The sequence below is a fragment of the Nelumbo nucifera genome, chromosome 1, assembly GCF_055504915.1.
Source record: "Nelumbo nucifera cultivar China Antique chromosome 1, China Antique-T2T, whole genome shotgun sequence".
In the NCBI taxonomy this organism is placed as follows: Eukaryota; Viridiplantae; Streptophyta; class Magnoliopsida; order Proteales; family Nelumbonaceae; genus Nelumbo; species Nelumbo nucifera.
The window spans coordinates 117,954,997-118,099,175 of record NC_142649.1 but is presented as its reverse complement, the minus strand read 5'-3'; the positions used below and the strand labels follow the sequence as shown (position 1 = coordinate 118,099,175).

Below are 144,179 nucleotides of genomic sequence, written 5' to 3'. Positions count from 1 at the left end.
TAGCCTTGCTTCTGTTTGCATGCACGCGATAGGGAACGTTGAATATGATCTGAAGGTTCCTTTGATAACGATGGAGATAGTGATCCATCGATGGTGATGGTGATAGCGACTATGATACATCAACCATCATTAGATCCGTGTTATTTGCTGGCTCGTTTTATTAGTTTAATTTAACTAATCCGAGATTCACAGTTTGTTTAGGATCGCATAAAGAAAAGAAAAAAAGCCAATCTGTCGGTTTAATTGGCGCAGCTAATAACTGTTTTAATTTACGGTAAGTATTGATTTAATCAAGCAATTAGAATATTGGAGAGGCGACGCCAATTCTTGAGTCTTGAGGAGTGACCCACAACACAAATCCACCCACCTCCAACTTAGTCGACCGGGTTAATGATTGGTAGTTTGGAGTTGCCTAGCTATTCCCTTTTGTTGTATTAATTTGGTTGAAGTCGGCGAAAGAGTAATCTTGAAGTCAAGTGTAAATCAAGTCATAGTTATCACGTACGTCGTATGAGCCTGAGGAGGTCAGGCTATATATGATATCATGAATTTATTTTTATCAATTAACCTTAATTACCCCATCGATGCATGCTGCTCTATCTCTCTCTCTGTGTGTTTGTGTGGAATTTAAATGAAATAAAATAAAAGATTGCAGCATATATATACATATATATGGCATTAGAAAGTAAAACCAAACAAGGAACAAGAAGGAATTGATTGCAAGCCCCTTTGTTTTGTGAGTTGTTTGTACGTGATTCCATATATGTATATACTTTGAGTTGAGACTTGAGAGTCAAACAATGAGAAGATGGGCATAGACTAGTGCCTGCTGCGCTAAGTCCTAATTCCTAAATCAAAGCGCAAGACAAGATCAAATCCAATGAAAAAGGCTGTCAATGTCCCAATAATCATGCCTCAGTAGAAGCCATTAAAATGTATATCGATATATACCCGGCCAATTCCAAACTCCAATGCTTACAAGTGGTCAAACAACATGATATATGAGAAAAGAGTGAAAGACCGACCCATGTGCAACGTCCCACAAAGGTCCCAACATCCCATGATATAGCAAGGTCTTTGAATGGACCGGGCTGGAGAGAGAAGGAGATAGAGCTTCTTTTATCATGATGAAATGGGACATTGTCCTCCAACTCCAACTGCACCATATATAACTATATATCCATCCTGACAAAATTCTATTTCTGTCAATCCCCTCTACGCTAAGTCGCTACTACTACTACTACTAAACAACTACACAAATATATTTATTGGAATATGAATCTCATCATCCATCGCGGCCTGCACGTAATTTGGGGTAAATAGTACTTCGTACAAATATTTAAAGAACAAAACAAACAAAACCACCAATTGATTCCAAACATGGTGTGGGGTTGGATGTGCACTAGAGTTGAGAGGGAGAGGGAGAGAGAAAGAGAAGGATGTAAAAGTAGAGGATGTGGTCAAAAACATAAAACAATTACATGAATGGATTGGTTGGTGGTTGGTTGGATTAGATTTTGGCAGTAAGCCGCTTTGGAGGGGCTGGGCGGCACGTGGACAAATCTTAGAACAAAATTCTTTCTCCATTTGTCCCTTTGGCTAGGGGAGATGTATTCCACTGCAGTGGTCTCTCTGTAGATTAATCCTCAAACCAGCCCCAGAAACAGGGCTGCTTTTGATCAATGTGGACATTGCTAGCTGCAACCAAGAAGGTTCCCTCCACAACTCCAGACTCCAGAGTAGTTAATACTAAATGACCATCAAAACTAAACTAAATGGGATCATCATCATCCTCTCTCTCTACTTCAATTGCTAATGTGTTAGGTGAAACAGAGGAGCTAGAGATTGATCAACACCCCACCACCATCATTGAACAGATCCCATATTCTGACTTCCGAGAGAGATAGCTTGCATGCATGCACCATCTTGAGGTAAATCTTGGAAATATATATCTCATTTGGAGAATGTTGGGAAGAGGGGGAACTTTTTCATTAATTTATTTATTTATTCATTTTCAGCCATGTATATTAATTAATATTCAAGTTGAACCATCCCCGGCTGAAATTGTTGATATATATATTTTAGTCGTAGACCATCTGTAACTGTGGGTCACCTTGCACAGTGAAGCTATCAGAGTCCCTGCACAGAGGACACATGGCGGGTTAATTAGAGGGTTGGAAGCCTTGAAAGCATTCTCATTGTAAGTTTATAACCCTGCTCTTTAATAATGCAGCTGAGAGAGAGAGAGACCTCAGAATTAGATTGGTACCGTCAGTAGCTCTAGCATATTTATGGTAGTACCTATCATGAATGGCACATGTTCTTGGTCACCAGAAGTGTTCAATCAAAGGACCACACATATATTAGACATATTTGACTGTTAACAGTCCGTTGGATCAGGTTGGTTTCACACACTGATCATTTCGCTTCAATGCCGACCTCCGTCCTCCCATTCTTCCTAAAATTTTTACTTACAGTCTGAGGCTGAGAGTGAATACTAACGGTCGGAATTCTTGGAAAGAGCCATTTCAAGTAAGATATACGTGGAGTGTGATATTGTCTCCTTCACAACTTCGTCCAGTGTGGGAAGGTCGTCGTCGTCAAAGTCAAGCCAAAGAAAACAAAGGCACAAAGAATCATTGTGGGTCCATTCCAAGTGTAGAATAAGTATCAATTTAACCATTATTAATTTAAACTCCCCAAGGCACAACAAATTTATCCCTTCTTGCTCTCATAAACTTTTAAAATCTCTCTCTATATGCAGCTATAATACAAGGAGAGATTAATTTTATCAGGATGCACGTAACTAGAAGTAGTCCTTTCTTCTCATAATTATCGTACAATTAAAATTTATTATTTGTTAATTAATTATTAACTTGTACCAGCTTTATTACCAAAAAATAAGGGAAAATGACTGATCAGCCAAATTTTTTAGCCCCATCCTACAGAGGGATGAATCCCGACCATGGATTGATGAACAGGATGCGATAATTCAAAATTCTGCAGTGAACTGTAGAGTACTTTTTCCTAAAGGGTTTCAACCTGTTAAGCAAGTAGAATATGAAATCGGCATCGTTTGTACAGTTTCTTGTAGCAATAATATCTTTTCATTGAAAAAATATATATACAACAAAGGCACAATTTGGAAAAAATACAAATACAGATATATACAACATAAATACATATAAAATATAAGGTTATATACTCTACATATTTACATTTGTACTCCTTCCAAACAAAGTCTCAATGCATGGCTAAAAAGATTATAGGAACTGTATAAACACGGTCTTATAAAGTTGATCTCATAGAATATATAGATTAATCTTGATGATGAGGGACACGGAGAAAGTCGTTGGCTTATCGATTGTTTCTGCTACCCAACTCAAATATATACTGTGACTAGCTTGCCCTACAAATTAAATATATAAGCTGTCTTCGAAGAAGGAAGATAGATCGTTGCTTTAGAAAAATAATTAAAAAAGGGTTATGAATAAATTGTGTACGTTTATTTTTGATAAGAAATATAGTGTACGTTCATGGATGGGAAAGTTCCAATTTTTTATATCGACTATATTTGATCATGTCGGCCTTCTTATTCATCTTTGTTCCTTGTAGTTTCCTTAAGTGAACCTGTGTATTCATGTTACCAACTCCATCTCTCTCTCTGACCTTTTTCAGCATTGATGTGAGTGATCTGGTGATCTAGTGTTCTGTCTTCATCATCTCCATTATAATTAATTACTTTTTCAGTACAAGGTATGGATTACCCTGTGCGTGTCCATGCTTCGTAGGCCTTCATAGGTTTTCACGTGAGGGGGGTGTTTGAAGAATAAAAATCTATTCAAGAGTCACATTTAACAGCTTAAGCTTCTTGTTGAATGATTATTCTTTGACAAATATCTTTCAGAATATATAATTCTTGGATGTTTCTTCACTAATACTTTCCAATGAATTAGCATATGGATGCTCATTGCTATACTGAGCTCCTCTAAAATTCTGTTTTTATTTTATGTCACCGAAGCAACACAATGCTAGATAAGATGGATATTTGACTGCCATTATGTCTTGATTTCTCTGATTATATGAAATGAATTTGTTAAAGTATCTAAGGGATTCTTATCAGGGGTGTTTACGAGTCGGGTTAGGTCGGTTTAAATTATTTTCTTCAACTAATTCGATCTAGTGGGTTTATTCATTGATTAAACTGAAACCGATCGACCTTTAAGCAAAATCAACCAAACATGAAGGGCCAGTTTGAGTCGGTTTATCGGCTTAGTCGGCTTTTATATATATATTTTTTCAAACTAAAATATCTATTTATATTTAAGTGTATTTCTTTGTAGTTTTTATGCAAAATCAAAATATATATTTAAACCGATTAGTTTTTTCTGCAAAACTAATTTTTTTGTCAATATATATTTAAACTTATACAAAACTGAATTAAATATTGTACCATTGTATTATATTTGTATTGGTTTTACGTTTTTAGTTTTTATCATAAAATAACCAATTTTTTTTCAAAATTCAAACAAACACAAATAAAATATATCAACCTTTAATATATAGGGTAGGGACTAATTAATAATTACTTAAACAGCTAAACATATAGGATCGGTTTGGGTTGTTTTAAAAAACTGACAAACACGGATTGGGTCGGGCCAGTTTGATCGGTTTGACATTTAATGTGAACACCCCTAATTGTTATATAATGTGAATCCTTTGCTTTTCATTTGTTTTTGAAATTGCCATATAATAGAAAAACATGTTCTCGAGCTGTTTTTGGTAGAACATCCCTTAGATACTTAAAAATGTTAACAAATTCACTTCATAATAATCAAAGCTGTGTTTTTGTTTTGAGAAGCAAAATTAATTTGATCTTTTTTCAGAAAAAAAAAAACAATAATTCATTTTTTGAAGCCATAAAAAAATGATGGTTTTTAGAATAGAAACAAATGTTGGATTCAGATTTTGTATGATTTATGAAAGATGATGAGATATATCGTATGATTTAAAATAGAAACATGTTTTCCAAACCAGAAATTCCGGTATATGTTTTTTCTTTCAGTTTTAGAAATGGACATTTTTTCCACGCTTTTTTATTTTATGAAACAACTTGTTTTCAAACTGATGGTTTACTTTTAATTTGTTTCAAGAACTCAAAACAAGAAAAAGAAAATCACATTGAAGAACACCACAACCTAAGCTAACAATAATCAATTTCCCTTGTACAAGTGCATTAATTAACCTTTGGCCCATCATGCTTTGGATACTATTGGAAAAGGTTGAAAATGATATCTATTAAAATTCTTACTAATCCAATGTGTTCAATTTGTATTGTAAACGCTGAAGATGTATATTAAAATTCTCACTACATTCAGGGATAGGATCTTTTCTGAAGGGTAAAAAAAGGGTAAAAGACTTAAACAGTTAAACCTCCCCTAAATTTGAAGATAAATACTAATACCTCACTTCTTATTAAATTTTTAATAGGACTTAAACTTCCCCTGTCAAAATAAGATTCTATTAAACTTAGGGGGTTTTATGATTCAGTCCACCCCTAGAAAATCCTATCTCCACTTAGGGGTGGACTGAATCCTGCCCATGGATTGATGTCAAATTCAGGGGCAGGATGTGGTTATAGGGGGGGAGGGGTGGAGTGGGGTGGGGCGGGGCGGGAGTACTAATAGATTAGGAGGGGGCTGCAAAAAAGATTTCTAAGGGGGAGTACAGTCTAAAAATCCACTCTTTTATCTTTCATTATTCTTTAAATTTTAAAAACCACTCAAACTAGCAAATAAAGAATTAATTACCACTGTTTTCTTTCCTAGAAGGATAATATTATACATTAAATCTAAAGGAAATTACATCAAGGGGGACTAAACCCATTCGAGACAAAACCTTCAGATGCCAATGTATGAGCCAATTTATTGTATCACGACTAATATGATGAAACGCTAGCTGCATAAAAATGATGAAACCCTAAACTGAGTAATAAGAGATTTAGAATCAACAAAAAGGACAATTCGATCGCGAATATGAATATTTCAGCTTATTCTGTATGAAACCACTGATAACAATCTGATTTTTTCTAGTCATTAGAATGCGTTTGTCTGTAAACTTCTGCACAATTTGAAGAGTTTTATACACTGTATATGCCACAGCTACTTCTGCATCGATCAGCAATAGGAACAGGATGCACCCCAACCTCCAAAACTTTTCCACCAATTAAAAAAAAAAAAAAAAACTCCACAAACTTCACCTAACAACCAACGATCGCCCGTGATCATAGAGCAATGGACAATAATATATAGAATTGGGTTTTAGGAAAAAATAACTTCCACATAATGTCAAATGCTAACGGATTTGGACTGGAATGTTAACATAGGGGAGGCTTTGTCTTATGACATCACAAAGCATGGTAGGTCTTAGTCCAGGAGGGGATGTTTTAGTATTTAGGATAAAAACGAAGGGAGGTTTAAGTCTTTTATCCTAAAAAAAAGATGCTTCCTTATGGAGAATGATCTATTTAGTGGATGGTTAATTGGTTATATGCAACCAATTTATTTATTTATTTCTCTGGTAAATCTCTTTAATATTGAGACCTACAGTTTCTACATTGTAAAAAAAAAAAAAAAAAAAAAAATTCAACCATTTTGTTTTTGTCTCAGACCAACTAGTTAATACCATATTTATAGTAGCAGGGGCTACTAAACTAAAAGTCTTCAGTTTCATTTTGTCAATTTCCAAATGGCCACTTCAAGGACCTGAATGAACCAATTTCGAATTGAGTTGGATTTAAGATTGAGCGATGATCGCTCAAATTCGGCTTAGTTTGACAGTTAGTTATACATTATCAGTCTCCCTTTAAAGTTCCAGTGTAAGATAGGCAGAATTTTTTTCAGGCTGAATCATTTGAGTCATATTTTTGTCCCTTTTATGATGAAAGTTTGCTGCCTTTTTACATTAAAAGAAGTTAAAAAAGGGTGGAGAATGAGGTTTTTGCTGCAAAAGGGGTGGCAGAAGTAATAGCTGAAATATTTTGGGCTGAAATTCTTTTAGTCCGATGTTGGGCATTGACAAACATAAGTTGGGCTTGACCCAGCTCTCAACCCTAATGTCTAAAATCCAGGCCCATCCAGAAGATTAGACCACTTGACCCAGGAGGCCAGGATCCACAGCCTTCAACAGAGAATTCGCTCATTAACCAAATGTGCTATATAGAACCCGGAAATTTGAGAAATTTGTCATGATACAATAAAAAAGCAACTACAATTGAAAGAGACTTTAATGATTTTCCTGACGTTATCAGGCTAGTTCAATCCATCGGATGATTGAACTGGTTGACTTGACAAGATCCCCTTTTTTAGATCAATCTGTTCTGTCAATTTTTTAAAATTGCTAACCCGGTATAATCTGCCAAACAAGCCTCTTCTTTTAGATAAAAACTCAAGCATCAACCATAACCTCAACAATAGACTCAAGGAAAATTTTCAAACAAAATCTTTACTTTTTATACAAAAAAAGGGGAATTGAGCAGGCGAACAGCATTTTATGATGCAGATTCGGCATTGTCATGAATTCAAAACAGTAAAAAAGGTTGTTAGACTTGAGCATAGCACGTTGAAAATCAATATACAGCTTTCCAATGTACTTGTATTGTAAATTATAGTTGTGGGTTTGCAAAATATTATTGATCTGAGATGATTTATCTCTCTTGTTTGGATTTTGGAAATAAAGTGATCCCTCCAGTAGGGACAGTTCTATTCTCTAACAGTCGTTGTTTAAATGAAGTTTCTTCTGGCTTCAGAGGGTTGCCGATCGGCCCCATCGCTCTCCTCAAGTCTGTTATGACACTTTCAGATTTTGTCCAAAAGTACAGGACCAAACAAGACCCATAAGGATCAAAGAAGAACTCTAATTAAACCTTTATCAGTTCCAAGCCCAATTACAGCCCCCTACGAGATTGCCCCTCACAACGATGCATAGTACATCCCTGCTATATGTATTGAGAACATCTCCCCATGATGATATCATCATTTCTGGGATTATCGTTGGGAGATTTTTCTAATACACGACAGGAATGTGCTGTGGAACATTGCGAGGGGCAATCTTGTGGGGGCTGATTTGGTCTCCCAATCACACCATATCTAAGCTTACCTGGACAGGTAGAGAGAGAGAGACACTACTAAATCCCAAAGTGCCAGTTCGCTCCTTATTACGGGTAGGCTCTGCTCAACACCAACCCCGGAGGCTCAGACCAACAAAACCAAACACCGTCTCCATGCTATAGATTTATATCTCGTACCATGGTTGAGGTTGACACAACTGACTAACAGGGTTAACATATAACAAGACTCGACTTAATTAACAAAAATTGTTCTTGTTGGGAAGGATTGATCCATGATCTTAACACCCATATGATATTGGGCCTTTTGACAATGAATAGGGCTGTGAATCAGGTGAAGAATTTCTATTTCATTTGGGCTCTGGTTTGGACTCAGAACCATTCAAAATTTTAACAAGTACTCAATCCAAACCCAACACAATTCAAATTGCATCTTAGGGTGCATTTGGAAATGATGCAAGTGGAATGTAAATCCCAGTTCAGGGTAAATTTGTATTCTATTGCACTCTAATTCACTTTTGCCTGTGTTTGGCAACATTACATTTATGCATTGACAAATGATAGAAAACACATTTTTCTATGCATATTTACATTGATAATAAGATGTAAAAATATATCAGTGAAAAAGAATTAAATTTGCATTTTGATAAAAAAAAAAGACATGCTTTATTGGAATTTATAATCGAGCCAAGCCATAAGACACGAGGGAGCGACTAGATCGCGCATCATCAACATCCATTACAGCTAAAAGTCTATTTGGTAAGAAGGTAAATTTATCAATGCAAAATTAACCCAACTTTGTAATTTATATGGACCATTTTACACTCTACATATTTACATTCACACTTATTTGCATCGTTTCCAAATGCCGTCAATCCTTAAAGACATCTAATTTAGATGATAAAGATATTGGAGTGGGTCTATCGCTATCTGTATAGAACCATGAATCAAACTTGTGGGCCCAAGCTTCAGTTTAGTATTGTCCCACTGACAACACCTCTTATATTAAAATTAGGCCCTGTTTGGTTCGTGGGAATAGGAGTCTGGAATCGGAATCGGAATGGACTATTCCAATTCCAACTGTTTGATTGGGCGGAATTGGAATCCCATTCCCATTCTTGTTGGAATGGCATTCCCCCATTTGAGGAAATGGCCATTCTCTACCCTTCCCTTGGGAATGAAATCTCATTCCTACTGATTTTAATTCCCATTCCCATTCCCATTCTTATCTGAACCAAACAGATTATGAAAATGGACCATTTTAATTCTGATTCGGAAAGTTTTCGATTCCAACTACGAACCAAACAGACCCTTAATTCATGAACCTAGCTCATAATCAGAACCCGAGCTTTTTTCAACAAAATTGAAGTTCAAGCAGCTGCATATCATTCACATTTCTTAATTTAGCAAGGGTGATCCAACTCCAACTTAAACATCATTTTTCATGTGATGTGTAAGATTGCAATTTAGGTGGGCCCAACTCAAGTTGATCCAACCCAATTCAAGCTTTTGCATGGGTTGGGTGTCCCCTCAAGCATCTCAAGCCTGAGCCGATCTAGTGCAGCCCTAACCCGTGTCCATCTATATAAATAAAATGGATAAATATATATATATATATATATATATATATATATATATTTATCCATTTTATTTATATAAAAACTAGTGGAGATTCGTGCGATGCATGGGTTTTATTAAGCAAAAGTTAAATAATAGAAATACATAGAAGTATATAATTGTTTTATATTTTAATTTTTTAATAACCAATTCAATCAAATTCGACCCAAGTTGGCCGATTTTATAGTATTTTCGACTGGCGTTGGTTTAGCAATTTTCTAATTCGCATTAGGTCAGTTTCGATTTGGCTATTTGTAAACTAACCAAAACTGAACTGACACAACTATATATATATAAGCGTAGGTTAGTATAACGCACTTGCATTACATTGGTCCAATTACTCTCATTTTATTTAATCTTTTAATAACTTATATTTTATCAATAAAATAATAATTCTAAATGTTAATTCTAGCACAAGTTCGATGGTTCTCATTCTCAACTCTTTTTTCATTATTTAACAATTGTTTTTTAATATTTTTATCAATAAAATAAATTTTAAAATATTATTTTTTATTTTTTAATATTTAAAATAATATTTTTAATTATTTAAAAAATGTAATTGTTGTCTACATATTAAAAATAATATTTTTAATCATAAATGTCTAATTTTTGCATTTTATATGATAAATAAATTGAAAAAAGGCATCAATATTTAAAATAATATTTTTAATTATTTAAAAAATGTAATTGTTGTCTACATATTGATGCCTTTTTTCAATTTATTTATCATATAAAATGCAAAAATTAGACATTTATGATCAACTGTGTAGATCTCCCATAAAATGTGTATGACATACATGGAATCAAAAAGTATGATGTAGAACAGTCCACACCACACCTACAGAACGCCACCGTGGGTGTGGACCAGTCTGGTCCACACAATCTATCCACAATTCTGAACAGTTGTGGACTGTGGTGTGATGTAGATTGGTCCCTGCCACAAGGTGTTGTGTGGACCAGTCCACACCCACCAATTTCTCATCCAGACTACAGAACACCCCCTAAATCTTACCTAAATTATTAAGCATGTTTTGTTGGAATTGTTCACTTAGGCTATGTTTGGTTTGAAGGAAAAAGTAGGGAATAGAATGAAAAGATATCAAAACCTATACAAGGTTTGTAAAGGTTTCCATGCCTTTCCTTTCCTTTCCCTACTTTTTCCTTCAAATCAAACATAGCCTTAATTTAAATAATATAAAAATGAACAAAAAATAAAATAAAATAAAACAATAGCATAGTCGGGATATTACCTAACAATGAATCTCAATATGTTTTGTTAGAATCAAATGCGCTAAAACTTAATGGTGAGTGCTAAATTAGAAGGGCCGACTCGAACATAAAACCAATCCTTTGGAAATTGAAAATTCTCTATTTCAAGTATATAGTTCATCTTCCAAACATGGTTTTCAAAACCGGACTGGACGGTGGGACCGAAAAAACCGGTAACCGGTAAGGCCCCCGGGTCCGATTACACTAAAAACCGGAAATCTTTAAAAAAACATTGAAAATGTCAAAAAACCGCTAACCTGGGCGGTCGGACCGTTAAACCGTTCCACCCGGGTAGTGGTTTGCAGGTTCTCTTTTTTATTTTCAATGTTTTAAATAAAATAAAAAACAAAAAAATAAAATTCCTTTAATATCCCCATCCCAAATCAATTAATCGAATGTAGGGTTAGAACCCCATTTTCGTTCTTCCCTCCTCTCAGCCCTCACACCCAACCGACCACCTGCGACGGCTAGTACCTCTAGCGTTCGATGGCGATACACACCGACCGACGGTGATTAACAGCGACCGACGACGGTGAGTTTGCAGCGGCAGCCAATTTTTTTGCGATTTGCAGCATTTCCAGGCTTTGCGGCAGGCGAGTTTGCAACGGCGGTTAGCATTTTTTGCGATTTGCATCACTTCTAGGCTTTGCGGTAGGCAAGTTTGCAGCGGCAGCCAGCACCTCCAGGATTTACGGTAGGCGAGTTTGCAGTACTTCCAAGTAAAAATTAGTGTAATCTTTTTTATCAATTAGGTAAAATTAATGTGTATTGAAGTCTTTTACATATCAATCTTGGTTGCGTAGCAATCTAACATTCTAGAGTGAATGCTCATATTTCTCCCCTTTTATTTTGGTGCTAGGGAATCTATCTCTGTGAATCTTGATTTTAGGTCAAGGATTTTTGCATTTTAGGACTTAACATTCTAGAGTTTTTTTCTATATTTTTTGTTTTATTTCTCTGATTTTTTTGTGTTTTTCTGTATTTTTTAGAATTTTTTTGTATTTTATTTTTATATTTTTATGTATTTTGTACTGTATTATTTTTTATTTAGATAGTTTTATTTTCTGTATTTTTTTTGTTTTTTATTTAATTTTATACTATTTTTTATATTTACAAATATTTTTTTACTTTTAATTTATTTATGACATCACGAGTCAAACTGTTCAACCTGGACGGTTGAACCATTTAACCGGAAACCAGTCCCTGACCGGTTTTTTTTTGGGTTCGTTTTTAAAAATGATGCTTCCAAATGTTAAATTCCAATATAGAAAGAGTAATGCTAATGCAAACTGATGACAAATGATACATATAAGCAAGGTTTTAAAAACTCGATCAGACACAGAACCATTTTGGGGACAAACGGTCTGATCATTTGGTTCAAACAGACAGGTCGTTCTGATTTAAAAAATAATAATTAAAATCAAAAGATGATCAAAACCGTTTTCCTAGTCAATGGGTCGGCGGGTCACTGTGACTAAATTAACCGTTTTTATCCTAGGAACAGATTTAGGATGAAACGGAACAGGTTGTTTGACCAATTCCCAGGTAAAACGGTCTGACCATCCGGTCTATTTCGATTTTCAAAACCATGCCTATAAGACTATAACGTGATTTTTCAAATATTAGGAAACAAAATATCCATAAGAGGCACGGTGGAGGAGGTAGTGAAAAGAACTGGAACGTGATGGAAAGGGAGAGGAAAAAGGTAGAGAGGGTAATGATGAGGTGGCAAATTGAGAGATAGAATAAGGGAGGCATTCTAGAAACGCAGTGTTGGAAAAGGGAAGAAAAGAGAGGCATTTGACGTGGTTATTTTTGTTTTAATATATACTAATATATATAGAATGATCCAATCAAAATAAGTTAGTTCAATGTTCAAATGCCAAAACTCACAGCAAGAGAAAGAATAAAATGAGGAAATATGGAATGAGTTTAACCTTCACTTCATCATAAGTCGATCCGCACCATACTCACGTAAGAGTAGAAAGAAATCAAGTCAATGACGATCTAGGGGTAGTGATTGGTGATATTAACAGCCAGTTTTTCTTTTTTTTAATTTGTTGCTTTTTCTAACCCTTTCTTTTGTTTAGATTCGTCCATCTCAACTTGGTTTAATTTAAATGAAAAACTATTATGATAATTGGTTACATTATAAGCTTTGTGGAAATCACGTGATGGAGGGTGATTTGGTCCGACCTCGTAGCATTCGGCGTAATAAACTCGCCGGAGCCCGGCGATACAACTAGATGGACGTGGCAACTCGCCGAGAAGAAGCATCCAACTTACCCCGAGTTCTCCCTAAAGGAGGAGTGCCCCGAGCTCCTTCCAAGCTCCGAGCTCCTCCCAGCGGGCCCCAAATTCTTCCTTCCTGAGAAGGGAACACCCCGATCTACGGGTAAGTATCCCGAAGTGGAAACACTTCGGGACAGCCCCATTAACACTCTTGCCCATACTTGCCTAAGGTTCGCCTCAAGCATAAGCACTTCGGCGTACCCCCAACACCCCGGCGTAAGGTAGCTCAGACCAATGCAGCTCGGTGCAAAGTAGCTCGGCAACCTGCAGGAAATATCTGCCTAACAATAGTACCTGCCAAATCTGGGGGCTGCGCCCACGTCTCTTGTCAGGCGGCGTCGTGCCTGCCACTTCTGCCAGATGTGGCATGCCTGACAAGTCCGTACCCTACAACGGCTACATGCATCCGCCACCTCGGCTCTGGCAGTAACGGCTGTGGCAGAGGCGGTTACGCCCGACTTGAGAGATCTCCAATATAAAAAGACCCCGACCCCCGAGAAGCCAAGGTATTGAACTTGCGCCATCTGCACTCTTAGCCCTCTCTTTGTATTCTTCAGTTCTAACTTAAGCATCGGAGTGTTCCCGCCGAGCGAGCTCCCCAGGAATTCTTCACCTTCCTCTTCGTCTCAGGTACCATCCGCCACCAGCTAGGAGCCAGTTTTCTGCCAGCTACGAGTGCCTGGATTGCGCTGTACCTCTCGGCAAGTGACGAGGTGGTCAGCTCGGCACTAATAAGAGAAGTAGATTGGGTCCAACGACCCGTTTACTATGTTAGTAAAGTGTTGCAGGGAGCAGAGACAAGGTACCCAGAGATAGAAAAGCTAGCCTATGCACTAGTCATTGCAGATCGGAAGCTCCGTCCGTACTTCCAATCTCACACCATCATCGTCCTTACCAACAAACTTCTAAGGCAAGTCCTGCTCAAACTCGAGGTCTCCGGAAGGTTGACGAAGTGGGCCATCGAGCTCAGCGAGTACGAGCTCCAGTACAAGCCGCGAACTGCTATCAAGGCCCAAGCTTTAGTAGATTTTGTCACAGAATGCACCTTTAGCTCCGAAGTCCCCAAGTCGGTCGAACACGAGGCCCCCAGCTCGTGCGAGCCTGAGGTTCCCAGGCCGGTTGAGCTCGAGCACCATGAAGTAGCAACCAGCGCAACATCTCTCCTAGTTAGGCCAAGCGCAAACAGGGATGAGGAGCCCTAGATCCTTCACGTAAATGGCTCGTCAAACCAGCAGGGCAGCGGAGCTGGGATCGTTCTGTATGGGCTAAGCGGTGTGAAACTGGAGTATGCACTACGCTTCGAGTTCACGGCATCCAACAATGAAGTAGAGTACGAGGCGTTACTAATCGGGCTGGATCTAGAAAACGAAGTGAAAGCCAAGCACATTGTCGTCTGCAGTGATTCTCATCTCGTGGTCAACCAGGTTACGGGTGCGTACGAAGCTCGCGAGCCAACCATGATAGCTTACTTAGCCAAAGTAAGAGGGGCTCTGCTCAACTTCCAGTCACATTTCATCCAACAGATCCCGAGATCAGAGATCGCTGAGGCCGCTGCCCAATTCCAGTTAGCCAGCACTAGTGATAACACCATGAGAACCGTGTATATAGATAACTTACCTCGACCTAGCATTCTCAAGGGGGCAGAGGAGGTCGCTCCCGTCGTTCAAGCAGAGCCGAGCTGGATCGATCCGCTCGCGAGCTTCCTGCTACACGGAACCCTCTCTGCAGATCGTAATGCCGCTAGAAGGGTAGAGCGTCAAGCAGCCAAATACGTCATGATAGACGAACGGATGTACCGAAGATCCTACATGCTCCCCTATCTGCGTTGCTTGCGACCCTCTGAGGCCGACCTTGTCCTCCGCGATACTCATGAGGGCCTGTGTGGCGGACACTTGGGGGGCAGGGCCCTCGCCCAGAAAGCACTGTGACAAGGGTATTACTGGCCAACGATGAAGGCAGACGTGACCGAGCTTGTCAAAAGATGCGACAAGTGTCAGAAGCACGCCAACATCCACCACCAGCCTTCCGCCGACCTAAGATACCTTACTAGCACGTGGCCATTCGCATAGTGGGGGATCGACATACTCGGACCATTCCCACCAGCAACATGGCAAAGAAGGTTCCTAGTGGTGGCAGTCGATTATTTCACAAAGTGGGTTGAGGCTAAACCCCTCACAACAATCACAGCTCAGAATGTGCAGAACTTCTTCTGGAAGAGCATAGTGTGTCATTTCGGACTACCTCGGGTACTGACCTCTGACAACGGTAAGCAGTTCGAGGACATCAAATTCCAGAACTGGTGCCAAGACATGGGAATTCAAAAGAACTTTACCTCGGTGGCACACCCTCAAGCAAATGGTCAAGCGGAAGTCACGAACAGAACTATCCTCCATGGACTAAAGACACGCCTAGACCAAGCTAAGGGACTATGGGCAGACGAGCTGCCCAGCATATTATGGGCTTATCGGACCACAGTAAAGACCGCAACAGGCGAGACTCCCTTCAATCTCACTTACGGCACTGAAGCAGTCATCCCAGTCGAGATTGACGTCCCCACGCTACGACTAGAAGCATATGATGACAAGGCAAATGAAGACGAGCTATGCACCAACCTCGACCTACTTGACGAGGTACGGGACCTTGCATATATCAGGACCACGGCCTACTAGCAAAGAGTAGCTCGGTACTATAACGCTAAGGTCGAAAAGCGGAACTTCCGCGTCGGAGACCTGGTTCTTAGTAAAGTTGTGGTGCCTGAGCCCGGCATTGGTAAGCTCGGCCCTAATTGGGAAGGACCCTACCGAGTAAAGCAGGTGCTCGGGGAAGGTACATATGAGCTCGAAACCCTAGAAGGGAAACAAGTACCTCGGGCATGGAACATTGTCAACTTAAGGCAATATTACACATGATCGCCGAGCTGAGTGAACTACAAGTCGCTCTCTGAGCCCAAGGGCTAAAATGCTGAGCTAACGATGACCTCGGCACTATAAGACCCAGTCGCCTCTTCGGCATGGGCAGACTCTAGGAGGGAGTGACTCCCCAGCCAAAGGGCTAAAAACGCCGAGCTAACCAAGGGCCTTGGCACTGCAGTGCATAGTATGCCAGGGACGCAAGCAGCTCAGGTATGGACCCTTCGGTGCTTAGCCCACCTCAGCATACAATGGGTTGGACCCGCTAGGGACAGCCAGCAAGTCAAGTACTGGAAGACAGTTCGGGCATATGCCTTACTATGTCGCTCACCTCGGTGTACGTTATAAAAACCACCCCAACAAGGTACTGGGAGACAGTTCGGGGAGGCGACAATCGAGAAACCCTACTTCGTGCACTAAACTATGATAGCTCGGATAAAATAATCACTTCAGCAAGTAACAACACTTGGCAAAAAAAAAAAACAAATTCCATTAATGGAGAGTTCTATACAATGAGCTCGATAAAAAGAAAAGAAGAGAAAGAAGAAGCTAAAACTAAGCTCGCAGGCTCATAGTACAAGGATAACTATTTTGGCTCATCATTTCTACTCGGGACCTCCTCAGGAGCTTCGGGCAGGTCGGTGACATCTACCTCTTCGTCGCCACCCTCTTCTTCGGAATCCGGATCCTTTGTAGCTTGCCGGGCTATGTCACTCGTGATCCGTGAAGTGGTGATGGCACTTGTGTCAAGCTCGGGGTATGTGTGCCTTATCAACCACCTGCTAAGCTTGAAGCCCTTACGATAGGCCTCCCCCAGCACGGTGTCAAACTTGTCCGACTTGACATAGTCCATGACGGCCTTGACCTTGGTCTCCTCTATGGCCTGGGTGAAGATCTCGGTTTTCTCCTCGATGTCAGCCTTGAGGAACTCCACCTCGTGCTCCAGGATTCCCTTATCTTCCTTGAGGCCTTTCACCTTGAGCTCTAAAGCCCCCTTGCCTGCCTTGAGGGCGTTCACCTTGCTCCTCAGCTCATCCCTCTCGCGTGCCAGCTCCTCTTTCTCTGCCATCAACGCTTCGATGACGTTCTTCTGAACCGAAGCATCACTCTCCAGCCGATAGATTTGGTCACAAGCTGCCCTCAGATAGATTTGGTCGCAAGTCGAGTCCTCGGCAGCCAGAGCCCACTTCAGGTGCCTCTCGGACTGAAGGGTCAAGGCGTGCATAATGGAGTTCACCTGACAAGAGAAGATTGGTTAGCACCGAAGAGATGTATATAAAAAAAAAGGGGGGGAGATATGGGGAGAAGTCTTTATATAACTTACCACCATTGTGTGGGTGGCAGCTCGGGCTCCGAGCTAAGCAGGAGTGAGGTCGGCCCAAACGGAGACCTCTTCGGCATAGACAGCCCCCTTGCTCTTTCGAAGGTTGCACTGAGGGATCAGGATGCTCCGGACTCCCTCTTGACTCCCCGAGCTGGAAATAGCCATCTTGGTTGTGCGAATGGGCTTAGCGGAAGCTTCAGCCGCTGCGTCAGCGGCCTCGGTGGCGACCTCGGGCTCCACAACTGCCTTGGGAGCAGGCTCTGCCGATGTCTCGAGCTCCCGAGGTGGTAAGATCTCCTCCAAATCGATGACCGGAGGTACATCAGGGAGCTCAGGCTCAGAGGTAGGAGCCTGCGAAAGCTCAGGCTCGGAAGTGGGGGCCTGCGGACACTCGATGCGAGCCCTCTTAGCAGTTCGCTTCTTCCTCCCTTTCATATGGCTGAAGAGCCTCTCCCCCTTGAGCTTCCCTTCTTCCATGGATCCTGCAATAAAGCTCGGCGTCAGCAAACTCAGAGGTACAAACCACAAAGGGAAAATGTTTTAACTCTAGGTAAGACGACCTACCCGGGCTCAAACCGGCCTGAATGAGCTTGCTCTCGGTGATATAATCCTTGTAATTAAACCCGAGCTCAGCCCATGACTGGAGCATCTCCCTTGTCTTCTTGTCCAGGATAACCCCGGGGTCTTGAATAGCCACCCTCCAGTGAGTAGGGAAGGGCCACCCCATGGTGTTCAGGACTACAAAGTAGTCCTGCTTCCAGGTTGGATTGCTAGGAAACTTATGCAGTAACTTGAAACCCGGGCGAGGGGACAGGTAGTAGGCCCACCTGTGCTCGGGGAGAACGCTTGAAGCGCTCTTCTTTATTGAGAGAATCGAGCAAAAAATGTCTAAGTTCAAAGAGAGGACGTACTCGAAGCAGAGGGAAATAGTCACGACCACATTACGAACGGAGTTCGGGTGAAGCTGGTCTATTGTGACGTTGAAGTGGTTCAGGACCTCTACGATAAGAGGGTGGAAAGGAAGACGGAGCCCGGCTATAAGCTGCTCCCGGAAGATCACGACCTCGCCGGGACCGTGCTCCCATGGGAAGTTACCCACATGTAGACTGTAGGTATACTCCCCAGGTAGATTGTACTGCCGGATGAGGTATCGAAGCCTCTCCAGGGTCATAGTGGAGGGACCGAACCTATCCGACATCCGACCTCGGTGAGAGGTGGATGCCAGATTACTCGATGCCTCTCGTGCCTCGTGAGACTGGACTTCGGTGGGGTCACCCTGAGCCGAGGTACCCACCTCGGGCTCATCCATTTGGCTATTGAAACTAGACATAGTGAAGAAAATGAAAACGAACTGGAAGGAAAGGAAACTGAAAGAAAAGCTAAGGGGACTCACCAAGGAAAAACAACCGAACTGGGGAGAATTGACCCAAGCTGGAGACCTTAGATGCGAGCTCAAGACGAATGCTGAGAACCTATGGCGAGGGAAGAATGATCAGGACCCCCGCTATTTATAGCCATTGTACTTTGGCATCAACGGTCAAGATCAAGACGATATGACGGCTCTCAAGAAAACCAGCTACGCAACCCCCGAGGCAAAATCAGTTTAGCACGTTTTTTGACGTTCGTGGAGTCCATAGATCTCGTGACGTCCGCGCGTAGACTGTACGCAACCCGGGTCACCCTTGATTGAGCCGAGCAGTGAACTGGTCTGACCAATAAGCAGCCTGACCAAAAGGCCAGAGCTCCGAGCCAAATCCACCCGGCACACCGCGGACTCCCCGCGCTAGGTCAGAACCCCCAGCACAGGGAGTGGGGGAGCAATTGATGGAGGGTGATTTGGCCCAACCTCGTAGCATGGGGACACGTGGGTACAACCTGTCATAAGTGACAACTCAGCGTGGCAGCTTAGCCATAACTCAGCGTAATGAACTCGTCGGAGCCCGGCGATACAACTCAGTGGACGTGGCAACTCACCGAGAAGAAGCATCCAGCTTACCCCGAGCTCCCTCCAAGCGAGGACTCCCGAGCTCCTCCCAAGACCCGAGCTCCTCCCAGCGGGCCCCGAACTCTTCCTTCCTGAGAAGGGAACACCCCGGTCTACGGGTAAGTATCCCGAGCCCCATTAACACTCCTACCCATACTTGCCTAAGGTTCGCCTCAAGCATAAGCACTTCGGCGTACCCCCAGCACCCCGGCGTAAGGTAGCTCGGACCAAGGCAGTTCGGTGCAAAGTAGCTCGGCAACCTGCAGGAAATATCTGCCTGACAATAGTACCTGCCAAATCTGGGGGCTGCGCCACGTCTCTTGTCAGGCGGCAGCGTGCCTGCCACTTTTGCCAGATGCGGCACGCCTGACAAGTCCGTACCCTACAATGGCTACTTGCATCCGCCACCTAGGCTCTGGCAGTAACGGATGTGGCAGAGGCGGTTACACCCGATTTGAGAGATCTCTAATATAAAAAGACCCCGACCCTCGAGGAGCCAAGGTATTAAACTTGCGCCATCTGCACTCTTAGCCCTCTCTTTGTATTCTTCAGTTCTCTCAGAGTTCTAACTTAAGCATCGGAGTGTTCCCGCCGGGCGAGCTCCCTGGGAGTTCTTCACCTTCCTCTTCGTCTCAGGTACCGTCCGTCACCAGCTAGGAGTCAGGTTTCCGCCAGTTAGGAGTGCCCGGATCGCGCTGCATCACCACGTCTAAAGAATAGTTTCAATTTGATTTTCACAGCATATGAGTGCACAAGTTATCATCTAAGACGAGATTATAAAACCAAAAGTGAACTCACCAACTTGATTTCGTTATTTTGCCAAGTGAGTGGAGATCTAGGATCAAAGCCCTCTGCCAATAGGGTTTGAGAGGTGTTAGCCAGTAGCCCCATGAATCGAAAAATGAAATGCTTTATTTGTTTTTATATTGTGCTTATAAAAGACTTATTTTATACGTTATTAACAAAGTCTCAGTGCCTGCTCCATATATTAAACAACTATGCTTATAATTATCTTCAATGAAGATGTCAATTAGCGCCATGTTTGAGAGTATTTATGTTAAAAACAAGTGTTTATTCGAATAAGCATTTATTTGCATTTGGCATCCAGCTTTTTCAAGTGCTAAAATAAGCATTTAATTCATATTGGGCATTTGGTTGTCATTTTCTCCAATAAGCAATTGTGACTCTTTTGTCCTTTATTTTCTTTCAAACTTTCAAAATACCCAATCCAAAGTGAATAAATAAAAGTACTTTGATAGAAGTGCTTTTATAAAAGTACTTCCGTAAAAATACTTTTATAAAAGTACTTCTATAAAAGTGTTTTCATAAAAGTGTTTTTATAAAAGCACTTCCGATAAGTGCTTTCCTAAAAGTGTTTTCACAAAAATGATTTATAAAAGTACTTTCGTAAAAGTGCTCTTGTAAAAGTACTTTCATAAAAGTGTTTTCATGTAAAAGTGCTTTCTTAGAAATACTTTTATAAATGTGCTTTCGTAAAAGTACTTTCATAAAAGTGTGTTTTGTAAAAATGCTTTACTTTCATAAAAATGCTCTACTTCTATAGAAATAGGTTTCATAAAATTACTTTTATAATAGTGCTTTTGTAAAAGGGTATAATTGATATTCTATAAATTTACCGAGAACAATTCTAGGAGAACAAATTTGAATAAGTGCTTATTATATGAGCACTTAAAAAAATGGAAATTTGGGCTTAAAAAATAAGCCCTTATTTTTAAAATAAGCACTTATTTCAAGCTTATTTCCCAAACACGAATAAGTGCTTAATGGTGTGGTCTCCATCCAAATAAACACTTATTTTAAATAAGCACTTATTTTTAAGCACTCCCAAACATGGCCTAAGTCTATTTTTTTAAGTCAAAAAAAGCTCTTTTAGTTTGGAGTCCTAATCTTAATTGGATACAAATTTTACACCTGATTTAGTTTTGCATCTTTTATTGATTTGCACTTTTATCAAATGCATAATTTCCAATTTTTCTCATTTGCACTTTTTGGCATGGTTTTCGAAACCGGACCGGACCTGACGGCCATACAGGAAAAATCGGGAACCGGTGACCGGTTCCGTTTTCCCCCAAAACCGTTGATTTTGGTCAACAAACCACTGAACCGGCCGGTTAACCATTCAAACGATTTTGACCGTTTTTCAATTTTTTTAAGTTTTTTATTTTTTTATCAGAACTAACCGGCCATTCGAGTCAAATCGTTCGACCCAATAACCGGACCCTTGACCGGTTCAGTCACCGGTTCATTTTTAAAAACCATGCTTTTTGGCATTGCAAGTTTTGCATTTAAAAAATTAATGCAAAATTTATACCACCTTTGTTCTGCATTGATTCTCTCTCACATATAGAGACCTGTTCGTGAGCTAGAATTTATCATCTTTTTTATAGATTTAGAGAATTTAAATTAAGATTTTGGATGAAGAAAGGTATTTTTGCTTAATATAGTCGTAGTTTACTTGCCACTTACCACTGAGGAAAAAGAAATGAGGTAGCAAATTGGCAAAATGATGTACTCATGTCGGTGGACATTTCAGGTCATTTGGTTGAGTAAAATAGGAATTACAAAAAAAAAAAATTGCACGCTTCAGCAAGAGAGAGACTCAACAACCCAGTTTTTGTCCAACTCGACGAAGAATCTCGTTAACCAAGAGTTTATATTTATAATCTCGTCAACCCTCGTCAGATTAATAATCCATTCCAAAACAAAAACATAAAGAAAAAGGTTTTTGCCCTTTATTTAAACTTGCAAGCTAAGGACCAATCAGTGGCACATCTATAGTTATAGACACCGAGTAAAGTAATAATAATCGACCAACCAACATACTACTACACTGTATCTCGTCAAATCTTTTTGCCTACGCCAGATATCGTTAGCGTGCCTATAAATAACAATTTTTTGTTTGAGGGAAGGAGTTGTTCATTTTGACCTCTCTCTCTCTCTCTCTCTGCTCCTTCCTGTATGCTGTATGTGTGTAAAATAATGGCTTGCAGTGAGAATTTCTGTAGCAATTATCTTGTTCTGAGCCCGAAAAATGCAAGTTTGGTCGACATCTTCCGCCTTCTATTCTCATCAAATCTGGAGAATAGAAGATTTGTGGACTGCCCCAAAGACACGGAGGAGACAGAGTTTCGGCGACGTCAGATCATTTTTATCTCTGTCATTGCACAAAAAGTTCTCCTCTTCATGGCAAAACCCATGTCTTGGGTCGGATCGGTGTTCGAGAGGTGGCTCAACCTTTTGTCAAGTAACCGCAATTTGGCCGTGCTCTTGCTAAACCTCGTTAGAGGTGAGTCTGTGATTTCGCCTTAATTTATGCTCTCCACCCATAGCCCCATACTATTACGTACCAATAGCTAACAGTAATCCTAGCTAGCTAGTTATCGCACTCGCATTCCACAAATTAAGATGGATCACTCACCTTGCTCAAGCACGGTGACGAATCGAGCATCCATCACGTTAATGAACTGGCCACTGGGTAACCAATACTAACATATATACATATAGAGAGAGAGAGAGAAAATGACCGGACCTTGCGGATTAACAGCCCATGAGTCCATTTGTTGACCTGATCATCTCGCCCGCTTGTCCAGAAAAATTAATAAAAGAAACCCAACCGTGGGAAGCAACTGATCCCCCAAGCATGTGAGAATGCTTTTACTTACTGATTAAATAATTGAAAAGGCAAAGTGGAATTCTGAATTTTCATATGTCAAGCCCATTTAACTATCATTCTAGCATCTAGATTTAATTGGTTTTCCTCCATTTTTAATCCATACAACATTAACTAATACAACCTTTGTTAATTATGTATTCTATGGCCGGTGTAGCTAGCTGGCCATAATGCACCAAAACCATGGCACTCCTAATATAATTATTCTTAGAGCCCAATTGCTGGAATTGTACCTTTTCAGTTCCATGGTCGCTATCACCGGCGATGATTGGTTACCACTCAATTTTAGTTTACATATCCATGCAATTGATTCTTTTCTTTTTATTTTTTATTTTTTTTCCTTTTTCTTATAGAGAAGAAGCCCCTATGACTATGAGAGCCTGAGAGGTACTAATAAAGAATCAATATTAGGTAATAGATGCTTCCAGTTCCGTCAATTGGGCTTCAAAGAGTGAGCCCATCATGTACATACATAATGGGGTTAAGCGATTGTCTGTTTCGGATTTTTCAAAGTTTTCCTATATATAGTGTTGTAAAGCATATAATATCATCCCATATTTGAGAACTGCTCGAATCGAATTATAGCAAGTTTCAGGGTTCGGGGTTCCTTCCACCTTTGTCTTTACGCATTTTATGAGTTTGCCCGCCAAAATCAAAATCATTTAATTCATTTGTCCCAATATACTAGTATTATAGAATTTAACTTCTTTCTCTAACATGCCCCGGGCCTTTTTTTAAAGGTAATTTCTTTACATTCATTTTCTTCATTTGAAAAATTATATATACGTGCATGCACTCAAGTTTCAATGGCCGAAAAAAAAATTATAATAAATTGTATTGTTTTGGCTCAGTTTGAAAGGAGTATAAATATAAATATGTACCGTACAAATAGAATAATACAAAATACAAGGTTTTGCATTCTATATATATATTTGTATTTGTATCATGATTTTAAAAAACGAACTGAAAATAGAATCGCTCTGGCCACCAGTTTTTGGATTGATGGTTTGACTGTTGGGTTCAAATGGACGATCTATTCTGACAAAAAAATTAAAAAAAGGCCAAAATTATTGAATGGGTCAGCGGGTCGGTGGTTCGACCACCCAGGTCAACAGGTCATTAACTGATTTAACGGTTTTTAGCTAAGGACCGAGTTTGGGGTAAAACGGAACAGATTACCCGGACGGTTTCCAAGCCAAATGATCCAACCGTCCGGATCAACGACGGTTCGAAAACCATGATTTGTACTTCTTCCAAAGTGAGCTTTAGTATATATTGGTAGGACCTGATTTCCTCCTTACAGTAATTGATTAATTGCAGTTGTGCACTAGAAACATCTCTCCATGAGTGAAAACATACAAATACAAGAACTGTTTCAAATGTGTGGTTGCAATATTCTGTGAGGTGGGTGTGAGGAGGAAGTCCAAACTCCTAACGGTAATGAATATAGGTGATTTCTAGTATTGATTTAAGCCATGGAGAAAATAATATAAATAGCATCGGGAATAGATGCAAAATGTAATATAGTTGGGCACATAAGAATGTGTATCATAGAAGTGAGAACCAATCAACTGGTATTTATCAATATTCATGTGGGATTTTGTTTGATCAAAATTTCTTCTGGTATGACCTCCTCATATATATATATATATACCTCCATTTGTATCGACAACTTTAAGGAATGTGTGTATATATACGTATATTGGATTGTAAACTTGCTGTGATGGCGTGTACACATTATATATGTATATAGGGAATGTAGTGGTGCCCGATGAAACATCCGCAACTTTCACATCAACAATTGGAAATTTAGACAAGCGAGTGGAGTTGGATAGCAGCATCACCCATGAAAATAACAGATACTATGCAGCGCTCTCCATAATGGCTGCTAAACTAGCCTATGAAAATGAAGCATTCATCCAATCCATAATCACACATCATTGGAAGGTATACTTTCGTTTATTCATGCAGCATCCATACAATGTCATATGATGATGTAGCTGTTAAAGAACAAAAACTTCACCTTACAGCTTAAATTTTTAGGCTTAATGCTTCTTTTGACATGGCACCAAAATCTATTTGATTAAATGGCTTAGTGTTCAATGCTTGAAACCCTCAGTGTAATTAATTAAACTTCAGACTTTCAGAGCTTGTGCTGAAGTTTAATTAATTATAATGGCAAATCAGAGCAGAAATTAGTCTCTGAAATGGGGCCCCGTTGGTTCATGAAAACAATTTGGGAACCTGAACCAGACCAAAATAGTATGCTAAGGATACAAGCAATATTCCATATGTATGGTATAAAATGCATTTGTAGGTATCTCTGTAGCATTTTTTTTCTAAATTAATCTTCTGACGTTTTGTGACATTTTTTTATTATATAATTTATGTCATGATGGTTATTGCTTGGTTAATGTAGAACATTTCCGATGGTTAAGTCCGAGTTTCAAAACACTTTGGATTCAACTTTTGGGTTTTAAAAAGGACGTTTTACATACATTCCAATTAAGAATTAAGGTCAATTGGGCTGTTAACTTACATGCCTTCAGATATTAATGCAAAGAGAAGGCAAAATTTTTCAAATGTTTCACTATCTATCGATCCAAAATAAAATATATTTTTCAGTGGCGCCACTGCCAATCAAAGAGTACCATTTCTCTATTGTCTAAATATGTATTTATATACATACAAAATATAACCCATTTTCTAATGTATCCTTCAATTGATTTACTGAATATGTTGGACATGGAACTTTTGTGAGTGTGTACAGATGAAGTTTATCGGATTCTACAATTTCTGGAATGGTAAGAAATTCGATCCGAAATATATTATTATTATTATTTATGGGGACGCGCTATCCCCTTCTTGATTTCTATCAAAAAAAGAAAAAAAGAAATATATTATTTTTCTTTTTCTCCAGATTTTGGGGGACTGTTTGGACAATTTTACCAAAATTAATGTTACTGGGTCCCTTGCATCTTGTTAAAGATTAAAGTATGGGCTCTGTTACATCCAGTGCCCAGTGGGGCACATGGTCCAACCCAATTATCAAGACCTAAGGATTAAGCCTCTTAGGCCTTGTTTGATTGGAAGGAAAAAGTAGGGAAAGAAAGGGAAAGACAGGGAAATTTATACAAGTTAGGTTTGTACAGGTTTCCCTATCTTAATTTCCCTTCCCTTCTTTACCTTTTCCTTCAAACCAAACATAGCATTAGTGTTTTTGAACTATCCTTGATCTGGAGGGTTGGACAATTTATCTTGGGAACCATCCAAGTATAACCAGATTCATTTCACCCTTAATTCATTTTTTGGCCAAAATCCATTGACTTGGTCAGCAATCCACCCATACAGGAAATTGAACTGTTGATCCATTTGACCTAAAGAATGATTGTTTTTTTTTAAATTTAGAATGAACTGTCCATTCAAACTGGACAGTCAAATCAGTGGCCAAAATGGTTTTGATTCCAAATCAGTTGCCCAGGCAATGGGAAAGAAACGATTTTAATTTTGGAAATTAGAACAAATTAATTTTAGGGCATGCATCCATGAACAAAAAGATGAATTAATAAGTAATTAAAAGCTGACGGTGGTTGCAGATTATCAGGAGTCATTCTCAACACAGGGCTTTATGTTCCATGTTGAACAGCCCGAGTTGATTGTGGTGTCCTTCAGAGGCACTAGACCATTCGATGCAGATGCATGGCGAAGCGATGTTGATATCTCCTGGTATGAGATCCCTGAGGTGGGAAGGGTCCATGGTGGCTTCATGAAAGCGTTGGGTCTACAAAAAGGGTCGGGTTGGCCTAAAGACATAATCCAACCAGCTGCAACAGCTGCAGAGGGAAAACAAAACCAACATCCCTTTGCTTATTATGCTATAAGAGGAAAGCTGAGAGACATGCTGCGAGATAGAGAAGGAGCAAAGTTCATTTTGACAGGACACAGCCTGGGTGGAGCACTAGCCATTCTCTTTGCAGTGGTTCTGGCATTGCATCAAGACGAGTGGATGTTAAAGAGATTAGACGGGGTGTACACGTTTGGGCAGCCTAGGGTTGGTGATGAGAAGCTTGGAAAGTTCATGGAGTCACAGTTGCGTTCTTATGGTGTCAGATATCTCAGGTTTGTTTACTGCAACGACATGGTGCCCAGGTTGCCTTATGATGATTCCACTCTCATGTTTAAGCACTTTGGAACATGTGTCTACTATAATAGCTGCTACCAAGGCAAGGTACATATATGTATGAACGTCTCTCTCTCTCTCTATCTCATTTCTCAACCCTCAACACATGCATTAATAACACAAGTTAAATGAAAATGCATGTCCTTGTGATATATATACAGATACTGCAGGAAGAACCAAATAAAAATTACTTCTCGGTACTGATGGTGATGCCGAAGATCTTGAATGCATTTTGGGAGCTGATCAGGAGTTTCACTATTCGATTCAAAAGTGGAGCTGATTATAAAGAAGGAAGCTTGTTGAGATTGTTTAGGATGATGGGGTTGATAGTGCCGGGAGTATCAGCTCATACTCCTCAAGACTATGTTAATGCCACTAGATTGGGATCCTCGCGTTTATATGATCAACTCCAGGGTCTCAAACTTGAATGAAATATGAATTATACTTGTCTAAAAAAAAAAACCTTAACTGAGTGAAGCATAAAGACCGTATCGTGTTATTGTTGCCAATATTCTTTAGTAAGCATTTTTTTATAATAATATCATTGAACTCTTTTTTCTCCTTTTTTTTAGTGAATATAATTGAACTCTCATGATCATGGTCGCATCACTATGGAATGTGTATAATTAGAAGAGCCAGCAATTAGCAAAGGAGGAATTGGCGCTTCACCAAGTTCACTCACGTTAACGTGGACGTAGTAACCAATGGCATTTTAGAAATAAACTTAATTTATGGCCCGTTCCTTCTTTTGGTAATTTCAGTCTTCACTTTTCGATATGTTGTAGGCCCGTGATAAATAATTTTTTCTTAAGGCCCTGTTTCTTTTACTTAATTACCTAGGGTTTACTTAGTTTGGAAGGATTATAAATATATACAAATGCATACAAAATATTATAAAATGTAAGATTTTGTACTCTATAAATTAATTTGTATTTGTACTCTTTCCAAACTCAGCCTAGGTAAAATTTGTAAGATTCCATTGTTTTTATATATTATAAGTTATTCAGATAGAGTACTGGATAATTTGTTTATTCACCTTGTAGAAGGGTATCAGTTCTAGTTATCACCGTGGAACCCAATATGGCGGATTGGCGGCAAAGAAACACGAGTATTGGGGTCAACTTACTAGTTTGACAAACTTAACCCCATCTACTGTATACCACGAACAGGGTCTAAGTGATATCCACCTAGGAAGTGGATAGATAATTTTTCCACCAAGGGGAAAAAGTGACAAAACATAGCCTAAATGGCACATTTAAAAGTTCCAGCTCTAAAGTGACTACCCCTAAAGTACAACATACCTATTGCCATTTACCCTAATATATAGTATCTAATTAATTCAATTTAATCTATTTTTTATCAATGAAATATAATATTTAAGTCATTTTTAAAAGGATAAATTACAGTTACCCACCATGTACTTAGGGGTAGTGGCACTTAGCACCCAAAACTTTGTTTTGAGACAAAAGACACCTTGAACTTTTAAGGCCTCATTCATTTAACGCTATGTTGGTGTGGGAAAGTTGGTTAATGGAAAATTTGACCAATTTTTCCATGTTCTTTTGCAAATACATGTGAGGCCCATGAAAAATACAGATTCCCCCGGGTAAGTTCAAAGCCATTACCTAGGAAAATCTTACCCACCTCAAAGGTGGGTAAATTTACTTTCCCATCGTGGGGTGATTTTGTTCAATCGAAAATACCCTTGTGCTAACAAGCTTAGGGCAAACATTAGCTTCTTCCCCAAACTCCTGTTCAGGAAGAACATCCACTGCCAAAAAGAACCCCATACCTCTGCAATTCGTGGAATACGCTTTTACTAAGTCCACCAGTAAGTCTTCTTATTCCCCTTATTTTTTTCCTTGCAAAGAACTGTAACTGTCCTCCACCCCTTTAACCACGAGCTCTCACTTCTTCATATGGTTGATGGTATTTCTTTCCCTGCAAACACATGGCGATTCTGCAATATTGACACTAAAAGAGAAGAAATAAAGCTGAAAAAGATAGAAAGAGAGGAGGAAGAAAAGAAAATCCACTGGGGAAAAGGAGAGTGAGAGGGGAAGGAGGAGCAGTGCCACTCAGCTTTTTGTTTTAATGTTGGTTTTTCGTTTCTGTTCCTATTTTTGTTTATGGGTCTTGTCTTCACCTGGGTTTTGAATCTTTTTCTGTGTAGCAGTAGTAGAAAGTAGAGCTAAGAACTATTTTTGCTAATATACTGGGGAAAGAACGAAGGAGAGATAAAAGGCAAAGGAAAGAAGAAAAGAAAGCATAAAAATACAAGCTTTTTCTGTTTGCTTGTCGATTCACATCTTTCGATCATGAAGCTTGTTTCTATGAGGGTTCCGATGGAAAGTGATTCTTGTCATTAAAATTGGGGAAGAAAATACTTGAACTATTTGTCGATTCAAGTCTGATGGCAATTCTGTTTCTTATTTGTTATTTCTAGCATAGTTGCATGAGATTACCATTTTATTTGATACTAGGAAGCATGAGATTACAATTTTGATCATACATAGTATAAAAGTTAGTTGATTTTCTGCTCCAGAACAAAGTTATATTTTGAAAAAAGATAATGAACTATTAGGAAGCATAGTTCAATGTGTTCTACCTTCAGTTTGAGCTGCTTTGTAATTTACTTTAGAAATTTTGTAAGCATTTATGCATTTTTTTTATTTTTTTTGGCACATATATTTTCAAACTAATTTAACTAGTTTGAATTTCTTTCCATCTTAAATTGTTTTTATTCTAATAATTTCTTGCATGTCTAATTTGAAAAGCATGCCTTAGTCATCACTATATTTTATGTAATTGAATGTAATGATGTTTTGCAAAGACATGCCTCCATCACTAGTAAATAGGAATCAAAAGAAAAAGTTGGTTGCAAATGCTATTTCTATTCATTATGAAATGATGATGCAGTATGCTTATTTATGTATTTTGATTGCTATTATCATTACAATTAGGAGGAAAAGGATGATGGTCTCTAGGATATTGAATAGTTATGATGAAGAGGGGATTGGTAGAGAATCATGAGAGGAAAGGCTTGCAATTAGGTTTTCAAACATTAAGTCCATGGTCATGGAATCAGATCAATCATGTATAGACCATATACGAATGGATAAGACTAGTTATTTGAGGCTATGTAAGTTACTAAGGAGTGTAGGAAAATTAAGAGGTAATAAACATGTGGGAGTGGAAGAAATGGTTGCATGCTTCTTAAACATTCTATCACATGATATCAAGATTAGGGAACAAAAATGGCACTTTAGGAGGTCTAGGTCCACCTTAAGCAAGTACTTCATATGGTCTTGAATGCAGTGTTATACCTACACGAAATCCTTCTTAAAAAGCCTGAACCTGTGCTTGCAAACTCGTTTGATGAGAAATGGAAGTAGTTCAAGGTGTAACTATTTTTTATTTATTTTTTTCTTTTTCATTACAAATAGCAAACCTTTAAAGGTTAAGAATTTTTAATTTTCTCTCTCTTATTTTATTGTATAGGGTTGTTTAGGGGCTTTAGATGGAACATATATTAGGGTCCTAGTGTCTGAAAAGGATAAGCCTAAATATCGAACAAGGAAGAACAAAATTGCAACAAATGTATTGGGTGTTTGTTCTCTAAATATACAATTCATTTACATCTTACCTGGCTGGGAGGGATCTACTCATGACACTAGAGTCCTTCGTGATGCCATTTCAAGGAGAAATAGCTTAAAAGTACCACGAGTTAAAAAATGAACCATGAGAATTAGGACACTAGAGCAAAAAATTCATATATTGATGTTTAAGAAACTAATATGTGTTGTCATATTTGTTTAGGTTATTATTACTTGTGTGATGTTGGGTACCACAACAATGAGGGATTCCTAACACCTTATAGGGGTCAAAGATATCACTTAAATGAGTGGAAGCAAGGGCACCAACCAAGCACCACAGTGAGATATTCAACATGAGGCATTCTGTAGCTAGGAATGTAATTGAGAAGACATTTGGTCTCTTAAAAATAAGGTGGGCAATACTTAGGACCTCAACTTGGTATCCAATAAAAACCCAGTGTAGGATCATCAGTGCATGTTGCCTCTTACACAATTATATAAGGAAAAATATGTCAATTGACCCCACGGAATCAAGAATTAAAAATTTCTTAACCACTAAAGGAGGTTCACAAAGTGTAGCAGAGGTTGATGAACAAATCACAAGTCTAGAGAGTAGCAATGAATGGGCTGCATTCAAAGACAACTTGGCAAATCAAATGTTAGGGCTGTTCATAAGAAGGCCTAACCCGACCAAACCGACCAATCCGAGTCGGCCGGGTTTTCATCATCACCACTAAAGGAGGTTCACAAAGTGTAGCAGAGGTTGATGAACAAATCACAAGTCTAGAGAGTAGCAATGAATGGGCTGCATTCAAAGACAACTTGGCAAATCAAATGTTAGGGCTGTTCATAAGAAGGCCTAACCCGACCAAACCGACCAAGCCGAGTCGGCTGGGTTTTCATCAGCATCGGTCGGTTTTGGTTTTCTTGTGTGAAAACCGAAACCGACCCGAACCGAACCGACTTAGTTCCTACTTAACTAAAAACTAAAATATCTGAAAATATATATTCCAATATCTATATCTAAAAAATATATATTATGAAATATGTCAGATATATATTTCCAAAAAATATATATTCCAATATATTTGTATGTATATTTTTGTTTATATATATATATATATATATATATTTGTAAAATACATATTTCAGTTTTAAATGTATTTCCATAAACTAGGTGGCCATGGGGGGCATGGATGAACTTAGAGCCGAAACCGACCCAACCTGACTCAAACCGACTAGGTCGGTTTTGCTTAACACTGGGTCAGTTTTGGTTTCCATCTCAGGTAACTCGACCAGGTCGGATTGGTTGGAAAAACCTCAGTAAACTGACCCAACCCGACCCGTGAACAGCCCTATCAAATGTGGTAACAATTTAGGCATTAAGTAATGCAATTTCTTATTTAGGCTATTGTATCAAATGTACTAGATCTTTATTATGTCTATTATGAGAATAATATATTTTACTTTTATGTGTTGTTCAATCAAATTGGAATTGTTTGTAACAATTGTTCACTTATTTATATTTGCATTCCTTGTGTTCATCCGTTATTTGTTATTAGAAATAGATAACATGTGAGTTATTTGTAACAACTGTTTACTTATTTGTCTATGCCTTCATTGTGTCTATTCATTACTTGTTATTAGAAATGGTTGAGAATGATAAGGAGAAAAACAACCAAATAGGCAAAATAGAGTTTGGACAAAGGCAAAGGATGAAAAATTGGTTGGGGGCTTAATGATGTTGGTTCAAACTGGAATGTGGAGAATAGATAATGGGACATTCAAGGCAGGGTATTTGGTACAATTAGAAAATTATATGGAAGAAAATCTCCCTAGATGTGGATTGAAAGCAACACCTCATATAGAATCTCGGGTGAAGCATATGAAGAGACAATATGGGGCCATATGTTAGATGTTAGGCCCTAGTTGTTCAGGATTTGGGTGGGATGACATCAAGAAATGCATTACATGTGAGGAAGAAGTCTTCAATAGGTAGGTTAAGAAGATTGTGGATTACTGTATTTTATATTTTAGACAAATGTATGCATATGTTTTACATGGCATCCAATTTATTAATATATCTTTATTTTGATAAATGTAGAGTCATCCATATACCAGAGGATTAAGGAACAAGCATTTTCCATTTCTTTATGAACTTTCTATCATCTTTGGAAGAGACAGAGCCACTGGGGAGCATGCAGAAACCCCTTCTGATGCTGCAAAAGTTGTTAATAGGGAAAAGCAATCTAGTTACCAACCCATGGAAGATGAACCAATTAATGAAAGAGAAGCACAACAAGTTGGGTTAGAGCTTTTTCAAGAAGATGAACATGACTTCACAATCTGTCACACAACCACCATCCACTCAACCTCCAATAGGTACTTCATCAACCTTTCACCCTCATAGAGCAAGAGGTCAAGGAGTTGCGTGGATGATGACCCATTGGTTAAGGTGTTTTAGAAAAGATAGATAGGGTTGAACAACGGTTTGTTGAATATAGTGATAGGGTTACATAAGTGACAAATGCATTGAATGTGAATAAGTAGGGTAGAGAGATGAGAATGAAAATGAAAATGTTTGAAGAGATAGGGAAGACCCCTGGTTTAAGTTCAGATGAGATGATCAAAGTAAGTAAAAAGTTAATTAGTGACATGAGAGAGGTTGAATACTTTTTTAGCTTACCACCTGACTTTAGAAATGCATATATTTTCCCTTACCTCCTCTCTGAGTAGTAACTCAATAGAACAATAGTTATCTTTTATTGTATTTTGATTATCAGAAAACATATAGTTAGTGAATAAAAAGAAAAAACATATTATCTTTTTTTCTTTTTTTTTTGTTTTAACATAGCAAGTTCTACTTATTGATTTGATAGGATGAACCTCTAGTTTGTTTTAAAGTTCAGATCTTTCTATTAGTGGTATTAAGAAAACCTCCAAAAAGGGTAATGTTGGCAACAGTGATTGGTTTGTGATTGATTGGGTTCCTTTTGATATGACATGGACCTATTACACAGGTTTATAAAACAAAGCCTCCAAAAAAAAATCATTTAGGCCAAAAGGGTAATGTTGGCAATAGTGTAATATATGGGCCTCTTACACAGAAAAGTTGGTGAGACAAAAGAACATGGATAAGTTGGAGTGCCTCATTTACTTGGGTAAATTTCAACAAAAAGAACATGGGTAAATAAACTTACCTAAGTAAGTGAATTTACCTAGGTAAGTAAGATAGGGGTAAACCAACGAGGCCTAAATTCCAACACAATGGTCCTAATCTATAAACCTTGTTAGTGGTAAATGGTATATATGTAAAAAGGATGGTCCATGTCAACAGCCCTCTTCTTTTAGCATGGGCATTTATCTATTTTCTCATTTTTGTAGTTTTTATTATTTTCTTTTGTTTTAAAAATATAAAATAATAATCATTGTCATTAATAAAAGTTGTATATCATTAATAAAGCTGCACATATTACCAAGATATTATATTATTAAAGAAAGAAATAGCAAGTGTGAGAAAGGGAGAGATTATATTATAAAAGAGAGACAATTAAGAGAAAGTATTAATGAGAGAGGGAGAGAGATAGCATGTGTATTATTCAACAAAGAGAAGGGGGATATAAGGACGTTTGGATATTTTAGGCCCTCCCCCTAAGGAATAAAGGACTCATGATACAAAACCCTACAAAACCCTAATATTAATAAAATAATAAAATATTACTAAATTAGTAACAAGATAATAATAAAAATAATAGTACTATAGTAAATCAATCTATCTATCTTATATATATATATATATGTATATATATATGTATGTATGTATGTATGTATGTATGTATGTATGTATGTATGTATGTATGTATGTATAACAGGATGGTCCATGTTAGCAGCCATCTCCTTTCAACATGGGTATCTATCTATATTCTCATGTTTTGTATTTTTTATTATTTTCTTTTGTTTTAAAAATATAAAAATAATAATCATTGTCATTAGTAAGGTTGTATACCATTAATAAAGGTGTACACTATTACCAAGATATTATATTATTAGAGAGAGAGAGATTATATTATAAAAGAGATATAGACAATTAAGATAGAATATTAATGAGAGGTAGAGAGATATAATTTATATTATTAGAGAAAGAGAGCATTTATATTATTAGAGAGAGAGTATGTAAGGATGTTTGAGTATTTTAGCCCCCTCCCCCCAAAGACTAAATAACTCATGGTATAAAACGAGCAAGGTTTAGCTGAACGCTTGGGTTGTTTAACGGGTTGTGGAACCAATGATAAGGTTTCACACTAGTAATAAAATACATGGGGCAAGCACCTTTCATAGTGGGGCTCATGAATTTATTACTAGGGTGGAACCTCATCATTGGCTCCACAACCCGTTAAATAGCCAAAGCGCTCAACTAATCCGAATTCGTATAAAACCCCCCAAAACCCTAATATTAATAAAATATTATTAAATTAATATGTATATATATATAATAAAACAGGAATGTCCATGTCAACAGCCCTCTCCTTTCAACATGGGTATTTATCTATTTTCTCACTTTTTGTATTTTTTTCTTATTTTCTTTTTTTTTTTAAATATAAAATAATAATCATTGTCATTAATAAGGTTGTATATCATTAATAAAGTTGCACACTATTACCAAGATATTATATTATTAGAGAGAGAGAGGAAGGGAGGGATTATATTATAAAAGAGATCTAGACAATTAAGAGAGATAGCATTTATATTATTATTATTATAAAAGAGAGACAATTAAGAGAGAGTATTAATGAGAGGGGGAGATAAAGAGAGAGAAGATGTAAAGAACGTTTGGGCATTTTAGCCCCCTTCCTCCCAAAGACAATTTAACTCATGGTACAAAACCCCCAAAACCCTAATATTAATAAAAGAATAAAATATTATTAAATTAATATCTATATCTATATATAATAAAATTGGATGGTACATGTCAGCATGCCTCTCCTTTGAGAGAATCTATTTATCTATTTTCTCATTTTTTTTGCACTTTCCCTATTTTCTTTTGCTTTAAAAATATAAAAAAGTGATCATTGCTTACATTGATTAGATTAATAAAGCTGCACACTATTAGAGAGAGAGACCTTTGGATTTTCCAAGGCCTCTTATTTTAATGCATGTTATTATTACATTTAAAAAGGACATTTAAGAGAGAGAAAGAGAGAGAGGGAAAGAGAGATGAGTAGTAATAATAATTACTATATTAACTATATTTATTAACAACAATGTATTTATTAATTAACATTATTTTTAATAATTATCAGTATTTATTCAAAAATAGTATTAAATAATGTATTTATTAATTAATAAAATGTAAATTATAATTCATTAAAAGCAGTATTAACAAATATAGTATTTATTGATTAATAGTAATTCAATAATTATAGAATTTTATTAATTTACAATTTTAACTATACTTTTAATTAATACAAAATTTTAATAATTATTGTATTATTAATTAATTAAAACTATTTATTAAAATACTGAATGTATTAATTAATAGTATTTTTAATTAATATAGTACTTTTAATAATTATAGTATTTTAATTCATTAACATTATTTATTAAAAATAATTTATTTTTATTAAAATGTTTTTAATAATTAATCATATTTTACAATATTTTCAATAATTGTAGTAATATTAATTATAGTATTTATTAATTAATAGTGTTTATTAAAATACTATATTTATTAAAAAATATTAATATTTCTATTAATTCATTAATTAACAGTTTTTAATTGTTAATTAATGTAAGTTATAATTTAAATTGTATTTTAAATATTATTTAAATTATTTTTGAAACTATAAGTAATATAATCAAATTTTAAACTACAACTAAAAATAAGTACATTTAAATATAATTTAAGCTATAAATAGCAGAAAATTACATTTAATGAACAAAAATTAGCCAAGAAAATAACCAAAAATAAAGTACCAACAATGTTTTCATAATTACCAAAAATTTATCCAAGAAATTACCAAAAATGGATTAACATGATTTCCAATAAATATGATAAATTACCAAAAATTAAAAATATAACCATTAAAATTACTTTTTGAAAATATGCACTAATTATCAAGAATCTTCAAGAAGCGAATGTTTAGTTCATAGTGTATTTAAAATACATTTGTTTTTTCATATAAATTATAAATTAAATAATTTAAACATTATAGCCCTTGCCTATGATGATATTAGTTCATAGTGTTACAATGGAAAATAGAAAAATGTGTTAACTATTATGTATTTCCATTATTTCACATTCACTCAACAAAGCCCATGCATTGCACAGGTCCCCGCTAGTATATAATAAAACAGGATGGTCCATGCCAATAACCCTCTCCTTTCAGCATGGATATTTATCTATTTTCTCATTTTTTTGTATTTTTTCTTATTTTCTTTTTTTTAAAATATAAAAGAATAATCATTGTCATTAATAAAGCTACATGCTATTACGAAAATATTATATTATCAAAGAGAGAGAGGGGAGGAGAAAGGGAGGGAGGGAGGGATTATATTATAAAAGGGATCTAGACAATTAAGAGAGAGTATTAATGAGAGAGAGAGAGAGATCATTTATATTATTAGAGAGAGAGAGCAAGAGATTATATTATAAAAGAGAGAGCACTAATGAGAGGAGAGAGAGAGAGAGAGAGAGCATTTATATTATTAGAGAGAGGGAATATGTAAGGACGTTTGGGTATTTTAGCCCCCCCCCCCCCCCCACGAAGGACTAAATAACTCATGATACAAAACCCCCAAAACCCTAATATTAATAAAATAATAAAATATTATTAAATTAATAATAAGATAATAATAAAAAATAGTACTATAGTACAATATTAATAAAATAATAATAACAAATAAATATATTAATTATTGAATATAATAATAATAATAATAATAATAATAATAATAATAATGTATAAATAAAATATTAATACAATATATTTTAGGGTAGGAAAAATAATTTTAGTTATAATAATATTACTAATAACTAAGTAATAAAGAAACAATAAAATAAAATATTATGTGTGGGTTGGTGTAGATCTGAGCTAGACCTAGCTTAGAAGAAAATATTTGCTTGAGCCAAAGGTTAGGCTAAGTTATATAGTGATCCCTCAGTAGGAGTCTTATGACATTATTTTAATTAATTTTATAATTTTTATATGGAATGTAAATGGTTATTTTATTATTTTTCTTAACTTTTTACTTTTTCTCATTAATGTTAATTATCTTATTAATATTAATTATACTATTTTTTTTTATTAAAGGTCCTTCCTAAGTAGAAATTAATACTAATTTTATTAACTTATTAACTTTTAATAGTTGCTAAATAAAAGCTTGATAAAATTTTAATATTTTTATTAACTTTAATCATTTTTACTAATTATAGTTATTAGGTTTCAAATTATATATAGATTATTATTATTATTATTATCATCATCATCATCATCATCATCATCATCATCATCATCATCATCATCATCATCATCATCATTATTATTATTATTATTATTATTATTATTATTATTATTATTATTATTATTATTATTATTATTATTATTATTATTTGTATGTCATGTATCACACGTTATCGGAAATCCAATTCCGATTCCCAATGAACCAAACAGGTGATTCTAATTATGATTCCCAATGAGTCCAATTCTGATCCTATTTGTGAACCAAATAGACCCTAAAATAGATTTATCTTCTAAAAAATTATTAATTTAAATCCACTAAATTTCCACTTAAAAATAATAATTATTAATAAAACTTAGTAAAAATTAAAATATATTTATCTTAAGAAAATTTGTTTCCTTTAAATATTAATTAAATTGTTTCAATTCCACTTAAAAATCAAACTTAATAAACACTAATAAAAATAAGAAATTTAAACATTAACTAAGAATTTTGTTGTTTTATGTTTTATTGTTTAACCTCAACCTATTTAGATAGGATCGGATAAGAATATCTAATTTCCTTAATGGATTTGGATTCAAGTCACCATATGTGAGATCAGGTTGAATCGGATTCATATATAACCCAACTGAAATCACCATCTCTCCTCTCACTTACTCCATTAAATTACTTTTTCCTTTTTATTTTTTCATTTTCCTTAATTATTTTTATTTATTTTCTCTTATCCTCATTAATATAACAAACCAAAATCAATTTCCTTAGGGACTATCATTTTAGTCTGGCCCAGGCTTTGGCCCCATTAGGCCCATAAATTTTAGGGCCGAGTTGGGCCTAATACATCAAGTGGGCATGGCCCAATTAGACTTGTGCATAGGTCAAGCAGGCCGAGTTAAAGCTTGGTTTTTCTTATTTATAAACATAAAATGACAAGCCCGAACCTCACCTGACCTAACCATCGGGCCTAGATCTTGAGCTCGAGTCTGGCCCTACATAATGCCTACAACTCGAAGCTCAATCTAGACAAATATTTTATATTATATTAACTATATATTATTTTTTATATTCTACATATTATAATATATAATACCTTTTTAACTACTATTTTTATTATTATATAATATATATTATGTACTATTAATATATATTGTATTTTTTACTATATATATAATATTATCGGGTCGGGCTTATTCAGAAAAGCTCAAGCCACCCAACCTAAAAAACAATCATGCCTAAGCCCAAGCTCGTTGGGCTACCTAGCCCATGAACAGGTCTAAGCCCAACCTAAAAATAACGAGTTAGAGAGAGAGAGAATTCTAAGACATAGTTCCCACCATTTCCATCATTGACCTATTTTAGCATATTTGTATAGGTGTCTTCTATTATTAGTTTATTGTATTCCAAAGAAAGAGAGAATTTTACTCTCATCCAAATTTTTACTCATTCAAATTCTATTTAATTGGTTAATTGATAGAAATTTATAATTTCTAACCCAATAACTAAAATTAATAAAAATATTAAATTTTAGCAAGTTTTTATGTAGCAACTATTAAAATTTAAGAAATTAATAAAAAAACAATATTGCGAGGATAATTAACAAATCATTTCTAACTTAGCCCAATCTTGCATTTTTTCAAGCTCAAATAACTATTTTCGTTTGATTTAGGTCTAGCTCAAATCTACACCAAGCCCACACATAATGCAAGCAGTAGTGTTGTAAGTAAATCATATTTAGATCAGATGCAGCTACATCCGCATCAACGTCCGATTATGAAATCTCTAGATCTGCATCCACATCTAGATTTCAAATTTAATCTGCAACAATCTTATTGTGTTTTAAATGACCCAAAAATTAGAAAGTATATATGTATAATAAATGCATATAAATATAAAATATTCAATTTATGAATTATAAACTTCATATAATTACACATAATATCTATATGTATATAATATTATACCACATACATATACTAATATTTTTTATTAGACGTGGATTTTAATCAAATCGGGTGAGGTTAAATTTGCATTCAATCCGATATTAATCAAATGTAAGTTCTAACCTCCAAATCTAGGATTATTGGGTTTGAAGTATTATCAGGTATTGGACTTTTGGAGTAGAATGACAGCCTTGGCAAATAGGGCCCAAGTTAACCAACCCCTAAGCTCAACGTGAAAGTTAAATGGATATATGGCAAATGTTATTATATAATATTTAGATAAGAGGTTTTATTATATAGTGTTATTATATAATATTTAGATAAGAGATTTTATTATATAATGTTATTATATAATATTTAGATAAAGGAAAATTACAAATACGTAACAAATACGTACCTTGTACTTTAGGGGAAGTGACAGATAGGTACCCTAAACTTTCAATTGCAACACTTGAGTACCTTGAACTCTCAAAAATAGATGCTTGGGTCCATCTGCTAATATTCCGTCAATTAAACATTACATAATGACAAAGATACCCTTCTCATGTATTTTTGAGATCATTCTACGGAGTAAAATCATCATCGGAGAATACCGTTGTCAGAAAATTTGAATATATTATTTGTTGTCCATATGAAAATGTCATCATGGGGATGCATTCATTTACTTGAGAATGATCTAAAAAATATACAAGAAGGGTATTTTTGGCATTATATAATGTTTAATTGACAGAATACTAACGGATGGACCTGAGTGTCTACTTTTGAAAGTTTAAAGTACTCAAGTGTTACAATTGAAAGTTTAGGGTACCTATCTATTACTACCCAAAAGTACAAGGTTCCTATTTGTAATTTACCCTTTATATAATTATACATTATATATTTATACTTATGTTTATAGTCTTCTTTGGTTTATAAAATCTACATTTATACTTATGTTTATAGTCTGGTTTGGTTTATAAAATCTAATAAACCTAATCAAAATCGTAAATCACAATTTAAGAAAATGGCAAATTGAACCAAATCATTTTTAAGCACAAATTGAACCAAAAATACAAATTCAATTTAAACCATGTAATGAATACCCCTAATTACTCATGATCTCCAAGAATGGCAAATAGGTTCACTAGATGCTACCAACTTTTAGATAAAAAATCTCAAAAGACAAAAATAAAATGGGGTAGATTGAGGGTTTAATGAATCATAAACTTTCACATTACTATCAAGTGGGAATATTTCTTCTAAATAAGTGATGAAACCCTAACAACGGGGCAGACAGTTTGAATCCAAACGTTTAGGGGTCTTTGTTGCAAAACAAAGTTTAGGAGCTCAAGTGTCACTAAGGATGTTAGTGGGTCAAGTTAGTTGGTAAACCACACTGATCTGACCCTATTGTATTAGGGTGGGTCTGGTCTTAATTAGATTTTGGGTCAAATTCAGGTTATCATGAACTCGTACTGACTGGACACTACAGCCTTAAAAGATATTACTATTTATAATATCAATTGGATATAGGGTTACTTCGAATTAGGTTATAATTCAGGAAACCCACACCAAACCTGACTTGTTGACACCCATAACGTTGTTTTTGGTTTGAAGGAAAAAGTAGGGAAAGGTAGATTTTTACAAGTTTTCCTACCTTTCCCTCTATTCCTTTATCTTTTATTTCAAACCAAACACACCCTAAGTGTCACTACCCCTAACTACAATTCAGGGTGGGTGTTTGTAATTTACCCATTTTAAAATCCTTTTAATGATATATAATACATGGTAATCCAAACCATCAAGGGGTTTCTTGGCACAGATGGGTTGCATGTCCGATCCATTTCTTCGAAAATCAGGAACACCTCGAGAAACGCAAACCACAAAATCCACTATAAAAAAACTTTAGCACTGACTCATGCCATATCAACGAAAATAAACACATCGCTCTAAAAATTGTTTTGTGCCATAGCATTGCAAATTTGGTGTTTCTTCTTTGTGGAACACTTGCATGCAACACATGTGCATGTCACAGTGTGTCATGATACTAATCTAATGGTCTAGAAATAATTAAGTAACATGATGTTATGTAAATAACATTATTAATTTTAAATATTAGATAAATATATATATAGCATACATAATTAATTTACATGAATAATTTATATTATTACATGCATGATAAATATTTACATGATTATTTTAGTATTTTAAAACATAAAAAAAATAATTAAACAAATAATGTACATGATCACTTTACAAGACTGAAAAAAATGATCCATTTTTACAATTACAAAATTGAAACATGAGCGCTCATGGTTAATTTGAAATATTAAAAATATTTTAATACATAATAAATACATAAATAAAAAAATGATTGATTAAATGCATTAAAAAATTGACAATAAATAAATACATAAATACATGATTAATTAAATTAGCCACCTAAAGTAAAAAGTGTTACATTATAAACATAACATTTAAAATAAAAAAAATGCTTTCAAAAACCAAAAAAAATCTAATTAATAAATATATTGACCATGGATAATACATCCACGGCTACTACTAACCAATAAAGAAAGGGGGAGAGAGGACGAGTATGATGGTCAAATACCTATACTTAATAGAAAACCATTTAACATTAAGAGTTTGTTTGCTTCAAATATATGATTACTACCCTAAAATGCCTAGAAAAGTTAATCCTAACATATATGGAGAAGTCAAATAGTGTGTGGTAAGTGTTCTACTTTGATAACTTGATGGTGAACAAGGCTATTCTATATAACAACCAAAATATGAAACAAATCACGTTGGACCCACAACAAGTCAATAAAATCAACTTCTTTGTGGCATTAGATCCATCATTGCCACGAGTAGTCATAACATTCATTTTTCGAATTCTTAATAGTTATTGCTCTCATAAATATTGATAAACCCACATGAATGAATCTCTATGGCTCCCTCTTATCGAGCAGTGAGAGAACCATGTTCCATAATTTGATTCGGTTTTAGCCAGGTGGTGTCATATGACCCCTTTTGCATGAACATAATGGAGCTGCAATTGTATCACCCATAGCAAACAACAAACAGTACTAAGTTATAACAATTTCAAACAAAAGATTCTAAGATCACCAACATGGAAATAAAACCAAAAACACTAACAATGACGACGACATTGCTTGTATCTATCCCATAGAGCATTAGCAATATTCTGTCTAACAATAGACATCTCCACATTGTTTGTAGAACCTTCCCCTTCATCATCTTAACTATAAGAACTGTCATCTTCACCTAAATTGGCCATCAGATCTTCAATATCCCATATCTCTAGCTCTGAATCACGCTGTGCTTATTTCTTTATGAACTTATATGTAATAAAGCAAATTGTCATTATATATCTCTAAAATTGTAGCTTATAAGGAGGCATATTATTTAAGATGGGGAATTTCCCCTTTAATCCGCTAAAACGCCGCTCAATGCCATTCCTTAGTAACGCATGAGTGAAATTGAACAAATCTTCATTTCTCCTAAATCTACTCGATTGACTATGAAACTCACTAAGATGATATCTTATTCTAGGATAATGTGTAAGATATCTAGGTGTACTAGCAAATTCTGAGTCTACAAGGTAATACTTCTCTACAATTTGTAAAAGCAAATATTAAATAAAAATGTTATTTACAAAGGGGATCAATCGATTAAAGTATGTAAATAAAACAGAACCTGGTGGAGGGGTTGGGAACTTGTGGGCAGGATTTTGAATGAACATATACCTAATACATTTGAAGTGCATATCTTTTTCTTCCCTCTGTATTGGACTTGCTTATCAATAGGCACACATGTCATTACATGTGTGCCATCTATTGCACCTTGAACATTGGGATAAACCACTCGGAGCCCTTGATGTATGCAGGTGTTTCAGTGAATGATGGTGGACTTAAGAGCTCTCCTCCCAAATTGCATATTACTTCAACAACTTTTCTAAAATGTGTATTAATAGTTTATAGTGAGTGTTGAAGACATTCAACCATCAATCTATTCCTTTTATTGTGTCCAACTATTAGTAAGAAATATGCTAAAGACTCTTCAATTGTTATCTCGCGTGTATTTTTTAACAATCATCTTCATCTCAAGAGATTTGCAAAGTTTTTAAAAACATGACACTCCATTCTAAATGAATCATAACACCGATCTAGATGTTCAAAGTCACTAAGTACCTCTTCCCATACATAATCATGCCCTCTTAAGGAAGATTTCATGCATTTCTATTGAATGTCCATTATTGAAGTCTTTTATACTTTTGGTAAAATGAAAAGTCACAGGACATATTCCGATGAATCTAAAGAAATAGAAGACATGAATCACCCTGTTGAAGTAGGTGTATATATAAATTATCATATGTAGTTATATCCACATAATTATCAAATTATCATACTTGTATATAGAATCATAACCTAGTAGTATGAAGATGTTTGTAGAATATTTATAGGAAAATTATAAACTAAACGATCATAGTCAATCATTTACCCACGTAACAACAAATCATGCATTACTTTGAAAGATTTGCATGTTTATATCAAAAAAACATATTGATATGATCCACATAACACTATAGTTCAAATTATGTAAAGTGGGCATCTAAGGTTTAGTCATATACAAAAAAATATAATTGGTCAAACGAGCATAGGATGTTAAAAGTTATTATCAATAAATAAACAAAAAACATTACAACCCCAAAAAAACCCTATGCTGGACCTCCTCTCATATTCTTAACATCCAAATAAAGCATCATTCCCTCCTCATGCATCATGCACATCCAATGTATGCAACCAAGTGACCCTTAGTTCATATGACATGTTGGTAAACATGAACCTCCATATATCTTTTTTGAATAAACTTGTTGCATGCAGATAACATTGTGAAAGCAAATTATGGATTGCATACATGCCTTTCAAGATTGAGATGCAACTACCAATACTTTGTTTCTCTTTGCTTGATTCATCATATGACCTCCCATCTTGACCTATCATGGCAAGCATCTCCTTCTCAAGCTTCGGCTTTTGCACCTCATACTTAAATTTACTAGCCTCAACTCAAATGGACAATGCTGCATATGACGTAGAGGGTGTTGCCTTTCTTTTCTAATTCTTTGATGTTGGCATCCACTAACCCTGGTTTATCGATCATCAATATACTCAACATCATCATTTGCTTCGGATTCAAAGTAATTGGAGTCTTGGGCCCATTATTAGGACCAATAAGTTGTGTGTCAGGCACCCTATCCTCATCATCAGATGGTACTTGTGTACCACTACCACTATAGGCATGTTCACCAGTGGCTTGTGTTCCTGAGAAGATAAAATCCAATTCCTCCCAGTATCCATAGTTCTTGAACCTAAACTTTTGGGCCCATCTATATGTTTGCAAAATTTATGTTAAAATGAAATTAACTTTACATGCATCAAATACATCATTATGCCTACATACTTACTCGATATGTATGTATGTATGTATGTATGTATGTATATATATATATATATTGATTAATAACAAAAACTTTATTAATGATGTGAAGATTTATAAAGCTTTAGATACAATAGGGGAGGTAAAATGTTTTAACTCCCCATCAACAGAAAACAATGACAAAAAGTTACATATTACCCCAAAAGATAGACTCCGTATTCACCCCTTGCTTGGCGAGCCCATTTGTAAATGAATTAGCAATCTTCTTCACCCAACCATATTGTATCTCAATGTCCCTACCCAGCCAACTGATTTTTTTCTTTGCATTGTTATAGTTCCACAAGCCATTATCCTCATCCTTCAGTCGACTAATTACCACCTTCAAGTCACCTTCTAGGACTAATCATTTGATATTTAGTTCTCTTGCTCTTTGAATTCCTTCCAAAGCTACATGGATCTCAACCCTAAGAGAGTCTCCTTCCCCAATGGGGCTAGAGAACAAAGTGATAACAACCCCTTCCTCATTCCTTAATACTCCCCCAATCCCAAAAGGCCCTAGATTCCTCAAACTACTGCCATTAAAATTTAGTTTTATAAATCCAGAGGGAGGAGGGGACCAGGAGGGGCTAAGAGTCCTCTTACACAAAGCAGAGGTAGCTATCTCTTTCCAATTTCTTAATAAGTCAGCCACAAGAAAATTCGTGAGTGCTAGGTCTAATAGGTTTTCCAGGGTTCTTTCATTGTTTGCGAAAATTCGTGAGTTTCTTTCTTCCCATAGGGACCAACATATAGCTACCCTAATGCTCCTCCACATAATCTTTCCTCTCTTTTTAAGTCATCTAAAAAATGTATGAGAGAACGAACTTTGGACACTCTCAAGGGGATTCCAAGAACACCCAAAGAGGAAAAGAGCCCACTCCCATACAATTTTAGTGACCTTACAAGAAACCATAAAGTGGTAACTACTTTCCCCGTCAACTTTACAAAGAATACACCTATTAGGAAGTAAACAAGAACTGTGCCTCTTTACAAAGAATACTTACTCGGTATATATTGGCCCATACATCCTCATTTGTTGTAGGCTTCTGTCTTGGGGTCAACAACAAACCCTGTATGAGAGAGCAAAGTATTATATTGAGCCCTCATTATTGAAGCTTGAAATTGGCCTATTATTGGCCTTCGCCATTTTCACCATTAAGTCAATGAGAGTCTTTTCTCTAGCATCAGTCCAACTTGCATTGTCATCGGCCATCTTGTCCTCAATCTCAATAACAACTAAAGCATCAATCCTATTAAATGAATTATATATTAGACAACAATAAAAATGCTTGGCTGCTGAACCTGTCATGGCTGCCTCCAACTCATCTACAAATAGACTTATGTGAGGGATGCTTCATTCCTCTATCATCACCCAAATCCTATATCTATCACTGATGCTAATATTTGATCATGAATTTAAATTGCTATCATTGTCCATAGCAATCTAAATTCTTATCATTAACACCCATATCAACAAGAAATTAACATGCACTTAACATTGTTATATGAATAACACGTAGAAAAACCAAGCAACATTCATTCATAGTCAAAACAAGTTAGAAAATATTTAGTACTGTTACGGGCAAAGAAAAAAAACTAACCATAGGCTAGTGGATGGTTTCTTATTAGTTCAACCTAACCAGGGTAAGTTAAGAAGGCCACTCACAAGGTTGATACTAATCTATACTCCAATTGTTTAAAAGAAGTTTCATATTAGTTCAATCTAGTTAGGCTATGCCAAGAAGGCCAATTCACGTAGCTATTGGAAAAAGAAGTTTCATATATTTTTAGTTTTGTTACAGCTACATGTTAACATAATCCTTCCATTTCCATCAATGGTAACTTTTAATTTGTTTCAATTAAGCTCCATCAATGCCACTTCAACATCACAAAATTTCATAGGTTAAAGTTTATAACAATTAAATGATAAAATCACATAATTGACACCAATCAAGCAACAATAATGACAGATAGGGACTACAAGTTTAACAACATAAATATTGGCCCTCCTATTAACAAAGCACGAAATCACTGTTGGGTGGACGGTTTGTTACAAATTGCCTTTAAGAGCTCGTGAAGAGCATTTTCTCTAAGATAAGGGTTGTTGATATTGATCACCAACTGCTCGGTTGAAGCCATTTTATAGTCTTTCTTAAGCAGAGCAGCGATAGGGTTAGCAAAAGAAGCATTTGGGTTTACAATGCTCATTCAAAAATAACAGTGCGCTTACTTGATCAATGGTCTTGTTGGCTTGCAATGGAGACAAATAACAGTGAACTCAATTTGCAAAAAATGGGGAGAACAATGGCTATTACAGTCCCAAAAGTGTTATGAATAGTTAAAAATGGTAAGAACCCATCGGAGATGGAAGTAACTTATCGGCGTTGGAGTGTGGAGACTGGTGGTTGGTGCTCTGCTTCACCATAGCCTCCCACGGTGGCAAGAGAGAATGGGAAAGGAAAGTGGGGTTTAGGGTTCTACTCGGGCCATTATTTGAGGATAACTTGCACTGCGTTGCACCAAATCGCATCTAATTCAATGTGGAAAGTTGCCATATAGGATGCCAGATGGGACCACGTGAGATTTGACATTCTTGAATCAGGGGACGATTCAAGAAACGTCAAATTCTTATTTTGTCTAAAAAGGTGGTTCGTGAATCCTAATGGAGAAATGTTTTTTTGAGAAAACGCTAAAAAATGAAAGTTTTTTGTGCTATTCCATTTTTTTAATGTAATAGTAAATCCACGTCAGCGGAATTGAAGTGAACATCCAATGCATTGGTGCCAATTGCCAAACACCCTCCAAGATGCCTCAGATAAAATCCGAGAAGGCTGCTATTGATAACAAAGATTCCAAAATCTCTTGTGTTGCCCATACAGTTAACCTGGAAGAACTCAAAGGTAGGAAACTTATGGAGAGCAAGGGTGCTCTCTGCTTGTTTGCAAAGTTCCTCAAAGAGCTGGAACCACTTCAGGTTCTAGTTGATAAAATTAAAGACTGGAAACTTTCTACTAAGCTGGATATTCAAATCGTGGGCAATGGTTTCTACTTTTTCTCCTTTACGGTTGAGGTAGACCTCTCTAGGGTCCTTGAGGAGGGACCTTGGGTCATCAAAGGGAAGTATATTGCCTTCATGAGATGAAGATACGACTTTAATCCTCTCAAAGAAAAGTTGGATGAAGCAGATCTGTGGGTCAGGATTCCAAGACTTCCTTTGGAATTCTGGTCCAGGGAAGATTTAGAGATCATTCTCAGAGACACGGGGACTATCACTAAGCTTGACAGGGATACTGAGAGGGTGTCTCGCCCTTTATTTCCCCGGGTTTGTGTCCATGTGAACACCACTAAGCAATTCATCCTTGATATTCCAATCACTTCTAATGATAATAACGATAAACTTCGTGTTTTTTATAAGAATGTTCATGACTTGTGCACTGCTTGTGGTTGGCGTGGTCACAAGTACTACCAGTGTAGGACGAGTTCAACTAATAAAGATGGTGCAAGTTGGACTATTGTGAATAGAAGACAGAAATCTAGCCTTTGCCAATCGATCTCATATGAAGACACAGGGGGTGGATCAAGCAAACTGATATACAACTAAATTCATCAACCCACCCAATGTTTGCTTCGATCCTCCCAGATAATATGTTGAAAAAGAAACACCAATGGGTTCAAAAGAAGAAAACTTTTGATAATGAAACACTCCTGATTGGTGGACTGGCAGATGTGGATAATCCCAGTGATTGTGGGGTTTTGATTTTTGAGCCTATATATAATATTGATTCTAGTGCTGGTAAGGAGGGAGATAACTCGGAAGTATGAAGATGAAGAGGATGACAATGAAGAAGACATGGATGAGGACTGGGAAGGCCAAGAAAACCAGTCTTGGATTGACCAATATAATTTGGAACCAAGAAATGCTGGTAGCGTTGATGAGAGCTCTGAAAACTTTTGAACATGGACAAGCAAGGTCCTAATGAAGCAAATGTAACCAAATAAAGATTCTTATATGGAATGTTAGAGGGGCTGGAAGGATCTAGCTGAGAAGACAAGTTGCTGAATTATGTAGATTGTATAGCCAAGTATTTATTGCTTTATGGAAACAAGGGTTAATCCAACTAGAGAAAAAAATATATTGTCAATTTTAAAATTTGATAAATTCCATTTAGTTGACCCAATTGGTTTTTCATGTGGTTTGTGGTTGTTATGGGATTCATCTGCTTGCACTATTGATATTATTCTTTTAAATGATAGGATTATCCATGCATGTATTACTAATCTTAACTCTAATAAAAGTTGGTTGAATACTTTAGTTTATGCTCCTCCCTATAAGACTAATCAAATTAAAGTTTGGGACTGGATTAGAAACATTTCTGATTGTACTCATGGGGTGTGGTGCATTATGGGAGATTTCTATGCCAAGAAAATAAGTGATAATAAAAAGGAGGTTCGGTAGTTAGGTCTTACCAAACTAGAAATTATAATCAATTAATAGATTACTGTAATCTATTAAAGTAGAGATGGAAGGAGGCCAATTCACTTAGAAAAACAATAATACCAAAGAAAGAATTGGCTAGGTCCAGTCGAATGCTAATTGGAGATGTGAGTTTAATAATTATAGGCTCATTAATCTCCCTTTTATGGAATCTAACTATGATTCTTGATACTAATACTCAAATTTTGTATGGTCCTAGACCGTTCAAATTTGAAGCCATGTGGTGCCTTGATAATAGTGTTGAAGAGGTTATAAAGAGGGCGTGGGATATTAACATTGTTGGCTCCAAGGCCTATCAATTTTGCAAGAAAAAAAATAATCTTGTCAAAGAACTCAAATTCTGGAATAAACATCATTTTGGGAATATCATAAGGAGGAATGAAGAAATTCTTTCAAAACTCCAGGTGATCCAAGAGCAATTAGAGGATGACCCAAATAACAGAACCCTCATTAATCATGAGATTGCCCTTCAAAAGCTTCTTAACAACACTCTTGCTATAGAGGAAGTTTATTGGGCTCAAAATTCTAGAGTTGAATGGATTAAACTTTGAGATAAAAATAATAAAATTTTCCACACCACTACAACTATTCGAAGAAGAAAAACAAAATTAGGAAAATTAGAAACGACAATGGTTTTTGGGTGGATGACATTGAAAATGTCAAAGAGGTGTTTTGCAGTGGTTATGAGAAAAGATTCCAATCTGAGGGTACTACAGATGTTGATAATTTCATTTCAAATATAAGGTGTTGTGCAACAGAATCTATGAATACTACCCTATGTAAAGAAGTTATAAATGAAGAAATCCATAATACCCTTCTATCAATGAAGGATATGAAGGCCCCTGGTCTTAATGGACTTATTGTTTATTTTTTCAAAAAGTTATGGAATATTGTTGGGGATTCTGTCTGTAAGACAGTTAAATCATTTTTCCATTATGGAAAAATGAATTTTGAGTTAAATAGAACGTTTATCACTCTTATCCCTAAGTGTGATAACCCAAAGAGGATTAATGATTTTGGGCCCATTAGCCTATGTAATGTTATTTACAAGATCATTTCCAAAGTCATTATTAACAAAATTAAGTCGTTCTTGGATGACATTATCTCCCCGTTCCAGAATGCTTTCATTCCAAATAGACAAATTGTTGATCATGTTCTCACTGCTCATGAAATGATGCATACTGTGAGAAAAAAGAGAGGCAAGCAAGGGATGCTTGCATGCAAGGTTGATAGGGAAAAGGCATATGATAGGTTGGAATGGGACTTTATTAGGAGAGTGCTTGTTAAATTTGGATTCCATATCAATTGGATTAATTGGGTAATGGAGTGCATCACTTTAGTTTCTTTTTCAGATTCTCTTAAATGGATCTCCTACTCGTTCCTTTAGGGCCAGTAGGGGTATTCGGCAGGGTGATCCCCTCTCCCCGTATATTTTTGTCCTTTGTGCTGAAGCCCTTGCAAGTAAATTTCACAATGAGGCTTTGGGTGGCAAGAATGATATTGGTTGTAAAGCCTCTAAGGAAGGTCTGAAAATTCCAATTCTTCAGTTTGCAGATGACTTAATCATTTTTGCTAAAGCCTCTATTAATGCTTGCATTAAAATCAGGGAGATATTGGACAGATTTGCAAAAGCATCTGGTCAATTGCCCAATTATTTTAAATCAACCATTTCCTTTTCCAAAAACATCCCCAATAGGCATCAGAAAATTATGGCTGGAATTCTTAAAATCCCAAATGGAAATAGGAATACAACCTATCTTGGTGCTTCCATTATTGAGGGTAGAGTGACAAAAGATACTTTCAAACTCTTGGAAGAAAAAAAATGAATAACAAACTAGCAGGTTGGAAAAAAAATCCCTCTCTCTAGCTAGGAGATTAACTTGAACTAATTATTCTGCCTCAATGGTTTATCAATTTGTTATGCAAGCTTTTAGAATTCCAAGTAGTGTGATTGCTGAATTAGAAAAAGACCAAAGGGACTTTATTTGGTCGAATGCAAGGAGCCAAAACCCCATTCATCTTGTTAGGTGGAGCAAGGTTTGCTCACCCCAAAAATGGGGTGGATTAGGTGTGAGGAATCTCAAATGGATGAATAAGGCCCTTATTGCTAAATTGGGGTGGAAAAATTTAACTTGCCATGACAATCTTTGGGTCAAGGTTGTGACTACTAAATACCTTAATAACAACAATTTATGGGATGCAAAAAAAAAAAAAGAATAGCTCTTCTTGGGCTTCAAGAGGTATTTTGACTTCAAGATAGCTTATTAAAAGGGGTTTTATGTGGAGAATCGACAATGGAAAGAATGTAAATTTCTGGATGGATTCATGGGCTGGTAATGATCCTCTGATTGAATTTAATAATAGGAGATATTTGATTGACATGGATTTGATGGTTAGTGGGGTAATGGACCTTGAAAGGAGAGTATGGAAAGAGGATTTTATTAAGTCTATTACCACTTACCGAGCTTGGCAGTGTATCCAACCTATATTAATTCCCCATGAGGACTATGAAGATGAAAGAGTTTGCAAATTCACCCCAGATGGTAACTTCTCGGTAAAAACAGCTTGTGAAGAGGAGTGCCGGTTTAATGGTAGTGAGTGTAATATTGCCAACTATCAAATTAATTTTTGGAAGCTCATGCTCCCCCCAAAAATTAAATTTTTTCTCTATCTCTTATTAAATAATGGACTTCTCACAAAAAATAATCTTATAGCCAGGGGTATTGGGATTGATCCAGCTTGCGTCTTTTGTGGGGAGGTAGAGGATTGTGACCACCTATTTATTATATGTGAAAACTCTAAACAAAACTGTAGCAGTCTATATGAGGAATTTTCAATTCCCAATAACCCTTTCTCGTTGGTCAGATAGTGGTGGTCTTTACTTAACAAGTCAAATGGGTATTACAAGGATAAGTTCCTAAGAGAAAAATTTGCTTGTGTTTCTTGGTTCATTTGGAATAATATAAATAATAAATGTTTTAATGGAGGTTTCAGTAATGCAGAGATTATCATTGGCAAGGCTTTTGCTTACTGGAATGAAATTAGAGATGTTTCTTCTTGCATGGCTAATACTAACAGTAAAATTGTTATGTGGTATAAGCCCAAATTTGATTGCATCAAAATCAACTTTGATGCTTCATGTTCGATTAATGGCAACTATGCCATTAGGTGTGTTGCTAGGAATCATCATGGTTATGTACTCGAGACCAAAGCGATTGGAATTTGTATCATGACGATCAACCTTGCGGAAGCGTGGGCTGCATGGGAGGCTATCAACATCGCAATTAACTTCAGGGACCATCAAGTCACCACCGAAGGAGACTCTAAATTGGTTATAGATTGTCTCAATGGTCGTGTTTCACCCCCGTGGAGATTAGCTATTATCATTAGGGAATGTCGAAACCTTGTTGAGTTTTTTAACCTTAATATCAAATTCAAGCATATGTATCGAGAAGCGAATTAGTTGGCTGATTGGTTAGCTGGTAAAGCTTTTAATAATCGAGAGGGTAGTAATGAGTTTAGGTCTTATGATTTTAATTTTATTTGTGAAGCAGATGTAAGGGGAAGAACTACCCCCTAGCTTGTGTAGATCACATTTTTTCCATAAAAAAAAGGGAAATTGTCAAAAACTCACCATGAGTTTTCAGCATTTCTCTTAAACTCACCACAACTTTTCAAAACATCTAAAACTCACAATGTCACTAACTTGACGTTAAAGAGACTAACGGCTATTAATATATTACCATTTATTTTGACATGAAAAAAAGGAAAAAAGTTCAAAAAATATTTTTCAAATATAAAAACACAGAAATTACAAAAAGTAGAAAAAATTATAGAAATTGCACACAAAATAAAAAAATATTTTTAAATATAGAAACTATAGAAATTGAAAAACAAATAAAACAATAAAAATTGTAGAAAAAACACCAAAAATTATAGAAAAAAATACAAAAATTGCAAACAAATAACAAAAAGTACAGGAAATTTTATAGATGGTAGAAAATAGAAAAATGTAAAAAACAGAAATTAAAAAAATAATAAAAATTATAACAAAACAATAAAAATGCAAAAAAAAAGATAATTGAAAAATGAAAAATATCCTTTTCCTCTAAATTGTCATTGAAGGGTGATTTGTTGTTTTGGGCAATTTCAAAAAAAAAAGACATAGTAATCTGATGGGAATCCGACCAGATTTCAGTGAATCTATTATGGAGATATTCTATGCGCTATGATATTTACTTGGGGAAGATCCATTGTTTCAGGGGGGACCCACCTAAGAATTAGCTTACTAAAGACCGTTGGATTTTAGAAGGGTAGAAATGGCATCAGATAATCCGGACAAACAAACACATGGGATCTTTTTAAAGCGTCGAGGGCCGGGCCCGAGCGGATGAGGAAGTGCAGGAGGTGCTGAGCGGCGGGAGCAAGCGAGGGAGAAAAAGGGTTTGAGGGTTCGAGGGAGCGATCTATGAGATTAGAGAGAAATTTTGAGAAAGTCGAAAGAAACAGAGAAATTTTGAGAAGTCGAAAGGTCAGTGAGAGCAAAGTCACCACTCTTTTTGTTCTTCCTTTTTTTCTTTTCTTCATTATTCCCTTCGAATTTGCTATTGGATCGAAGACAGACAGAGATTGCACTGTAGGCTAAATCTCCGACGCAGGTGAACACAAAAAAAAAGGAAAATGATGGTTAGTATGTTCGGTTTTTGTTGTGTGTGTGAGAAAAAGATCTGCTTATTTGCAGGGGGCGAGTGTGAGAGAGATAGAGAGCAAGGAGTTAGAGCGCGAGTGGGAGAGGGAGTGCCAGAGGTGAGAGAGAGAGAGGAGAGAGAGATTGAGGGTGTCTACCAGTCTGCTGGTCTTTCTTTAGAGAAAGTCGCGATTCCACTCTGTAACTCGATTTCTTCTTCTCTCGTATCGCCTTCTCGAATCACATGGAGAACAAGCTTGTGGTCAGTCTCTCTAACTCGATTTCTCATTCTATTATTTATTTTCCCTGGAACAGGCGTTTCTTTTGTTTCACCCAATTCGTTTCATTTGGGTTATTTTTGTTGTACTTCACAGGTTCTTGGCATCCCATGGGATGTTAACACGGAAGGGCTGAGGGAGTACATGAGCAAATTTGGGGAATTGGAAGATTGTATCGTGATGAAGGTTATCGTCCTTAATTATCCACTGTTCCAAAATCAACAATTGTTTATGTCTATACATTGACTAGCAGGATTATCTTGTACACAATCACATTTACCATGTCGACTATTTTTTTCCTGAATTAAAAGTTGGACAACGTATTTTTCTGCAGAAGAGCTGTGCATTTTATTTTTTCTATCCACACGTCTTAATTAAACGGGAAGGTGTCCTTTTCCAATTCAATTCCGACGGTCATTGAGTTGTAAATACTACTGCACCCTTGGGTTTGCTTTTCTTCGTAGGACTCGTTTCACCTTTTTCCTCATAGGACTCGTTTTGAGCCAAATTTTCTTTCCTGGATGGTCTTATCTCTTTCCGTTGGCAGAAACTCATGATTGGTCAACTTTGGCCAGTTATGTTTCAAGATGAACTCACACAAACTAATACTGTTATTGTCTGAAAATTCCAATGCATGTGGTGCTCCCCAAATTCCATTCAGATTATTTGCAATTATCAACTGTTTTATCTTATACAACATTAATGTTTTGCTCTTAGTCATTCATTTGCCATTCTTGAATGATGCCACATATATGCTGTCTGACTAGTAGTTGGTTTTCATATTTGCTATAGAGTCAATGTCTTGGAACAAGTTTTTCTATTGCTGAGTTCATTTTTTCTCAACGACTTGAATTGACTACTTTTGATACATAGGGTTTCACATCTTTATGTCTTGAAAATCAAGCATGTATCATGTTATTCTGATCTTTTTACATTTTCCTGTAAATGTCCTAGCTGAAAGCTTTTGCTTGTCTTCTCTTTTTGTTTTTGTGTTTTAGGAACGCTCTACTGGTCGATCTCGTGGTTTTGGCTATGTAACATTTGCATCAGTTGAGGATGCGAAGGTAACAAAAGATTTTAGAATATCCTGTTCTTTGATGGTTAACTTGTATTCTATTCCACAGGTTAATAATGTATTAGAGTTTTTTTCCCTTTTTGATTTATATTCTTTTGTCTGGACAGAGTCCAGGGGTTTGATTTTATTATGAATCGACCAATTTACTTGGTTAAGCTTTGAATAGCAGTAGTATGTAAGAGAGATAAAAATCTGATCAAAATAATTGACATAAATGTTCTTTTATTGTAAGTCATGGTGTCTAACATGCCTAGGCATGTCTGGACTGTAGAAAGCAAGGCATATGGAAGTTAATGGTTGGGTGTTTCTGTCAAGCCTTAAAATTTTTCTATCAACCCAACTCAACTTTAACTTTTGAAACTGCTGATTTTTTTTGAACATTCAACCAATGTTTGTTAACCCAACTTAAGCTTTATTTTATTTTCAAACTGCTGACTTTTTTGGATGTCCTGCCTTTCCCTTCTGCTTTGTATTTTTTATTTTTTAGGTAGAGATTAAATTTTTCTAAATAACTAACCGGTTAAGTAGGCACTTAAAGTCAAGTTTCAGTGGCATTAGCTATCATAAAGCTTCTTTAGTATTGACTTCAAACTTCATTTAGGATGTTTTTGAACAGAATAATATTTTATGTTAGACACCTGAAATGCATTCATATATTGGGGTTGATAACAATATTTTGTTGCTGATCTATTTCTGAAAATTATTCTTGTGTCTGAAAAAAGTAAAACAAGTAAAGTGCTATTGTTTAGTGTTTTTACTTAGGATATACTTGATTTGAACTGCAATGATGCTATGCCCCCTTTTTTCTTATTATCTTCTAGTTATCCCTGTTCTCTTTTTTGTTGTCATATTCTTTTTATTCTTTAATTTTATTACTTGAATTCCCAGATGGCATGTTTTTCATATTCACATTCATATCTGTTGTAACCTGCTGTTAGATTTAACATGCAATTGCTTTTGGTGCAATTTCTTATGAATTGTATATTTTATATATATTTTTGATTTTCTTTCTTACAGAATGCACTCAAAAGTGAGCATTTTCTTGGTAACAGAATGTTGGAAGTAAAAGTTGCCACACCAAAGGTTGTGAAATATTAACTTTTGTTCATGTATTGCGTTTCTGCTTCTCTAATTTTTCATTGTAACCTCTTTTATAAACATGCTTGGGATTGTGTTGACTGCTAAACATGTTGCTAAGATCCACATGCTAGCATAAAATGATTCCACTATTATTGTTTAAAAATTGGCTCACTATTGTTATTTATACTGTTTCAATAATTATTATTACTTTTTTCATTACTGCTACTACTACTGCTGCTGCTGTTGTTGTTATTATGATTGTTCCTGCTCCTGCATTTTTCCACTTCTGCCCCTATGTTTTAGTATGTTGTATCATTTTTGAATGAAAAAGAAAATTTATTAAAAGACTAAAAAGACAACCAAGATACTAGAGAATGTTGAGAAAACAGTCAGCTAAAAACTAATAATATGCCTGCACAAAAAAACTCCCGGTCCACAACCAAAACATCCTCAACAACAAAATAACAAAATCTCAAACCAGAAAGAGATAAGCCACTCTAATCACCCCTGTAAGATCATCCCTTCTTGACTTAAAGCACTGCCATGTATGTTTTGATATATTTTGTGCTTCTGTTTGAAATTTTTTAAGTTTCTATTAATTATGGAACAAGTTCGCATTTTTTTTTTTAAATGTGGCCATGCTTGTAAGTACAATGCATTGCCCTATCCTATGAAAAATTGTGTCTGTACCCTTGATAAATAAAACCAGTTAACCTGATTACTTGTAGACTGCAAATGACAGAAACCCCCTTAAGTGAGTGGGTTTGATGTTATCTTGATGACACTGTCAAAGTCACTTTTGGTCATTTACAAGTTACAACCATACAGTCATTATTCATTAAAATAGGCTTGTCTCTAGGTCTTAGCTGTACAGGTGCAGATAATCAATTATTGGAGGGTAAATAAAAAATTGAAAGCACACAGATTTATTGAACCATATAGAATGCATTAGAAAATTTAAAAAAACCCTTATGACGGTGCTTGTGCCACATTTTCATGAAGGCCCTTATCATTTGACCGGAAGACATGAAAGCACCCTCAAAGGATAAAATTGAAATTGTCATAATTGACTGTAGCAGGATAAATAAAAAAAATGAAAACAGAACAGGTTCATGAGACCATATGGCATGGGGAGGAAAAACTCGAAAAGTACTTACAATGTTTGCTCGTTTCACATATTCATGAAGGCCCTTGTCATTTGACAGGAAGAGATGAGAGCACCTGCAAAGAAAATTACCCGGATATTTGTGGCTAGAATCCCCCAATCTGTCACAGAAGCAGCATTCCGGAGGTATTAGTGTTGTATATGTAGTTATGAAATCTTTGCTTAGTTTGATAAAATGTTCTCCTTGAAGATTGATATCATAAATTATGAACCAATAGATTCTTCTGCAAACTTTCTGCAGTTATTTCGAGACTTATGGTGAAATAACAGACCTCTACATGCCAAAGGTGAGCTTGCACGTGTTCTCATTTTCTAAACAGATGCTAGGATGTTGTTTGCATGGAATGAACATTTAAATTTCTTTTGCTTTAATTAATCATTTCCCCTACCATGAGTGATTAACTCTGCTTTTTGTTTGCTTAAAAGAAAATTAGCTTGTTAATTTTTGTTAGTAGCCATTTGAATATGCTTGCCTGTCTTATCTATTTTTTTTTTGTGTTGAATAGTAGTTGAAATCAATTTAACTGAGATTAAAAGAATGAAACTATGTAAAATGCTGTTTATACAAACAGTGCCCATGATTCCCTACATGGGCATTTCTTGTTTATACATTGCACGAGATTGCCTTTCTTGTTTAATCATTTCATCAGGTTATATTCATGTACATGAGTTTTTATTTTATTTTATTTTATTTTTGCTTTAAAGAAACTGAGTTTTTTAACTTGTTGGTATCCATTTGAATATGAACTTCTTTCCAATGGTTAACAATAAAAAAAGTACCATCCAATGGTAAAGATATTCATCTTTTCCATCCAATGGTAAAGATATTCATCTTACTGAAAAAAAGGCAGCAGCCATGCAGGAATTGCACTAGAATTTGGTGGCAGTATATTTGAAAAGCAAACAAACAAGATATTAAAAAGTAGTTATTTTGCCTTAATAATGAAAGCTGAAATTTTTTCTTGTTTTTCCAATAAATGCTAATAACAAGAGAGAGTAATGGATATATCAGAGATATTTCTTCTTTTATTCTCATCCATTATTGGAAAATTAATTATTTAAACCTATTTGGGGAAACTACTCTTTATGTCTGATTGTTACCAGAGCTCTTTTCTTGATGTTTTGTTATATATAATTATTATTATAGCGCTAGAAGCAACTGAATTTATTCTTAGAATTTTTGGTTATTTAAATTCATATTATTTTTATACAATATGTGAAGAAGGTTTATTTGCCATGTGAAGTTTCTTGGTTTGGTGTAAACAATTCTCTCTTTATTGGTAAATTGGTAAAGAGTTAGGGTTGCTTTTTCTATGGGAGAAGAATTTGCAAGAAAAATGCTCCTGAATTAGAAGAAAGAGGAAGATGTAGAGCATAGTTTTCAAGGTGTCTAGGCGATTTTGGGCGACACTGGGGCGCCTAGTCGCCTAGGCGATAAAAAATTTCTAATATAAAAATCTGACTTTTGGCTAGTTTCCTAGTTTTATATACCATTCAGCATGTATGTTAATTGAAAAAATAGCAATTCTCTTTATTAAGAACATTAAATTTCCTCTAAAATTGTGGCATCTAAAAGAAATTTTTTTACATATTATTAATTTCATTATTTTCAAAAATAATACTACTATAATAAGTATTTAATAGAGAAAATTCATATTAATTAGCAGCTAAAGATGGTTATCAACTTTATATGATAAATATTCAAGATGGAAAGTAAAATAGAAAAAAAAAACAAGGATGGAGTTTCTGTTTTATTTAATTAGAGAGAGAGAATAGAAAAAATAACTTTATTAGTAAAACATTAAAAGCCTTTGATCTTTTAAATTTCAATAGTAAAACATTAAAACAAAGTATAATTGATATATATAGCATATATTAAAATGTAGGGTAAATTACAAAGACCTCCTTGTACTATGGGGTCTGTGACAAAGACCCCCCTGTACTTTGTTTTGTGACAAAGAAACCCCTGTACTATGACAGTGAGACAAAGATCCCCCTTGACCGTTAAGTCAAATAACGGAATGCATTAAATTACCAAAATACCTCACTAAACTTTTTCTATTTTCTTTTTTTTTTGCCCTTTTCTCTTAAAACCTATTTAACCTAGTTTTCCCTTTCTTCTCTTCTTACTTTCTCCCAATAAGTCTCGTAGCATCAAAGATGGTCCATTCGGCATTGAGAGATGCTTGATTCTTGGCTGCCTCCCCAATGAGATGCTCGGTGTCTGTAAATGCAACCCACGAGGGGGTGATCCGATTCCCTTGATTGTTTGCTATAATCTCAACGTGTCCATTCCGGTAGACACCAACATAGGAATAAGTCGTCCCGAGATCGATACCAATTATAGTCCCGAGCTTCGGAGATTCTTCAAAAGCCACAGCTAATCCTAACAGAAATTCTAAGTATCGAAAGAGAAGAAGAAAAAGGTAAAGCAAGTAAGTCAACAGTGAGAGAAGAAGAGCGAGACTCTGCAATCAAACAACTGAAACAAGCTCGTCGGGCATCTTACCCATTGCGAAGAGAACCAACAATGCTGTTGCCCTGTATTTTGCCCCCATCTTCATTGAATGCTTCTTTTTTTTTGTTTTTTTAACAGAATAAAATTGCTTAATAAAAATGAATTTTTGATTGCTAATTTGCTAATCCATTCTAAAGATACTAACAAACATAGAAAGTTAGAAACAACTCATCAAACATGGTCATACTCATATTTGATCATTTGATGAGAGAGAAAGAGAAAGATTACCCTTTGGCTTTCAAGTTTGCCAATCTCCTATTCAGCTTCTCCTCGGAAACTACTCCTTTCTCCTTCAGCAAAACTGCTTTATTCCCGGCCTGTGGGAGTTTCAGAGATACCTCCAACCTGTAATCATCAGCTACTTGCTGCATCAAGGACCCCACCTCCTCTTCAGGAGTAGACAGAGTTGTGGTGCCCGCCATTGACTTCTCCATGAAACTAGCGTGTACCTCCATGTTTACAAAACCCTTTTCGAATTGATCCATGGTCTGAGATATCTTCTCCATGTTCCCAACAGAAAACGCCCCGTCAAGTGACTTCACTATTCCGCTCATCTACTTCCCAACTGTCTGCAGGTTGCTCTGGCTCCCGAGTCGTGCTACTACTGCGTCAAGGCAGGATGTGAGGCGCAGATAGTTGAGCTGTTCATTGTGCTTTCTGATTGCGTTTTGAGCATAGATCCATGCACCATCCATGTTGCCCTTCTCAATCGCTTTCTTTACTTTGGCCCTCTCTGATTTCTCTTCCTGTTCACACTTCTTCGCTTGCTTAACCAGTGATTTCGATGTGAGCTTCGGTTGTAATATCTGATCCATTAGCTTCTCCTTCCCCATTCTAGAAAAGCCAGATCAGGAACTATAATCCTTTTATTAGTATGCTGACAAAGGAGGAATTCTTTTTTTTTTCTTCTTCTTCTTTTGGTGAAAAGAGAAGAGTTGGTTCTTCCGTTCTTATCCGTTTTGGTTTGATGAAATATCGGTATGGGGAAGATGAACAATGCTTTTCTCTTCTAATTATTATAAGGGTAATATGAGGATTAAAAACTATTGTAACGGCTTTTTTGGACGGAAGACTAACGAAAGGGGGTATTTGTCTCACGATCATAGTACAGGGGAGGTCTTTGTCGCAAAACAAAGTACGGGGGGGGGGGGTCTTTGCCACAGACCCCATGATACAGGGGGGTCTTTGTAATTTACTCTAAAATGTATTAACACATACATTAATAAGATACAACAATATAAATGATATTATAAAAGGCGCCCACCTTGTCATTTTTGTCGCCTAGGTGGGCGCCTAGTTGCTAAAAGTCAAGGCGTTTGGGCGAGGCACCCAGCCAAGGGCACCTAGTTGCCTAGGCGACGCCTTGACAATTATGATGTAGAGTTGAATCAATTAATATATCAGCTTTGGGAGATGAAAATGAGGATCTGTTGTGTATTTTATGGAGTTTATAGATTTGTTTAGATTTGGATGGGACTTGGAAATATGGAAGTGTTTTTTGGAGTGTGGTAAGTTGGGAGGTTGGTATTCACTTAAATGAGGGTGGACCTTGGTGCATTGGTTGGGTTGCTCCATTGTGACCTTGGTGACCAGGGTTCAAATCTTGGAAACAGCCTCTCTGTATGCGCAGCAGGGGTAAGGCTGCGTACATCTGTCTCTCTCCAGACCCTGCATTGGGGGGAGCCTCATGCACTGGGCTATATTCACTTAAATGGAAGAGTGGTTTTTAAGGGGCTTAAGTAAATTCTTGTAATGAAGAGGTGATGGATGTATTAGTGTTTCAATTGGGATGATATGGCTTGGAGATGAATGAGTGTTTTTATTCGGTTTTGGGATGTGGATGAAGTGAGTTATCTTTTCCTTGAGTGTCATCTTATCATTAGGTAATTGTTATCATTTTCTCTTTGTAATGGATTTTATTTACTAAAAAGATGTGTTATGACATTGTATGGAAGTGGGGAGGTTTTCATCTCAAATGGTGACCAACTATTTTTTTTATGTACTTACAAAATCAAATTTCATGTTTTTTTTTTTTTTCTATTCCAGACTTGGCACTGTATATATTTGGTTGTTTCAAAAACTTGATGGGATAAAAATATTAGTCAATTTGGGGTTTTCGGAAATTAGAAAGTAAAGGCTAGTTAAGTGATCCTTTTGCTAGTAATGCCAAATATTTCCCTTTCAAAAGTCTTCCAACCTTTCTCAAAGCTGTGGCCAATAATTTTCTTATTTCTGTAGTATAGGAACAATAAATCTAATGAAATGGTTTAAAAACAATGAAGTTGCAAATTGGTTACTTGATACACTATGATGTTTATTTTCAGCTAATTGGGTATTGTGCTCTCTGATAGTGGTTGGTTTGAGTAGTGATAGTTTTCACCATTACACATGTTGCTATTTTCACATACTTTTCCTATTTATTTCACAGGATCATAGCTCAAAGGGGCATCGTGGAATTGGTTTTATCACCTTTGAGAATGCCGGTCAGAGCATACTAAGCTTACCTTGTATCTCCATTTAGATATTTTGTGTTAGATTAATACTCTGTGTTGGCAGCTCTTTTTCTGTGTTGTTAATTGTTAATACCCTTTTTTTATTGGAAATGGCAACTTTCATTACTGAAAATGATAAGAGTACAATGTCAACTACTCACTACTGCAGTGCTGATAGACCCCACAATATAATTCAATTAAGTACAGCCCAAAACAGATTTTCCCTAGCAGTTCCTTGCTTTGCCAATGTATCAGCTAAACCATTTGCTGATCTCCTGATCCACTTGAAGAGAGCCCCAACCTCCCTCACATAGCTGAAAATTTCCCTCATTAGCTGTCTAAAACTCCAAGCCCCCAAACTTTCTTCTTACAACCATCCTAACAGCAGCTTTGAGTTCCCTTCCACCTCCAGATTGTGAAAATCACATTGCTTAGCCAGCCTCAAACCTTGAAGTAGGGCCATAATTTCAGCTCTTAGTGAATCTCCCACCCCTATAGGTCCAGAATACAATGCTACCAGTCTACCCTCCCAATCTCTAAATATTCCCCCTCACTCCACAAGGCCCTGGATTACCCAAAGAATTTAACATCAAACTTCAGTTTCACTTGTTGCTGGGCTGAAGGGGTATCCAATGATCCTAAACCATATTCCTTGAGGTTCATGAGCTCTCCATTATTAGCCAGTCTCTGAAAATATCCTCAACTGAGTAGTCATTGAACAACTCAATTGATTTCAGCCAGTGTATGACACTATGACCTTGATAGATATGGAGTCAATGATTTCTTCCTTATTGACGAACTTACCTTTCTTAGGGTCTGGGGCTTGATTGGAGATAAGAGCATAGAGATTTCCCTTCTTTCTATCTCCATGGCTTTTTTTTTTTAATTTGGGTGGGTGGGGGGTAGGAATTGAAAGAGGATATGGTTTATTCAATGCATTGTTTCTTTTGATGGTATGCTTGTTAATGAGTACCTTGCAATAAGAAGGGGGCAACTACATCTATCATTATCATTTTGTTTGAGATCCACTATTTATCTGTATATCTAATTTGACGAACTTACCTTTCTTAGGGTCTGGGGCTTGATTGGAGATAAGAGCATAGAGATTTCCCTTCTTTCTATCTCCATGGCTTTTTTTTTTTTTTAATTTGGGTGGGGGGGGGGGTAGGAATTGAAAGAGGATATGGTTTATTCAATGCATTGTTTCTTTTGATGGTATGCTTGTTAATGAGTACCTTGCAATAAGAAGGGGGCAACTACATCTATTATTATCATTTTGTTTGAGATCCACTATTTATCTGTATATCTAATTTGAGTTCCTTGTGTAAATTAAAACATTAAATCTGGTTTAATTTGTAATTGACAACCCATCTCCTATGTGGTAGTTGCTAGCCTTTGGGAAAGGTTGTTTTGTACTATTTGGGTGTAGGTGGTCTTTGCCTTTGCAGGTAACTAGCCTCTTTAACCCAACTACCTTCAGATGGTCAATCCTGTGGAGATGTGCCAGGGCTGCGTTGGTATGGACTATTTGGGAAGAGAGAAATGCTAGAATTTTTTTTAATGATAAAAAAAAAGGAATGAGGAGGATAATTGGGAATGCTTCATAAGTAGAGCTATAAATTGGGCAAAAACCTTGGAATTTTTTTTTCACATTTCTTCTTTGATGATATTTGGTGGAATTGGGAAGATGTAGCCAAAAGTTGAACTGTTGAAGATTAAGATTAAGATTAGGCCTATTCCTTCTTGGTTGCATTCTGAAGAAATAAAACTAAAATTTGATGGAAGCAGCCTTGGAAATCCAGGGCAATCAGGGATAGGGGGTGTGTTCAGGAATGCAGATGGACATATAATTGCTTTATACTCGGGCCCTGTAGGAGTGTGGGACTCTATCCATGGCTCCATGCTTTGAAGTGGTGTTGCAGGGAGCACAGTTTGCTAGAGAGCTGAATGTGGACAAATTGATAATTGAGGGAGATTTCAAGATGGTAGTTTGCCTTAATGGATCTTGACACTATTATTTGGACTTGTAGGGAAGCGGTGAGAAGACTTAATGCTTTTCCACTAATATGACTGTAAGGATTCTTTGGCAAAGGAGATCGGCCAATGGGATAGCTGATTACTTAGCTAAGCAAGGGATGCATAGGGTGAACCTGTTTTGGGCTCAATTGTAATACGATTTGTAACTGAGGCTGTATCTCACGTCTCTCTTTGGGAAGACTCATTGTATAAGTTTCTAGTTTGGTTAATTATTAAATCCTTTCTTTGCTATTACTAAAGAAAAGATTAATACGAGTCCCACATCTTTTGAATTGGATACTTTTTTTAATAGGTAGCCAAATGTCTAAAGTTAACACTTTTTTTTCCTGGGGAGTGAAGCGCTCTCACTTTTTCTGATAGTGGATAGACACATGTCTAAGGAAAGGGACCACTCTTTGGAAGCCCTTTATTGAGAAAATAGGTTGTCACTTGTCTGAATCAGAAGGCCTTTAATCTATATATGTTAGATTACTTATCTAGGAATTTCCCTATGAAGATCTTGCTTAATATGGAAATATGAAGACTATAACCTCCTTTTGATTTTTATATTCTTATATGTTATATATAGACATAAAGGGCATCCCAGTGCACGAGGCTTCTGCCAATGCGGGTTTGGAGAGGGACAAATGTACACAACCTTACTCCTGTAGATCAACAGAAAGGGGGGAAGGAGAGGGAGGTGGAGGAAATCCGGTTGAGCCTGCAATACACTTCGATTTCAATGAATCATCTTTTCCAATTGAGCCTGCAGTAGACTTGTATAATATCTCTCTTGTAGTTTCTGATTGCACTACCTATTCCAAGTCGTCTTGTACTTCCAATAGTGGGGAACAAGATTTATGGATAATCTCTCTGCTCATAAATGATGGAGTCACATTATTCAATTATCTAATAATTGAATGATGAAACTAGAGTCTAGTCAAAACAATGAAACTAGAGTCTTCTCCTTACTAAGATTCTTGTTTTGTTTTCTTGTACATTTGAGTTATATTATGTGAAAGAACTTTTTTTAGAAAATCATGGAAAGAGGCAACATTATTTTGGTTGCATAAATTTCAAAATAGATTGTGATTGTATAAACTATGAAAGTGTCATATCCATCAATCATTTTAAACATAGAGACTTGCAGGCCATCTTTTTGGTTTTAATCCATCAAACCTCAACCCCCTTCCTTCTTTTCATTTTATTCCTTGAATCAAAAAAGAGAAAAAGTGCATATCATTGCAAAGTAAATTATGTGAGTAATTAAGACCTTAGTATTGCTAGTTTTCTTTTAGTCTGCATGAATTGCATGCTGATGGGAAGATTACTTTAAATTTACTCATTTAGGTGTAAAAAAAGTTAATAATTACAAAATGTGCCTAGCTCCCCAATGCTATCATAATATGCACTTACTGCCCCTGAAAATAGACATTAATATTTACATTTGTCACAATCTTGTCCGTCGGTTTAACACCTCAATACAATTGGTTTCTATCTACTCTTCAGGCCATCACATTTGATATGTTCCTCACTATGGGGGGTAGAATTTGATTGACCACCTGCTTGTAGTTTCCTTTGCCAATGTTTATAGGAATTTGGATGTACTTTGAAGGGCCTTGCTTATTACTTGTGAAGGGATGAGAGATTCATCATATGGATAGCCGAACCCTGCAGGTAGGTTGGGCAAATTTTCAAAATTTCTCTCTCTTCCATGTGGGAATCACATTCCCAGTTTTAGAAAACTGCACTTTCAAGGATCAATCTTGAACCCTAAACTAGACCAAATCTGAAACCAAAAGGTAGGAGAGGGATGAACCTGATACGAAGTAACAATAACTCCCAACGAAGGTGTTCACGCCCAAGGAAAACGCCAAAGACTGCTCTCACTGAAGATGACACAATGTAGGGTGGAGCGGAATCAGTAGGTGGTTCTTCAGCAAGAATTCGATGGAGGGTGAGTGAGCACAACTTCATATAAGTTTTTCACCAAAAACTGATATCAAGAATGCTTCTTGATCACTCCTACAGGTGGAGATCGAACTGGCTATGGCGGCAGCAATAGGAGGCAAGAGCAGGAAATGGCGTCAGTCTAACTAGAGTTGTCTTCTCTCTTGAATCTGTAATCTTGTAGGATGAACTGGGGTTCACCCTCCTCCTCTATTTATAGTCTTAAAGAGAGCTCATAATCCCATTAGGAGTTTCCTAATCCAAATCTTATTTGGATCTGGACTCTCTTTAAGAGATAAGGATAAATCCTTATCTTATCTGTAGATAAAGATCAGCCCTCCTAATCTTATTAGGAGTTTCCTAATCCAAATCTTTATTTGGATCTGGACTCTCTGAGTCGATGGGGATAACTCTCTATCCTATCTGTTGATCTAAATCCCAGAACCGCCTCTTCTTTAAATAATCATATTATACTAGTTCGAATTGGGCTTTAGGCCCATTAAGTCCATGTGCTCACATCTCCTCCAAACTGTTGCCCAGTTGGGTATCCTTGTATGGCATGGGACCCAAACATTGATCTACACATCAGCCACATGGGTTCAGCCCAGCTTCTGTTACAAGGCCTGGCCGAATTCACTGTAGGAGACAGTGAACCCCTGAGTCCATCACCATGGGCTCTTAATGGGCCCAACACTTACACTAAGTGGTCCCTGGGTCAAGCCACCTTATAAAAACCCAAGGACTGTGGGCAGATGCAAGATTAGAGCCTCAGGTATTACCTTCAATGGTCTTACACTTAACCTCTCAGCCCATAATTATCAAACACTGTTTGACAAGAGAGGACCTCTCCCTCGGTTGCAAGGAACAGTGTTGCCCTCTACTCACATGGATCCCGGGAATTAAAACCTTTTGCAAACATTTTGAAACGATAATATATATGTATATCTTTATATAAATATATTTTGCAAAACAAATTTCAACGGTTGAAATTAGCTGTCGGCAACTTTGGTTTCCATCAGAGAGAATGCATCCCCGATCATTCACTTTGTTCGACAAAGGGGCTGATCCTGTCACTATGATCACCTACTCAGATGAATTCTCGGACTGTCCCAACATACCCAGGTTTTGACCCCCTCTAAGGGTCTCACTGATTGGCATATCAAAGACAGCCAAATTCGACACCTAGTGTAGTATCATAATCGAGTCTAGGGGTCATGTGTAACATTCCAGTTTTGCCCATCTATCTCCAAGGTCCAGGGCAATACTGGAATTCTGGTCCGGTTCAGAGTTTCAAGAAAACCCACACTTCATGTACCTCAGGTCTCACCCTGTCAGTTGAGACAAGCCACCCCAACCAACTTGGCGGCACATCAGTGTCAGCCTTGGTAGGATAAATCTCCCCATATCTATCCAACGGCTGTGAAAATTCTAAATTAACACGAGTCTCATATGTGTCCAGTTTAAGGGTATTACACAAAAACACACCATAATAACATGAATCAAATATGTACTTTATTCATTTACATTAAATGTCATAAGGTACATCATTCTGATTGGAGCTAAGGGCATACACTGTCTAACAACTTGTGGTCTTTACGTCTTTGTATGAATTTTGTGCCAGTTCCTGTCCCTGATTGAAACTATCCAGGCCAGGTGCCAGAGTATTTTCTTCTCCTCCCCCTCTGGGAAAAAAAATATGGCACTGGCATCCTTGAAATTGATACATAGTATATGTTAACCATTACCCTTTTAAGCAGAACTTTTAGCAAGTCAATGATGTCAATCTTCTTGTTTATCTGTATGTTTTTAAGTTTTTACATTGATAATTTTTCTTTTATCTTCTTTCTTTGGCTGATATACTTTTTTTTTCTTCAAAATTTTGTTTCTTTTCCTGTGACACAGAATCTGTGGACAACATAATGGCCGAAACTCATGAATTGGGAGGTTCCACTATAGTTGTCGACAGAGCAACACCTAAGGCATTTCTTCTTAGCACTATTCCTTATATGTTTACTATTTTTTTTGTAGGCTTTGTACCTATCTTTTTTATGCCGGGTATTCAGGTTCAATAAAATACCATGAATTGTATTTTTTTCTTACAATTACCATTCAGTTCTTATGCTTTGTGCTTTGATATTTGCTTCCTCATGTTTCTAGTTTATTTTTTTAGCATCTAATGTATGTGGTTTTACATTTTCAGGATGAGGATTTCAGGCCAGGGAGGTTTGCACAAGGTGGATATGGTGCATACAATGCTTATATTACAGCTGCTACTAGATATGCAGCATTAGGTGCTCCTACATTATATGACCACCCAACCTCAGCTTATGGAAGTAAGTTTATGGATAATTTTCTATTGGTGACATCAAAAGGCATTGATTAGGTGTCCAGTTGATGAGGAACCCTAGTGCCTGCAATCAGTGTCTAAGTTTCTACCCTCTTGTTATTAACTTTATTACTTGTATTAAAGCTTGTCAGTATTTGAATAGAGAATGAGGGCAGTATAATAATCCATTAGGGAAAAAGGACAGAAAGTCTATGCATACAATGTTGATCGAAGATGTTTAAGAAAACTATTCGTACAGGACCTTTTCATTTTTCCATGTGACTATCTTCTTTTGTCTACCAGCATTTATATGCTTTTAATAATTTATTGTATTATTTGAATCCTTTAATATTGATTACTTAAATAAGTAAAATTAAGTCTCACCAAAGAAAAAAATAAAGTTAAGTTTTGCTAACTATCAAAAAAAGGTTTTGCTTGAAAGGCAATTCCTGGTATTCTTTACTGAACTAGTGTGTGGTTAACTGGTTATGCATTTGTTGGGATTATCAATTTTCATTTGAAAATGAAGTTGATTTGTTGTTACTGTTGGTGCAGGAACGGAACCCATTCGAGGAATGGGTAAGAAGATATTTGTTGGCAGGCTTCCTCAGGAGGCAAGTGCTGAAGATCTTCGCCAGTACTTCGGCAGATTTGGTCGTATTTTAGATGTTTATGTTCCTAAGGTAAGACAGTTGTTTCTCCTATGCAACCGAGTGCTTTCTATTTAAGCCACTGAGACGTGTATTTTCATTGTGTCAAGGACCCAAAGAGAACTGGTCACAGAGGCTTTGGTTTTGTAACTTTTGCTGAAGATGGTGTTGCAGATCGTGTATCTCGAAGGTCTCATGAGATTTGTGGACAAGAGGTATTAAGTTGGAAACTTAAATCTTATTGTCCATATTGAGGCAGTTTTTTCTGCTTAGTAGAGATAGATTATGCTAGAAAATATTGTGACATCTTATTAGCAAATAGCAAATGTGGAAGAAAAGTTGGAGATATGTGCATTCATCGGCGTTTGCATTTTCAAATCATTCTATCATGTATTTAGGGGCATAATAACATGGGTATGTCATTTGTATGCATTATCCTATCAGGTTTCCCGTCAAGGTGTTTACTTTCTATTGGCTTCTGTATTTTCAAATTATTCTATACTTTGTTTGGGTGTACAAGCTCATAAAGCTTCATATCATGTCCTTAGCTAATGGCCTTTTATGTAAGACCATACTAAGTTCTCTTACCAATTCCTCTTTGTCCATCTCTTTCTCTATGATGAATGTTGATTCATCTTTTGGCCGGTGTTTGAGCTGATGTCACAAGGGCATTTGGTATATGGCCCCATTCACTGTTTGTTGGTTCATTTGGAATGAGATAAACCTGATAAGTTCTGATGAAAAAGGGAGATTTCTTATTCAACTTTGTGTGGAGGCTATTTGCCAAGTGGCTAAATTGTGGATTACTCCTTTTCCCTCAAAGGTTTCAATTCTTTTTGTAGGAGAGATTTTGTATTTAATCGGGGGGCTATTTTGGTGTAGAGTGTGGTTATATGAAGATCTTTTTGCTTTTGTCTTTTGTACATCTCTCTACATAATTAATAATATTTTTGATTACCCATAATAAATAGTATAGTTTTTGTTGGAGTTTACAATATCATTTGTATTATTTTGAATTCAAAATATTAATAAATTTCTTATTTCCTAATTAAGTGTTTTTTCACTATAATCCAACAAGATGGATATCTAAGTTGATCATAAAAAATCCTTCTTGTATCAACTATTTACCAGACAATACAGAGATAAGTGAATTGTCCTTGCATCAACATCCTCCTGCAACCTGGCCCTAGCCCAGTGGCAGGCAGTTATCTTGATTTCTGCTTTTCTTTGTGCACAAATTGTAACCTTTTCTTTTTGTAACATTAAAAGGCTGCACAAATAAGACTTCAGAAAGATCTTACTGATGGAAGCAACAAACTATTTGGCTACTGTCTATCAACTATTTGAGGCTGGTGCTGTGAATAATATTCTGTCTATCAAGATCTGTGCCTACTGTCTTCTGTGCCAACTGTACATGATTGTACTTGTAAAATGCTCATAGTGGAGACCATTAGTACAATATATTACTTTTTTCAAAAAAAGGTCTTCTGTCTCCTGCGCTGTCAAATTACAGGTCTTTAGATCATTATCCACTATAACCCATGTCCTATTTGGCTTCCCACCCTGCTCTTTTATGGTCTTCTACTTGCACTACGTCATTGCTTCTAACTGGTGCAGTTACAGATCACTTTACGCAGCCAAGATTAGTTGTCACATATTGGAGGGATACTCCGAAGTCCCCTCTATTGTGTCCATTCCCAATTCTCTTATTCTAATCTTGTTTTTAAAGGATTTGTTCTCTTAATAAAAACTATGAGTTCACTTTCTCAGCTGTGCTGCTGCAACTTTTGGCTGCTGTAGACCAATGAAATACAAAAATATTAATCATGTTTAAGAGAATCTTGAATTTCAGTGTTAAAACATGGAGACGTGGGTACATGCTGAATTTGATTGGCGTAGGCTGCAACCTGCATATGGCTGCAGCAAGCATGAACTTAAAAAAATCAGATGATTGGACTTATGTATCCTGTTCAAGTATGAGTTTGTTTCTGCCATTAATGTTCTGCTTGGTCTAATATTATCGAAAACCACGTTGTTTGGACTATGAGAGTTTTTGCCACCAGAATATTTCTGCTTGGTCTGATAAAAATCCACCTACCTGCCCAGATAGTGTGTTTGGTCTTTGGATGTCAGCATAGTTTTCTTTTGAATATCAATATCCCTCTGAACAGCCCCCTCCAACCACTACCATAAAAATTATGCTGTTGGATAGTTTGCTTTTTTTGTTCTGATGATTCCTTCTTGCGTTGTTGTAGCGCCCCATAGCTCCATTTATCAACAGAACAAGCCTTGCTTATGTTTTCTTTTTTATTTTTAAGGGCTTCATATGTGCTACCATTTGCTCCTAATTTTTCAGTCCTGTTATCAAATTATCCTGCAGGTTGCCATAGATTCAGCTACACCACTTGATGATGCTGGTACAAGCACAAACTACATGATGGATGCTGCTGAACCATATGGGGGCTATGGTGGCCCTATGCGTACCTATGGCCGGATGTATGGGAGCCTTGATTTTGATGATGTAAGTGTATACATCTTATTGATATGTCGTAGAAATCTAATGGTTGAAGATTTTTAGTCTGAATCTTGTTTTCTTTTTCCATTTTATGGAAGCATTTAAAGGTTCCTTACAAGCTTTTTTAGGAAAAAAAAAGGCGAAGAAGCCTTTTCCTTCTTGATCCTTGCATGTACCACACTTCCTTGGAACTACTACAGATCTACTAGTTAGGATACTGCAAGTCCTTAATGAGATTGTCTCATGCTTAAGCAACAAAACTCTTTCACTGTTCAATATTTGCTGGTTGGATGAGATTTCTATTTCTTGATTTTGATTTTTTCTGACTTGTCAGCATCATCTTGAGAACTATGAACTGGGTTTTTTATTTAGCATCGTGTTCTTACATTGAGCTAGGCAAAGAATGAAAGAATAGATAGACATTGTTTCTCATGTTGGACTTGGCATCATGTTTTTCTAAATAAATAGAAACCTAGGGTGAGCCTTGAGGCATATCTGAATGAAAAACAAATGCTTTTCATGGCTAGAAGAGGACAGAAGGAAATGACCTCAATTGATTTCACTCCCATTTTTATTCTGAAACGGATGCTTATGAGTTTCATGTATATCCTTGTGCTGTTCATGCTCGAGGTATAAATGCATTTATTTAATTAATTTTCCTTGTGCAGTGGGGTTACGGAAGTAGCAGCACAAGACCTTCAAGGATGGACTGGAGGTATAGGCCATACTAGTAGGGTAACGGAGTGCATTGTCTTGGCAAAAGTATCCAAATTGGTCGTGATACGTTATTTGGATTTCCATCTTCTATATCGTTCGACTCATTTGGAGTGTTATCTTGATGGATTGTCAAACGTGATTAGTGGATCTCTCATCTTTATTTCTATCTTAAGCAAGGTTAAGTATCGACATGTTCGATACTCAATTTGAATATCGGGCGTGTAATTCACTGTAAAACTTTTAGATACACCTTTCTTTACCTAATTTTTTTTAGTCTGAATGTGCAGACGGGTACCTGAGCATAATTATTATCATTTCAAACTATTAGTTACAGCCAATTCCGTGTAATCAACGCGTAAGGCCCCCTGAAAATCGATACGTCGTATCATTGGAACAAGATACGCACCGGTGTATTGCGATAATTGAACATTTGAACCTTGATCCTAAGCGTGCATTAGACGTTTTATTTCTAGTTGTACCCTCCCAAGTGTCAGAGATGGATCAACTTTCACTTCTATTTCCATAATTTCCAAGCGGTCTGTGATTTCGTATGGATTGGCCGAGTTTGTTCATATGTGATGGGGCTTGGCTGGATGCAGTTATCAAGGGGCCTATGTCCCCATGGATCATTTGCCACTAGATGGTTTTAGGGAACCGGTTAACCAGTATAAGATACAACTGTGTACTGGCGCAGATGCATGTCATGGTTCATAAAATTGACTTGTCTGTAACAGCAGAACGGATATCTGGGATGGCATTTTAGTTGGTTACTTATATTTACTTAGCCGTTGGGTGGTTTCCGCCGGGTTTGATATGCTGAGCTGTGTAGATGATTCTCGTATTCCTGCCAATGTTCAAAATATCGATATGCTGGTAGAGGCGTAGCTGGCAGTATAGGTAGTTTTTATAGGTTTTTTTTTTTTTTAATCCAGTCTGGAGGGGTCGGTTTAAGGTCCATCTCCGGATACGTATTGATACTTTGAACCTTGATTCCTGGTGATGAATAAAAGCTTTTGTAGTGATGCTTGATTATTGAGATTTGAGAGAACTTTTTGATGCATTCTATCAATCTAAGAGGTAGGGATGTCAATGGGTCGGGTTAGGGTTTAGATTCCTTGACCCAAGTTGGTTGGGGTTTTGGCTGATCTGCCCTGGCGGCTCATGATACCCTGCATATATATAAAGTATTTTTGCAACTTTTTGACTTCTAATTCTATAGCCTAAAAGTTTATGATTTATTTAAATGTTGATTTTGGTTTTCTTCTTTTATTTTTAATGGAAAAAGTGACACCTTAGAATTTATAAAACAATTTCCTAATTTAAATTAAAGGAGGTTTTCAAAATGTGTTAAAAAATACCTTTGAAATGCTATAGGTCGAATCGGGTCAGTGCCGAGTTAGACCCCATAGGGTTGGGCCAGGTTCGGAAATCATGTGTTTTTAAGCCGGTTAGGTCAGGTTTAGGGTGGGGCACTAGAGAATTGGGATAGGATTGAGACAAACCCATTCCGAACCCAACCCGTTGACATCCCTATTAAGGGGGTGTTTGTTTGCTTTTTTTTGGATTTTGATAGGAGAAAGTTGGTTAATGGGATTTTGACTTCCACTTACCAAGATATCCATGTTCTTTTTTCAAATTTATGTGGGGTCTGCAAAAAATTTATTTTCCCAGGGCATCACTTACCTGGTTAGTGATACCCATCTCTTAGGTAGGTAAATAACTTTCCACGTGTGAGAAACTTGCCAATAGTTGGACGAGACAAAATTGCCCCTTTTAATAATGGATTTTTATGGCTAAAAAAATCATTGTCTTATTTACCTTGGAAATAAAAGAATATGGGTAAATGCACTTACCCGGGTAAGTGTTTCCTGGGAAATACTTAGTGCATTTACCTGGGTAAATAACTTCTCGAAAAGCAAACGGGGCCTAAAGGTTAGAAATCTATAATCCAATCTAAGTCCAATCTGATGAAGTATTTGGATGCCCCATATCAATGAGATGATTAATTTCAGAGATAATGCTAACAAATTATTACTTTGAAAAACAATGCAATCTATTATTGCAATTTTATAAGCCATGAAGCCATAATTCAAAAAGATAAACCCATTAGTTTTAAAGGTGCAGAGGTGCAGTCCATATCTCCTTCCCAGAAACTCACACCACAAGGGAGATATTCCCAATGTGTAGTATAATGTCCTTTGGATAGGGATGTAAGAGGAGTTTATGGGCAGGAGAGAGTTTGCCACATCTTCAAAGTAATAAAGTGGGGTAATGATTTTTATTTGAATAATCCTAGGAAAGCTCTTTAGGTTCCCCAGCAAGGAGCACCATCTTTCATTATTAATTGTTTATAATTTTTATAGAAAATCATTTTAAACATAGAAAATCAACATATGCTCATAAAAATGGAAGAAGAAAAGGAAAGACAGGATGAAAGAAGAAGAAGAAAAATCAATGTGTTAATTACACAAAATTTTGAGTTATTCCATGCTTATTAGTTCAGGTTTTGAAATCTTCAAAGGTTGAAGACAACATACATCTTGATCGAACCCTACTAAATAAGAAAAATAATAAAAAGAAATTGGTATTTTAACTCAATTTAAATAATCTAGTTTAATAATGTTTGTTTTATTAATTAAAATCTCAAAAAAAAAATTAAGAATATAAAAATATCCAAGACCGTTGTGTATAAAAATGTTTCGACGATAGCGAGGCAATCCTCCATAAGCGCTTTGTTGCATAGTTTCAATTTGGAAAGAGTATGAATACAAATATGTACAATACAAATGCATACAAAATATAAGGTTTTACACTATACATATTTGTACATGTTCTCTTTCCAAACTAAGCCATAAGGGTCATTCTACATGTTAAGCTACCTTGGTATTACCCAATTATCATAGTTAGGTAGTTTTTTTTTTTATTAACCAAGAGAATAAAAAGGGGGCTACACACAAAGGGAGGTAGCACATCCCCAAAAATCAGAAATAGAAATAGCACTTAAAGCTCTAGGGATGAAGGCAAAAGAAACAACATTTGAGTGAGAGAAGTTAGCAAGCCAATCCGTAGCCAAGTTTCCGTCTTGATGGATGTGACAATACTCCACTTGACCTTCCATCCTCTTGATCAAAGGCCTACAACCATCCATAATTGTTTTCAATCTCTAGGGGGCTCCATGCTATTTTTCATACAGTCAATAACCAGTTTCCAATCTCCCTCTATGATAATGTTCTTGTGGTTGAAGTTAAGAGCAACATTGTGACCCTCTCAAGTGGCCCACACTTCAGCTAGATTAATGGATGAGGAACTCACTTTGTACACTTTGCAATTCAAAACCTGACAATTATGATCTCTAGTTAAACAAACTATAGGGCAATGACCATTGATGCATGAGGCATCAAAATTGATCTTAATCTGATCTTGGTTCGGACTTGTCCATCTAATATCAAGATGGGTCCGAACGAAGTTATTGTTAGGTAGTATGTCCTAGAGGTAGTCTCTATTCTATATGATAGTTGGTTGTTGTTATATCATTTGGTGTAGTAATAGCATACATGCTTTCATTGGATTATTTGGTTTTTTTATTTGATTGATAACATCATATTTGTCTTTTATTGGATGGTTGCAAGCAAAGTTAAAATTTTAATATGATATGCCTGACACGACACGAATCATATTGTATCTTTGAAGGCTTGATATGGGATAGTCTCACCTTTTTTCCACCATATCTATCAGCCCATACCAACCATGTACCGAGCATATCATTTGATACGTAACAAAAAAGATACAAACAGAAAATAAAAAAACAAAGGAGAAAAGGATGTTTCATTCCCCCGAAATAAGCGTTCTTTCACCCTCAAATGACTCTAAAACTCTAAACCTCATTCATAGAGTGTTTCATTTACATAAACTCAAAAAATAAGTGTGAACCAAAGGTTTTTGAAGATTTTTCAAGTTCTGGAAAATATTGCAAAACTAGGCAATTCTTTTCAAGTTTTCTCATAATATCTTATGATTTCTTTTTTTTTGGCTTGAATGCTTGAAAATGTCTAAATCTATGTTAATCTATATTTCTTGTGTTGAAAATCACATTTTTTTCGGTGTTATGAGTAAATTTATGGAAGGTCACACTAAAGTGTTGTGACCATGCAAACTAATTGAAACCAAATCACCCAATCATACACCCATAATGTGATTTTGTTTTAAATTTGATTATTAGCATGTTCATAACTTATTGGATGGTTATAAGAAAGTGTTGTTTTTCTTTTGATTGATAGTATTTTACCAGTATGTCACAATAAAGTATTTATGACCATGCAAACATCACAATACATGTTAGGCTACCTTGGCATTCTTTGATTGCCATGGTAAGGTAGTGGACCTTAGATGTAGTCTAATTTTTCATATGTTAGAGGGTTATATTTGTATCATTTGAGATAGGAAAAAGGCATGAACTCATTAGGTGATTTGATTGTTAGCATGCTTGTATTTTATTGTAGGGTTGTAAGGAAGTCATGCTTGTGTTTCATTGAAGAGCCGCATGAAAGTGTTATGGTTGTGTAAACTCATCATTCAACATATTAGGCTACCTTAATATTTTACATTATCATAATAAGGTAATAGACCTTAGAGGAAATCTCATTTTTTTTTCAAGTCTTAGCAGGTTGTTAGTGTGTTATTGTTGATGTGTCATATAGGGTAGCAATAACATGATACACATTGGATAATGTGGTTTTTGGTTTAATTAATAGCATGCTTATGTTTTATTAGAGGGTTGCATGAAGTGTTGTAACCTTATGAACACATTGAAACCAAATCATCCTAGGCAAGTACTCACTAGGTGATTTGGTTTTTCATTTGGTTGATATCATGTCATGTTTTATTAATGAGTTAGAAGAAAGTGTTGTGATCATGCGAATTCATTGTTCATATGTTAAGCTATCTTTATATTTCTTGATTGTCAAAGTAAGGTAGTGGACCATATAGACATAGTCACCTAAGTGATGGATTTTTTGTTTTTTTAACAAAAGCCATCTTTCCACTATTAATTATCACAATATTTATCTTTCTCTATTGTCTATATTCTTCATAAAAATAATCAATTTAAGCAATATCTTCCACTGTTGATTGTCTTAGGTTTTACAGTAAACAACTTCTATTTTTGTTGTAGGAAAAGAAAAGAAATGGTTAAAGAAGAAGAAAAAGATGATGATGAAAATATAGTCAATGCATTGATCGGGTAAAATCTTGAGTTCTTCCATGGTTCAAGTTTTGAAGTCTTTGAGGATCTTGTTGATGTACTTGCTCTTTGGAGAACCAAATTCAGGTTTGTTTGCTGAATTGAAGAGCTTGCTATCTTGAGGTGCTCACAAAAATCTGAACCAAAATCGATAATTCGAATAAAAAAAGTTGAGTAATTGAACCAATTGATTCAGTTTGGTTCAACCTATTTTCCAATTATGTGTGTTTGATTTTTTTGAAAGTTGTGACTATTGAAAATTGTTGTGTTTTTATAATAATTATTAGTTGTTTGCTTTATTTGGCATATTTAGATAAATATTGTCGAAATATTATTGTGGATCTCTATTTTGTTGGTAATGAAATATTGCTTATGGTATGGTGAACATTCTTTGTTATTTCAACTCTCTCTCTCTCTCTCTCTCTCTCTCTCTCTTTGGCTTTATGAGGCAATGAGGCAATGCTTGCATACCCCCCTCATGGGAAAACTTTTTACTTTGACTGATTGGAATCTTAGAGCGTGTGACATGATACCCTCGCTTAGGTCGTTGTTAGGGGGTTGGATCTCCTACCCACCTAGCATTATAGGTCCACATTGAGAATCTCTCCCTCGTCATTATGGGGAGATGTTCATAATACGCGATGGTGGTGTTTCAGGGATAGGGATGTGGGAACAATTTGTGTATAACATATATAGATTGACTTATTAGTGTTTTTTTTTTACTAAAGGAATATTGATTGTAAATACTATTTTACCCTAGACTCATGGTAACGTGTCTTGTGCATGAAGCTCCCAAACAGCTTGGGTTGTTTGTTACATGTTTTCATAGTCTTTTACTCAGGGTCTCCTACCCACAAATTATTTCCACATCCTTGTCCATAAGACACTACCACCATGTATTGGAAACATTTCACCATGGATGTTTTATGTAGTGTCCTATGAGTAGGGATGTGATAAGAGTTTCTGGTTAGGAGATTTGAGCTCTTGTCCTTTTGAAGAGGAGACTTAGTTTATCTTTGCTCATTCCGGAAAGGATGCCTGCATCCTTATGAGTATTTGACATGTTAACATGTAAGTCATCTATGTCTATATATTAAAATGCAACATGCCAAGTTGGCACTTTCCTTCTCTGTGCTTTATTCTCAAAACCACTTATCTCTTTTCTGTTTTTTTTTTCTCAAAGGCACCTATTTTTTCTAGTTTTTTTTTGAATTTTCTAATTTTAAAATTTAACAAAATAATTCAATAACCAATCACCTTTAAGAGTTTTAAACTCGTCATTAAAACACTATTAACTCTCTCTCTCTCTCTCCCTCTCTCTCCTCTTTCCCATTAACTCTTTTAATAATCTTCCATCATTAATTATGCTATTAACTCTCTTCTTCAATAACTCATGTCACTAATTCTTTCTCATCTCCATTAAACTGTAATTATTAGTAAATATTAGTTATATTGAAATTGAAATATTCAATGATATATTATTGTGCTAAATAATCTACTTCCATTTAAAATTATAATCCATTTATATCCCATTTCAAAAAAAATAAAAATTAATTAACCATAATAAAAATTATTTAGTAAGTTACTTAAATAAAACAAAAATAATTATTAATTATTGTTATTGATAAAAATATTTGTACTAATATAATAAAAATAATTTAATTAATAAAAGGAATAAGATAAATTAAAATGAATATAAATTTAAAGTTAATATAAAACTAATACAAAATTATCTAAAAATTATTAGTTTTATAATTAAATTTTATTAATTTAAAACCAACTTAAGTTCCACAAAAAAATAAAAATTTATATAGTTAATCAAATTTCATAAGGAATTTAAATTTAATAAAAACTTAATATGCTTAAATAAAATCAAGTGTTAAACATAGTTTAGTTATTTTAAAATCAATTTAAATTTCATTTATAAATAAGGAAAATTATAAAAACCTCCTTGTGTTTTCCAACAATCCTATGAAACTCCCTTGTGTTTTGACCTTAACGAAAACCTCCCCTACTGTTTTGAGAAAAGGTGCAAATACCTTCCTTTAGTGAGCATTCCAAATAAAAAATGTTGATGTAATGCATTAATTTTACTTCACTAGATACAAAAAAAAAAAATACAAATTTATTTAGAGAATAGGAAACTAGCCACTTTCACAGACAACTTAGATTGTGACCGGATAAACTAGACATAACCCCAAAAAATAATACTTGAATTGAACTTAGATGAACACCATTTAATTGGAAATGTCATAGAGCTCCATCTTCAATTTTGTTGATGAATAAAGCCTATGCATCGCATGAGTCTTGACTAGTTCTTAGATAAGCTTAAAAGTTCCATCTTCAAATACAATGCTATGTATGTGCCCATTGAGCAAAAACTTTTGTGTAAATTACAAAGACCCCTGTACTATGGGGTTAGTAATGCTCCTTTACCTTTCATTTGCAACAAAGATCCCTTGAAATTTCACTATGATAAATACCCCCTTCATTAGAGTTCCATTAATTAATTTTGAAAAAGATTTTCATTTAGTTGCCCATTTCTTATTTATTTGAACAGTTTATGATTTGGTTAGTTTTCTAAATGTATTGAACTCCTCTCAATTGCTCTAATAAATTCTTAGATTTCTTGTTGGATACAATATTTCTTTTTTTTTTATAAAAAACAATGGATTTTATTAAAGTATTGAGAATTACAAAACAAAGGAGCTAAACAATCTTAACTCCCGAATACAACCAATGTACACCCAAAATGTAAAGCAATTACAATGCGACCCAAAACATAGAGTTTTTGTTCACCCCTTGCCTATCTAGACCATTTGCCAATGAATTTGCACTTCTCTTTACCCATGTACGTTGAATTTCAATGTCCTTAGTCAGCCACTTAAATTTCCTCTTTTCATTGTTGTAATTCTAGAGCCTAGAGTTGTCCTCTGTTAACCAGTTCACCACAATTTTAGAATCTCCTTCTATGATCAATTTATTAATTAATATTCATGTCCTTGACCTTTGTACCCCTTCAAGGGCTGCTAGTATCTTAGCTCTCAAAAGAATCTCCCACCCCAATTGGACCAGAATATATAGCTAATAGATTCTCTTTTCCATCTCTTATCACTCCCCCTATTCTGGAGGGCCTTGGATTGCCCATATTGCTGCCATCAAAATTCAGTTTAGTAAAACCATGAGGTGGAGGGGTCCAACAGGAACTTGAAGCCTTTTTAGTTGAAGCTGATTCTGCAATCTCCTTCCAATTCCTTAGCAACTCATCAAATGAGAAATCTACAAACAAGTCCAAAGTTTTCAACCAATGTATCACCCTAATATAAATAACCTCCAAAATTACTTCCAAGCTTCTCTCCTTATCTAAAAAAATATGTGAATTATTCTCCTCCCAAACAGTCCAACAAACTGTACCCTTAATACATCTCCACATAGTCTTAGCCCTTTTTGTTGACTAGTTAGGCATGGAAGTGAATAAGCTTTGCACAATCAAAGGGGGAGTCCACTTGCACCAAAACAAATAAGTAAACCATTCTCAAATGACTTTAGCAGATTGACAGGAAATTAGTAAATGGTATCCAGACTCACCATCATATTTGAGGACACACCAATGAGGAGACAAACAACTATTAGATATTTTCTTTAAAGTAAATTGCTTATATTAACTCTTTCCAGAAAGGCTTCCCAACAGAAACTCTCAACCTTTAGAGGCATAAGTTGACACCACACCTCTTTAACAGGAAATGACAATTTAGTAAAAGAAGGTTGTATTAGGGCTTAAAAGAAAGAGGCACAAGTGAAGGAACCCAAGGGAGTGAGTGTCCAAATTCTAAGTTCCAGCCGAACCTAAAAGTTGAGTTGGAAGGTACAAGAAAGAAGGAAACCGGTTCATTGTTAATGGTAAATGTAGCAAAAAGAGTCGGAAACTGGTCTTTTAAAGAAGTACCCCAACCCAAACATGTTCCCAATTTTTAATGAAGTTGTCTGAATGCAAATCATACCTAATCTAGGGAGAGAACAAGGGCAAAATAGCTTGAATGGCTTTCTAAGGAGATGCTCTTGTAGTCCTTACCATAATTCCAGAGTCCCATCCATTATTTGCAACCCCATGAATACTACCCACTATCTTAACCCAAAGTTTTTCTTTCTCCAATGAGAATCTCCACAACCATTTCCCTAACAGTGCCAAGTTCCTATTCCTTATGTTCCCAATACCCAAACCTCTCTCCTTCTTACTCCTACACACCACCTCCCACTTAACCCTATGGTCATTCTTCTCCTCCCCTGACTCCTAGAGAAATTCACTCATTAGTTTTTCTGACCTACTAGCCACTCTAATCGGAATCTTAAAGATTGATAAAAAAAAAGACATGAATGTTAGCTAATGTATACTTAATTAGAGTGATTCTCCCTCTAAGAGACAAATAATTTTTCTTCCAGTTAGCAAATTTATTTTCAAACCTCTTCATAATCGGAGCCCAAAACTCACATTTCTAAGAATTATCTCCCAATGGCAAACCAAGGTAGTTAAAGGGCCAATTAGAGCACACTCCATAATGTCTGCACACTAAGATACCTCCCCCCTCCCCCATGTTAACTCCAACTATACAACTTTTCTCAAAATTCACTTTAAGGTTTGAAATTTACTCAAATAGTTGTATAGTGAGCTTCAGGTTTTTGGTCCTATTGATATCAAAAATTTAAGGTCTTGTTTGTTTTTCTTGATTTATTGAAGAAAGGAGTTAATAATTTCTATATTTTAAGATGAAGAGAGACATTCATTTGAAGTTCAATTGGATTATTTTTGCTTTGAATTATGATGAATTCAAAGAAACTTGTTTTTCCATGCCAATTAAATGATTCTTGGTATTTTATTTGGTTTTGTTTGAAAAAAAAGAGGTATTTTTGGATCAATTAGGGTTTAAGAGAAAATGGAAGAAAAAGAAAATAAGGAGAGTTCAGTGAATATTTTGATAATTTAGTGCATTACACCATCTGACTTAACGATTGAGGATATTTGTCACAAAGTGAAAGTTAATGAGAACTTTGTTGCAAATGAAAGTTCAGGGATAATTGTTATTGACCCTACATTACTAGGAGGGGGTATTTTTAAGGGCAAACTTTTTAAACCACTCTTATGGTTTAGCTAATTGACTAACTCTACTCCTACTGTTTACAATGTGACATTATGTGACTGATATATTTTTTTAAATCCCTAAAATACCCATATGTGAGAAAGAACTTAGGGAAGTTGCTACTTTGAACACCCATTACTATCTTCTCAGCTTAGGTCCCAGAACAGATGGTACCGGTTCTAGTGACTGAAGGATGGTGGTCACTGGAACCGGTATTTTAGGGAGGATCCAGCGCTAACCCACTTAGGAATGTTGTTTGTATGGGAACTGGCAAGTTCACCATGGTTTTGCAGGGAACTCAGGAATATCAAAAACATTATAGTGGAGCACTACCAAACCTAAGCTCCCAAGTTTTATTATTCATGACAAAACTCGATTGTTAAAAATCTTGCTTATATTTTCTGGTTATTTGAAAGTAATATGACATCTTGATCAAAACAATAATTATAGTAATAGTTTTATGCTTGATATATGTCAAGTGATCCACGGGCGATGGGCTATGTTGGGTGCATCACCCTTGATGTTCTTGAGAAGTGAGTTAGAGTAGACTTCAAGGAACCAGTTTGGTTCAAAGTTGGAGCTTAGAGATGGTGGCCACACTCATGGCAACATCCACCAGCTCCATGAGTGTGGCCACTAATCAAAACCAATCAACCCCCTCTCTGTCTATATCACACTTCCTCTACTGATTTCAATCACACCCACCACCTTCTCAAAATCTATTCCTTTCGCTCAATCAGGAGATTCCATCACCACGGACTTCTTGACAACAAGTGGTGGAGGGATAGCCAGCTTGGTACATAGAGGATGAAATGGGCAAGAGTTTACATCCATTCAAAATTTTTATTGATTGGGTTTTATTTTGAAAATTTGAGGAATAGCAGAGGGAAAATTTGATATTTTGTTTTTTGTTAGCACTCAAGGACATATCAATTGTCAAAAAACTTAAGAGTACTTTAAGGACCTATTCGTTTGCTCTGAAATCTAAATAATTACATTAAGAGATATATTAATATTGACGAACTTTTTTTCCCGACCATCGAGGCCGAGGGATTATCCATTGTTCAGGTCGCCCCGAAAGACAATAGACCATACTTTGGTTCAACCAGAACCGAAAAATATCCGGTGCCTTTTCTTTAAATGGATAAGGTAGCGTAGCTGCGGCGGGACTGAAGTGAGAGGTGAGAGGTGTGAAATTTTGGAGCGGGAGCATAAATCATAAATCCTTGCGCTCTAACTCGGAAGTCGGAACTCGCAACTCAGCTCGCCCCTGACCCCTGTATGCGGTAAGCATTAGCATATGGTGATGACTGATGATGGTTTTGTGATAGTGTGATGCCAATGGACGTTGCGTTTTGCCTGAAGATGGAATGTCTTCCTCTTCTCCCACCTTCTCCCCTCAAGTCCCCGTCTCTGCAACATCAACCAATTGCTCCAGCGCCCACGCGAATTCGCTCGTCATCCCTTAAACCTCTCGCTGCTCAACAGCGAAGGAGCTCTCTCTCTATACGCACGTCAAAATCAACAACCACTCTCACTCCAACGACAACGCCCGCTGCTCTCCCTCCTAAAAAGAAGGTTTCTCCTAACTCCTCTCTTTTGACCCAATATCCCTAAACCCTGAACTCTTAAGAAGGAAACAAAACTAGGTTTTAACTTTCGAAGTGTTTTAATCTCTTTCTTCATTTTGCCATAGGTTCTAGTTCCAATTGGATTCGGCACGGAGGAAATGGAAGCCGTTATCTTAGTCGGTGTTCTACGCCGGGCTGGCGCTGACGTGCTCGTTGCATCGGTCGAGTCGCAGCTCGAGATTGAAGCCTCCTCTGGAACCAGGTTGGTCGCTGACACCTGCATCTCAACCTGCTCGAACGACATCTTCGATCTCATTGCTTTGCCGGTGAGTCTTCTAGTTCTGCATTTCATTTTAACTGGATTATATCTTTTCATAGGTTATGCTGAGATTGACTAACCATTTCTTCTTTTCCTTATCCAATAACCTACCATCCAAATAGCTACTAATTGTATATTTACTAAAAAAACCAATTGTAATAGCTCTTCTTGCGAACTTCTATTTTTGATGGTTAATGTCGCAATGTTCATGGAGATACGCCCCTTATTTTATTTGTTTATTTCTTTTAGGGGGGAATGCCCGGCTCTGCACGACTCAGAGACTGTGAAATCCTCCGAAAGATTACGTGCAAACAAGCTGAAGAGAAAAGGTTATATGGTGCCATCTGTGCTGCTCCAGCAGTCACACTTCAACCGTGGGGTCTTCTTAAGAGGAAACAGGTATGATCTCTTATTCTTTGTGCGTAGGAGCTTTCCTTTGGGGCTAGCTTAAATTCTCTGTAAATCAATTTATGTTGGTGGGCTCATTTTGATATAGTTTGCTACTGCAAGACAACTTGTCATCCGGCGTTTATGGATAAGCTTCCAACGTTCTGGGCAGTTAAATCCAACAACCAAGTGTCTGGAGAGCTTACAACCAGCCGTGGCCCTGGAACAGCTTTTGAGTTTGCTCTATCTTTAGTAGAACAACTTTTTGGGGAGTCTACTGCCAAAGAGGTTGAAGGAACGCTAGTAAGTGTTGTAACTATGTCCTTTTATGGTTGCTTTTATTAAAATTTAATATTTTTGAGCCACATTAAGGGATTTATGCTACATATTGATATATAGTTCTTCTATTCCTGGTTAAACAAAAAAATGCCATCACCCATTGTTGGTTCCAGCTATCCGAACTCCTAGGAGGGATGTACTGGATACGGGTCTAACCTTTATCAGACTTTTGCAAAAAGTGGCAGGTCTTGTTTCTTGAGCCTTCATTATCATGCTTGTTAACATGAGATTTTACCATTACACCAAGTAATGTTCATTGAAAGAATACAGAAATGTAAGAGATTGGAGAATTTGAATTAGATATAGGAAAAAATGTTGAATTGTTCATTGGTTTGCTTTGAAGTCGATGGCTATTCATGCAATATTTGATATCCTCAATGTTTTGATATTCAGTCCCTGAGGCCCCTTGAAGCTGTAGAGTTTGGTGTGTCTTGTGAGCATTACAAGCCTTCACACACACACACACACACACACACACACACACACACACACACACACACACACACACACACATATATATATTAAGTATCCTTCCAGCGTTGCATAACCATTTTACTCCTAAATTTAGATACCGAGCAGGATACTTTGTGCAGATTAGAAGGTTCTAGACATTTTCAATCTCTCTTGTTCTTCCATATTTACTGTCAACAATTTTATAGTGAAGCGTACAGGTTTACTGGGCAGCATAAGGTCAATTATGAATATACTGTAAAGCTATTAAGTGCCAAAATACATAAAATCCTGCCAGAAGTTCTTTGATAACAGATCTTTGCACATAAATCCAGTTACAGTTTCTCACATTTTCTGCAAACTCCATGACAATTCATCTTATGCTGATGATGCTTTTCTGGTGTAGCTGTTCCATGCTCATGAAGATAATCCTAGAAAGGAAGAATTCAACAAAATTGAGTGGTCTGTTGACCATATCCCTCATGTAAGTATTTTATTTATTTATTTGCATTCTACTCTATGGGATCATTATATGTTCTATTGATAAAAAAATCATTTATATGTTCTTGCTTACATACCAGAGTCTGGTTGTTTATTCACTGTATTATGTCTTTTTTTATTCAAAGAACCTTTCCTTTGTTTCTATATTCAGTTACAATTCAAATTTAGGGATTTCTTTTTCCTCTCTCTTCCTGGTTTAGGCTTTTGTTCTGTGCAACTAGAATGCAACCTCTGAGCATATGTCAGAAATTTCCTTATTATCATTAGGATCTTTGTGCAAAGAAATAGGTATGGTGATTCTAATATCTACCAAGTGCTACAGTTGTAAAGTTTACCACTGTATTTTTGGACTTTTAACTAGATAAGCATGATGCCAACTCAAATGTTTTTGTAACAAAGGCTATTCATGGTAATTCAGAGCATGAAGATCTCTATTACATTATATTCTAGTTCACTGAAATTTGGAGTTACTCTATTTATAAAAAAATTGGAGTTACTCTTAGACACCATGGTACAGCAGGACTGGTAGGTTTATGCCATTACTATGACCTTTTTTGCAATAGATCATAGATCAGAAAAGTAAACATTCTTTTAAAAGAAATGGAATATTAGAACCAACATTTTTTTCTCTCAAATCTCAAACCAGCTGATTTCAAACTCACCATTGAGATATCCTATATTGTGTTAACAATGGACATGGCACTAAACAGAACAGAATGGCAAAACAGTATTCATGTAGCCAGCTCCATATAGTTAGGATAAGGCTTAAATGATGGTGATGATTTATTTCCACTTATGTTTTGATCCATCCTTTCCATCTATGTCATACAACTTCAAAACCTTATCTCAACCATTTCGGATCGGTTACATGCATCATGTTTGTATTCTGCTAAAGGTTAAGTATGTACATCATGTTATATTTGCAAAACAGTATTCATGTAGCCAGCTCCATATAGATAGGATAAGGCTTAAATGATGGCGATGATTTATTTCCACTTATATTTTGATCCATCCTTTCCATCTCTGTCATACAACTTCAAAACCTTATCTCAACCATTTCGGATCGGTTACATGCATCATGTTTGTATTCTGCTAAAGGTTAAGTATGTACATCATGTTATATTTGCCTAACCTGTTTCCCTTTTAGTGTTCACTTTGCACAGAATCAGTCTTTACTAGTTCCATAATCAGCTTTGCTGTTATTAGGGGTGAGCATGGGTCGGTTCGGTTCGGTTCCATGGCAGAACCTGGAAACTATCCTGTAAGGGTTGGTTCCAGGTTTTTGGAACCGGAGCCTACTCTGTGAAGGTAGTTCCAAGGCTACCTGTGAAACTCATTATTTCTTTACTCCCCCCACCCTTCCAAAAAAAACACTTGATTTTCAATAAATATAATATATAGTTTAAAACTTATATTATCTTTATCGATTAAATTGAGTAACTTAATATGTAGATTATCATTATATGGTTCAAAACTTATAATTTAAATTTAAACTTTGTAAGTATTACCTTTTACAGTTTTACATTATGTATTGTACACAATCAAATATTAAAATGAAAACAAATGAAATAACTTAAGTAACTCAATGGTCAAGTGAGACCATGGCTTTTGTAAGCATGAGTGCTTGGGTTCAAATCTTCACATCCCCGAAAGTATTTTGGTGTTTATTTAAAGGCAAGTTCCACCAAGGCCATCCAAGGCCGGATCATCGGGTCGGTTCAGGTAGGGTAAACCCCTAGATCCTGAAACCAGCCTGGGTGGGGGTTCGTTCCAAGAATTTGGAACCAGACACTACTCTGTAACAGATTGGGTAGGGTCAGTTCATGGCCAGTTCAAGGTCAGTTCCATTCGGTTCCGGGTAGAACCTACCCATTTCCACACCCCTAGCTGCTATGCAGCTAAGGCAGCTAGACTATACCTTGGTGTTTTGTCCTAGCAAGGGCAAGTTTATGCATAGGCAAGGAACTGAAGCATTGCCTAGGTGACAAAGATGAATGGATAAATATGTACATATCTTACAATATATGTATATAACTGTACATTAGTATCATACAATTACATGTTATAATAAAAATTAACTCAGCAAATGACCGAATGACAATTTAAACTTGTTTTTCAAAAGGAAACTCACAGTTTTTATATAACCTTCCTGGTTTAAAGTGAAACATACACATATACATAGGGATTATGAGCCCGGCTTTTAGCTCTTTGTAAAAATGGATTAACATGCATTCTGATTAGTATATAAAGGGACACAATTACTTATTTACCCATATTGAGATGTTTATTATATGCCTGCCCAAAGCAATTGGCCTCCAAGACTCCTAGATGACACTTCAAGTACACTGATTAGCTGCATGGTCAAATAATTTTCTTTCAACTTGTTTATTTTGTCTCCTATGACCCAGGAAGTCGAACACACACTATAGTATAGCACAAGCCTAAGACTGTAGTTGGATCAAGATGGAAATGGAATAGGTGAATTTCAGGATAGCCAATATCAAAGTTCCTTTAATCTGCTGTTTTGTGTTTGACTTCATGATGGACTGAAATTCAGAAGCTAACAGATTTTAAGCCTTCAATTCTGCATGTATTATTTCACAGTTCTTGAAGTTGTGCATGTGCATTGGAGTGGTGGGGGTCATTGATGTGGAATTGGGTCATGAGTGGAATGCAGTTCCATTTTCACTTCCAAGACCAAAAACAGCCTAAAAGACTTCAAGAAGTCATTTGGGGATTGCAAAATTACATCATCATTATGAATTGAATTTGGATCTTGATGAAACAACACTCTGATGAGAGGTCCACTAAGGGAATTCTTTTCTTATTGTAGGTAACTGAGATATAATGGAAGATAATTCAGTTCCATTAGGAGCTAGGAAAAGTCCATTATGCGAAAAGAAAGATGTATGGAATTGATTCCTAATCTAACAATTTTTTATTCATTAAATTGAATAACAAATTTAACTGTTGTGGGGCCAGTTAACCCTTTTTCCACTTTCCAGTCTGGTCAAGCTCTTAAAACCATTCTTCTATTCAACCTCTTTGTGGACAATTCATGTTTTTTTCACCCATAGGGCAGCCAATGAGATAATTGTGAATAGCTTCTTCATCTATTAGTTGGTTCTATGGAGTGAAATTTAGATAACCCTTAACGTATGCTCAATCCAACTCTGATTCTGATGTCCAATTGTGCATGACAGAGCTGCAGAGACAGCATCAGCTTAGCCTTGTTTGTGTATCCACCATTTCCTTTCTTGGCTATGGAGAATGGAATCCTTTGTGGAACTGTAAAACATAGAGTAATGAAATATAGTTGATCACTATTCTCAGTATATAGCAAGCGTAAAGATGCCATTGAAGTCAGACTCCTTGTACATGCTTATGATGATATCAGTGCATCCACTATCTAAACTTGTCCATCAATTGTCTCAGGTAAGAAAAAAGTGTGCCAATCATTGATGTCCCTGGCTTGAAGTTAATCGACTTTCTGAAAAAAAAAGTTTGTGATCGTTGTATAAGTTGCTCTACAAATCTCATTTGTATGTTGAATTGTACCTGCGGTTTTACAGAAAGAAATCATTTTCTTTGGAGCTAAATTTGATTGTTTTGCCAGTTGGTATTTCTGGAAGTTGTTAAATGATTTTGCAACTCATCTTTTCCAAATTTGTATCTTTATTCTAATTTTCTCTTTATTCAGAATCAGAAGAGAACCATTTATAGTGGGATGTCAGGATGAGGACTAATTTTGTCCATTGTGACAGAAATGCTTTCATTGTGCTGTTGGGAGTCGTTCATCAGCTACCTTTCTTATTAAAAGCTACCTAAAATAATTCTTATCATTCATCTACTTTGCAGGTTCTTATTCCAGTTGCAAATGGTACTGAAGAGATTGAAGTGGTAACTGTGGTTGATATTCTAAGACGTGCTAAAGCAGATGTTGTAATTGCTTCAGTTGAAAAATCTGTGCAAATTGTTGGATCTCAAGACACAAGAATTGTTGCCGACAAGACCATTGATAGTGTTGCTGACTCAATATATGACCTGATCATTCTTCCGGTGAGATAAATATGCTACCATCTAGCGTACAACAACTAATATTCATCTAATTAATTCTTTATATATATATATATATATATAAAAGACCTGTAGTGTTAAAATAAACTTCTTTCAATGTCTTCACCAAAAGCTGGTAAAAAGAAATGGAAAAACATAAAACATCTGTGTTCTTTACCTAGTGAGCGAGAGAAATGTGGTGAATATGGAGACGAGTTGGTTCTCTTTCTCCCCCGTTTTCTTCACCTAAATCGTCTATTCTTCGCCAGTGTTCATGGAGTCTGATGACTGTTAACACCGGCGACTGCTAACACCAGAGAACGGTTCAACGACAAACCCAGAAAGAATAAGAGGAGAATCAGAACTAGAAAAAACTGAGATGGAAAAGAGGTTTGTTAGAGTTAGACGAATGAGGGGTAGATTAGTCTTTTCAGTCAGTTTACGCTATGTGATGTGGCAGTTCTAATTAGACTTCCTGTCCCATACTTAAGTGGGGGCAGTTTAGTCTTTGTACTTAATTAAACCCCTAATCCACATTATGGTCGACTGGTAGGGTTTAGGCTACCAAGTTTGACTGATTTGTTCTTCTTCTTCACTTTCTTCTGGTTTGAACTGTAGAAGCCACTGAACAAACATGGTATCAGCTAAGTCTATTCCTCTCTGATCGTGACTTTTTTTTCCTGGACTGAGAATGGGGAACACAGACTCGACCTAGGTCTGAGAACACTTCAGTCCTTCTTCCTCTGCCCAGAACTTGATTGCTTTTCAAGAAAATAACTTCAGAATTAAGTGGATGGTTGACTGAAGCTCTCCAGTGAGGTTGGTTACTTTTTTTTTTGTGTTGTTAGTATTTTTGGGTTGAAAAAACTTCAAAATCTGCTCGGACTGATCAGAACCTAAAGAACTAGGTTGTTTGTAGCCTTGGTTCTCGGCAAAAAGGTCCAAGAACAGGCTGTGTTTATAGTGACCGAATGGTGTAAGGGTATGTTTGCCCTTTTGTGTGGGTCTGTAGATTCAAATCTATAAGGTTTTGAAACCTTTGTTGACCTGAATTGACTGACAAAGTACTGCAGTGGTAGTATTGATGGTTTTGGACTTATGTTGCCTTTGAAAAGGTCAGATAGATCTGTACCATGTGTGACAGCTATGGTCATGTGGTGGTGCTTGTGATGCTCACCCTCTATTGAGCAGCTTCAAGAGGGCTCGTATGTGGTTAGTGAGTTACTGAGTTACTGTCAATGTGGCTTATGGTTCTGTGTAATCAGTAGTGGTGTGAATAAGAACAAAAGTTTGTGTTTGTGGTGGAAGGAATGGCCGAATTGTCTACATCAATTTTCTGCATTGTTGTTGTTGTTGTCTGAATACTGGTTTACCTTTTGTTCTTTAATCTGAATGGTAGTTTACATAGTAGTGATTGATTGTGATTGGTTGTGAGCCTATAATCTGTGTTTGGAGATTGTTGTAGTGTCTGGAACATCAAACTCCTGACAGCAGTATTCGGTTGGTGACTGGGGATTCAGCATTAGAAGTAGCATTGGGAGGGCATCATGGCAGCAATTGGAGATGGTTGTAGTGATCAGAAACCTAGTGTGGTGATTTCCTCTGACTATCTGGGTGTGTAGATGACTTCAATTTAACTTAATGGTGAGAATTATGTGCCATGTCCAAGTTGGTGGAAGTTTTTCTCAAGGCAAAGAGGAAAGTGAAGCATGTGAAAGAAGATAAACCATCAACTGACTCTTCAGGGTTTGATGATTGGGAAAAGGAAGATGCCCAAATCATGACATGGTTATAGAATAGTATGGAACCCAAAATAAGTGCCAACTTTATGTTCTTAGATACAACTAAGGACATATGGGAACATGCCAAGAAGCTTTGTTCTGGGTAGGATGATACTACGAGGGTATATCGGTTCTATTAGGAGTATTTTGATCTATAGCAAGGGAATAAAACCCTAGAAGAGTACTATGCCAGTATGAAAAACCTCATAAATGAATTAAATGTCTATCATCCCCTAATTCCGGATGTTAAGGTTCAGCAACAACAGAGGGAGCAACTGGATGTCACTAGGTTCTTAGTGGGGCTGAAATCAGAGTATGAACCAGTTAGAGCCCAAATATTGGGTGGCTCTACTCTTCCTACACTCGAGGAAGTATTTGCAAGGCTCACAGGATCTCTTTGGGTTCTACAGAGAGTAGCCAGAGGAGGGGGGGGGAGGACATGGATCTCGAGGAGGTCGTGGTGGTTCCACGTTTGGCCGTGGTGGTGGTCGTGACTCAGGGGGAGGCCGTGGTAAAGGAAAATGTAACTCTACTAGGAAGTGTACCCACTGTGGCAGGAAAGGACATTCGGTGAATTTTTGTTATGATCTCCATGGCCCATCTTCTACATGGGCTAATCATGCAGTAGCTGATGGGGGTTGATGTCAGTGATAACCAACAGCCAGATCTCACAAAGGATTAAAGTATCGTTATCGGGTATCGTATCGGACCACTTGGATACGGATATAGATACGAATATGCTTTGGAAACGCATGGATACGGATGAAAAAACATGGAGACGCTTGGATACATCAAGAAATGCATATAAACTAGCGGGGACCCGTGCGATGCACGGGAAAATCTGAAAGATTTAACAATTTTATTTACTATTAATTAATATTAAATTAATAATCAAAATTTGTTGTTAATTAACTAAAAGTATTTAAAGTTGTTATTAATATCTAAAATTTTAATAATTTTATATTTCATTTAATGTTGATTTATAGAAAATAATTATTGTTAATTGAATATGAACAAATATTTTTTAATAAATTTAGTTTTATTAATAATTTGTAGTAATTTAATGATTTTTATTTTTTTAAATGAAATTTTGATTAACTTTAAATAAATAAAATAATTACAAAAGCTAACATTTTTTATTAATTCCACTAATAATTAACAATTATATAGGAATGGCAACGGGGTGGGTTCAGGGCGGGGCACCCCATCCCTGTCCTTGCCCCATAGTCAAGACACTCTACCCCATCCCTACCCTGTCCCCAGTGTCAGGCGGGTTCAGAGCAAGGCAACCATTCCTCAATGTTGAGCGAGTTCAGGGGCAAGGCACCCCACTCCTCATTAAGGATGGGGAATCCTCGAATTTCCCCGCCCCGTCTCCAGTATTGGGTGGGTTTAAGTAGAGGTGTAAATTGGGTCGTGTTGGGCCGACACGACATGACCCGCATGTGGCCCGCTCAAAGTGCAAGTTGTGCCATGCTATAATTAATTCTGTTAATTAATAAATACAACATTTTTTAAAATACTGTTAGTTATTAAAAATTATGAAAAATACTGCAATTATAAATACTTTTAATTAAATACTGCAATTAATAATGCTAATTAATTAATACTGAATTTTTCTAATACTATTAATCAATAAATACTATATTTTTCAATAAATACAGTATTTTTTAATACTATTAATACTGTAATTAATATTTTTAGTTAATTAATACCGTAATTTTCTAATATTGTTAATTAATTAATAATGTTATTATTATTATTATTATCATTATTTTGTTTTTATGGAATAAAATTGCAACAGCAAATTGAAAATAACAAAATAAAATTTAATTACACATCAATCATATAAATAACATAAATAATCCAAACATTTTCAAATAGATGGCAACATCAAAAAACACAAAGTATCTAATAAAATTGCAACAACAAATTGGAAACACATCAATCACATAAATAAAGCAAGTATTTTCAAATAGATGGCAACAACAAAAACACAAATAATCTACACCAAGCATTCTAAACACAAAATTATAATAAATAAATGCTGTAATTAATTAATACTGTTAATTATTAAAAATACTGTAATTATGAAAATACTATTAATTAAACCAACCCGTACTTGTATGGGTTGTAGAACCTCAAAACCCATTCTTCAAGCAAAAAAACCTTCCCCGTTGCTGCTGTTAGGGAGGGTAGGGATGGGTACCCACCGAATAGGGTAGAAATTGCCATCCCTAGTTTAAATATTGCATTCACTTGTCACTATATCAAAGCATGAATTGCCATACCTAATTATTAAAAATACTGTAATTATATAAATATAATTAAGTGTAATTTTTTAAAAATAATTACTGTTAATTATAAAATAACATATAATGTAATTAAATATAATTTTTTAAAAATAATTACTGTTAATTATAAAATAACCATATGTTATGATTTTTTTAATTATAAAATAATTACTGTTAACTATAAAAATAATTACTTTTAATTTTCTGATAACATTGTTAGTTACATATTTTCGGATTTTCAGAAACATAGTTACATTGTTTTTGGTTATTTTTTTTGAAAATATTGTTATTTAATAAATACATTATTTTTAAACAAATACTGTAATTAACAAAATATTGTATTTATTAAAAATACTGTTAATTAATTAAATACTGTAATCATGAAAAATATTGTAATTGTTAAATTATTGTTCATTAATAAATACATTATATTCAATAAATACTAATTATTAATACTTGTAATTAATAAATACTGTTAATTATTAAAATAAATACATTATTTGTAATAACTACTGTAATTACTAATACTTCTAATTAATAAATACTGCTAATTACTAAAAATACTGTAATTATTTAAATGTAATTTTCTGATAATTTTAAAATAACCAAATGTTGATTTTTTGTTAATTATATAAATAATTACTGTTAATTTTCTGATAATTATATAAATAATTACATCAATGTAATTACTGTTAATTATTTAAATGTAAATAAAGGTAATTTTCTGATAACTACTGTTAAATATAATTAAATACTGTTAAGTAATAAATACTGTTCATTAATTATAACTAAATACTGTATTTAATATTAATTAATAAATACTGTTAATTAACTAAGTACTGTATTTATTGAAAATACTGTTAATTAATAAATACTGCAATTTTTAATAATTACCGTTTAAAGTATTTAACTATAAATAAATACAGTCAATTAATAAATACTGTATTTATTGAAAATACTGTAAATTAGTGTTAATTAATAATAAATACTGTTAATTATAAAATTACCATATGTTGATTTTTGTTAATTATACAAAATAATTACTATTAATTTTCTGATAATTACTTAGAATTATAATTAAATAGTGTAAATTAAATACTGTATTTTCTACACTAATGTTAATTATTAAACATTATAAAAAATAATTACTGTTAATTTTTTAATAATTACTGTATAGTGAAGGAGAAATGGTTTTGTTATTGTTATTACAAACAGGCATGCTTCCCTTTCAGTAAACCTTGTTTTGGCTCATCCTCTAATCTATAAAGGCTCGAGTGTGAAAGATAAGATATGGAAGTGAGAACGAATCTGAATCTTAGCATCCAAATTCATATGGAAATAGAGACTCGTTAGGTATGTTTGTGTGCAACATATTGAATGCTAAGGATCAATCAGGGCAATCAGGTGAGCACTGAGCAGGATTCCATCCTTTCCAATAGAGTATTATAATATTAGTTTTGTGTGTTGTGGTTTATTTGGGGGGGCTTAATTTAATGGGATTAGTGACAAAGATCACAGAAATTCATGGAAATTTTGTGGTTTGCCTATTATAGCCCAAATTAAGGAGATTCATGGGGAAGGTTGCCAAAAATTAATGAATTTTTGACCAAATTTGAAAATCAAATAAGCACTCCGATATGAAAATTTAAATAGCCTATTGTAGGTGGAATTAATGGCATACATGGGCGGGAGACGCTCGGGAAGTCCAAACGTCTCCGGCTCTACTTTATTTCACAAAAGATTGATTGGATGTGGGCTAATTACGTGAATTAAAAAAATAAGAAAAATAAAAAAACAGAAAATTAGAATGGGGGTTTCCTGACAGGAGAGGGCTGCTGACATGGCAGGACTGATTTTAATATATATAGATTCCATAAATATATTAATAACATTACATTTAAGGCTAAAATAGTCAAAATTTATGTATAAATGCATATGAAATGTATATTCTAATGGTATTTGTGAATAAATATATTACAATTAATATAGCGGGATGCATAGAAATCATACAATTTTTATTGATAATGTATCAATCTTGAGTCCTAAAATGTATTATATATAAATTTTCACAAATTAATACATGGCAAAGCTATTATTTATTTTCAATTAAAGTTCATGTCACAAAACACATGCAATTATTATACGTAATTATTGTATCAATTGTTTTTATTTTTATATTTTTACATTTTAACATTAACTAAATAATCAACTAAAAAAATTAATTCTCAAATGTTTGGTAAACAATAAAAATGTTATTATAAAATGTAATTAAAATATCAATTAATAATTTATAAAAACATATAGTCTTAAATTAAACTCTCTCAAAGATACTAAAATTTCTAAGATACATATCGTGTGCAAATCCATAATTTTTAATTACTAAACTTATTATATTATTATTAATATTATTATTTTTCTAATTTTATGAAATAAATTGTCATTTTTTGTAAATAATAAATATATTTTTATTTAATGCAAATTATAATGTTAATTAATAATTTATAAAATTTTTAAGATACATTTCACATTCAAATTTATAAATTTTAAGTACTAAAATTATTATTCTATTATTAGTATTTTTATTTGTATAAATGTTTTGAGATTAAAAACCTCTTTTTGATATGAATGCGGATTTGAGAAATTATTTACTCCATAGTTTATAAAATATTAAATTTAAATAATATTATTTAATCTTTACTTGGAATTATTGAACATAAATATATGTTATTTGTTAGGATTACATGTAAGCATTAATAAATAATTATTTTGTTTCACTTTTTAACAAGAGCTAATGGTTGCCTTAGTGGCATACAGATGTGTTCAAGTTTGCGTGCATGCGTAGTGACTCGGGTTCAAGCCTCGTCAGTTGTTGTTTTTTTAAATTAGATGCGCGAACGTGCGAAAATGCGAATCACTCTGTATTGGCGTGTATCGACCGATACAATACGATACAGTTTAATACTGATGCGTATTGTTCCGATATGGACGATTCAGAGGATACGTACCTGTTCGTAGCGTTTCCCGTATTTCTTATGACCGATACTGATACGATACGCCCCGTATCGGGCGTATAGTGTTGATATTTAAATCATTGGATCTCACACCTTCCACATCTACATCTGTTTCCGGGAAGGAGATGATGAGTGTACCGCACAATGAGTATGAGAGGTTCCTTCAGGTTACTTCACAACATACTACAACCACCTTTGCTCACTCAAGTATAGCTTGTCTGACATCCAAACCCTCTCCTTGGATTATTGACATCCTAACCCAAGACCTATGCCATTGTTGCATTTCAGACCGCTGGCTATTAAGCTGAACACTGACCTAATTACAAAAGGAAAGCCCCCTTTCAGACTAGAAAAATGGTGGACCTCTCACAAGAATTTTAAGAAGCTGGTAGTTGGTTGGTGGGAGGAGTGTGAAGTAGAGGGATGGGCTGGATTCAGGCTTTTACAAAAATTAAAATTCCTGAAGAGGAAGTTGAAAAATTGGGGAAAAGAACAATATAGAGCCTTGAAGATGAGAAAAGGAAGATGCTCATGGAATTGGATGAATTAGATGTAAAAGAGCAAAATGGCACTTTAGATGATTCAAGAGTGAGATGGCTGAAAGGAGACAACAATTCTAGGTTTTTCCATGTTTATGCATCGGGAAGACGTAGGAAAAACTTCATTTCCAAAATAAGAGTGAACCAGAGAGAAGTGGAAAATCCTGAAGAAATCACAGAAACCTTCCTCTCCTATTTTAAGAGCCTATACTCTAGGGAAAGCCAGTGCAGGTTCAGATTGAGCAGATGGAAAGGGTCGACCTTGTCGTTAGATAAGAAAGCCTGGATGGAAAGAAGCTTTGAAGAGATAGAAATCAAAGAGGCAGTGTTCAGCATGGATGGAGATAGGGCACTTGGCCCAGATGGATTCCCATTATTCTTCTTTCAAAAATGTTGGGAAATTGCTAAAGAAGACCTGCTAAAGTTTTTTAGGGAGTTTTACTCCTTTGCCATTGTAAACAAAGGCTTAAAACTCAACTTTTCTGTGTTTATTTCCAAAGGAAGGGGAATTTTGGAAGTTAAGGACTATAGACCAATAAGTTTGGTAGGGTGTGCCTACAAAATTTTGGCGAAAGTTCTATAGAAGACTTAAAGTTCTAGGAGATTTGATTCTCCAAATCAGTTTGCCTTTGTCAAAGGAAGACAAATTGTGGATATTATTTTAATTGCAAACAATGTGTAGAAGACAGAAAGGCTCTTGGGAAGCCGAGGATACTAGTCAAGTTAGACCTTGAAAAGGCCTACAACAAAGTTGATTGGGATTGTATCTTGGATTGCTTGAGATTGAGAGGTTTCGGTAGTAGATGGATTAAGCGGATCAAAGGCTGCATTGGCTCATCTTGGTTTTCAATGCTCCTAAATGGAGAGCCTAAGGGCTATTTCACGGCTAGTCGAGGGCTTAGACAGGGTTGCTTGCTTTCTCCTCTCCTTTTTACCCTGGTCTTCAATTTTCTTTTTGATAAAGCCAAGCTACTAAACCTGGTTAAGGGCTTTGAAGTGGGGAGAGATTTGGTTCAGATATCTCATTTGCAATTTGTTGATAACATCATCTAATTCTTGGATGCTTCCTTAGAAAACATCTCTAATGTGAAAAGGGTACTTGAAGCTTTCGAATCAGTCACTGGGTTGAGGGTCAACTTTAGCAAAACCAGCATTGTACCCATAAACTCAGTAGAAGAGGATCTTCTAGAGAACTTCAAATCTTTACTGGATTGTAAAGTGGAAAACCTCCCTATTTCCTATTTAGGAATGCTCCTTAGAGGCAACTCAAGAACCCTAAGCTTTTGGGGGCTAGTGGTGAAGTGTGAAAAGAAACTAGCTTCCTAGAAAAAATGCTATCTGTCAAAAGGGGGCAGACTCATTCTCTTAAAGGCCTCTCTAGCAACTTACCAATCTATTACCTTTTAGTCTTCCAAATTCCATCTAAAGTGAGAAACCTCTTAGAGAAAATCCAAAGAAACTTTCTTTGGGACGGAGGGGGGGAAAAAACTACTTGGGAAGTTGGAATCAAGTGAGTAAGCCGAAGGAGGAGGGAGGATTGGGAGTTGGGCATCTAAAAGAGAAAAATACCTCTCTTTTGAGTAAGTGGTTGTGGAGATTCCCTATAGAGTCCGATGCTCTTTGGGAAGCTGTCATCTCAAGTAAATATGGAATAAGTGCAAATGGGTGGGATAGTAATCTTCATTTGAATCGGGTAAAGAATTCAAATCCTTGGAAAGGTATTGATGTAGCGCAATCCGACTGCTCCCTGTAGGAGATGATCTGGTTACCAGCAACGACAGGAACTGAGGAACCTGCAAGAGATGAATCAGAGAACCTGGGGTGGCTTACCCGGTGAGGACACTCCGATGGTTAAGTTAGCACTTAGTTGTGAGCTTGAAGATGATATCAAATTATGAGAGAGCTAGAGAGCAGAGATTACACATCTTCTCTTTTTTTCCTTTTCTTTTACCTCTGGGGGGTGAAGCCTTTATATACTGGAGTCCTTGCGGGTTTGGTGGAGTAGTTCCTGGATCCCCGCTGTGATAGGATCTGTTTCTGTATTAGTTGGGCATAATGCCACCAACCGGTAAGGTTGCCCATTTCTGCCTGAGTCGGGGAGTGGGTGAGCTAATATAGCCGTTACAAGATACGATCCCGTAAGACCCGGGGTACGATGGTGAGGTCCTTGGAATTACCACGCGGCGGTCGGTCTGACTGGGAGGCGAGCTGCTTGTAAGGTGCCAGGCTGCATGATGGCGAGTTGCCTAGTGGCGAGCTGCCTGTGAAGTGTTGGGCTGCTTGGTGGCGAGCTGCCTGTGAGGTGCTGAGCTGCCTGTGGAGTGCCGAGCTGCTTGGTGGTGGGTTGCCTGTGAGGTGTCGAGCTGCTTGGTGGCGAGCCACCTGTGAGGTGCTGGGCTGCTTGGTGGCGAGCTGCCTAGTGGCGAGTTGCCTGTGAGGTGCCGAGCTGCTTGGTGGCGAGCTGCCTGTTGAGTGCCGGGCTGCTTGGTGGTGAGTTGCCTAGTGGCGAGCTGCCTGTGAGGTGCCGAGCTGCTTGGTGGCGAGCTGCCTGTGAGGTGCCGAGCTGCTTGGTGGCGAGCTGCTTGTGAGGTGTTGAGCTGCTTGGTGGCGAGCTGCCTGGTGGTGAGTTGCCTGTGAGGTGCCGAGCTGCTTGGTGGCGAGCTGCCTGGAGGTGAGCTGCCTGTGAGGTGCCGAGCTGCTTGGTGGCGAGTTGCCTGGTTGTGAGCTGCCTGTGAGGTGCCTGGTGGTGAGCTGCCAGTGAGGTGCTGAGCTGCTTGGTGGCGAGCTGCCTGGTGGTGAGCTGCCTGTGAGGTGCCGAGCTGCTTGGGGGTGAGCTGCCTGTTAAGTGTCGGGCTGCACCTAGTTGTCATGAGGTGCCATGTGTCATAATGTCATTGGAGGGCCAAATCCTCCCTCATCATTTGCCCCCCACTCCCGAGCTGAAAGTAACCCGGCGAAGGGGAGTAGATTGCTCCTTCTGGCCTGAAATGACTAATTCGATGAGCTCGTAAGCGCTGATTCAATTCCTTAGGCTCTGGGAGCGACTCGCAGTCCACTCCTGGGTTTTGCCCATGCCGAAGAGGCGACTGGGTCTTATATGCCCATGCCAAGGAGGCGACTGGGACTAGTTCGCCCATGCCGAAGAGGCGACTGGGTCTTATGTGATATTTTATCCCTTAGGCGCCGGGAGCGACTTGTAGTCCACTCTCCTTGATCTTGCCCATGCTGAAGAGGCGACTGGGTCTTATGTGGTGCTGAAGTCTCCGCCAGTTCGGTACTTTTGCTCTTAGGCACTGGGAGCGACTTGTAGTTCACTCTCCTTGATCTTGTCCATGCCGAAGAGGCGATTGTGTCTTATATGCCCATGCCAAGGAGGCAACTGGGACTAGTTCGCCCATGCCGAAGAGGCGACTGGGTCTTATGTGGTGCCGAAGTCTTTGCCAGTTCGCCAGTTCGCTAGTGGGCTAGGTTGCCAGGTCGACGCCCGTGCCAGGCTGCCAGGTTGGCGCCAGGGCTAGGTCGCCAGGTCGCTTGTGCCTCGTCATTTGGTCTGCTTCCAAGTGGTCGATGACTCAGAGGCCGAAGTGGAGCTGCCTAGGTGCCGAGTTGCCTGTGAGGTGCTGAGCTGCCTGTGAGGTGCCGGGCCGACCAGGTGCCGGGTTGCTTGTGAGGTGCCGGGCTGACCAGGTGCTGGGCTGACCAGGTTTAGGGTTGCCTATGAGGTGCTGGGCTGACCAGGTGGCGAGCTGCTTGTGAGGCGCTGGGCTGACCAGGTGCAGGGTTGCTTGTGAGGTGCCTAGGTGCCGAGTTGCCTGTGAGGTGCTGAGCTGCCTGTGAGGCGCCGGGATGACCAGGTGCCGGGTTGCTTGTGAGGTGCCGGGCTGACCAGGTGCTGGGCTGACCAGGTGTAGGGTTGCCTATGAGGTGCTGGGCTGACCAGGTGGCGAGCTGCTTGTGAGGCGCTGGGCTGACCAGGTGCAGGGTTGCTTATGAGGCGCCGGGCTGACCAGGTGCAGGGCTGCCTGTGAGGCGCTGGGCTGACCAGGTGCCGAGCTGGATTGATGAGCTTCGTTGCTCTTTAGAGACCTGTAAGGAACTAAATGTCAGAGGACCTGAGGTGGCTAACCCGGTGAGGTCACTTCGATGCTTAAGTCAGTACTCTCATAGTAGACTACGAGCTAAAAATCACAAAGTCTGAGAGCTAGAACTTGCTTACTTGCTTCTGGGGTTGGTGCCTTTATATAGGCATTGTTTGGCGTGGGCTTCACGCACCATATCCGAGATTTCTGCAAGGTCGTCTAAGTGGCTTGAGATTCCTGGAGGTAACCGCCATGCACGTTGACCACCCTTCAGATCGTTCGGCACGTGGGCCAACTTCCAAGGATCGTGAGAGTGTTTGGGTATGCATGCCGAATTCGTCGGCGAGCATGTCTTGCAAGTCGCCAAGTCGGCGTGTGCCAGGCCGCCTGGTGGGCGCCCTAGAGCTATGATTGCGTTGCATCAGCCTCGTGATGCCGGTCACCCACTCCTACAAGAAGCTACTAGGAACTCAACCTTCGGGGACAGTACCATTAACTTTAGGTCGCCAGCTCGCATGGGAGCCTTGGAAGGCTTGACCAGCAAGGGCGCCCATGTAGTCTGTTGGCCGCCAACTCCCACGGAAGCCACGAAGAGCTCATCTTTGTAGAGGGGACCTCGCGAAGAGGACTGGTGAGGTTTTATCTGAATTGAAAGTAAAGTTGGTAGAGTTGCTTAGTCTGTTAGCTTTCTGCATAGTTTTTGAGTTCATAAAAAATGGAAACTATAAAGCGAGAGCTTTAGTTTCTAAAAGTGAGGACTTATCTTTCTGGGAGAAGAGGACTTAGCTTTTTGTAGGATGAGAGCTTAGCTTCTTGTAGCGTTTCCCACAGAACCATAGAGGGTTCAATGAATGTTGCGCCGACTACAGGAGGGAGTGGCGCGTTCACTTGTGCAGTCGCTTGGGGCATCGTCAGCGCTGTGACCTCAGCTACAGTAAGCGGTATGGTGAACCTATGCAGATAGACGGGAACTGAGGTTGTCGGAGACGTGCACTTCGTTGTTTTGTCCGGCGTTGCTGGAGGAAGCCATGGATTTGTTTATGAGCTTGAGATTTTTGAATGGAGACAAGGGCTTTTAGTAGCAGTTCCCACAGACGGCGCCAATGATGTGGCGCAATCCGGCTGCTCCCTACTGGAGACGATCTGGCGACCAGCAACTACGGGCTCGATGAACCTGCAAGAGATGAATCAGAGAACCCAGGGTGGCTTACCCGGCGAGGACACTCCGATGGTTAAGTTAGCACTTAGTTGTGAGCTTGAAGATGATATCAGATTATGAGAGAGCTAGAGAGCAGAGATTACACATCTTCTCTTTTTTTCCTTTTCTTTTACCCCTGGGGGGTGAAGCCTTTATATACTGGAGTCCTTGTGGGTTTGGTGGAGTAGTTCCTGGATCCCCGCTGTGATAGGATCTGTTTCCGTGTTAGTTGGGCATAATGCCACCAACCGGTAAGGTTGCCCATTTCTGCCTGAGTCGGGGAGTGGGTGAGCTAATATAGCCGTTACAAGGTACGATCTCGTAAGACGCGGGGTACGATGGTGAGGTCCTTGGAATTACCACGTGGCGGTTGGTCTGACTGGGAGGCGAGCTGCCTGTAAGGTGCCAGGCTGCATGATGGCGAGCTGCCTGTGAAGTGTCGGGCTGCTTGGTGGTGAGCTGCCTGTGAGGTGCTGATCTGCTTGGTGGTGAGCTGCCTGTGGAGTGCCGAGCTGCCTGGTGGTGGGCTGCCTGTGAGGTGACGAGCTGCTTGGTGGCGAGCTACCTGTGAGGTGCCGGGCTGCTTGGCGGCGAGCTGCCTGGTGGTGAGCTGCCTGTGAGGTGGTGGGCTGCTTGGCGGCGAGCTGCCTGGTGGTGAGCTGCCTGTGAGGTGCCGAGCTGCTTGGTGGCGAGCTGCCTGTGAAGTGCCGGGCTGCACCTAGTTGTCATGAGGTGCCATGTGTCATAATGTCATTGGAGGGTCAAATCCGCCCTCATCAGGTATAGCCTCTTCACACTTCTTTTTTTCCTTTCATCAGATGTAAAGTGGGAAATGGTAATAAAATAAAATTCTGGAAAGATTTCTGGTGGGGGAACACCACCCTAGCAGAATCCTTCCCACGAATCTCTAATCTTTCTTTAGACCGAGATGCAACTGTCTCTTGTATCCCAGATATTTCAGCTGATAACAACTTGAACCTGAACCTTAGAAGGCCCCCAAGGGACAGAGATATCAGACCTCTTGGACTTCTTTCATACCATTAAAGAAGTCTACACTTCCCCTCATTCCATTGGCACCCGCGTGTGGACCCTCCACCCAAATGGTGATTTCTCTTCCAAATCTATGTTCAAGGCTCTAATTGCTGGTGAACAGAGTTCCACTTTCCCATTTAAGAAGATCTGGAGCAGTCATATTCCGCTAAGAGTCTGCTTCTTTGTTTGGGAAGCGTGCCTACAGAGAATAAATACTTGTGACCTTCTTCAGAAAAAAAGTTTGGGAAGATCCTATATTTCTCCTCATGCCTGTGTGCTATTGCCTAAGAGAAGGTGAATCAGCTGATCATCTACTTATTCATTGCAATTTTTCTCAAAAGATCTGGTGCCATTTCTTAAACCTGACTGGCTATAGTTGGGTCTTTCCAAAGCATATTCAGGAGTTTCTCCATCAGTGGCATGGTTCAGGCCTGAGCAGAAGAGGTAAAGTGTAATGGCAAACGGTGTTACATGCAGTACTGTGGGGAATTTGGGAGGAAAGAAACAGGTATGTATTTGACAACAAAATCAGATCTCTTGAAGAACACCTCAGATATCTCCTTTCAATGTAATTTCTGGACTGCTAATTCCGAGCTGTTCCAAGGACTCTATCTCAATGACCTTAACAGAAATATCCAAATGATCTTGTTTCTTCCATTTTACCCTCAACCAATCCAGAGACTACAGATACCTCATAATGGAGGGATGACTTTAAGCTTTGACAGAAGTGCTGCAGGCAATCCTGGTGTAGCTGGGATAGGGGGTATTTTGAGGGATGATCTGGGTAATATCTGTTGGGTTTTTAGTAGCCCAATTGGTTATGCCGATTCAACAAAGGCTGAAGTTATGGTTTCTCTCACTGGAATCAGAATAATAAAAAGGTTGGGCGTTCAGAACTTATCCATTGTAGACTCTGCTAATACTATCAATGGCTGAAGAACAAGGAAGGGGGCCCTTGGAGGTTGAGTCATTATCTGGCTGAGGCTAGAGACTCGTTGGAAAATATAAACGCAAACTTGCTGTGGATATCGAGGGAGTTGAATCATATTGCAGATGGTTGAGCTAAAATAGGAGCAAGACTAGAAAATCTGTACAATAGGCTTCCCCCCTTGTAATTTTTCTCTTTAGCTGTTTGGGTTTTCTTTCTTCCGTGCAGTACATCTGCTCATGTACTTCATGCTGCTTTAATGAAATCTGGTTAACCTTTTCTCGAAAAAAGAAAAAACATCTGCCATTACTCTCCCATCCTATAGGGGACACAGGGTGGGATGGTGGGATCCAGCCACTGGGACAGTGTTTTCTTTGCTTTGTGTACATGGATTAACCTCCTTTGTCTCACCCCCACCTGAAAGCATTACCAAATATCTCTCTCTCCATGATGTGATATAATGATCAATGCAATGTTATCAGGCTTGGACTGGGTACAAAACTGTAATGCTCAGTAGGTCATGGTTTTACTGGTTAATGGCTGGTTAGCCTGTTCAAACCATGAAAACCCATAATTTAACTGGGACCCAAACAATCACTTGCTCACCAGTCTGACTTCTGACATCATTGGGTCAATGTTCAATTGACTGTATTTCTAAGCGAATATTCATCATGTCACCTTGTTGGACTATAAAATTTGCTACCTGATTGTCGTAAAATTCATATTGGCCATGTTATAATCTTGGACTCGTCCTTTCATTTTATCCAACATGATTGTAGGGATGATTGATTAAACCTAAGTTTTCAGGGAGGGTTTGCAGGAGCTGAGCGGCTTCACAAATCCAAGGTTCTGAAGAAGCTACTCAGGGAACAAAAATTATCTGGAAGAATATATGGATCCATATGTTCATCACAAGCAGTCTTGCAGAAGCAAGGTTTAATCGAGGTAATGTGCAGGAAGTTCATGTCAGACCCATTGTAGATAATTATTAAGGTTTCTGCGTCTTCTTGCTGTACAGGATAAAAGAGCCACAGCTCATCCTTCTGTTGTGGGCAAACTCACCAGCCAAGTTGTTGATAGTGCTGGAGTGGTAATTGATGGTAAACTGATCACGAGCAGAGGACTTGCCACTGCAACAGATTTTGCCCTGGCTATTGTGAGCAAACTTTTTGGTCATGCAAGGGCAAGAAGTGTAGCAGAAGGCCTTGTTTTTGACTACCCAAGCAACTAGAAAGGCCAGTTATTCAATGTTCTATGGATAAATGGAGGTCTTCAGTTTTCACAATCGACAGAAATTAAATGTTTTATCACCCACTCTCCCTGGAACACCGTTTGAATCTGGTTCAAAGCCATATAGTTGTCAATTATGTTGCCAAAGGTGTCGTTGCTTGTCTCTAACAATTACCAACTACTGCGGATTGCTCTGATTCTGTACTCAAATTCTGATCCTGTTGCCAAGCACGTGTAGATGGAAATCAACAGGGACAAATTAACTGTTAAATTGTTGGGATGTAATCGCTGGCCTCATCTTCGGGGCTTGTTATGCAGGCAAAGTCTTCTAAAATGAAAAACATGTATTTATTGTGGCATACGATAGCAGTGATTTTTCTATAATTTCTTTAAAATAATTGTGCACTAAGATTTGAAACAGTTGGAATTAAGGCTATGGTGATGAACTGATGATTAATTCCCCATACAATTATTTTATTCGGCTGAATAATTTACAGCCCTCCTTGTTTGTAATTATATATTTTTTTATTCCCGAACTTTACTCCATGTGGAGGGGGGACCACCCAAGGAATGCTTTAACCTTTGTCAAAAGAAGGTAAAAAAATAACAGGGGAGGCTTAGCCCACCTTGCCCCGAGCCTAGTGGTGTCGATTGGACTGGAATTGGTCCAATCCAATCCAGTCCAATGTGCGTTCATTAGAAATGGACTAGGTCCAATCCAATCCAATGAATAATTTGGATGATTTTGGATCGATCCAATTCAATATTTGACCATCTAATTTGTTCAAATTTATTTTGACTTGGGTTGATTTCAACCCAAACCTAGTCCATTGACACCTATATTCTTATCTTATATCAATGGACTGGATATTGGCTTAATCCAACCAAATCCAATACAAATTTATTATGAACCGACAAGGTCCAGTCCAATCCATCCAAATTGATTTTGGACTGGACGAGGTTCAGTCCAAAACCGGTCCATTGACACCCTTGCCTGAGCCCAAGAAGCATAAAGCTCTCACAAAACTCTCAGCTCGTGAAATCATGGATCCTGTAGGTTAATTGTAATGCAATTCTTAATTCATTGCTTAAGGTGGACCGTGGACATTGTATTTTGGACCGTTCTAGGCACCAAAGTTGTCAGGATTACCATTTGTGGATTAAGATATATTTCTAGTTATTGCATATCTCATTGTCCCATCATCAACACAAATTCAAATCGTCTGAACCCTAACAATGGCTAATGAACTCCAAGTCTGTAATAGCCATCGAAAAGAAGGTGCTTATTTTGATGAAAGAGAATGAGGGAGTGTCGAGCATGGACCATGTCTACAACAGGTGATCATGTTCTGGTATTTTGGACCAGATCACTCCATATTCCACTCAAATTAGAGGGGGGCTCCACAGCCCGATGATCAGAATTTCCATTTATGATGGTTGATAAATCCCAAGTGCGAGCTACATATATGAATTCATACGCTATTATTGGAATTCCCGTAATGGATCACATCCCCCATGAAATGAATGTAGAGAACATTCTGACATCTATTTGGAAACACCCGCCTTTCCAGCCACTGCAAAACTGATTGGCACTACCTATTGGCTATTGCTGAAATTGTAAACTTTTTTCCCCTGCTTACTCCATTGTTGTTTACTTGTCTTTCCATGCTTGGAGTCCTCTGTACGTGGCCGTCAATAAAAAACATGGATCAGTTGACTGTAAATGATGCAAGAATTTTGATCATGTAAAGAAAGCATGCCTAACAAAAATGATGTCTTGGTTAGCATAACTTGCCGAATCAGGTTTTTCATTCATTCGGTTTGAGGTTGACTTGTTAGTCATGGAGTTGATTTGGGGAATCAGTTTACAATGTAGAATTTTATTAAGTGCACATCCAGTTTTTTTTTATGAAGGGGATGTGCCCAATTTATACTCATCCTTTTGTATGAGCATATCCCTAATACATGCTATGAGACAAAAATATTGCCATGTTTTGAATTTTTTGGTAACCCACAGGAGATCAGCTTCAGCTAGTTGCAATTTAAAAAAAAAAAAAAGTAACAGCCAAAATCTATTATCTGGGTCAAACGGGATGACCGCCTGGATCAACAGGTCACTGACCAAATCAACATTTTTGGGCAAAAGAACAGTTCAAGGGTAAAATGGATTATGGAACCAGTTGCCTGGCCGGTTTTTGGGCTGAATGATTCAACCATCCAGGTCAATAACAGTTTGAAAACCATGGTATGGAGACATATTAAAGGATTCCCTATCTTATGGAAAGTTCAAATTGGCCATAGAATTTGTCCATGTAGCAAAAGTAGGCCGAATTTTCCTCTATCCCTAGGGCTTTAAGTTCTATTTGTTTTTATGATGCTTGGGGCTGAGTTAAATCATGTTGTCAAACATCCCTTAATTAGAAAACATTTTTTATTAATTTGTTTGAAATTGAACTCATTATACCAGTTTATGCATTTTTATATAGGTCATGGGTAGGAACCAATAAAAATTGGCTCAGCCAGGAATCAAATGAGTCACCGCAATGACTTGGCTCCCCATGCTTGGGTGGTGGAGTAAATTTGGCAGTCAGAAAGCAAAGGTTAAGACAACGGTGGTCATAAGTTGTTAATTACATCTGTTTCTTCCCTCTTAATGGTCCTCTACTGAAAATTTCTCTTGCGTACAAGCTAGGATATCTATATATTTCTTTTCGTTTTCTTTGGGTGTGTCTAAGTGCAGACACCTAACAATACTGGATATACAAACTTACTATTTGCTATGTCCAGAAAAAGAAAAAAAAAATCTAATATTTCTGTGATGTTTGCATTATCAAATTAACAAATTGTATACGTGCTATGTGTGTGAGAGGGGAGGGGGTGATATTTTTATATCACACACTAGGGAAATAAAGCTCACCAGGTACTCAAGATAGTGAAGATGAATCAATGGGAAAACGGATACTTTTCTAGAACGCATGGCAGGTGAAGCAGCCACTCAAAGATCCAATCTGCCCAGCCTTACGGAAGGATACAACTTTACTGGAAGTCCTGGCTACCTGATGGGCCTGGTTGGCTGCCACTGAGCTCCTCATCTCATGTGCTTTCTTCTGGGCCAATCTCAGCTTGCTCATTATCTTATCCATTGAAGATGATCGTTTCTTCTCAAGTTTCATCTGGATCAAAGTTAATTAAACCCAAGTATCAGAATATTAAAAGCAACAAACACTAATGCCTTGTCTCACATGAATAATAGGAGATATATTTCTACCACAAATATTTTCTGCTTAACTTATTTTTAATTATCGGTTTCTCTAGATCCCACGTATTTCAAGCCTTAAGAACCTATAAGAGAAATTGGCCCCTTAATAAGAACCCATGGAACATTAAGGCTATGCTTGATTTGAAGGAATAGGTAGAGAAAGGAAGGGAAAGACAAGAAAACCTATATAAGGTTTGTAAAGGTTTCTTTACCTTTTCCTACCTTTTTCTTCAAACCAAACATAGCTTAAGTGAACACCAATCTATAGCAGCTGCTTCCTATAATTTTTTATCCTCCTTTTGTTCAATTTGGGCAGATTCTCCAGAATTTTATGTTTTCTCAGTTTCTTATTTTCCAACTAAGTTTTGACTCTGTAGAGTACTAAGCCAAGTATCAGAGGTGCTGTGCAAAGCATCTCTAATCCCTAATTCCGATCTCAAAACGGTTCGTCGGTTCCAGTTATCATTGGCAATTGATTCAAAGACCATGAGGCTAATGTAGACCATAGCTAATTGAGGGGTTGAAGAATTATGGTTTTGATTGGCTATCTCATCTCTATGTAGCTGGAAAAATGGGACCTTCACCAAAAAGGGTTTTCAGTAGTCCAAAAATAAAATATTCTTCCTTTAATAATGGAAAAATTTTAGGTCTGTGAACAGGATTATAAAATTTTCTAGCTTTTCCGACCCATGAACAGGATTATAAGAGACTAAAAGTCTAAAACAAAAGTGTAGCAAAGACCAAAAACATGAATGTAGCAAAAACGCAAATGTGCGATGAATGGCTTGAAAAGCTAGAAAAGACAGGATTACAAAAGAGCATATTTGTGAGAAACCACAACAGATGGTAAAATAAGGAAAAGTACATTAAAATGGTTTATCATGTGCATACACAATATCTATACTATATATAAAAGTGTGGATGCAGTGTGATTTTTTTTTTAAACTAAAATTACCCTCTATTTATTTGTTCGAAAAAAAATATAAAAGTCATTTTATTATAAATGGCAGCTTTATGGCTATTAAAGTGCCCATATTTATGTATTTAGTCCATCTCTAATTGTAAGGATCGAAAATATAACTTCAATTATTACTTTTCACCTCATTTAATCTCCTCTCATTAAGTCTTATACTTAAGATATTATATATCATTTTCTCTTATTAAATCTAATATTTAAATTATTTTTCACTAATAAATGCTACTAATTAGATCTGTGCCAATATTTATAACAATATAAATCCATATATTTTAAAACTAACTCAAAAACAAAACCATTCTTTATCCAAATGGTGACTAAGTGATTCAACCATCTGAATCAAATTGATCAACTTATGAAGTCATACTTAAGTAATAAAAATTTTAAATTAGAAATAAATATAGAAAAATATAAAAATATAAAAAATAGACACATTTTGATATTTTCATTAATCAAAATAAAAAAAATAAATGTAATAAACGAGAATTATTTTCATTGGTAGTGAAAACGAAATACATAATTTAGAACTAGCCAAAAATGAAATATAAAAATTAGTAATAAATAGTTCAACTTTTGGATTAAATGTGTTAACCTTTAATGTCATAAATAAATAATAAAAATTAATAAAATATACATAAATTAAAAAAAACATTCAGACACATGCATACTATCATATTAAACAAAAAGAAAGTGTCACATATCAGAATTATTTTTACACACAAAAATACAAAAAAAAATAATAAAAAATTCAACACATCTATAATTCTATATTTACACTAATATTAAAAATATGAATAAGATAGTCCCACTTTCTTTTGACTAAAATACATACTCATTTTTGAATTTAGTCCCTGTTTAATTGTAAGGTTTAAATTATAAATGGAACTACTACTTTTCACCTCATTCAATTCCCTCTATTTAAATCTTATATTTTTTTGATAAACGAACAAGAAAAAAAGATACACCGAAAAGATAAAACATTACAAAAAGAAGGGTCTAGCCAAGTAGGTAGGTTTGACAATGATACTTGAAACTTCACAATTCAATCCGATTATCACATATTTGGATGATATATTTATCTAATCAGATTTGGATTTTCCAATTTGCATCTGATTAATTTTAAAAAACAAAAATAAAAATAAAAAAAAATAAAAAATACATAAAATTTAGAATATATTATTAGTATCATTATTATCATCTAGAATTATCAATGTACAAATAATAGATTATGGATATGACATTGAATAGAATGGAATGGTGGAACAGACCTAACCTTGGCATGTTTTTGCACTAAGTGGGTGCTCTCAGATTCGAACCCGTGTTTTTCAGGCTTGTTAGCCTGAGGTTTTACTAGTACACCAAAGTAATGGCCCCTGCCCTATTGTAAGAGGATGAAATAAATAATAAATAATAGAAGTATGAAAGGGAACCTCTAGTTTCCGTATTGCTGCTTCAGCTTTTGCTTTCTGCAAGTTCTCCCACGCAGTGATCTTGGCTTCCTCTCTTCTACACCTGCATGATAAATAGATATTTTCATCTTGTTCAATCATTTCATTCATAAACATAATTTCTTTTTGGGAAATAAAATTAAAAAGAAGTTATATACTTTGATAGGCATTTTGCTGTCTCAGCAACTTCCCAAGCTGAAGGCTGAGTTTCTGTGGCTTTCTTGTTCCAGTCCTCAACATTTGCTGAACCCTTCTCAGGCACTCGGGCGCCATGTTTCTTAGACCACCTTGTCACAGTGACCCGTTCATCTACTTGCACGTCCCTGATTTCTGATTTAAAGGAATGGCGGCCCTGCAGCTCCACAATTGGAAGGAGTGGAGGAGGTGAGGGAGAGAAAGAAGGCCTACCATTTGGTGATGATTGGGTGCTACTCTCAGGGCTCATCTGGGTTGCCACATCCCTTCTTGAAACAGAACGAGATATCATGGTTGCTGCATCCTTGGTGCCATCAAGTTTCTCATCTGGAGGTGATTCAATGGAACCAATTATTATCAGAGATGAAAAAGTAAGAATATAAGAGTTTGATATACTAAAAGCATTTGTTTGGATCTTTAGAATGATTAACTATTTACATTTAACTGTGCATAAATTAATTGAACAGTACGTCCCAATGCCAAATAAAAGCAACATACGAATATAAGATAAAGTGAAATAACAATATAAAGTCAAAAGGTATATGGCTTTAACCTAATTTGTCCAAGCATATATCTCGGACTCTTGCCTGATGTGCCTTAGCAAAATTTTCCACTCTTATAGGTCCTTAATCGAATTTATGTCATAATAAATTGATAAGGATTAAATGTTCACATGACAACAGTAAATTGACAAGGACGTCCAGCAATTTGCAACAAACGAGGCCTTAGTGTAACATTAATAGAGAAGTCCTAAAGCCCCGTAGCGTAGTCTAATCAACCTTAATTAGTTAATTCTGTCTGTTTAGTGAAAACAATGTTTTTTTTTTTTTTTTCATTTAAAACAAAATATGGTGAAGAAACAAGGCCAACCAGAAACCGGCAAGAGAAAAACTAGGCTAAACAGCAAGAGAAAAACTAAAAGAACCTGCTACTCAGTAACGAGAGGAGAAGCTAAAATAAAACCAAGGATCATCCTTCAAGATATCATAAAGCTAGTCCGGGAAAGTTCCCAACAAAGTTGACGAGGATGGAAGACTCTTTTGAGCTGTCGGTACGAGCTGCTTTGTTAAGATCTCTATTGATACCAAATTTATGTTAAAATTAGAGATAATGATGGTTCAACCTAGGTCAGAATTTATAGGCACAAAATACAGTTGGAATAGGTGCCAGTTTGGAATTGATGTCAATTCAGGGGCCGGTATTGACACATAGGGTGAGGGTAATTGACCTTTTGAAATGTTGTAGATCTGTAATGAAAATCAGAATTCTGCAATAGGCCTCTCTGTACTTCTCCGCTAAAATTACAGAAAGAGAGTGGCGCCTAACCGTTGAGAGCATCTGTTGACCTTTTTCGTATGACATCCTATTAAATGCCGACAAGTGGTCCGATATGTTTTGAATTTAATTAGGTATATTCAAGCATTGGTCCAGAAATGTGACAGTTTGATTTGCCTCATTTAGACATTGATATAGTATGGGATTTGGTCCAACTAAGTAAGCATTTACTAAGTTGGTGTTTGACAATCCATTTTAATTCAAATTTATCAAGATGGTTCCATTGTAAGATTTTTATATTTATCTATCTTGATTCGCATTTATAAGTTAGCATAATTGTAGAATTTTTGAATTTGTCTTTAATTAAGATTTTCTTTTTTGAAGAGATTTAATTGAAATATTAATAAGGAGTGTTCAATTAAATTTAAAAATTTCTTGTAGGAAGCACAAGGGTATAAAGAAGTCTATATAAAGAGTAGATAGACCAAAATTAGGAGAATTTTATTGATTTTCTCTTAAATATTCGGTGAAGAATTGTTCTTCTTCCTTTTTTTCTCAGCTTTAGTGATTTGTTTTTGAACTGCACCAGAGTCAGACATCTATAATAGCATATGAAACAAGCTATCAAAACTGAGCAATGAGATAGTGGTACATCAATAAGTTTAATATAAGATGCTCATTGCCTAATTTACTCAAGTTTATCAAAGGTTCAAAACTATTTTACAAATAGAGAAGAAAACATTCTTTTTATTTTTGTACTGATGGACAGTTGATGTCAGTAAAAATATTGGCTGATTTACGCTAATTCATTCCTCAAATTTATTTTGCAAATGTTAAACCAAATTTTTCTTTTTTTCTTAAAAGCTACTTTGATGAACCAAACGACGCTCTACATTAACACACGAAGGAACGTCAAGCTCATCTACCAGCAGCCCAGCACTACTCTCCGGTCTCCAAGACAAACATCTCAGAGCTCCGAGGCAGAACGCTAATTTGAAATACAATGTCTCACGGTATCTCTGATCTAGCTATCTTTACATAGAGTCCAATTTTGGCAATGTACTCTAGAGTCCATAATGTAAAGTAAATGATGTGTATCTTGCTCAATGCTCTCTGTTATAAATCCTGAGTTTCTAATCGCCAAATGCTAAACAATCTAAAATTCTGAATCCCAAACTAGGGTGATCATCAAACTGATAAAAACTATTTCTTCTGTTATGAATAAAAAATAAAAAAAAATCCTATTTCTTATGTTATGAATAAAAAATAAAAAAAAAGCCTATTTCTTCCGTTCAACTCCGATTTTTTTTTTTTGGTAAGAGTTGCAGAGTAATGAAGTATAGAAAGACGTCCATCCCAAGAAAGTTAGACTTTAGAACCGAATACCGACACTCTAAAGATAATGAAGGAATCAATGGCCATGAATCATTACCTTGTAAGCCGGTCGTCGAAGACTGAGCCAACACATCCGACCACCCGTGCACGCTAGCGGAACGCGCAATACAGGGCTCCGTCTGAGCATGGAGAGAGCCTCGGCCAGAAGCACCATCACGACGACCACCGCCACCAGATCGACCAGATGGACAATCTGCAATTAGTACTCCAGTTGAGAAAGGGGAACCCGCCATGAAACTCCCAAAATTCCCGCCGTCATACATTGGCATTGCAGGCGAATACGCCGAATAGAAAGCCATTCCCGGAGTGCCAAGCGGGCCACTCTTGGACTTGGGCCGCCTTTGAGGATGGGGCATTGAAGACCGGCTAGCTCCATCTCCTGATACTGGACTGAAAATCCACTTTTCTGCGTCTTCCCATTTAGATGGCAACGTTCTTCCATTGCTCAAAGGCAACAGAGCAGCACTAGCATACCTCCTGCTGCCATTTACCGGCAGCGGCACTCGTTCTGAGCTCCAACCTTTCTGAACCCCTACACTACCATGCCTATAATTCGGCGTCCCCGGGCTAGGAAACGTACCAGATCTGCGAGAAGAACCGGAGCTCTTCTTCATGCCTACTAATCCTGGCGAAGAGCCGGTGGCATCGCTTCCTCGACTATTCAGATCTAACGAGGCGGGCCTTTGCCTCCCTTGTTTCTTTGCGGTTGTAAGAGGATCAGATTGGAGTCGCCGGATCTGACATTCTGGGAAACAAACTGGTTATAGTGTTTACAACCCGGAGAGGAAAAACAAGTTAGAATCAGGACTCGATACCTATGAGAGCAGTGGAGAAAGAATCAAAATCTTTTCCTCTATCTAGGATTTGATTATCGTCATCTGTCTCTATTTCTTCTTCTTCTCGATCTGTATCTAAACGAAGGCTAGAGTTAGTGACTGAAAATTTGAAATGTTACTCTATTTACTTGTTATTTGTTCCCCTTTTTCATTACAACCATGCTAGTCAATTGGTACCTTTTGCACTTTCGCCTTTTCTGACAGGATGGCTGTTCTTCTGTACCGTAAGTGGCCTCTTCGGATTTAGATCTGGACCACTCGAACTATCGTGGAGATCACTTCCCGCCAAATGCTGGACCAAAACAAAGATTCTAAAGTTGAAGAGTGGATGGATTTCAAATTTCAAGTTGCATGGTCGAAGCTCATATAATTACTACCAGATTGAATGCTTTTTTTTTTTGATAAAAGTTTTGAATGCTGAAAACCCCTTTCTGATCTTTATAGTGGTCTGGTCATTTCTTATTATCATTTTCTATTCAAATTTCGAAATATGAATCTAGCTGAAGAATCACATATAAGACAACAGGCGGGAAAAAAGAAAGCGAAGAAGCGAAGAGGACCACTGTTTTTCACGTTCAATTCAAGTGCTTCTATTCTTCGTTGAAGGAAGTACAGAGGTGGTTTTAGACGAAAAAAAAAAGGTAGTACATACCAAAATAAAAAGACGAGAAAATGAGTAAAAAGCTTCAAGTTATGCTTGCAAGTTCAACGCAGATGATCCAAATAGCATAGATCATTCGGAGATGAAAAATAGAAGGCAGCCTTGCTTTTCTCAAAACTTGGCTCAGAAAAAAATAGAGAAGTACATAAGTTGCAGAAAAAGATTTACGTGCATTCTCGGATGGAGGGAAAAAAATAAAATGTCAAGTAGAGACAGAAGTGGAGAGGAGTGAGATTACCTTGGAGAGTTCGGAAACGAAGGATTCGTGATCGTGAACATCCGACGCAAAGGAGCAACGATCAACACTTCCGGAAGCGGAAGAGACGAGACTTAAGTTGGATTCTTGGGTGAAAATCACAGAATTGGGACTGTCATCCCGACCCTGGCAAGCCGATCTCTCCGGTTTCGTCTCCTGAAGCCCCAGCATTCTCATTTACTTGTAATTTTCTCATTACAGAGACAGACATCAGAGGATGAGAGAGAGGGAGAGGGAGGAGAGGGGAGATTCCTTTTATTGTTAACCAGAAAATTCGGTACAATGGCGGGTATTTTAGACGAAATCCAATTATTTTTCGGCTTCTCGCTCAGTCGGTCGTAACTCTTATGTTTTAAGTTTTTTATTAGCAACCTAATCGGAAACCTCATTTTTGTTTTCTCTATATGGTATCGAGATTCGATAAGAGGATAAGGAGAGTATTGGAAACCTCTTATACCGGTGGATTGGTGTCAGATTGGTCTGGTTACAGTACAAAGCCCCGAGTATTCGTACTAGATTCCAATCTAGCGTAAGAAAATTGTTGAAGTCATTTGAGGAAGGAAAGAAGAAAAAAACAAGTTCACTGAATCACCGTAAGTCTGTAACTGAGCTGGAAAAGGAAAGCAAATTACGGTTTCTTTTCTAATATGTATTTTTGACTAGAAAATGTGAATTGAGTGAGTAAAGCCTGGAAGTAGTAACTGTGTCTGTGTGTAATCAGTAATGTGACTCTTTTTGGTAATAATACCCAAAAAAATAAAAAGGAAAAAAAACAGCCACCAAAAAGTCGGGTATCCGGACCCGACAAGTAAAATAACAATTCTTTTTTTTTTTTTTTCTATATATTTTTGATAAAATAGAAAGATTTACAGCTCAGAGATTCATGATGTGAAAAACTGAAGAATAACAATTCTGGGGCGAAGTGTGGCTGTATTAACTATTAAATAAATATTGATAAATGCTTCTCAACTCTTGGCTTTGGCCCTGAAGAATAAGGTAGAAACTATAAAAAATAGCAGCATGTTTGAGCTGAGGGCCTTAAGACTGAGGGGAGGATTATCTGCTCTGCTCAGCTCTCTATCCAGTATCCAGAACCAGGATTTACATATAAGGTCAGGAGATATTACCCGGTCACCGCGATGTACATGAATGGCACGGGTGGACAGGACAGCTGGAGAAGTAATAAAGAGTTGCTTTTTCTGCGTACCATGTATTTCCACTTTTCACTTTCGGAATTCAGATTCGAGGCCAAAGTTGATGGGTTTCTTTGACTTCTTGTCATCTTTTACATGGACTTAATGAAGATCGTGCCATGCACGGAATTTATCAAGGAAAATGAAATAATCAAAATTTATAATTAACAAAATAATGCAAATATGCAATGTTGTTTAAAATATTTAAATTTTATTTTTAATAATTTGTTATAAAGTTTTTTTATTAATTTAGTAATTTATATTAATTATATTAATATTTTTAAATAAAATAATAAATTATTGCTAATTATTTTTTCATAATATTTGTTAGTGTCCTATTTTATTTATTTTTTTCTTTATCAATGCTTAAATGTTTCAATTTTTTTATAAGTATCACTTGAATATTTAAAATATTTAAGTATCAGTAAATATAAAAAGTTAAGCTATAGTCATAATTAAATTTATCTATAGTTAGCGTTTTTAAACATAATTAAATTAATCTAAGCCCAAACTTAAGGTTTAAGACTTTGGATTAGGCTTGAAATAGTCCCCGTCCTGATCCAATCCACCCAAATTACACGCATCGTAACATTCGTAATTAAACTGGACCAAACTGAGTACAACCCATGCATGCATTATTTTTGGGTTTTTAACTATTTTTAGAAGTTAAAGTAGCTATGAGGGATAGGCTACCCCCATCGAGTGTAATTTTGATAGTGTATTAGAAATTTTTAAGGTTGCCTAGCCTAGTCCCTCCCACACCTTAAGTGTAATAATATTTATTTGGGCCTACAGGCTTGCTCGTGTTAATTATGAAACTATGCTTTTTTTACAAATTAAATTTTTATTTAATTCTTGTTTAGTATAAAAAATATATAACATTTATATATATATATTAATATAAAATTTATTATTTAAACATTATATAATAATATTTACCATATATGCATATAACTTTCAAGTTAAGTTTATTAGGGGTTGCTTAGTTTGGGCCCTATCCGCTAGGCCGTCATTGGACACCAAAAGTTTGATACCCAATTAGACTCCAAATCCAATTATCCCATATTTGGATGTTAGAACTTAGAACTTGCATCTAGTTAATAGTTCAATTTGACGTGGATTTAACCCCATCCAATTTGATTAAAATCCACATCTAATAAAAAATATTATTTTGTATATATGTAGTATAATTATGTATACACATAGATATTATGTGTAATTATACATATATGCACTTATACTTTAAAAATTCAAAATCCAACATAATAATATCTAGATGTTGATGCAGATCTAGAAATTTTGTAAGTGGATGTTGATGTGGATGTAATTGGATTTGATTTGAACCTAATTCGTTTACAACCTTACTACACACATTATGTGGGCTTGGTGCATATTTGAGATAGACTTAACTCAAAAGAAAATAGTTGCTTAAGGTTAAAAATTTAGATATCTAATCAGGTTATGCTAAATTATTAATGATTTGTTACTTTTTATTATTAATTTTAATTATCCTATCAAAATTTTTATTGAATTCTTAATTTTTAGTAATTTTAATATTTATTAGTTTTAAGTGAAACTTTAGTGGATTTTCAAATTAATAATTTTTAAAATAATATTTTTATTTTGGTTGTTTTATGTTTGATTGTTTAACCTCAACCTATCTATATTATTTGGTTTATTAATGTTTTACTTCATTATGTTGTATATTTCCACACACTCTATTTCTCTCTCTCTCTCTCTCTCTCTCTCTCTCTCTTAAATGTATTTTTTAAATGTAATAATAGAATACATTAAAATAAGAGGCCTTAGAAAACCCAAAAGACTCTCTCTCTCTCTCTCTCTATATATATATATAGTGTACAACTTTATTGATCTAATCAAAATAGATAATGATTATCTTTTATATTTAAAAAAACGAAAATAGAAAAAATACAAAAAATGGAAAAAATAGATAAATAGCTTCTCTCAAAGGAGAGACATGCTGACATGGACCATCCAATTTTATTATATAATAATGGGGACCCGTGCAATGCACGGACCACGGGCTTTGCTAAAAGAAGTTGAGGCAAAAGGAGATAGGGGTGCAACTTGAGTAAGCCTAACCCGAGCCCGATCTAACTCAACCAAATATTTTGTATAGGTTGGGCTTGAATTTTCAACTTCAAGTTGGGTTTAGGCCAAAAAACTCAAGCCTAACCTAAATTCAGGTCGGGCTTGGGTTGAGGCCTTGGGTAGCCCGAGCCTGATTCAACCAATTTGAGCCTGTACAACATTTTGTGATATACATATCTACATATTATTAATATATTCTACCTAGAAATTGGGCTACAAAGCTCAATACGTCCAATCCCAAGCCTAGCTCAAGATGTTGGGTTAAAGCTCGGGTTAGGCCTAGGTTGGCAAGAGAAAAATTACTGGTAATTTTCAATAATTACTAATAATTTACTAATATATAACAAAAATAGAATAACAATAATTACTAATAATTTACTAACTCAGGCTTGAGTTTACCAACTTAGGTCCAACCCAAGCTTAGCCTAACATCTTGGGGTGGACTTGGGCTTAGGTGTATTGAGCTTTATAACCCAATTTTCAATTAGAACATATTGATAGTGTGTAGATATGTATATCATAGTATGTTGGCACAAGTTCAAATTGGGCTAGGTCGAGCTTAAGCTACATGAGGCCTCAACCCAAACCCAACATGAGTTTAGGTTAGCCTTAAATTTTTTGGCCTAAACCCAACTTGAAGTTCAAAAACTTAAGCCCAACTTGTGCAAAAGCTTGGGTTGGGCTCAAGTTAGGCCCACCCAACCTAAGATACACATACACCCCTAACTCTTTTTGCCTCAAATTCTTTTAACAAAACTTGTGCATGGCAAGGTCCACTAGTAATTAATAGCACCAATTTTAATTTATAGTTACTAATAGTAATATTAATTATTAATAACAATAATATTTTATGGTATTTTTTAATAATTCACCAAAAATAGTTAATAATTATTTTTAAATTTTATAATTAATATTTACAAATTATTAATAAATTTATAATTATAGTTAATAATTTATTAATTATGAATTAATAAATTTTATAATTTTTAATTTATAAAAATATTACTATTATTAATAGTAATAATAGTTAATTAAATAACCAATTTAATTATTCATGAAACAATTATTAATTTTTAAATTTTAATATTAATAAAATAATTTATTATTACTGTAATTAATTAATTTGTTGGTAATATATCACTAATTAACTAGTTGTGAATTATTATTATATCACTAATATTAATTACTAAAAATAATAATATATTTTGGTATTTTAAATTAGTCCCAAAAATAATTAATTAATTTTGGTAAACTATTAGTAAATTGCCAACGATATTAGTAATTAACCCCAAAAATATTACTAAAATAAAAATTATTAATTATTAAAAATAGTAATACTGTTTAGGAATTTTTAATTAATCATGAAAATAATTAATTTATTTTGGTATGATTTATAATAAAATAAATAAAATTACTAATTATAAACAATAGGTAATATACCGTTCAAAGTAAATGGGTCAGATTAACAAAAACCAAACCGAACCCGATCCAATAAAGCACATCACTTTAGTTAAATGGATCGAATAGTTTGTGTGTGTGTAAGAGAGAGAGAGAGAGAGAGATGTGTCTTAGTTTGAAGTGGGGATTGGTTAAGAGTACATTTTAGGATTGACCGAATTAAGACTTTATGAGAATTTTAAGAACAATAAATTAGGAGTATAGAGAGGTTTTAGGAGAGAAGGGATAATTATTTAAAAAAATGAAATTAAATGGTTATGTTCACTGCTCAACTCAAATTATCCCGAGTCCTTCACACCTAATCCAACCTGTAAACATTTTAACCTAAAAACCCCCAGTATAATAATATGGGGGGAGGGGGTGTCACTTTACCATCTAAACTGTCAAAAGTTAGCATATATATACCACCTGATTGATCACTTCTTTTGTGATACCAGTTGATTGGTTCTAAGTTTTTCTGGTATTTCATAATTTGTTTTACTTCTACATGTGAAATAGGGTTTTAACAAAAAATCTAAGGTTTCCCAACAAAAAACCTCTCAACACTGAAGAAACAGAATAGCAAATAAGAGATCTGCAAATTGTTCCCAAACACGAGAGAGCTCACTGCTAATCAGTTGTTGATAAATCAATCAGTTTGCAAGCCTCGTGTGCCGTGTGAAATGGGATTCTCATTTTTAGGGAGGAGGCTGGAAGTCTGGAACAAATGGATTGGAGAATGCCATTTCGCCATAAGACTCGGTTTGGAAAGAGTACAAATCCAAAGACGTACAATATAAATAAATACAAGGGTGTGCACCTTACAAATTTATGTTGTTGTATTTCTTTCAAATTGAGCCTAAATGGAAATGAGAATCCCATTTTGTCTGCCTGTAATTGGAATGGATAGATTCTAGACCCCTATTGCTGTCAACCAAATAGATATTTTATTGATTTGGCCCTAATTGTACCCCTAAAGTTAGAGCTGCAAAAAGATTCAAACACATAAACAAAATGATTTGAAAATTAGGGATGATAATGGGGTGGATCGAACTTACTGGCCATCGTTTGAGGACCATGTGCTGGCTTATATTTGTTGTATGTAGTAGGTAGATAGATGACAGAAAAAAGGGTAGAGTAGAAATCGATTGTGTCGAATTGCAATGTGACCACCCGGGATTTCAGACTACTGCTGCACTACCCACCACCCAGGGCCACCATCTAACCTTGTTCTCTGAGTTTTGAATCTTCTTTATCTCACTGCAAATAGGGATGCGTGTCCCGTCGTTATTGCAACAATATCTTTTTCACGTACTCAAACCCAAACTTATTAGCCCAACTTCCCTTGACGACTGACGACCCTATAGTTCATGTCGCTTTGTGGAACATCCACCTCACATTATCTCATACCATATCTATTAAACTGTTATCTTGGAAAATTGACTCCATTTTTCTCCGATTCTGTTGAGGAGGAGGGGAGCCTTGGCCCAGCTTTAAGCTAGTGGATGGATCATTCATTGCTTCAATTTTCTGCTTTGATATCCTCTTTATGTGTGAGTGTGACAGTGAGTGCTACTTTACTTCACTTGAGTCATCATTGCCCATTGGATACTTAGAAGAAGAGGAAAGATTAATATTACACCGGTAAGACATACACCACCGGTGTCCACCGGAGGCTGCAGGGTAGATGGAGACAGCTTTCTGCCATGCCAAAATGGTTGAGGTCCACATTGGTTGAGAAGAATATGACCACGGTCACGGTGGAAGGCAACTCTTCTGGCAGTAACGAGAAGTTCCACACGTGTCAAAGGAGTAAACACAAAAAAACAAACCACCCCCCCCCCGCCCCAAATGTCAGGATGAACTAAGCTAGAAGCCAAACCCCATCACATGGCTTGAGCATGGTCCTCATGTTGTAACTCTGTCATTTAGCATAATCAGGTCCTCCACTACTCCTCCCCCAAGGAGGTGACAGGGAAACCGTGTCAGCTCTTCAGTACACCAAAATTACAGCTTAAATGACACACAGTCAGAATCTGGCGTAGATGGCGTTTGGCAAACCAGAAAAATACATTATCACACACAATATAGTGCATTGAGCACAACAAAAGATGTTAAACATGCCATTACCTACTCAACTACATTTACTAACTACCACCAAAGCAACAGAAAGAATAAGATTAAAAAAAACTCCATCGAATTAATTAATGACAAAACCATTGGTTAAATTTTTGAAATACTATGCATCACCTCAATACACCCTAACGCACGCTGTATTTGGTTTGAAGGAAAAGATAAGAAACCTATACAAGATTTGTAAAGGTTTTTTAACTATTTCCTTTCTTTCCCTACCTTTTCCTTCAATAATACTGCATGTTTTTTGAATATACAAGTAGTCTCCAGAAAAAAAAAAAGTAAGAATTTGATGAACTTCCTTCGACTTAAATATGCCTTGAGCAGCATAATGGAAGATATTGGAAGTATGGTACCTATCCTATATCATATGTATAATGAGTTCAAATCAGCCTCCCACAAAACTGTCTTCCACAACGTTCCACAGTACATCTTTGTCGTGTATTGGGAACATGAGTTAATTATCTATTTTATATAGGGGTGGTAATTTTTCACTCAATCTGCTGAACCCACATGACCCACCCAGTATCTAACCCGCCCAATCTGTTCATTTACTTGGCGGGTTGTTTAATCCACCCATTTAAATGGGTTGGGTTGGGTTGTGGATAACCGTTGGGTTAACCATTACAAACATTAGTATTAATTCCTTAGTCTTTTTTTTTATTTTCTTCATTTGAATTAAATAATTTATAATTAATGCATTAATTTTCTATTAATTATTGACTAAATTTAGTTTTGTCTTAAATCAACACACTTCATCCAATATAAATCCAAATCAATTTGACCCAAGTTGGACCAGTTCAACGTGGTCTGACCCGATCCAACGTATACCTATCCGGGTCGACCCAAATCAGAAATAGACCTCGAATAGGATGGCTCGGTACCACTTGCTTTGCCCGGTTTGGGTCATTCGGTCCAACCATTATTCACACAGCCCAGCTCAACCGACACAAGACGATCCGGGTCGACCCGAATCCAAAGCGGGTCGGCCCGGGTAGGGCCCGAACCCTAAACCACCCTGCTTGCTTTGTCCGGTTTGGATTGTCTAGTTTGGTTCATATGCATTCAACCCGACCTGAATCCAGCCCGGTTTGATTTACTTCTTTTGACCCGCTTCGGGCCAATTAGTTCGACCTCAAACCTGTGCACAAACCTGATATGAGCTGACCCAAGTCAATCCACCATTGATTGAACCGGTTCGGTCTGGTCCAATTGGATTGAACCGACCCGGTCGGGGTCTGGCTCGACCGAACTGAATCGGTTTAGGCAGGGTCTAGTCCAACTGGACTGATCCAGATCTAAACGGTTCAACCACTCTTGAACTTGATGTGATTACCTTGAAGACAATCCAATTAGATAGTTCAAGTTGGTTTGACCGGTTTGAACCTATGTGGTTTGTCAAATCCAAAACCCAAACATAGTTAAATGACTTTGTTGCTTGTATAAAAATAACATGCATGTAATGTGATTTAAACCTTCACCACTTGTGTAAATAACAATTACTATTACCATCAAGCTACGACTAACTTATTTGTTAAAAAAGGAGTTAGTTTTTTGTTTTAAGTACATAAATATAAGATTAATGGGATTGGGCAGGTTAAATTAGGTTAAAGTAGGTTTGAGTTGAACCCAACCTATTTAATTTTATATAACTGAATCATTAATGGATTGGTGGATTAAATGATTTAGGTTAAAACTCAACTCAAACCAAACTCAACCCAACTCGCCCGATTACCACCACTAACTTCATATAATATAATCTAGTGTAAAAACACATGTTATATAACCATAATACATCCTGATTTGGATATAACTTTTATGAACTATACGAAACCCAAGACAAATATCTGTTCACGTAACATAGATTTGGCAAGCCGTAAGCCTTGATAAATGACATTTAACTTCAAAAACTAAATATATATTCGACAAAATCATAGTGAATGAAATATACATAGGGGCAACATGGGTCGGGTCAGCCGGAATCCAACCAGCAAAAGTCAGATTGGGTCAGATTAGGTTGAAATTTGGGTTAGGATTGGAGCTTAAAAGTATGAACACGACTTACCTTTGGGTTGCGTTAAGATTGAAACTTTGACCAATCCAACTTAACTTCATATTTATATTTATAATATTATATAAATATGTATTTATATATAAATATTTTTATATTATTTATATATATTTGAATAACATATATTATATTATATTATAGGCCAGTTCCAAACTGGGTCTGAAGTGTTAGGCCCAAGCCTGACCCAGAATTTTGCGGACTTGATGGAGCTGGGCCAGGCCAAGAATGATCACACCCAAACCCAAAAACTTTGGGTTCGCATTATCTGGGGCCTGTTGTTATAATTTTAATTTAGATTTGTTATAATTTTTGGGAGCTGCTCATGTTCCATTTCTCTCTTTGTTTATTTGATATTAATGCTTCTGTTCTACATCTTCTATGCTATGCCTCAAAATGAAAGCTTCAAATCTTTCTTCGGCTTGCAGGAAGCATGTCGATTCATTAGTAAACCTTAAATAGCCTTTATCTCATGAGATGTCTCGCAGCCGGGCCACGAACAGTCCCTCGTCCAAATTGCATGCAGAGTTGGTCATCTACAAGGGAAGAGATAGACAGTGCAAGGAAAGATGGGAAACTTCCAAGTTCCATCAGCTGTTCAGGTTTCTGACTTGGCTTTGACTTCAAAGAGTTGGATTACACGTATCACAAATCACAAGCAAAAATGTTTTAGTTTCAGGAAACATCATGAAGAATCAGAGTTCATAATGGACACCGATAGCGATCTAGACAAGGTTGCATTAACTGGTCGACAAACAGAAAATGCAGCAAAGTGTTGGATGCTCTAAGATGATTGGCAAGTCATGGGAGTATTATGGGGCCGTGGAGTTAGTTCTACTTGTTTTAAGGTAGAAAACTAAAATAAGAGAGAGAAATGTGAAGTTGGAAGCCAAGGTTCTTGAATTTATGTTTCTGCTAATCAATTTTGACCTTGCTCAACTTGTTGTTGGCCAACCAACTTATGGTGGCTCAGTTGGTCAGTTCTCTAGCTGGTTGTAGGAGAGGAGAGGCCGGGGATTAAATCCTGATGTCACCAGGGTTACTAGATACCCTTGCTAGAACCTTGGTCTAGAAGTTCCAACTTGACAATATCGTTGTTTGGAGGTCCCAATGGATCTCATTTTTCTAGCTTGCTTGGTTTGATGCAAGTGTCGGTCGTATCAGCTTTCGCTGCCTCAAATCCGAGGACTGAATCCAGTATGAAATAAAGATTACAATTCAAGGAAACTGCTTTCCCTTCACTCTTAAGATTGAATTCTAGCGAATTGAACACAAGTTGTCTGATGGAAATCTCTATTCAGTTAATACTTTGTTGGGAATTGAAACTGCTGCTGATGGAAATCTCTATTCAGTTAATACTTTGTGGGAAATCTCTATTCAGTTAATGCTTTCCCTTCAGTTAATACTAGAATAAGACAATGAGTGAATGACTCGGGCCCACATTTGAAACGAAAATGTTAAGGGCGTTTGGGGTTGCTTATTGGTCTCCTGATTTTCTCCTCCATTTGCTTGCCGGTTGAATATCTGTATATTTTTTACCATGTTGCTTACATAATTTCGTATGGATTTTTAATTGAGATTTACTTCCGTGGAACATTTGTAGGGTTAAATCCATGCTTTGAAATTCATGCTGTAGCATGGTGGCTTTACTGTAACCATAGTAAACATGTTATGCATGTACATATTTTTGTATTGAAACGTTTCAGATGCCACCAGCAAGAAAATAGATATTGGCATATTGTTCTCTGTCAAAATAAGTAGCTTTTATTTTATGTGCGCTAATTAATCAAAACCAACCACCATGAGCGTCATATATATAATAGTGGTCACTTGGAAAAGAACCTTTTCCTAGTTGTTACCCATCTTACCCATGTAAGATGTATGTAACAGAGCATCCCTATACAGATGAAAAATTCTGGGCAGTCTGACAGTCTGCACTGGTTGTGTTAATTTAAAACACCCAGGAATCTTCCATCTAGCAGCTATCAGCGCAGATTGTTACGGAACACAGAAAGTCTCCAATTGTTCCTTTTCTCCGCCCTCTCTCTGTTTACAAAATTACAAGGCATTTCCGCCAAAAGCCATATCCATCGATGTACTGGGAAACCCAGTATGGACTACAAATTCATGGAATTAATGTGATATGACCCTGCAATTCATATTCATCAGTGGGTACACATGTAATTAACTATGTCAATATTTATTCTCCTCACGCCAAAAGTTTGGCTGGAAACTTGGACATAGCCATCTCTAACCCGAGCCCGACCAAAAAGTGTGCAGAGATGGTGTTACAAAGCTTATGCAGCTCAACTGACAATCTGATTGATCATGTCTGAACACTTTAATCTCCAGTTCTCCATGCACGCGGGAATATGGAATGAGCCCAGATACAGTAAGGCATAAGCAGCAGAATACACCGTTACAAATGCTTTTAACCTCAAATAAAACATGTCAAAACTGTAGAAATTTGTTCCAAACAGACTGAAAAGATAAAGTGAATGACACTGCATAAAGATGCATTAAATTCAACATTCTTACATAAAAATGCAAGTCGTGAAGATGCATTATAAAAATTCGTGGGTCTACAATCTACATGCAAGGTTGTTATTGACCAGGCACCATATTAATGAAATTAGAAGAACCAAGGTTCGATGAGGGGTGAATATCAGAATCTTCTCAAGTAGATAACGAACGTTACCTACTGCACTGCATATTTTGCCTCCCTAACCTACCTGCCTTTGATGATCAAAAGAGAAGCAAGCGTATCACACTAACGGGAAAAGCCTACCCTGCATGATAATACTGCACTAAACTCGATAATTTACAACAAATACTTGTCTCCTGTCTATATTTACAGCTACCTGTTCTCCATGTAACATCTCACAACAGGTTATTTCTTGACCATCCAATCCTTCTACTCTACCATGGACCAGTTTGTGTCCTCCTTAAGCATTGCTTTTTATTATTTCCCCATTGCTGATTTATCATCTCCAAAACCTGCGAGAAAACAAAATTAACAGGGAAGAACAGATAAGCAAAAAAAAAAAAAAAAAAAAAACCACTGGCCTCACTATTAAAATTAGTTAAAGAAGGCACGAGATTGATGTTTCTTCATGTGGGGGGGTAAAGCAACTAAAGATCATATTGCCACATGAGCAAGACTGAAAGGTTTTTTACTTGCAGACACAAAACTATAGCCTCTTTTTGTCACCTTAAAAAACTATATTTGGTTGTTTATCACATAGAAGGCCGGTGTACTTTACTGGCCTTCAGCAAAAGAAAAGGATCATTCTGGATAACAAGGGAAAATTCATATGGATCATTCTGGAAAATGACAATTAACACAAAAAGATATTTTAGTCCCTTGTCAATCCTAGTTATGCAGGGATCACGAACAGTATCTTTGCTCTGCTCCATATTGGATATGGCCAAAGCAACTTTAATCTGGATGAAGCTAGGAGAGTGAACAACCTAGTAATTAATCTCTTTGACACCAAGAGATTTCCTTGCCAAGTAGAATATGCAAAAAAACTTGCGAACAACAATCTTCTTTCAATTGATTGACACTGCATTTTAGGTAATTTAACGTACATTTGCATATTGATTACAAGCATTCTTGGTTATGCCAACTTGTACATCAATTGTGGTCCAACAACTAATATGTCTGTCTCCCAATGAACTCTGTATGCTTGATAGGACACTCGAAGAACATCATGGTTGGTTAGCCTGTTGAATCTCACTCATTACCCTAGTTAAATTAGAGATATTTTGTCATCCTTCCTTCTTTGAATAAGCTGAGATTAACATTGAATGCCCTTGTTCAAAGATGAGTTCCTATGGAGGCCAACCAATTGATTGTGGTCTAGCTAGGATGGGAGTTGGAAGGGCATTATTCTACAGTGGTAGCTCCATGGCTACGTAATTCTTTGGTTGGGCGTGGGGCTCTGTTACATACTTTGTGCCCAAAGAAAACAAAGAATGATTGGGGTGGCATATAATTGTTTCCTTCAAAAAGACAAGGAAATGTGATGGTGCTACTTACATGATGACATGAATTGTTCATTGGCAGACATAGCCAAAAGCCATAAGGGCTTTGGCAACATGACTTGTTCATTGACAGAAGTGTGATGGTGCCACTTACATGACAACATGATTACTTAATGTGAAGAAAAAGAGTTAAGTCTATAAGTGAAAGGTCCATAAACCTGATTTTTCTGCATTTGCATAATTTCCGCCTGCAACATTTAAAGTATGGTCAAGCAGGGTTTGGCACAAGCCAAACTTTTTAATCTTCTAACTATACAAAAAATTCAACTACATCAATTAAAAATACCTGTTTCTTCTGCAATTCTTGGTTCTCATCTTTAAGTTTTGCAACTTCTGCTTCCAATTCCATGGTATATGCCTGACAGTTGCAGAAAATGAAAAGAAAAGAAAAACACATAAGCACATGATTTATAATTAGAACTAGGGCAATATAGCCTGAATGGAATGGGTATTTCCACTGTTCAGGTTTGCATTTCAATGTCATGTTATAACTGATGGACATGCCACTACTCCAACATTTGCACTATAAACTCAGTCACTCAACACATGGTAGACCAAGTTTAGATACACATGCATGTGTACATGGTGGTATGATATCTGGCCATTATAAAACTACTTATATTATTTCATACATTATCATTGCACCTGCTTTACATTATAATATTGTTTCTTAACATAATAAAATTCCTTTTCCACATAATTACTCAGGGTGCAGCACCTTCATACTATAATTTAATCAGAATATCTACATGTTAGTAAAGAAGTGTATTCCTCCCTTTATTATTACATAGGTGCATGTGGAGTACTGAATGTGGAAGTGGACAAATGAAGGGGGAGTGGATGTGTGTTTTCAAATAACTAACAATTATCTAAACTTATTCTCTTTTAAGTTATTTTGTTAATTGTTATAAAACCTTATTCATTAAGTTTAGATTCTTATTAGAGTAAGGGAAAACTAATGGTCTAAGCAAATGCAAGTTGAGCCACAACAAGATTCTAGTAGGACAGCTTTGGTTACTTGTTAGTAATAGATAAAGCAACATAGACATGTAGAACAGTTTCACCAGACAATGACACATAAGCATGGATTCAACCCCAACTTTCAAGGTTACTATCCCACACTTGAATGGCATTTATTTCAGCAATGGTCTGAACTCTAAAGGGGTGTTTGCCAATGTGCATGGTTTTGTTTTTCAATACAAAACAACTGCACGATTTTGCTGATGTTCAGTTTTGTTTTGTTTTAAAAAACAGAATCATACATATTGGTAAGCCTGTGGCGATATTGATGTGAAAATCGTTTGTCTCACTTAGGTATAGGGGCAAAAGACTAATTGAACAGTCTAATAGCTGGTTCCCTTTAGGGTATGTTTGGTTTGAAGGAAAAGGTAGGGAAAGGAAGGAAAAGACAGGGAAACCAATACAAGGGTTGTAAAGGTTTTCCTACATTTCCCTTCCTTTCCTTACATTTTCCTTCAAACCAAACATAGCCTTAAAGTTTCCCTTAGGATAGCTGGAGCCCAGATGTGAGTTCTATTGGGTAAAGCCAATGATTAGAGGCACTGAGGGTAGGATGGCATGGATTCTCTATTAAGCTGTGCCACAGAATCGACAGCTCCAAGTGGGCCAATGCAGTTATTTTGTTTTAATACAAAACACTACAAGATTTTGCTGATGTGGCAGTTGTTTCATTTTAGAAAAACATAATCATACATATTACCAAGCACCCCCTAAATCTATGTTATCTATGTGGAACCTGATATATGACTCCCCTAATCATTTTCTTGTTAGATTAACCAAGCATGAATTTTTTTTAACTGAATGCCCTACTTCAAAAGAAAAAAATAGGTAGAAGATCCTTTCAAGCATTAAGACAAGCACAATAAATGTAATGCAAATTTAATCCATCAAAAAACACATGAATGTAATAAGTTGTTTCACATTGCAAATTCAACTTTTGACTGGAAAAGAAAGCACAAAATAAAGTTATTCTGAAGTAATTTATTTTGGATACATAACACAAAAATGGAATCTTTAAATAATGTCAACACTACTTATACTATTTCTTTTCATACAAACAGGGATAGAATGCAAAATCTCACAATCAGAGAACAATAAACCTACATTTCCAATCCATTCAAATAACTAAATCACACAAACAAACAACTTCAGTTATTGAATTCATATCAAATAAACAACCCTTCTTTGGCAAGCCCTTGGTCATGAGGATTATGACAACTTTAATCTACTTTAAATACTTATATTCATTGCGATGTGGATACTGGTCATCAGAGAATCCAAACTCCATAAAAGAGGCTTTGCGTATGGTGTGCTCTCATCTTTCTTTAGGTTCTCTTTCTGACAAGCTTAAATAAATCGCATGCTGGTGACCTCTGCAGTTGAGTGTCCAATTTTGAGGTATTATGTTTGAACTACATAGTCAAGTCTCTCCGGACACAAATCTTATAGTTTTCAATGTTTAGTCTTGAGAATGGCTTTTAGAACAGTCTAAGTTGCGCAAGATTGTTCCATCCTATCAAGTGGTTTGCCACTTTGTCTTCATGGCAAATTTACTTCAGGGTTGATCAGTAAACTACTAGCTTCTTCCAATGTGAATAATAGCGCATGCAGATAGGCATGTGATTCGATATAGGTAAAAAATAAGCACCACATGCACATCATTATACATACTCGTATCTAAGCTACAGTTGAAAGAACAGAGAAAATGCTGAGAGAGCATATGAATAAGTATAAGCTAAAAAGGATTTTGGATACTTTCAGGAAGTCACCTGCTTTCGAGCGCGTGATCTTGCAGCTGACTCTCTGTTCTTAATCATTCTTCTCTGCCTCCGCTCCACCACCTTCTCCACAGCTCCGCTGCATCTTCTTCCTCTAAGACCTCCATTAAATGGATAAGGTACTGGCGACAAGGAAGGTGTATCGCCATTGCTCTTCCCAAGTCCATCAGAGGATAACTGGTTTGCTGGAGATCCTGTTGCAACTGTAACAGCCCCAGCCCCTATACCAACAGTGCCCATTCCTCCACCCTGACCAAAAGAGTTATTCATCGTTGAATCTGCAATTCCACCTCTAATAGCAGAGCTAGACAGCTGGTTAGTGTTTCCTAAATGCATTGGGGAGGCATAAGCCACCGTGGGTTGCTTTGGGAATATTCGTTGTAGGTACTGTTGCTGCTGCTGCAGCGACGGCTGACAAGATCCGACCCCGTTTGTATTGATGGCTAGACTAGGAGACTGAGAATGAACCGTATTGATGTTCTCAGTGGCGCAATTAGACACGATTCCGTTAGTCCGTCCCGGCTGTGGAAACCCAAGAGCTAGACTGATAATGTCATTGGGACATGATATCTCCCCACAGAATCCGCTATTATTCAGTCGTCCAGCTGCTTGAGTATCTTCTCTTACTACCCCTGCTTTGACCAAGAACTCTTCCAGAGTCATCTCCCCTAAAGTTTGCTGCCTCTGCTGCAAATTTGATCCCCCATTGCTATTTCCGTCCTTGCCACCACCACTTTCTTTAAATATGTCTCTCCAGACTTCATCAACTGTCTTCTGGCTGAGAGTCCGAGGCAAAGTTAAGGAACCCTGCCTCTGCAGGCCCCCGCCAGGGAACCCACCTTCGGCCCCTCCAAAGGAGGCCATGGCTTGAGCCTCTTCAGCGGTCCATATATTCTTGAGAAATTCGTCCATGTTCATGGAGCCAAAATCCTTGCCAAGGCCACCCATGGTGTTCTGGAACTCATCGAAGGTTAACGAGTAGATGGAAGGCTGTCTGGCCAACAGGAAATTTCCCGACAGCCTTCCACTGCCGCCGCTGCCTTCCGGTGGTGGTACATCACCAGCGTTCTTGAAGTTCATCTGAGATCCCTTTCAATAAATAGAATTAACCAGTACTGTTAACTAGCAGATGTCATATATCCACCGAGCTAAGAGAGATCGAGTGGAACCACTAATTCTTTGTTCCTCTCTTGTATCATGCGAGTTGAAATCCAAACTTCAGAGAAGCAGGAAATTTACAGATGATTTAGAAAGAAATTCAAAGGAAAAAAGAAAATAAAAAATAAACTTGTGATCTTCGTCATTATCTGATTGTCTCAGTGTTTTACAACCATAACCTCACAACAGCCAGAAATCGTTTCAAACACGAAACTATCAAATACAATTTTTAGAAAAAATACACACGAAAAAAATCCTAACCTTATACAATTCTACTCAATTCAACGAACCATGCGAAAAAAAAATAACAACAAAAATGAACTTGAAGCGAAAAAGTCCAGGAAAATAAACAAAACATGAAGAATCAAACAACAAAACGGCAACACAGGTTGAAAACTCGAAAAAAAAAAAGAAAAATCTTTTCCAATTCCACGAAAACAAACTCACAATGCGTTTTTATTTTGCAGAGCGTTTCGCACGAAAAAGGAAGAAAAAGCGAGAGAGAAAAAAAAAAAAAGCAGAGCAAGACAGTCAGTGATGGAGCAAATTCTTACCGGTTTTTCGATTCCTCTCTCTCTCTTTTTTTTTTTTTTTTTTTCGTTGGTGTGAGTGTAATTTTGCTTCTCCTCTCTGCTTTGATCGACAAGTGTCGCCTGTAGGCCTTCCACGAGTCGGCATGTAAGGGATCCAACTTCCTTTATAAAGCATTAAATTTGTCCTTACCCATTAAACTGTGAAATAGATATTGAAAAAGGATTTGTGAGATTTGATAACGTGGTCCAATGATGTTAAAGCTGTAGCACAAGATGTGACATCCAACCAGTAGAATTCCGCTATATGTAATGATTTCTACCGTCCACCTATACTTTCCAGTAATTTTGGATGATCTGTATTTTTCAATTACAGTTTTTAAAAAACACGCGACCTCTTATAAAAAAAAAGGAAAAAACACGGGACCTTAAAAGTACGCCTTTTTAGGGTGGGTGGGGTGAGAATAGGGACTAGGGAAAACTGGTATGGGCCGTATGGCTATTGGCCTTGTTTTTGCAAAGAAAAATCACACGGGAATCGTGGGAAGAATAGTGGAATGGAATGTGATTCCACAGGTAACAACACTACAGGGTTTTTTTTTTTTGTTTTACTTTGCAGGCTAAGACCCTGATCCGACCAGGCGAGCCGGTCTAGCCCAAGCAGGAAGATGACTCGAGAGATACCACATCACGGTCGCGGCACAGCATTCGAGTAAAGCTGCAATTCTGCAAATGGATCGGATATAATCTGATTTGTCGTATTTGGATATCCGTTTACCCATTCATGTTGAATCGAATTCGAATCTATGTTTCGCATAGGCATATTCGTCCTCGTCCGTCCCGAATCAAATCCGATCCATTTACCCTAACCTAATTCGGCTTTAGTCATTTGTGGACCCTGTGTTTACGGGATTTTACATCAAACTGATTTACCCTAACCTAATTCGAATCTATGTTTGTGGACCCTAATCCGATCCATTTGTGGATTTACGGGATTTTACATCAAATTGATTTACCCTAAGTCCCTAACCTAATTCGAATCTATGTGGACCCTAATCCGATCCATTTACCCTAACCTAATTCGAATCTATGTTTCGCATAGGCATATTCGTTCAACACAACCCATCAAACCAGAGGCAATAACGGGTCTATTTTACATCAAACTCTAAAATAAAAATTTAAATGCTCATTGACTTGGTTGAAAACACATCAGCCCAAACTGTCAAAGTGATGAATCATTCAAACCATTGGGTCACGGTTTGAACCGATCAAGCTCTTCAGTTTCCCTCTTTTTCTTTCTTGGTTAAATGGCGCCACACTTCATAATAACCTTGTGTATATATGTCAAATCATTTAAAAAGAAGAAAGTGTGAGAAACAAAGAGTGCGGATTTTTTTTAAAACATTGAAAAGGTAAAATCCATTCATTTATGCACAGATTACAAAGTCAAAATAAATAATCAACAAAAGTGTGTGCAGATGACCCCACTAGGCCAATACTTGGAAAGGCTAACTTAGCATCTCTGAAGTAGGAGGCACAAGGACAAACCCACAAAAAACGCAAGCTCTCAATGGTTATCCAACAATGCAAACAATGTTATAGAAACCAAGAGAGGAGATTAAACACACATGTGCACATACAATTTGAATGGGCCTGGTTCAAATACCCGAGCACAAAGCAGTGTAAACTTCGGCCAACCCGAATTGCACCCCTATTTATATATGAGAAGATGCCCTAATATTCTGATCGAAGCTCAAATCTTTTGACAACTTGACTTATTTAGAACACCAATACACATTTAAAGTCATTCGTTTGCATAAATCGATCTTGGGACTTGCTGCATTAGCACCTGAAAACCCTAATTTTAATTCTAAATGTAAGTTCAGTTTGGAAAGAGTATAAATATAAATACATATAAAATAATGCAAAATACAAGTTTTAGCACTTTATATATTTGTATTTGTACTCATTTCAAACTGAGCTTAAGTTAGAAATGCCCACCCCGTATTAATGGGTAGTGATACTTAGCCTCGAAACTTTGTTTTGTGACAAAGACCCATTGAACTTTTAGATTCTACCAGTCTTTGGTTCCATTATTAGCATTCTGTCAGTCAGTTAAATTCATAGAATATTTTATTAAATATTTTTTACGCCCTAAACCATCCTTTCTTGTTTTTCCTTATTTCTTGAGATCATTTTTAGGAGTGAAATTAGGGAGGGTTACGGTTGAGATTTTGTCAAAATATCAATGGGTCCAACCTTAACCCTAAGTCTAAAAAAATATAAGATGTCAAACTCAGGCCAACCCAAATTGCACCTTTAATCATTTTGCCCTTCTTAACTTAAATCTTAAATGTCACATGTTTCTCTCAACTTTAAACAAATTGTGCTTTAGAGTTACTGTTTATTCTATATGATATTAGTGTAAATAAAGGGTAAAGATAAAATTAACATTATACAACCAAATTTGATTATGAATACACCAAAATCAACAAAAGCATCCCTGTGTCTGACTTACAATAGTATAGATGAGAACGAACTATAACCACACAACCCCTTTATATTGGCATGCGTGCCATTTCATAACCATGAGTCCCACTTTATGACCTCAGCTCTACGAAATCAAGACAAGCATCCCGTCTTGATGTATCATGTATATTGTCTAGACCGTTGAAAGTTGTCTAGTTTATTCTCAAATTCTTAACAAATAAATAGTGTCGCACTAGTACGTAGAAATAGGGGTGCTTACGATTCAGTTAATGGAATCATAGGTATTATTTTGAAATCAAATGGGTAGCACTGGTTGATCGGTTTCGATTTTTTATATTTATAACATATATTATATATATATATATAATATTATATTATAAATTCCATAATATATTAGAAATAATAAATATATAATTATAAATATAATATACAAATATTTATATATAATATATAAATAACATATGGCATATATTAAATATATATATATATATATTGATTGATACAGTAAATCGTCGATTTTTTTAGGTTAACTGAAAACTGAACCAATCTTTTATTTTTCAGAAATACCAAACCAAAATCGAATTAATCAATATGGTTAATCACAATTTTCCGTTTTTTATGAGCACCTCTATATGGAAATGATAGTTTTTCGTGGGACAAATGAGAAATGGTAAAATTGGGGTGTATTTTGTAATCAAGGTCTTTGGATGTATTTCGTAATTGGGGTGTAACCTTCAGCTAAAACTTGAAATCAAGGTCTTTTGAATGTAGATTTTTGGCTCACTTCATCCACTTCAAGGTGGGCCACATTAATACATCAAAGGCTGTGATTCACGGCTGCTTTAGCCCGAGGCTATACCAATGGGCGTAGCAGATATTTCTCCAACGAAAAACCTCATCTGATGCCAATACAAAAGGTTATATATAGGATCACAAAATTTTCTCATAATCTTGAAATCCCACGTGCCAGATCTACGGTCTCTAGACAAAAGGTTTAACGGATTTCACTAGGATCAACAATTTACGCGGGCCTAAAAATTTGTTGATTAGCTACTTAAAGGGCTGTCTGGCTGGGTATACTCTTCATCTCCATCTATCTCTCAGATGCATTTATTAATTATTGGTGGAGCAGTAGCTCAGAATTTATTTAAGAAAAGGGCAGCTGTGAATCCACACCTATTTAACTTATAATCCATATTACCACATGAGAATTGGTCCTCATCACTAGGCCTTCTATAACCATTTAAATACGGTTATGTCCTCCGACGTGCGGCTGCAAGGGTAATGAAGTGGGTGTAAAGATTACTTTTGTGAGAGAAAAACCAGTCTAGGTTTACAATATCATCTTCCACCTTAGTGTCTCTCTAATCAGACTCTAGATCTGGCCTATAACATTATTCATGCAAATCTGCTCACAGTATGTTTCAATCGTACATTGAAAACATCTCTCATATTTGAATGTTGTATTCATTGAGATATTTGGTGTGATGAATAAATCCCAATTACTTTAATCACCGCTTATTCTGCGCAATGCTCGACAAATCTGTATATCTTGGAGTAGCAATGCCAATATTCTCATTCAGAAATCACGCACCCTTGTCTAATTCTAGTTTTATTCCAAAATCTTGCAAATGAAGCATGAGAGAGGATGATTCTTCTTTTATGATTGTTTCCCATGATGACAGAAGATCTGAGCTCTTATAACGGATGATAGAACTAAACACATTAGGCTTAGGTGACTGCAAATGAACTTCTTGCATTAATTTGGATGCTTAGATTCGTACCAATCGTAAGAATTTTCTAATCCATTTCTACTTTCAATATAATCCTATGATAATTAATATAATGAGTTCATCATGTGTTAGTGCTTTTTGCACCTTTTCTTTTTCCCTTGTTGAATAAAATTTATTTTAGTGTAAGATTAAATGTAAATTGGAGAAATGTGCAACAAGGAATAAAAAGGCTGAAATTAATTTATAATACGAATCGTAGGGTGAAAAAGAGGAACACGGACTCACGGAGGTTTCTTTCGGTCAAAAAACATAAAAGCCATCACTGATGACAGTCTTTTAATTAATTTGACTTATTTTGTGTGTGAAAACTGAAAACTGAAAAGAGATGAGACGCATGTGATGATGTAATAAAAAAAGGATGGTGAGATGATGAATGAATGAGCAAGAAAAGTCAAAACCAACCACCCATCCGTCCATCATCCGCGCATCGCGTGAAGGGGATAAGATGAGCAGCAGCCTCATCTCGAGACCCCACCGATCCCAATTCCCAATCAAACTGAATTGAATGGGGTTTGGTTTATGTCTTATGATGATGAGGATGCATCATCGATGTTTTAGTGTTTGGCTGGCACCGGCCGGTTGTGAATTTGCTGTTGGCAGGAGGCCGGTGCTCTGTTGCATTCAGGTTCAGGGCGGTGGTGGTGCTTTTGGAATTTGGTGTCGTAATATAACTCCGGACACTGCCCTGTGCAAGCAGGGACGACTGCAGCTGGTGCTAGCTAGTGCTGTTAGTGATGGTGCTCAATGAAAAGAACAAAGAAAAAGGGAAACAAAAAGGTGTTGGTGGTTATCAAGGGCTAAGGGGATTCTGTTCTTTTAGATTTGTTGCCTGTAGGACCTCGATCGGAGCGACCTCGGTGTTCGTGGTTATAAGCATTGGAGCGACCTTTGTCTTGCAGCTTAGTCTAGCTCGTTATACGACTAAGGTCCAGGTCATCTTCCAGTTAGGAGCCTCCAGATCGTGCATCATCAATTGGCGTCGTCTGTGGGAACATGATTGAAAGGTCATTCCAATTTCTTTACAATCTCAAATTCAGTCTCAACCTTAATGGCATCTTTCAGCCACAACGGTAAGGGTAACATGAACATCACTGGGGGGCAAGAGTAGCAGATAATCGCTCTCCAAGGACCCTCGATGACAATCGGCCAGTTCACCATTCCTCTGACCATATCCGGAGTCCCATCACTATCCACACCCCACATTGCCCAACAGGTGAGTGTCCTGCTCCCCTAAGTGAACGCCACATTCTCGGAGCCTTCCGTGATTCTCCCTGGGATTGGACACTCCCAGTTCAGCGACTTCGTCTAGAGTGTCCGAACGATGCAGATTTAGATGCAGCAGATTCATCAGTTCCAACAATATTATTTTTATCTACTGTATCAACAGCAGTTCCCACCACTACAATCAAACCAGCTGGCAAACAACCAGTGCCAATCCTTGCCCCACAGGGAGAGAACTTCGCAGGTACTGGCCCCCCATTCGGGGTGAACCCCACCTCGGGGTGTTGTAGGTAATTGACATACTCTCCCTGCTTCTCGAAGAGAAAGCCCGAGGAATAGACCCGAACCCAACTAGCCCGAGAGGCGTAGCCGACAAATTTCCCATGTGGAGCACCGATCTGAGGTCTGAGGTGCGGGCTCCAAGAGAGACCCCTCGGTTCCTCGTAGCAGCCAACATCAAACATATGACGAAGAGGAGGCGGCGAGAAGAATCTCTGAACTGGCTCACCCTACTATTCGAAGTAAGATCAAAGTGCCTAACAACACGGAGGCTGGCAGTACAAATGTCGCTCCACCGAAAAAGCAGCAACGACAATGTCACAAGACTTGCCGTTCATTAGCAAGAAATGATCCAACAGCAAAGCCCAACCATCCAACTGACCAAGGTCGGGAAAGAGAGGAGGTGAGCTCGGTGGTCACAGGAACAACGCCTGCTCTTTTGGCCACAGGAACAACCGGCCTTCTCCCCTGACACCCGAGCTCCTAGTAGCCCCAATGCCGAAAGATTTCAAGGTCCCACTACTAGACAAGTACGATGAGTCCTTTGATCCCAATGATCATGTGGATACATTCCAGTCCCAAATGCACCTCGCCAGGGCCGATGAGGCTTGTATGTACGTGGCTTTCTCCACCACGTTCCAAGGAGTAGCTCGGACCTGGCATAGAAACCTAGCGCCGGGTTCCATCGGAAGTTGGGCGCAGTTCGCAGACATGTTCATGGCCCACTTCATCACTAGTAAGAAGTGCCTGAAGTCACAGGAGAGCCTTCTGAACATGGTGCAGAGGGAGGGAGAGTTAATCTGCAGTTATATCAAACGCTTCAATGAGACATGCATGCAGATACTGGACCAGGAACCCGAACGTCTATTGTCACTTTCATCGGGACCATGGTCATAGTACAAAAAACTGTAGAAACCTCCGTGACAAAATTGAAGAGCTGATCCGTTGTGGGTACTTGAAAAAGTACATTCTACATGAAGAAAAGGAACAGGGGAACCGACAGGGAGATCGAAATAAAGACGCCCCAGAGAGTAGCAGACAAAACGAACAACCACCTCGCCCACTACTAGAAGAGAGACCGATCCACCCAAATGACCTCGGATCGAAGTACCGATCTATTTTATCGAGGATGACGCCTACGGGATCCAGTATCCTCATGACGATGCCCTGGTCGTGAAGATGGTCATCAATGACTTTGAAGTAAGGCGAATCTTGGCGGACTCAGGTAGTTTGGCAGATATCCTCCTCAAGGAAACCTTTGACAATCTATAGTTACAAAAGAGCGACCTAACGTCAACAGACGCTCCACTGGTAGGGTTCAATGGATAGGAAATTAGGCTTATAGGTCGTGTCACAGTGCTAGTGGAGGCGAGCACGTGGCCAAATATTGTTCGGTTCGAGCACACATTCCTAGTGTTCACTACCCGATCCTCGTACAACGCAATCATAGGTTGGCTTATTACGCATGTTTTACGCACAGTAGTGTCGACCTACTACCTCGTGATGAAGTTCCCAACGAATTGTGGAGTGGGAGTAGTATGAGACGACCAGCTCGAGTCCTGGAGATGTTATGTGACCGCTCTCAAAAGAAAAGCAAAGATAGAAGAGGACGTCGAATTGGAGCGACCGATAGACTACAGCGAGGAGCGAGCTGCCTCGATGGAAGAGACGGTCCACATACCAGTGTTCAAGACCGAACTAACTAAGACTCTCCAGATCGGAGCACTCGTAAGTGAACCGCTTCAAATCAACTAGTAAGTTTTCTACTTAACAATTTAGGCATTTTTGCCTGGTCTGCGGTAGAAATGCCCGGAATTGACCCTTGTGTCATAAGTCACAAACTGAATGTGGACCCTTTAGTTAGGCCGGTCCGATAAAGAAAACGTAACTTTGCCCCGGAACGGTGGAGGGTAGTCGATGAGGAGGTCGGGAAGCTCCTCGCTGCAAACTTCATCAGGGAGGTCCATCCGAGCTATGTCACAAACCCGGTGCACGTGAAGAAAGCCAATGACAAGTAGCGCATGTGTGTCGACTGCACCGACTTGAACAGAGCTTGCCCAAAGGATTGCTTCCCCGTACCCAGAATTGATCGCTTGGTAGATGCAACCTTAGGGCATGAGTTGCTGAGTTTCATGGACGCCTACTCTGGCTATAATCAGATTAGGATGGACACGACTAACCAAGACAAAACTGTCTTTGTAACCGAACTAGGGCTATACTGCTATAAAGTTATGCCCTTTGGTTTGAAAAACGCTGAAGCAACCTTCCAATGACTTGTAAATAAAATTTTTGAGCTTTTGATTGACAATAAAGTTGAGTGTTATGTTGACGACATGGTTGTAAAGACCTAGTTCTCTGAATCTTTAATTAATAATTTAGACGTTGTTTTCCAAATTTTAAGAAAATATAATATGAAATTAAATCCGAATTAGTGTGCCTTTGGAATCACTTCGAGAAAATTTTTAGGCTACATAGTCAACCGGCATGGTATTGAAGCCAACCCAGAAAAGATAAAGGCAATTATGGACATGAGTCCACCTCGAAAAATAAAAGAAGTCTAGAGGCTGACTGGCCATGTAGCAGCCCTAATCCGTTTCATGTCCAAGTCGGTAGGTCAATGCCTCCCCTTCTTTAAAGCCATTAAAAAGAATGAGACTTTCGAATGGACTGAAGAATGCCAGGTTGCATTTGACGAGCTCAAAA

At 36.8% G+C, this 144,179-nt stretch overlaps 5 protein-coding genes and 1 pseudogene across 16 annotated transcripts; 3 read left to right on the top strand and 3 right to left on the bottom strand.

The window, feature by feature from the left end:
- The first annotated feature begins 22,465 nt into the window (after positions 1 to 22,465).
- Positions 22,466 to 27,987, top strand: LOC104601764 (triacylglycerol lipase OBL1-like). 3 transcript variants are annotated; one of them, XM_010265221.2, is made up of 5 exons: positions 22,466 to 22,827; positions 24,965 to 25,158; positions 25,982 to 26,015; positions 26,808 to 27,439; positions 27,553 to 27,987. In XM_010265221.2, exons 1-5 carry the CDS (start codon positions 22,500 to 22,502, stop codon positions 27,820 to 27,822), a joined length of 1,458 nt encoding a protein of 485 aa, XP_010263523.1. In that variant the 5' UTR covers positions 22,466 to 22,499; the 3' UTR covers positions 27,823 to 27,987. The 3 variants fall into 3 exon arrangements, with proteins under 3 accessions (XP_010263523.1, XP_088750043.1, XP_010263524.1); XM_088893917.1 differs by having other exon boundaries at positions 26,808 to 27,449; positions 27,553 to 27,715; XM_010265222.2 differs by lacking the exons at positions 24,965 to 25,158; positions 25,982 to 26,015 and having other exon boundaries at positions 27,553 to 27,986.
- Positions 27,988 to 54,746: 26,759 nt separating this feature from the next.
- On the top strand, positions 54,747 to 74,165 carry LOC104601766 (RNA-binding (RRM/RBD/RNP motifs) family protein). Of its 3 annotated transcripts, none has more exons than XM_010265223.3 (14): positions 54,747 to 54,889; positions 55,100 to 55,307; positions 55,420 to 55,509; positions 56,322 to 56,387; positions 57,416 to 57,481; positions 58,684 to 58,769; positions 58,885 to 58,930; positions 63,590 to 63,644; positions 69,522 to 69,598; positions 69,820 to 69,952; positions 70,501 to 70,628; positions 70,706 to 70,810; positions 72,976 to 73,116; positions 73,779 to 74,165. In XM_010265223.3, exons 2-14 carry the CDS (start codon positions 55,290 to 55,292, stop codon positions 73,839 to 73,841), a joined length of 1,074 nt encoding a protein of 357 aa, XP_010263525.1. In that variant the 5' UTR covers positions 54,747 to 54,889; positions 55,100 to 55,289; the 3' UTR covers positions 73,842 to 74,165. The 3 variants fall into 3 exon arrangements, with proteins under 3 accessions (XP_010263525.1, XP_010263526.1, XP_088750031.1); XM_010265224.3 differs by having other exon boundaries at positions 54,747 to 55,016; XM_088893905.1 differs by lacking the exons at positions 55,100 to 55,307; positions 55,420 to 55,509 and having other exon boundaries at positions 54,774 to 54,889.
- On the bottom strand, positions 61,247 to 62,144 carry LOC104601765 (ESCRT-related protein CHMP1A-like; annotated as a pseudogene).
- Positions 74,166 to 85,352: 11,187 nt separating the features above from the next.
- Positions 85,353 to 108,343, top strand: DJ1C (Class I glutamine amidotransferase-like superfamily protein). 2 transcript variants are annotated; one of them, XM_088893901.1, is made up of 9 exons: positions 85,353 to 85,487; positions 85,567 to 85,779; positions 85,898 to 86,098; positions 86,341 to 86,490; positions 86,602 to 86,781; positions 87,674 to 87,751; positions 91,627 to 91,827; positions 107,494 to 107,631; positions 107,705 to 108,343. In XM_088893901.1, the coding sequence occupies exons 2-9, from the start codon at positions 85,567 to 85,569 to the stop codon at positions 107,915 to 107,917; spliced, it is 1,374 nt and encodes a 457-aa protein (XP_088750027.1). In that variant the 5' UTR covers positions 85,353 to 85,487; the 3' UTR covers positions 107,918 to 108,343. The 2 variants fall into 2 exon arrangements, with proteins under 2 accessions (XP_088750027.1, XP_010263527.1); XM_010265225.3 differs by having other exon boundaries at positions 85,357 to 85,779.
- A 961-nt stretch (positions 108,344 to 109,304) lies between these two features.
- LOC104601770 (uncharacterized) lies at positions 109,305 to 118,587 on the bottom strand. Of its 2 annotated transcripts, none has more exons than XM_019198531.2 (8): positions 118,200 to 118,587; positions 117,478 to 117,592; positions 117,280 to 117,375; positions 116,502 to 117,209; positions 113,758 to 114,121; positions 113,582 to 113,663; positions 110,834 to 111,089; positions 109,305 to 109,595 (listed from the first exon to the last, which is right to left on the bottom strand). In XM_019198531.2, exons 1-7 carry the CDS (start codon positions 118,392 to 118,394, stop codon positions 110,883 to 110,885), a joined length of 1,767 nt encoding a protein of 588 aa, XP_019054076.1. In that variant the 5' UTR covers positions 118,395 to 118,587; the 3' UTR covers positions 109,305 to 109,595; positions 110,834 to 110,882. The 2 variants fall into 2 exon arrangements, with proteins under 2 accessions (XP_019054076.1, XP_010263530.2); XM_010265228.3 differs by having other exon boundaries at positions 117,280 to 117,369; positions 118,200 to 118,551.
- An 11,063-nt stretch (positions 118,588 to 129,650) lies between these two features.
- LOC104601772 (ABSCISIC ACID-INSENSITIVE 5-like protein 5) lies at positions 129,651 to 135,869 on the bottom strand. Of its 6 annotated transcripts, none has more exons than XM_010265231.3 (5): positions 135,718 to 135,869; positions 133,997 to 135,094; positions 131,494 to 131,565; positions 131,366 to 131,395; positions 129,651 to 130,157 (listed from the first exon to the last, which is right to left on the bottom strand). In XM_010265231.3, exons 2-5 carry the CDS (start codon positions 135,083 to 135,085, stop codon positions 130,080 to 130,082), a joined length of 1,269 nt encoding a protein of 422 aa, XP_010263533.1. In that variant the 5' UTR covers positions 135,086 to 135,094; positions 135,718 to 135,869; the 3' UTR covers positions 129,651 to 130,079. The 6 variants fall into 6 exon arrangements, with proteins under 6 accessions (XP_010263533.1, XP_010263532.1, XP_088749998.1 ...); XM_010265230.3 differs by having other exon boundaries at positions 133,997 to 135,221; positions 135,718 to 135,855; XM_088893872.1 differs by having other exon boundaries at positions 133,997 to 135,085; positions 135,718 to 135,853.
- Positions 135,870 to 144,179: the final 8,310 nt, after the last annotated feature.

Bases quoted from the DNA above. Each gene is read 5' to 3' on its own strand.
- LOC104601764 (XM_010265221.2), top strand. From the start codon at position 22,500: ATGCTGTATGTGTGTAAAATAATGGCTTGCAGTGAGAATTTCTGTAGC. The intron at 22,828-24,964 runs GTGAGTCTGTGA...ATATGTATATAG, and splicing joins CTTGCTAAACCTCGTTAGAG to GGAATGTAGTGGTGCCCGAT. The intron at 25,159-25,981 runs GTATACTTTCGT...GAGTGTGTACAG, and splicing joins TAATCACACATCATTGGAAG to ATGAAGTTTATCGGATTCTA.
- LOC104601766 (XM_010265223.3), top strand. The intron at 55,510-56,321 runs GTTATCGTCCTT...TTTGTGTTTTAG, and splicing joins AAGATTGTATCGTGATGAAG to GAACGCTCTACTGGTCGATC. The intron at 70,811-72,975 runs GTATTAAGTTGG...ATTATCCTGCAG, and splicing joins ATGAGATTTGTGGACAAGAG to GTTGCCATAGATTCAGCTAC.
- DJ1C (XM_010265225.3), top strand. From the start codon at position 85,537: ATGCCAATGGACGTTGCGTTTTGCCTGAAGATGGAATGTCTTCCTCTT. The intron at 86,491-86,601 runs GTATGATCTCTT...TGCTACTGCAAG, and splicing joins GTCTTCTTAAGAGGAAACAG to ACAACTTGTCATCCGGCGTT. The intron at 86,782-87,673 runs GTAAGTGTTGTA...TTTCTGGTGTAG, and splicing joins AAGAGGTTGAAGGAACGCTA to CTGTTCCATGCTCATGAAGA.
- LOC104601770 (XM_019198531.2), bottom strand. From the start codon at position 118,394: ATGAGAATGCTGGGGCTTCAGGAGACGAAACCGGAGAGATCGGCTTGC. The intron at 117,593-118,199 runs GTAATCTCACTC...GTTTTGGTCCAG, and splicing joins TCGTTTCCGAACTCTCCAAG to CATTTGGCGGGAAGTGATCT. The intron at 114,122-116,501 runs GTAATGATTCAT...AATCACCTCCAG, and splicing joins TTCGACGACCGGCTTACAAG to ATGAGAAACTTGATGGCACC.
- LOC104601772 (XM_010265231.3), bottom strand. From the start codon at position 135,085: ATGAACTTCAAGAACGCTGGTGATGTACCACCACCGGAAGGCAGCGGC. The intron at 131,566-133,996 runs GTGACTTCCTGA...TGCAACTGTCAG, and splicing joins GATCACGCGCTCGAAAGCAG to GCATATACCATGGAATTGGA. The intron at 131,396-131,493 runs GTATTTTTAATT...TAAATGTTGCAG, and splicing joins AAGAATTGCAGAAGAAACAG to GCGGAAATTATGCAAATGCA.